The sequence below is a fragment of the Nuphar pumila genome, chromosome 7 (assembly GCF_984573655.1).
Source record: "Nuphar pumila chromosome 7, dmNupPumi1.hap1.1, whole genome shotgun sequence".
NCBI lineage: Eukaryota > Viridiplantae > Streptophyta > Magnoliopsida > Nymphaeales > Nymphaeaceae > Nuphar > Nuphar pumila.
Genome location: NC_143255.1, coordinates 124,151,232 through 124,295,410, shown reverse-complemented (window position 1 = coordinate 124,295,410; position 144,179 = coordinate 124,151,232). Strand labels below are relative to the sequence as shown.

The window sequence follows — 144,179 nt, the reverse complement described above, 5'->3', positions numbered from 1 at the left end:
CGCTTCTGGCCGGCCCTAACCTTATGCCTCCGGCGAGGAGGCCGTGAGAAAGGATACCCTTAACATTCTGCTTGTCTTGTTCACATATTTCATAATCATGTATATATTGCTGTTTTGGAAGACTAAGAGAGATGGGAGTGAAGATGGCCTCTCATCTCATCTCATTTCAACTACATTGCTTCCTTAAAATGTAGTCGATAACTCCACTCCCATCACCCTTTTCATCTCCTCTCACAACACCAGCTCCCAAACAATGCTTACTACCATTAAATCAGAAAAACCATGCTTTTACATCCAAACAATTTGATCCGGGCAAATAAATATTGATAGATCTGGGATAGAACCGAGCCTGAACCGATCCAATATAATCCACTCATTTTCTGTACATCCAGTGTCAATGAGTTTCCGATCACATGTGTTCCGTGTCAGATTCTGGATCCACTCATACAAGATGGAACCTGTATCAGTTCACCTTAGATTCAACCTGGACACGATCCGTTTGCAACCCTGCCATACTCCCAAGGACACCCTTAAATGTTTTCATTAGATGCATATCAACAATTTGTGTGTTTAAAAACAGTAATGATAGGGTGCTCCCCGAGCACCTAGATTTTCAAAATTCTTAAACTTTTTTTTGTTAGACATGATCTATAAGCATTATTTAGTAGAAAACAGGATTTGGATCATGTGATTATAGAATACATGTAGGTAAGTTTTTTATTTTCGAAAGGCAAGCAGGTTTTAGGGCAGACCCCTACCAGTTATACAACTATACCATTGGGTTTGAACTTGCAACCTCTTAACACAAGGTGACGTGCACTAGCTACCAGAAAAGCAGGGGCTCCTTTGCTAGATTCTCTTAGCTTTTGTTTAGGCATGTGCTTAAACTGTTAAAAAACAAAGATCAGGTGCAATATGAATGCACAAATATTTGAGCATTAAGCACCTGATCACTCTCCATCTTGAGAACAGGTCTGTCAGGTGGTGATCGGGTGCTTAATGAACAATTTTTGTGCAATATCATATTGCACCAGATTTCAGGCCCAAGGTGGGCCCAAGGCAGGGATTGGTTGGATGGTGCCCCCAAATCAAATCAAATAGGGGTGCAAACGAGTTGGATTGGGGCTAAATCTTACCAGATCTGAATCTATTCAAAATGTAAACAGTAGATTTGAAGAGTTAAGGTTGAATCTGAATCCCAAATACATGTGATAATACTGGATCCAGAAAAAATAAATAAAAAACAAAGCTATGTAAATTTACATGTAAAAAAGGAAATGGTTTGGTTTTGATTCTGAACAACTAAATATGGGACTTAAAATGCCGATTTGAATCTGAAAGTAATTCAATTGGACAGATCTGAATCCAATTCATATACCCATTCAGATTTTACTTAAATAATCCATGTCCAAAAGTAAGATCAACCGTTTGCAGCCCTAATCTAATACCAGACCACTCTCCTCACCATCGAACCACATGACTACTTTTTGCAAGTAGAATCATGTAACCAAGAGCAACCAAATTTTGGGACTAGCGACGGGTGATATATATATATATATATATATATATATATATATATATATATAGAGAGAGAGAGAGAGAGAGAGAGATAAAATTTTGATTTAAATTTCACAAATGTTGCCCCAAAGGGGTTTGGCGTAGTGGGATGGGGTTCAGACCGCTAGGCAGGCAGTCTAGGTTCAAATCCCATGAGTGTCACCTCTTGCTCAAGCCGCAACATGGCTACTCTCTAGGGGCAAGAGGTAGCTGCCAAGACAGTGGTCTCTGATCTTGAGGGTGGTTTGTCCGTGTAAATATCATAAAAAAATCACAAATGTCAAAAAGAAATTTGGACATCCTTTCCATCCTATTCACCCAAGTCCTCAGCACAAAATCGAACTGATACTGCTTTACATTCCCTACACTCTTCTCTATGTCAAACCAAAAGGAAGAACACAGCCACCATAAGACAGAGAGAGGCAGGAATTGGGTGGACAATGCTAGTGATGGCGTTGGAACCAGTAGGTGAGCTCAGCCCAAGAGGATTGAGTCCTCCCCCTACACCAGTGACCGTTGTGGGGCTTGTCAGGTTGAAGGTGGGTGTAGTTGGTGATGCGGTTGTGGTCGTTGGTGTCGTCGTTGGCATCGTGGGCGTCGTCGTTGGCGTTGTTGTTGGCATCGTGGATGTCGTCGTTGGCGCCAGGCTTGTCCCACCAGCTACGCTGCCCAGCTCAATCGCAGCAACGAAAGATCAATTCTTAGCATGTCATCTAAATAGGAAAAACACAGAAGCAAAGAAAATTCAAGGTTGCAGAACAACACTTGGGCCCGGCTCAAACCGGTCCTAGTCCCATCTTTCTCACGGACTAGCCAAGTCTAGTAATGACTTGGTTCGGCTCTATCATAGACATATGGTCGATGCCAAGTAGTCACATGAACACTCATTTTTGAAGCACAAAGTGGAGAGTCAGGATCATATTAGTCCTAGTCAAGGCCCAGTCTCAGCTGACAAGTCAAGCATGACTGATAGAACGTTGACTCGACTCCATGTGGGATGACTAGGATCGATCCAGTATGATAAACTCGGCTACACTAGATATTGAGGTCAATCTACAGCTAGCTCAATTCACCGTTTTGTTTACTCGAAAGCAAAATGGTTGGTCCGAGTCAACACTGGGTTGCCCATTAATGGCCAACCATGTACAAGAGTCACTTGGAGTCATCAACTAAGCAAAATGAGCTTATAGGGTGCATTTGATTTTGAATATCTCGGATCTCATATATGACCACACCAAAATGGAAGAAAAACTGAGATTTAAGACTCATATTTTACTTGAATTTCACGTATTTATGACCCTAAAATTTATGGAAAAAAAGGGTGAGTTCAATTTGTAAGTTTGATTAGCCCCAAGGGGGGTTGGCTTAGTGGGATGGGGGCCTTGGATGCTAGATGGGCAGTCAAGTCAAGGTTAGATACCCATGTGCATCACCCCTCTCCACAAGCCAATGTATAGCATAGGCTCCAGGGGCAGGGGTCCTAGCCTCAGAGTTTTACTCTGCCGGCACGACGACTGTAGGTATGTCCGGCTGAGCCAGCGCCACCAGGTCTTCGTGCCCAAGGTGCAGTTTCTTGGGGTTATAAATTAAAAAAAGAAAATTTGTAAGTTTAATTTTCCCGTAGCCAAACACAACCATAGAATTGGATTTCCCGATTATTTTTGTGGACCCCAATACAAGTTGATGCTGGTGGGTCGATCGTCATAAAAAAGAGCCAAAAAAAAAAAAAGGGTTCGTTACATGGTAGTCAGGCGCCAGTGGGATTCGAAGATTTGGAATTTTATGGTAGTGCGACTCTACCTGGGCCAGCCATGTGACTGGACCCCCACAGAAAAAGAACCCACATCTCTGCCCCCAGAGAAATATTCAAAACAATGACATCTGCAACATATTTCACGATAAATCTCGCGTTAAATTAAGAACTCTATTTTGTAGAGAAAAAATTTCTGGCAAATATCGAAAACTTAAAACTTTAAAAACTATAACGAAAACACACGAATAAAAATAAAACAATAAAGCGAAAACATCCCGCTGATGCCGAAATTTTCAGATATACATAGCATTACGAAAATAAAACCTTAACCATCACATTTTATATGGTATTTCATTGGATTTCGGAAATGCCAACATTTAAAAAACAGCGATAATTTAAATATCGGTGAGCAAATATCTTAGATATTTTCATAATATCGGTGATATTTTGAAGATATCTGTGATTAAGAGGTCTTACCTCGCAGACGAAGGGAAAACACACGATCCGTAGCCTGCACAAGAGCAAAAATCAAGGAAAAAAACAACAACAGGAATAAGGAGAAAGAGGAAGAGGAAGAAGACGAGGAGGAAGAGTGGAAGAAAGAGAGGAGGTGGTGTTGCAGAAGCAAAAGGAGAAGGTACTTGGGTCGGTGGTGGAGACGAAGGCGGTGCCGGCGAAGTCACAGGAGCCAGGGGCCTTGGCCTTGCGCTGGAAGTAGCTATTCATGGCGTAGGAGGCGTGGGCCTGCACGGTGTTAGGCAGGTAGCAAAGGCCGTTGGGCAGGATGGGCACGCAGTCCGCCCCAGCACCGCACGCGTAGTCCAGCGCCGTCTGCAGAGTGGCATCCGCTATGTTGCTCCTCGCTATGCACCAAGTTGCCCCCTCCACCACCCCATTCCCTCCACCACCACCACCGCCCAATAAAAGCAGGAAGAGAAGCAGCAGCACCGACCGAAAGGAGAGCATAACGCCGCTCTGTGTGGACTCAGAGGCGAGATCGGGGACGACGAAAAACAAGCAGCAAAGATGAGAGAAAGAAAAAAGAAGCGTGTATATATATATATATATATATATATATATATATATATATATATAGAGAGAGAGAGAGAGAGAGGGCACAAGGACAGCAAGTTGGTGGAAAAAGAGTCACCGAAGGACAATATATAAATACTAAAGAGGAAAAGAAGAGGCTTTGTGACAGAGGATGCTGAGAGGTTTAGAGTCTAGACCATTCTTTTGGCTGCTTTTTTTGTTTTTTCTTGTTCTGGATGTTGGAGTCTCTTTGTATGCTCTGAACACTGTGTCCCTCGTCGAGTACTGTGTTTGATTTTGGGGGATCGGATACCGGATTAGTGACTCGGGAATCTTGGGTTGTTAACTATGAAGTCTCATTTTTTTTCAGATATTAACTGAGGCCATACTCATTTTAGAGAGTGAACTTCTGCTTCTTTCAAGATTAATTCTGTCCAAGGACTAGTTTTTTTTGTTTGTTTAATTGGTATTGAGGTTGGCATATCCAAGGTTGGTTAATAGGCGTTGGGGTTTTGTCTCAAGATTATTGGTTTACAACATAGTTTTGCCTACTCATTTTCCTATTTTACTCAAGTTGGTGGGTTTTCATTTTTTTCTTCAAAAGTTTAGTTTTAGATCCAAGAGCTGAGGGAACTTCACATAGTTCAAAGAATGCAGAGTTGCATTTATGGGCAAGGCATAACTTCGATTTGGATTTGGATTTGGATTTGAATTTGGGGTTGAGTTCAGCCCAACTCAACATGGTTTGGTCATTTTTGAACTTTGTTCATTTTTTTTTTATACTTGATACAGTTTTATCCTTAAGTTTTTGATCGTATGGTATATATTCTTTTGATCGATCATTTTTAACTTGACCCGGTTCAATGGTGCATTTGAGCCACCTTTGACCAACATCCCCAACGTTTCTTTATGGCCCATTTAATGCTCAAAAGGCTCATTGCCCCCCAATCCATTGGACCTTTGATTGTGTCTCTCTTTATAGACCTTTTTGAACCTTGAACCTGATAGGGTCATTTCGAACGCATTGACTATCCTTCTTATTTTTTTATTGCACTTATAGTAACTCTATATCTTCTAGCTGTTTGGGTCTTTATAGCTGCTATTTTGGCTAACCCTAGCCTTTCATTGCTTGTTGTTCAAGTTGTAGCTTATATATACCTCAGCTCTCTCTTATTTTCTTAATCTTTCTTTCTCTCACTATGTTTCGTGCTTAACTCAAGTGTAGGTCAAGGATATGCTTAAGTTGAGCATAAGGTCTACTTAATTGAGTCACTAGGCTATTAAAAGTGGTTTGTTTTGAGTTGCTTGATCTCACCCAGTTTCGGGTGTGTTCGGCCTCATCCAGTAAAAGGTGTGGGCCAACCATTGCGAGTGGATAAAAGTTTGATTGCAAAGTTACATGAATACCCATTGCACCAAAAACTTGATTTTAAGTAGGGGTGGCAATCGTGTCGGGTTGGCGGGTCGACCCGACGGGTTGATGGGTCAGCATACCTCAACCCGAACCCGGCCCGTTTATTAAACAGGTCGGCTGTGGCAAACACGAACCCGGCCCGTTTAATAAACGGGTAACCCGACACGACCCGCCAACCCATTTAATAAATGGGTTGGGTCGCGTAAACGGGATTCTCAGGTTTGCGGGTCAGGTTGACGGGTTGGTGGGTTGGCGGGTTAACCCACCCGCCTAACCCGTTTATTAAACGGGTCAGCCGGGTTGGCGGGTTGGCATACCCCTAACACGAACCCGACCCGTTTAATAAACGGGTTAGGCGGGTCAACCCGTTTATTAAACGGGTTCGTTTTTTCCAAACCCGAACCCTTCTAAGAGGCGGGTTGGCGGGTCGTGTCAGGTTTTGCCACCCCTAATTTTAAGTGATGCAATTAATACTTAAAAAATAGCGCTTCTGAGCACACCTTATTCAAACTCAATTATCATATCCATTGAACTAATTTCTCAACAATTAATTCAAAAGTCAACTAAAAGATGGTTTGAATCGGTTCGAATGGCATATCCTCTCGATGGTTTGGGTCTCTGGCATGATTGTGCGTATTAGTTAGCTTGGCTGAAGAAGTCTGCCCAACTTTGGTCAAGGACTCATATAGAGTTGCTCTAATCTACAACATAATCAAAATGTGTAATGTAAATAACTAGATTGACCCATGTCCAACCCGTTTACTCGATCGTTTGTTCTGATTGGCTGTCAAGCTAGAGCTTAGAATCCGCTCAATTTCCCATATTTGGTTAATTAGCAGTCAATCAAGACTCGGGATTTAGTTTGGATCGGTAAAATCCAGTCCTAAATCACTAATCAAAATTGTCATTAGAAATGACAATGGACCAGTCCTGCCTCTCCCAATTTGGACGCAGGAAGGAGGACATGAAATGGAGATGGAGGCAGGGATAAAGGTTAAAATCAAAACCCCTAAGAACACCCCCCCCCATCTTCATTAGTAAAATAACCAAAATACCTTTAGGGATGTCAGTGGACCGAGAAGAAACGATGCCTCACCCCGCCTCGCCCCGTTTGAACACAGAATGAATGACATGAAATGAGGATGGAGGTTAAAATCAAAACCAGTGCAGAGATGAAGTAGGGGATAGAGGGCATTATTTTGAGATGGGGCGAGGGTGGAGACCTTGTCCCCCGCGCGCCTCCGCCCCCATCGAATGCCATCCCTACTCCTTTAAGATCTTACCAAAATTGCCACTACGTAATAGCCATGCACATTAGCCAAGTTGGAGTCGATTCTGGGCTGTTCAAACTCGGTTCACTTTAACTGTGTTCATGCTTAGCTCGAGTTGCAAAAGTGAGATTCAATCCCCAATCTCTTCAAACGGTGCACAAACACCTCACCGTTATGCCAAACTGTGTGTTGTATTTATTATGACCTAGAAAATTTACATATACTAAAAAAACCTGTTAGATTTTTGCCCTAAAAGAAACAAAACCTTTCTACTTTTATCTTGCACACACACACACACATATATATATATATATATATATATATATATATATATATATATATATATATATATATATATATATATATATATATATATATATATATATATATATATATATATATATATATATATAATTTTATGCGAGTCTTATCAAGATTTTTTGAGCTTAATCGAACTCATTAACTTAATAAAACTCGACTTGTTTATCCACATCGAGCTCAGATGTAATTGTATTCAAGCTCGGCTCATTTATTTTTTTGAACGAGCTCAAGTGGAGTTTAAACGGGTTGAGCTCGAACCGAGCCTGAGCTAGCTCTGCTCATTGTACATCCTTACTACAAAACTAGTAGCCCGGAAAATAATATTGATTGGAATTAAGATGGCTGTGTTATTATTGTATGCGGCTGAAGAACATGCCCTCGTGGCCTAGCGAGCTAAGATGCACAAGTGCCACATCACCACACGTGTAGTAGGCTCTTCGCATGAGTAGATTGGTTCATGTGTTGGATAGAGCAAACAAGGGACCAACTCTGAATTTTTTTTTTTCAATAAGGGACCGAAAACCAACCGGCGTGAGAGACCTAACCGCACAGGCTAAGTATGCTGGACTTGCGGTCGCTTTTTTGGCGGTATAAACCTGTGGCACGCCCTTCACCCTCAAGAAGTTGCCTTGCCTCTAGGGGTGGCAAAACCCGCCAACCCGTTTACCCAACCCAACCCATTTATAAACGGGTTGGCGGGTCGTGTCGGGTTACCCATTTAATAAACGGTTTGGGTTCGGGTTGAGGTATGCTGATCCACCAACTCGCGGGGTCGACCCGTCAACCCGACCCGATTGCCATCCCTACTTGCCTCCGCAAAAATGCTTTTTTTTTTATATGCAAAGAGCTGACGTCTTTGAGAATGAAACTCTAACCACCCGCAACGAAGCAGGTTATATGTTCCCCCCCCCCCCCCCCCCGAACAGGGCAGTTAGCTACATCTCATGATCGGGGGTCCCAAAGAGCACCACGTATGTAAGCATGTGCGTCTCGTATCCCCATGTTTGTCAGCATTAATTAGCGTTGGAGTTTGATGCGATTGCAAAGACTTAAGTACCATCTCCTCCATTGGTGCAAAAAAAAATGACGGTTCTTGAAAAGGAGTGGTTGTAAAGACTTAAGTGCCCCGAAGATGATTATTTAAGACCCAGTCTCTGCACTACAGGATTATCCGAGAAAGATATCTCCCCTGGAGGAGGCCATGAACATCAACCCTTTCACACTCTCTCTCCCTTCTATTTCTGCTTCTATGCACATCCAACAGAAGATCTTACATTGCTCCATCAAGCACCGACTGACCTGCACATTTACTGTTGTGGAGCCTGATTCAGAGTTTTTACCCTTACAGGAGGAGGGTCTGGGGGCTCCTCTCAGTGTGGGTAGCATCATTCAACTTAAAGAGTTATGGAGTCTGATTCAGAGCTTTTACTCTTACAGAAGGGGGGTCTGAGGGCTCCTCCCAGCGTGTTCATGGCCTTTTGCCCTTACAGGATGCTACCCGTTCGGGCTCATCAACCATCTCTCGCTCTCTCTCCCTTCTATTTCTGCTTCTGTGCACATCCATCACAAGATCCTATATTGCTCCATCAAGCACCGACTGACCTGCACATTGACTGTTGTGGGTTCTTACTGATGAGCTGCCTCTAAATTTATTCGACTCTGGGTCCTTACTGCACTTGAAGTTGAGTCGTTGTATTTTTTGTTATTCGGTGGGTGGTGATGCCCTTCTCTACTCTCTCAAGACTCTTAGCTTGGGCAATCTTTCTTTTGATGATTGTGGTTGTAATGTATCGTTGAAGTTAAAATGGGGAATGAAATGACAATAGAAATCGCTGAAAATTTACAGAAATAAATGCTCTCCTTCTAGAAAACTGAATCGTCGGTTCCTCTTCCTCGGACGGACATAAATGCCCTCCTTCTAGAAAACTGAATCGTCGGTTCGTGAAAATGACAAAACTGCCCTTCATCAATATCGCGGGAAAACGTTCCGCAGGTGGTTGTAATGTATCGTTGAAGTTAAAATGGGGAATGAAATGACAATAGAAATCGCTGAAAATTTACAGAAATAAATGCCCTCCTTCTAGAAAACTGAATCGTCGGTTCCTCTTCCTCGGACGGACATAAATGCCCTCCTTCTAGAAAACTGAATCGTCGGTTCGTGAAAATGACAAAACTGCCCTCCATCGATATCGCGGGAAAACGTTCCGCAGGTGGTTGTAATGTATCGTTGAAGTTAAAATGGGGAATGAAATGACAATAGAAATCGCTGAAAATTTACAGAAATAAATGCCCTCCTTCTAGAAAATTGAATCGTCGGTTCCTCTTCCTCGGACGGACATAAATGCTCTCCTTCTAGAAAACTGAATCGTCGGTTCGTGAAAATGACAAAACTGCCCTCCATCGATATCGCGGGAAAACGTTCCACAGGTGGTTGTAATGTATCGTTGAAGTTAAAATGGGGAATGAAATGACAATAGAAATCGCTGAAAATTTACAGAAATAAATGCCCTCCTTCTAGAAAACTGAATCGTCGGTTCCTCTTCCTCGGATGGACAAAAATGCCCTCCTTCTAGAAAACTGAATCGTCGGTTCGTGAAAATGACAAAACTGCCCTCCATCGATATCGCGGGAAAACGTTCCGCAGGTGGTTGTAATGTATCGTTGAAGTTAAAATGGGGAATGAAATGACAATAGAAATCGCTGAAAATTTACAGAAATAAATGCCCTTCTTCTAGAAAACTGAATCGTCGGTTCCTCTTCCTCGGACGGACATAAATGCCCTCCTTCTAGAAAACTGAATCGTCGGTTCGTGAAAATGACAAAACTGCCCTCCATCTCGCGGGAAAACGTTCCGCAGAGTTTGCGTATGTAGCAAGCGTTATGTTGTATGATACAAATAGTTCAAAAAAATCCTTTCTCGCTCTAAGCACTCTACCGGAGATTCTTTGCTTTCATCTCGAGTTGCCGAAGCATCCTTTCCTTTTTACCAGAGCATCTGTTTCTGTCTTACGCGCAGTCGCAGCATCGTTGCCACCTTCTGTTGCGTATTAGTTGTTACTGTTGCTTACTCTACAGTTGGAATATCCAAATTCTCATCGTTTCGGTGAGTTTCGTGTAAGTTTTCTTTCTTCAATCTGAAGATTGGTTCTTATACAAGGATTTGTATTATGAACCCAAATATATGGATACAACTTTTCACAAGATAAGAATAATGATTTCAAAAGGCAAGTAGAGGTGTAGGGAACGCGAAAGATTTGCTGGAGAAGAAGTTGACTGGAGGTGTATGGCGATTTGTGGTTATCGTTGAATAGCGATCTGTGGCATCGCAACACAGTGATTGACAGTCCTACGCTGCGATGCCACACATCGCAGCACACTTGAACAATCCTTCGCATCACGCTAAGATTGACAGTCCAACAATAATCAACAACGTTCTACGCTGCGAAGCCACATATCGCTATTCAACGATAACCACAAATCGCCATACAGTGATGTCATCATTCGCCTTCCTGCAGAAGCAAAAACCCGCTATTTATCGATTTGAACAAATTCAACCACGAACCGCAAGTCGTGAATGACAAACGACTATAAACTCTCAAAAAATCTGGCATTGTGGAGATCGGGTCATACAAAGAGGCATGACAACTAAGTTAATAGCCCACACGAGATTCCTGTGTCCCAAACCTATTTGTCGACTGCATCATAGCATGTCATGAAAGAGAAAATATTAGACACTGAATTAAGTTTCACAAGAAATGCATACCTCCTCGCAACATTGATTACATACCAAAAGCCTTGTAAAACTGTAGCGATCGTTGCCGGAAATCTGGTCGGGAGGAATGTAGGTTTGAACGTTTGCCGATACTTCTGCAGGGTATTGTTGCATGATGGACATTACACGAGTTAGCTATTTGACAAGCTTCACGCAATGGGAAGCAATATAATGTTTTACATACTTGTTCATTCGAAGGGCTTTGTTATTTTTTATTACAGGTTGGTTGTTTCTTAGTCCTTTTCTTGCCAACCAATTCTAGTGCACCCTTTGCCCTCCGACGACTGCGATCAGAGGCAGGTTTTCTTTTGATACCCTACGCTTCATGAATATGTCCATCATAATCAACAACGTTCACTACTAACTTGTTGAAGATAATGTTTACGCTTCGGCGCAACTTCTCGGGAGTGTCAAGCGAGACATGATGTTGACCTACGTTGTTCGATCCCATTATCTTCGGCTGATATTCATTCGCTGCAACAGACTTAATGTGAATTAACTCCACGTTTTCAAGTAACTCCGTTGTAGCTTTTCTCACACATGCATAGCCTTCTTCGCTTCTCGATGCCAAATCAGCAACATGCATGAATGACCTACACAGTTGTTGGTAACGGGAGGCTATGTGGCACTTCTCGTCAACACCAGATTTACTCGCATTGTCCATAACGATCATTTCAATCTTCGCGCATCTCGTCCATCTTTGCATTACGTAAGACTCAGGTATTTCTTGTATCTTCTCTTGATTGAGTGCCTTTAATGCATGACAGCATAGGATACCTTTGAATTCATACATTTTGCACGAACATTCTACCCTTCCGTTGTCGACATTGTACGTGACATGCGCTTCTTGCCTTTCCTGATGCTTTTCGCCCTGACAAAAAATATGGTATTTGTGCATATTCTCGGTTTGCACCAGTTCTTCTATTTTGCAATTCATGACATGCAACACCTCTTTCTTGATCCATTCAAATACAGTTAGTGTATACAGAGCTGCAGGTCACATCAATATTTTCATGCCAAAAGTTAGAGGTCGTGTATTGAAGCATTTCACGTCTTGTTCAAGCTCATTCTGTCTTAGACCGTTTACAAATAATTCATATTGTTCCATGAAATGAAACATTGTTAAACATGAATACATGGTTTTCTTCAGCGTGGCATGCATAGATTCGGCTCTTTGTGTGCTTATCATACCTGCACAAAAGTATTGTCTTCCATATGCCAATGCCCACTTCTCTTTTTCTGCATATAAATTTTGTAACCACAGACAGTCAGCAAGGTCGTATGTCTTAATCATTTTGTCCCAATCTGACTTAAAGGTGACCTCGTCTACGCTATGAAGTACACACCTTGTAAAATGTTTGTCAAACCCTGTATTCTGATTAAATATGTGTCCTATGTTCTTTGCTGCATTTTGAAAGATATGCCACAAACACAGGCGATGATGTGCATCTGGCCACACATGAAGCACTACAGCCGCAATTGCGTGATCACCATCTGTAAGTACAGTTTCAAGATGCTTCCCGTTCATTGCCTGTGTAAATACTTTGAACAACCACTCAAAGGTTTCCTTGGTCTGTGTCATGGTAGTATACCTCATCATTGAATTGCATTTCTTCCACTGGAACATTCAAGTTAATAGTGGGTCTAATGCCTGCACCCTTCTTTTCATGTGCATCGTTAGTGCAGATGTTCAATTCTTCAGTTGGGTCATAAGTATAGATATTCAATTCTCCAGATCTTTCTATTGATTGAGCTACATCGTCTTTATTACAACCTGATGATAAGCTCAATAATGTTTTAAGCAATATATCAATTTGTGTTTGCAGTAACATGGCAAACAAGTCGATATTATCTCACAAAAACGAGAGTCTGTTACTAATACAGCGGTTTGAGATACAATGCATATGATGAGTGATTGTAGGATACCTGATGGGGTAGAGGCCCTTCCTAGCATCTGCAAACAAGCATTCCTGTCAACAGGTCCTAGCGTCTTACAAATATCGATAAGTTTTCAACCTTCGTAAGAACAAGATCTACCTGCAATAACAAAAAAAAAGCCTTAATGACACACAAGACGACATGCCTTCTTCATCGATAGCATGATGCTGGGAAGCTACTCACGCCGCCTTGATGGAACTGGTTGGAATGTTTGTGCATCATTGCTTTCTTCCTTAATGCCTAACAACAACGACAAATAAAAGAAGATAGTGGAATGTTTTGTAAGCAATATATCAATTTCCGTTAGCAAGCGGCATAGGTTTACTACGATTTAATCAGGATGCATATAAGAACGGATACCACTAGGGTTACGCAAGTCAAAGCAACGATTTAATGAATGAAAGTATCAAAGCAAGTGCGGTTTGATGTTTGCTTATGCTGAGCATCGACGTGTCGCTTACCATGCCAATAAAATAAACATGTCGTACATGTGTGTTGACGATAACGCTCTCATAATATCCACGAAGCTCTAAAGCGAGTTCAATAGAAGTCACTGAGAGAGCAACGATATGCATGCGAAAATCGCCCCGCCATGCGTGTCAAGATGTGTTTCTGCACCCAAACGTTTTCAAACTCTGTGTACAAATATCTTACAAATACATATTACAAAACATATAATATCTTACAAAACGATATGTATAGAGATTTGTCAGATATTGAAAATCGATACGGCAGTTCAGTATTTATAACTTATAACTCGACAATACAAAAACATACTATCTAAAAGGTCGATAAATATATCGCACAATAAATTACAAATCGATAAGGGAGAACTTGAACATAATAGCAAACAAATCGATATTAACTAACAAAAATGTATCTCACAAAAACGAGAGTCTGTTACTAATACAGCGGTTTGAGATACAATGCATATGATGAGTGACTGTAGGATACCTGATGGGGTAGAGGCCCTTCCTAGCATCTGCAAACAAGCATTCCTGTCAACAGGTCCCAGCGTCTTATAAATATCGATAAGTTTCCAACCTTCGTAAGAACAAGATCTACCTGCAATAACCAAAAAAAGCCTTAATGACACACAAGACGACATGCCTTCTTCATCGATAGCATGATGAGATGAAAAGCTACTCACGGTGCCTTAATGGCACTGGTTGGAATGTTTGTGAATCATTGCTTTCTTCCATGATGCCTAACGACAGCAGAAATGAAGAGAAGACACTGGAATGTTTTGTAACACAAGGCAGGCACGAGAAGGCGACAGTGTGTTGTACAACAGGATAAAAAACAAGGCAGAAAGCTCGACTGGAGACGAAGGCAAAGTTTGCGTTGATAATGGGAGCAACTGTTACAGCAGATGGCGCAGGCGAACGTCTCAACTTTAAATGGTTAACATCAAACTTTCTGGATGGAGGACTTTTTTGTCCTTTTCCCCACCCGTCGTTTCACAACTTTTGAATGGAGGATATTTTTGTCATTTCCTCGAACCGTCATTTCAGGGCAAGAAAAGCAAGTAAGGGTGATTAAGTCTTTGCAACAGCACCAGAGTCCGATGCAAAGTTATGTCAACATACACGGGAATACGAGCCCCATGTGCATGAATACGTGGCGCTCATTCGATCCCCCGAACACGGACGTGGGATTCAGTGAATCATCGGGGGCGAACATACACAACCCTCCCCACCCGCAAGGCCTCCCTCCTGTCCTGTCAAACCCACTAGCGAAGGAGTACTGTGGTTTGTATTTGGTAACTATAAAGTAAGTCTCGAGTGAGCAATAAAGGTCATTTTTATTTGTCTCACATTGACACGCTACTTCGAGGCATGACACAAGTTGGACATGATACAACACACACGTTTTTAACACATATAAACATTATTTTAATATTTTTAATATTACTTTAATTTTTTCAATAATATTTTAATAAAATTAATTTTTATATATTAAAATATCAAAAATAGTTTTTTATTAATTAAAATTTCAAAATATCCATGTAGCCGTATCCTAATTTTTTTTTTTATATATTTTGGAACGGGTGCGTGAAACTCGAGTTACATATGGGGGCGATACCCATATCTTTGAGACATCTTTTTTATGCAGTGTTGCTAGCTGCATGCTGCTGGGGGTGTACTCAAAGGGTCGGGTTGGATCAGATTTTTGGGTATGATACTGGGTCCGGATTAGAGTTTAATCAGGTTCATTATAAGAAAAAACATACCCGAACTCGATAATTAAAAACTACATGAACCAAACCCGATAAAACTATTTTTTTTTATCATTTTTACATTGAAAAATTGGGAGTCTTAATCAGAACTCAGTTCTGATCTGGGTCTAGTTTAAGATTTCACAAACTATACCTGTGGGTCCATGTATTAATCGGACCTTCGGATTCAAAACCAGGTCTTAATTATTGGATCTTCTTATTTATCACCATACTCGACCCTATAGGGTTTGGTTCGGGTAAACCAGGCCCGTTGACACACCTACTTATAAAACCTATGGCGGTTTTCATCCTCATTTTCTCTATTGTGAAATGAAACGAATTCTTCCTAAAATAGAAAGTTCCTCGACCACTAGAAAAAATTTTCCAGGTGATTTCTTGTTTTTTCTCAAAAAAACAAAGTCTTCTTTTGCAGTTTTTGTGGAGTTTTCGTGTTTGGTAAACAAAAGTTGTAAATTTCCTGAACAAGTAACAGAAATGAAATGAAAAACACCCATCGGCATTGTTGAACTTTTTTTAAAAAAAAACATCTTTTTCTAATAACTTTTTTTACGCCAGCATCATTTCCATATTTGGCAACATGGCATTGTTAAACTTATCACCTTATCACTCCAAAAATATATTTGCCATTTATGATCTTCAGCTCTTTTAAAACTTAACTCGCTTTGCAAGATGGTGATCAGATGCCTCTCATTTCCTGACTCTCTTATACTTCAAGCTTTTAACTTATCTATTATTAACAAGATGATATTAACAAAAAAAAAAGTTTCACTTATATCATGATATAGTTCATCAATATTTGACCTTTTGGAACTCCTTTTGTCATGCATTGAACTTTGTTCAGATACCCCACTACAAGGCATTATTATGAAGTGAGTATCGAATGAATTAGCAAATAGAGGGAATATCTGCTTTCTATATTGACTTGACATCTAGAGAATCAATCTTAATGCTTTGGAAGGGGTGCTGCTAAGCCCTATTATACGCTAAGTTACAGTGACACTATCCTGACACGTACAAAGATCATTTTAATATTTTAAAATAAATGCTAATGTTGTAATAAAATTTTAATAAAAATATATCTTTATATATTCAAATATCAAAAGTCTTTTTTTTCACTGATTAAAAATTTAAAAATCAGTGTTGCCATATCGATTTGGTATCTTTGTGACAGAGATTATAACATGCTTTGTAGGCTTTTATGGTTATGAAGAGCTTCCTCTAGATAGGTACCTTCCCTTCATATTTTTTTTCATGATGAAGGAACCCTCACAGAGAATCGGGTCACTTAATGGGCCTGCCTCCTGCCCCAACTGTGATAAAGCAACTGCACCCCTCGTGCGCCAGAAGGATTCGATCCTGGGCCGTCAGCTTGACACAGGACCCCACTGACCACATAGGTAACCACTGTGGTGGTTGCATCGAGAAAACACTGTCGAAAATTGATATTTTTTCTTGAAAATCCAAAATTTGTCCTAAGCTGATATAAATTTCATTTGTGTAGCTATGGTTGAATCAGTTCGATCAGTATCAAGTTAGATACTGGGATAAAGGGCTAGGATACAAGTAGGGCATAACCTGACCCACATTGATCCCATTCTGAAAAGACCTAGATCCACCAAATGGGTCAGCTAGGTTTATTGGGTTCCCTAAGATTTGAGTCATTATAAGATGGCAATTTACTTTCCCAACTGGTTGGATCGATACAAGAACTCGGTTTTGATTCCTCTTATGTGATTCAGCAGAAAGAAAAAAAGAGGGATAAATCCCAAGCAAGGATTTGAATCATCCCAAGTCAGATATGGATCCAGGCCTACTGGGCGCAGCCAACCGACCTACAGGCTTGCAGCCAGCTAACCTGCAGCCCAACATGGTTTCATTAGATTAAATACCTTGTTGAGCAAAAATATGTTTTAACAAATTCTTCTTCAAAAAGGAATAGCTCTTCAACTTATGTAAATCTATAGTAGCATTTGAACCGGCTGACTCGGTGACTCTGGTTCCATCGGAGACCCAACCGAATCATGGTTTTCGTATTTACTCGTTTTCAATCCAAATTCAGTAGGAACTCAGTCTGAATCCGTCTACTCAGCTGGGACTCGACCTAAACCGTTTCACCCGGCCGATTCATGTCTCTTTAATTGTTTGTTTTTTTTCCTTTTTAGAAGTTTGTTATCTTTGTTTTGAAAAGAAAGTTATCAACCCAATCCAAATGTGAAGTGGGTTGGGCTTCGAGTGCATATATACATTTTGGGATTCTAACTTGTGCATATCTTTATTTTTACAAACCACATGACCATTAAATGTTTATTTCCAAAAACCAAAAAATTATTTTAAAAAGGGTCCTAGCCTCGGAGTTTTACGCTGCCGGGATAACGACCATAGGTATAGTAGGCTGAGCCAGCACGACCAGGTCTTCCTGCTGGTTGCGGTTTCTTCGGGTTATAAATTAAAAAAAAAAAAAAAAGAAGAAACCCAATGCAAATGAGATGTTGGTTGGGATTTCAGCCTATGCAATTTAAAATTTTAGCCCATGCATATTCCTATTTTCAAAATAGGGATGTCAATTTATTGGATTCAGATGAAAACAAAATAAATCCAAATCAAATCCGACATAATCGGATTCGGAGTCAGATGAAAAAGTTAAAATTGAACCCGGATACAACTAGCTTAAAACTCGATATTTACACTTAATTGTGTTTGGGTTTTAGTTGCATTCTAGTCAGGTTTCAATGAAAAACTCAAATCCAATTTCTAAGTGGATCCGGATTTGGCTACCGAATCTGACTATTCCGATTCTGGTTGGATGTCATGTTACATCCGGTCCATTGATATCCCTATTTCAGGTGCGTCTCTTCCTAGCCTATCTCATGCAGTCCTTCTAGGCATACTCTTTGTGGATTTTCTAGAGGAAGGAAGCCATTAAAGCCTTGCAAGTTTTTTCATGAATTTTTTTTAATAGTTTAAATGCATTTTTTAAGAAATTTTCTTTTTAAAATATATAAATAATCTGAGTTACTAGTCATGATTTAGACCCCAAACGGTTTTTACCCGGGTCATGACCACGGTTGTAGCTGTTAGATCTTCCCTACCGAAAATTCCTTTGTTCAATCTCTACAGGGGTGTTTGATTGCTGGAGAAAATTTTTTCCTTGGATATTTATTCTTCCATGATAAATACTTCCTGAAGTTTTTGTCTCAAAAAGAATTTATCTTGTATTTGAATGATGCTAAAAAGAGTTCAGAACCACCATAATCCCCCCTCCGGGCTCAAGTGCTTCCTCAGACTCCCTAAAATTCCAGAACGACCTAAAAATTAACCAGCAATTAAGATCACATATCGAGTTAAACCACAACCCACACAATTAGGTTTCATCTTGAAACACACGACCCTCTTGCCCACCAAAAAAAAAACAGGTTTACGCACAGCACACTGCAATCTGCATGGTTCTCTCTGTTCTTCCCTTTAGTCAATTTCAGGATTTTATTGATTGCGTGTTCAATCCAGCATTTTGTTTTTAGGCACATTTTTATAGGTTGTCTTACCAACAAAACGGTTTTATAGGTTGCCTGACCAATTGACTAACCTGAGCTACCTCTGGTGAACAACCTATCCCTCCAACTCGGATACAACATTACTCCCTTCTGCTTAGGGATGTGAAAGTGTTAGTCCAAGCTTAATCCATTTGGTAAGATGCCGTCGACCTTTTAACTAGGGATGGCAGTGGGGCGGGGCGGGGGACAAGGTCTCCACCCCCGCCCCGCCTCAAGATTAGAACCTCCATTCCCGCCTCCATCCCCGGCGGGGATGGATTTTAATCTCCACCCCCGCCTTCATCCCCGTTTCATGTCCATCCCCGGTTCAAATGGGGATGAGGCGGGGCGGGGATGAGGCGGGGACGGGGCAGGGCGGGGAAAGGGTACGTCCATCCCCGCCTCCATCCCCGAACGGGGATGGATTTTAACCTTCGTCCCCGCCTCCATCCCCGTTTCATACCCTTCATCCCCGGTCCAAACGGAGCGAGGCGGAGCCCCACTTTCCCCCGGTCCACTGCCATCCCTACTTTTAACTACATAATTGTTCAGATTTGGTATGTGAATTTCATATCTGAATCAAGATGCAAATCCAAGTAAGCTAGATAAAGACCCACATCTGGTTGGATCATTCTAGATATACATTCAGATCTGATAATAACAGGAGCAAGTTCATTATGGATCTGACGAAGGGTCTCCCAGCAAACTCCATGTCAATCCAACACTGATATTATTGAGTCAGACTAGATTATGTTTGGTTTTACCTAGATGATGATACCTGAACAGAATTGAAGCATTGAAATCCATATTTCTGATGCAGTTAAAATGAACCTATTTGCAATTAGAAAGTGATTCCAGTTCATCTGAGATAAGCTCATCCCATTACATATGCAGACTATTACAAAAAATAAAAGATCTCCTTTAAGAAGTGACATGCATTGCTGCATGCTTGGTCACATAAATCGCGGTGAGCTAATGAAACATTGAATAAAGAGGCAAAATCATAAACAAATGACAGATTCTGAGGATGTACAATATGTATATCAATGCTAGGGAGCGTCTACAATGATCACCTCTCTAGCAGAGGAAGCCCTTCGAGCTTCTGAGTGAGCTTATGCATACTCTTTTGAGTTTGAATGCTGTGTGCCCTATGAAGCCATAGTTCAAAACATCCATCTTGGAGACAGCTGAACAGCACTCGGACGTGGTTTGGTTGGATGCTGCTCACCACTGTCCCGCTTCTTCATGATTGAAGAAACTGTTGGGCTAAAGTAATCATGGTTCCTGTAAGAAGACATTTTTCTTCCTGTAAACAGGCTCTGCTGCTTCTCCAGGGCTGGCCCATGGACTGATACAGGTTTTCTGTGTCCATTACTTCGGCCATAACTCACACAGCTCTTGCTCCTGCTGACTTGTGGGAACTTCTGGTCTCTAGGGCTGCTGCAATTTCTGCTCTCCCTTGTCTCGGCTGAATACATCGTCTCAGCATCACTGTTATATTCAGCTTGAAATCTGATGTACGTATTCTGTTGCTCTGAAACCTCCACAGGAGAACTAGATTGGACTTCACTGTGAGTATCATCCGCAAACTCAACATTGGAAATATCTGCCAATGCATCTGATGCAGCTAAAGTAGCCTGTGCTAGTGTGTTTTCAGCTGCTGTTGATATGTTGTCCGCTGCAAGTTCTTCCGCATGATTGTCATGTATGGTTGCGATCAACCGACCAGAATTGTTTGCTGGAGTTTTTGTCCCTCTGATTGATGATGGAAGGACTACGGCTTTGGGATTTTCAGGTGAGAAGTTGATATCCAAAAGCTGGACCTGATAATTTTCGTTTTTACAAATAGGGCCTGCAGTCAGCATTGGGGACTCATATATCTGCGGAGTTGGGATACCCTGTTCATGACCCACACGGGATTCTTCTTGATGCACAGCAGCAGTAGCTGATCCACTCAACCCATGCACATTTAAATCCTTAGAGCAGATGTGTGAAGACAAGGTGTCGTCGTCTTCCTCTGATGATTTAAAAAATCTGCGGAGGGTGAAAGAAGCACTTGAAGACTCCCTTTTCTGCCCTGTGGACATTATGCGCATGAGTGGTATTCTGGGTTTGCTTAGCTCATCCAAACCACCCTCCCAGTGCTGGTTCAACCACTGACATATGATGGGGATGGGAATGCCAAATTGTGTGGGATGATCCTTCTTGCAGGATGAGGATGATGAGGTGGTTGATGATGATTTAGTGGTTGGAGATGAAGCTAGCTTCATTGGATCGCAAACCATGAAGGCTAGATTTCCCTGGATATCAAAACCAGCAGATCCAGGTCTCCATGTTATTCCATCAGTAGATATTTTTATGATATTATCAGTTGCAATCACCACCTTTCCATCACCAACCGTTAAATCTGTTTTATCAGTATGACCTAAGAGGTAAACCACACTGCCCAATTCAAGGCATGGATGGGAGCATGTCTTCAAATGACGAGGGTGCTGCACCTGGGTTGTGCAATCGGATTCCATAATGTCAAATCCAACCACAGTTAAATCAAGAACAGAACTGGTAATGAAAAACCTACAGCATCACAACCAGAATGTAAGGAGAGGTATTATCATGGTGTTCTCAAACATTACTTGAAAGTACAGGAAGAGCAAAATGGCCAACTATCCCAAGAAAAGGAAAAAGAAAGAAACAACTGCTGCGCAGGAAACATATTCATGTTTACAATGCTAACATAAACAAGAAAAAAACAGAAAACGAAACAGAACAGATGTGACCTGAATACGCATGAGACAAAATACTTTTTGAGTATGATAGTACTGGTGAGGTAAAGAATGTCATAAAGACACTGGAACTTGGAGTTTAACAGGATAATTCCACCAGAATTGTGGCAACATCTGGTAGAACCATACTCTCGAAAACCAGCCAAAAACATAGAATGAGAGCCAATGAATGTATGATACTAATAACAGACACCCTTTCAAATGAAAAAAAAACTCATAAAAAAGGAAGATGTATCAAAGAAAAGGAAACACAATTTTATCAAGTATCTGAAAGCTGCTAAAGTCGTTATCTGCAGAAGATATGTTTTTATCAGTAAAATGGGACCAGCTCTGAGTCTCTAGCACCTCAAACGCCAAAATACAGTTTCAAAGTATAATGCTTTTAGGCATATAGTTGAAGACCAATATTTCACATGAATGCTTACCATGATTAATAAAGAGTTGTTATATGGTTAGCTGGATAGGTAAATTACATTCAGATCTTATTTGCGTTTTGGAATAACTTTTCATACTCCTGTCTCTGAGTAGTGAGCAGATCAACCAATGAATTTTTTTGTCCATTCCTTTTGTTTTTCTTCCTAGCAAATCTGGTAATATACCAGGATAACTCAATCAAAATTAATCATTTCAGTATGGGCATCGCTTCTATTCGTCTTCTAAACCATTTCCATGCATAAAATTTATGGTCTACTGGATATCACGTGTCCCAGTTGCTAAAAGCATCCTTTCAAGGGGTCAAGAGCCGATACATTTATTTCAATGTAAAAATGACTAACTGGCAACAAATTTTTTCAACTGTGAGAGATTGACACCACCACATTGGTCAAATTAAACGGGTAGTAGTGTACATTTTGTATAAAAGGAACTTGGATTACAAGCAGGCAGTGCCCCCAGCAGTTGTTCATATGGACCACCTACGTAAATCTGTTTCCTCTACAAGGAAATTATGAAGCTTAAATAGAGAAAAGGTCTCAAACATGAAAGTAAAAGTGTTATTCTTAGTCTATCCTGCACTCAGACTGCGCTTGCAACCATTTTTATGACACCCAACAAGGGGCAAAAGAAGGCAAAATTTTAAATACTCCTATGCTATCAGATCCTGAACAACCAAGTGACAGTCAAGACCTAATTAAACACCCATTCAGTAAGACCCCAAATTAGTACAAATTACCAACTTTATCATCGACAGGATCTTGCTCACATATTCAGTGTATCATTTATTTCTCCTAAACCACAAACCTACTCTACCAACCTAATGTCATCATCAGTTCCGGTTACAACCACTAACACTAAATCACAAACGAACAATACCAAGTGGGAAAATGAAGAAAGGAGAATCAGAATGGAGACACAGTTTGGTGGAACTGACCTGTGAGGCGTCAACCTAGCAGCAGTCTGGTAATGCAGCTGGATCTCCACGCCTTCGGCGGCGGCGACCGACGGAAGATTGGTGTGGGTGGTCAGCAGAAGAGCTCTGTGGATCAAGAATCCGGTCCCCCCGCATACACTCGCCATTGCCGGTCCTTTACTGCAAAAAATGTTCCCTTTCATCCTCTCCGTCCTCCCACCACCTGAGCAGAAGCACCACCCGTGCACACCCATTGTGGAATTCTACCAAATGGGGAGCACCCTACTTCTTTTCCCTACTCTTGGAGCCTATATGTCGGTCCTAAGCCATTGGCATTCTAATTTTGGTGAAAATTGGGGGATGTGATTCATGGGTATTGAGGGGTTATGGTTAGGGAGATCCGCTGAGTAAATGAGAGAAAGCTCGTGAAGAAATAATGAATGAATTAATGGCAGAGGTGTGTAGAACACGACCTGAGAGAGAGAGAGAGAGAGGTTTGTTGGATGAGAGAGAAAAGTGAAAAGACTAATCTTTTGTGGAATATGAGTATCTTATTTTATTGCTTGAGAGTGTTTTTTGAAAAAAATTGGTTGGTTGGTTTCCATAGAAATGCAAATGGGGAGGGCTGTGAATGGATCAAGTCATGTGATGGGAGGTGGTGGTGGGGCAAGTGTTTTTGTCCCCATGACCTAAATTGTAGGGCAAACCATTTCTTGTCAGCTCAGCATGGAAGAGATTCCACAGGCTCTCTAGAGAGTGACCAGAGCTGACATGAGACAGTTATGCATTGGCAGAGGTTGTGTTAGAATTGGAATGCATGTTTATGGTTGTGATGGGAAATAGTAATGGAAGTTGACTTTGTTATTGCTTTGGTTTGGTGATTGCTTTCTGTGCTGGGAAAAGCTTGCAACCAAAGATGATAGTACCATGTGGTAGGGAGTTGCTGGGTTGGCCCATTAATTGTGCAGCTCTTATATGGAAAGTGGAAACTGGCATGCAAGCAATCATTGTATTTGTAGGAAGCCTTATACAACCACGTACATGAGCCAATTTACAGGGATTTGTTAAAATGACAAGGAAAATTATTGCACTATAGACTGAAAGTGAGGGTTTTGCAAAACTTGAACTTGTAAAAACTGGAAAGTATAAAGCAAATGTTTGTCATTCACTGCATTTCACGTTTTAGGCGTCCCTCTACTGCGTACAAATGTACCTTTAAAACCATATTCACCAACTAAATTATGAGAGTTCTCAGAAGAAAATAGAAAAAAATAATTGCATACGCCGTTCAACCACATGAATTAGAAAAGTCTCTCTCTTTCTGACTTCTCTGTAGGAATTGATGAAAAAGTTAAAGTACGTACAAGGAAGAAAAAGCTTGTGAGCTGTATAGAGAAACCAACGATAGTGATGGAGTGTCTAAATGGACAAACTTGGCGTTTAGAGAGTTGGACAAAACCCATAATGGAATGGCTCCTTTTCCTACTTTTGGAGAAGACAAAAAAAAAGCAAAGGAGAGAAAGAAACTTCTAAAGAAGTTATAGTGGAAAAAAGCATCTAATCAGCTTTGCACTTTGAGATGGAATTTTAACCATCTTTTCTTTTTGTGTTCCCAAAGTTATCTTGATTGCTACTTTTTAAAAAAAAAAATTGATTAAGCATGAATGAGATCACGGGCCTGCACTAGAGAATATCCCACTGGTGGGGTTAATATTGGCTACTAACGAAGGTACAAAACTAATGAATAGAAATCACTTTTTTCTTCAAAATTTTTCATTTTTTTAGATCAAATGTTATTAATGTGATCTACACTGTCTTTTTAACAAAGAACTTGTTTGAATCATGTGATTACGATAAATAATTAAGTTTTTAAAGGGGTCTAAAAATCAATGGCTCACAATGTGCCAAAATTGCATAAAAAAACATGGTCCAAGGCTTGATCCTTAGCAAAAAAATCATGATGAACACATCCATGTGGTTAGATTGAGTCGATACAACTTGCACCTATGATTTTTAGCTCATTACCTTTATTAATAGTCAATATTTACCCCTTATAGTCTGCCTTTATTTGTGGGGATTTAGCTGTAATGATAAGGTTTTAGATGCATAATATATATATGCATCTAAAACCTTATCATTACACCTAAATCCCTACAAATAAAGGCAGACTACAAGGGGTAAATATCAAATATATATATATAACTTAAATACATGTGCAAGTGTGTCAAAATTATCAAATATAAATTCATTTACACATGAAAAGATAAATACGCAAGTTATAGTAAACCTCTTATATTGTGTTTGCTGATTATGGTAATTAGTGAGGGCTTAGTGGTGAAACAATTCCGTCACAAAATCCGTCGTAACTTCGCGATGGATGAGCGACCGATTTTTTCTGACACTAAGCCCTCGCTAATTAGCGATGGATTTTGCGACGGTATTTTTTTGTCGCTAATTCCGTCACTAATTTTTTATATAAAACGGCTCGTCTAGGGTGCGAAATTCTTCCTCCCTCTTTTCGCTCTCTCTCCCTCTTGTTTTCCACCTTGGTCGGACATTGTTGGAGGCCCAAGCCTGAGCTGAGCTCCGTCGAAGGAGCAAAGCACCGTCGGAGCCCCCAACCCTCGCAGGTGTGCCTCTCTCTAGCTAGCCCCCTCTTTCCTTCTCTCTGCAACCCTCTTGTCCCTCTCTCTCTACAACCCTCTCGGTCGCTCTTCCCCACATCTTTGTTGTCCGAAATAAGTAAACACAAACTCGACAACTTGTTTTCCATGACGGCAAGGGATTCGAGCTCCCCCGCCCAATTTTTGGCTTAGATGGAAGCCCACCTGCTTATCATATTGACAACGGTTCTAGATCAGGGATAAATAACTGGATTGTCTACATTGAGGTGAGTCATTCTTTTGTTTATGGGGCCTTTTAGGAAAGCCTTGGTCAAGGAATCCCTTTTTCCCGTTCCATTCATTTGTAGTATGTTTACTTGTAATTCCTAGATTATGATGAAGTTTGTGACAATGACCATGTATCACAAGACAATCTTCTATTAGTTTGTCCAGCTCGCATCCCACCTTGCTTGGATTCATGCGGTAGTGTCATCTCATGCTACTTGACCATATTATGTTGGTGGTGCTCACTTGAGCTGGTGTAGACGGTTCGCTAAATAATGAGTGGAGAAATTCGATCCTGACCCTCTTTGCTATAAGTTCATTTTAGGTTGCTCAGTGCATTGAATGTTGTTTTTAATTGTTTTTTATTCTATTGACAGTTTAAAAAAATCACAGGTTAAAATATGCATTCTATAGATGTTTTAGCTTAGTGATGTGAGCATATTTGAGGTTTTAGGAAGAAATGGTATCATGAAAGAAAAAATCATGTAGCATAAGTTGTTAAGAATCAGCAACCTACATGTTATATGTGAATCAAACTTTTTCTTCTTTTCGTACCTAATTTGTAAACTATAAGGCACAAATTGTGATTTCCTTGAGAGGTCATGTATCTCTTTTGGCCTTTGAGCATGTTTCACTTTGGCCTTCTTGTGAAATTTGTTCTAGTGGTGCTTGTGACTACAAATTTGTTGATGTATAGGTGTGCAGATGGCTTACACAAATTCTATATCTCATGCTTAGGATTTCTAGATATAGTTCTCATGCCATCTTTAAAATTCATATCAAACAAAAGCGATATAGGACCATCTTTTGTGTTCAAATTCTAAACTAGTGCTATGTTTATGCCTGTGGAGAAAATTAATAGAATCTAAATGTCATGAGGTAGTACTCAATATTTACATCTACTTCCCATTACTTGCCCAAACATGAGAAATGTCAATTGCCTAGGTTCTTCACCCTTACTGGTTTACATGATTATGGCTCACATTATGAGATCTAGGTTTTTAGGTTGTCAATTACTTTCGTGTGTTAATTCCATGACTAAGATGCTTTTCCGAGTTATGTCAAAAGCTTATTAAAATGGCTAAGCGACCTCTTCTGAGGCTCTATGGTTGTTATCCTTCACTTAGAAATTTGAACTGTTTATGTCATCTGCTGATGTAGCCATAGGTCATATCTAGTATTTTACACAATCTAATTTGATTTGTATCTTAGGGTGGAGGGTGGTGCAACAACATCACAAGTTGTCTTGCACGCAAAAATAATCGTTTGGGCTCTTCAAAGCAAATGGCCCAGGAAATTGCATTTTCAGGCATTTTGGGGAATAAAGCATCACTTAATCCAGGTAATGTATTTTGCTCCAGTCCTAAGTTTCCACAAGCAGCATAAAGTACTGTGAGCACGCATGTTTTTCGTGAAGCAACTTTGTGAACTATATTCTAGAAACCAATTAATTTACTTTTTCTCATCTCATTATGCCTTTTCTTTTTATTTTGAAATCTTCATTCAAACTTCGATGTCAATATTTTTCCAAGTGCTATGTTTATATTGCTCTCCAGATTTTTACAACTGTAATAGGGTCAAGGTTTGTTATTGTGATGAAGCATCATTCACTGGAGATATAGAAGAAGTAGATCCCGTAAGTATTTAGTATTTGCCATTTCCTAGTAGTCTCTTGACTTTAATTTCATATGCACATCAATCTGTAATTTGTGAGTGCATCTTGACATTGAATCTTGAATGCAGTTTAATTATTTTCACAGTGCTTTTGATCATGGAATTGAACCACTGTGTTTTCTACATTAGGCTTTGAATCTTCATTTTAGAGGAGCCAGGATATTTCTTGTTGTAATTGAAGATTTATTGGCCAAGGAAATGAATAAAGCAGAAAATGTATGCTTCAAATGCACTTATTTATTTTTATAATTTATTGCTACTGTTGTTGCTTCCCATAATTGTAACCTAGGAACATAATACAGGCTCTATTGTCAGGTTGTTCTGCTGGTGGGTTGACATCAATACTTCATTGTGATAGTTTTTATGCTCTTCTACCAATGGGTACCAAAGTAAAGTGTCTTGCTGATGCTGGTTATTTTATCAATACATATGCTCCCAATTGCCATTCTGGATATCTAATGAGATGTTATATGTATTATTATAAGGATATATGTAACTTGATTAGTTGCAAAACTGGTTCTCTAGTAACACTTAATACTTCAATGATGCAGATTGGATATTTCAGGAGCCACACATATAGAAAATTACTACAATGAAGTTGTAACTTTGCAAGTATATCTCTAAACTATGCTTCTTCTGAACTCGTGACTGTGTCCAACGATTTCTCAATCTTCCTAGAACCTGCAACCATTGTTTATGGAAAGTAGCACCTCAAGTTACAACTTCCAAGTCTTCGGAAAAGGATCTTGTTTATAAATAATGTTGATTTTTAATTAGAATGCTTCCTATGATTTCTGGTTCTGAGCAATGTTTATGTCTCTTACAGGGATCTGCTAAGATGGTCAACTATTTTTGTCACAGGTTCATGGAGGATCAAGCGAAATTGGAACATTTGTCGTTCAAATAGCTAAACATATTGGGGCAAGAGTTTTTGTCACTACAGGTGATTGATCAGCACTTTACATTGTTAATTAAACCTTGAATGTGATGTGACATGTCTGTGATATTAAAAAATTTTATTTAGGAAATGACGAGAAGCTCAAATTTTGCAAGGATCTTGGGGCAGATGTGTGCATAAACTACAAAACTGAAGATTTTGTTGCTCGCGTTAAGGAAGAAACAAAAGGGAAAGGTTGGTTCCATTACATGAAGAAATGCTTTATAAAATTGCTTATATCAGAGATGCACCCGGTGAGGCCAAAAGACATGCTTTCTCTTTTTTTTTCAGAAAAACTTCCCAAGAACATTAGAAGCTCTTATTTTGAACATGCTTTCTTCTGCTAGAGCAGAAATTTTGACTCAAAAGTTTGAGGAGATGGATAAGAAAACTATAAAAGAGGAACAATATGTACATTGCCTTTTGCAGAGCATCAGATCTTTGCGTTGATCTCGTTATATTTGCACTAGTTTCTTCCTTTTATTTCTCCATTCAGGATCCCTAACACTGTTGTTTCACTTTTTCCTAATCATTTCAGAATTTCAAAATTCTAACAGAACTCTAAAGGAAAAATGTTAATGCTATGTTATTATTGTTATTTATTTAATGATGGTTCTTTTTCAGGATTGAGTTTTATGGCATTTTCGATGATCACTGTGCTGTAATGTATGCTATCTTGAATGGGAAAGAAGCATTTGGCTTTCAGGTAGTTGCATTATCTAATGGAACCATTGAAGATTGCATATATAAACATTTTAGAATATAATAAGTTTTATTTGATTGAAATCCACAGAATATTGATGATCAGTGTACTGTAATGGATACTATCTTGAATGGGAAAAAGCATTTGGCTTTCAGGTAGTTGCTTGGTCTAATGAAACAACAACATAGAGAAGAAACTAGATGGTTCAAATCCTAACATGTGGCATTTCATGTGGTTCATGTTATATTCATTATGAAAGCAAAGTTGATAGGGGTATAATTAGATTATCCTGGCAACATAGTGTTCCACCAAGGTAATAGTTTCTTTTGATCCTCTGCATTGTTAAAAGGCTAGAGAGAGTGAAAATCTTGTATTGTGTAGTGCCTCTTATGATGTTAGCGGGAATACTGTAAATTGTTGAGCCATGGTCCTTCTTGTCAGCATGCATGCAATACAGTGTATGCCAAAGTTGATTACCTTGAATACTTAATTAGCGCAATACTTTTTGAGTTGTTTGAGGATTTTGTGTGTGTTGTAAAAGAAAAAGATTTAACCAGTAGAGGAAGTGGACCAATGAGTTTTACATAGTTCATGCCAAACTCTTTATTTTCCATTCATATTTGATATTTGATTTTCTAATGTCAACTTGCTTTAGTCATCATCCTTCTCCTCCAATCATTTCTATCCAATACCATGTCCTCGGTGAGGTTTAAAGCATTCATATTCTTTCTTATCATCTCCATCCAAGTCTTTTTAGGCTTACTCTGACCTCTTTTAACTAATATATTATCCCATTTCTCCATCCTTCTAACTAAAGCATCATTAGGCCTTCGTCGAATATGTCCAAACCACCGTAAATTATTCTCTCTCATCTTATTTTCAATGGATGCAATGCCTACCTTCTTACGTATCTCCCTGTTTTGAATCTTATCTTTTATTGTATTTCCACACATCCATCTAAGCATATGCATCTCAGCTACACTCATTTTTTGAATATGATGTCTCTTGGCAGCCCAACATTTTGTACCATAGAGTAAAACGGGCCTAACAATCGTCCTATAAAACTTTTCCTTCAACCGCAATGGCATTCTACGGTCGCACAACACTCCAGTTGCACTTTTTCATTTCATCCACCCAAACTTTATCCTATGATTTACATCTCCATCAATTTCTCCATTCTTTTGAATGATAGATCCCAAATATTTGAAACAATCATCCACCGGTATTTTCCGCTCACCAAGCTTCACTACACTCCCATCACTACTTAGTTGCTTACTAAATCAACATTTCATATATTCTGTCTTGCTCTTACTCAACTTAAAACCTCTTGCTTCCAATGTCTGTCTCCATAATTCTAACTTAGCATTAACCCCAGCTCTAGTCTCATCAATCAAAACAATATCATCAGCAAACAACATACACCACGACACATTTTCTTGAATTGATCTTGTAAGCTCATCCATCACTATAGCAAATAGGAAATGGCTTAATGCAGATCCTTGATGTAACTCAACCGTTATAGGAAAATTGGTTGTTACCCCTTCACAAGTGCGGACATTGGTTACTACTTCATCGTACATATCTTTAATTATACTAATGTACTTGAGAGAAACGCCTTTCTTCATCATTGACCACCAGAGAACATCCCTAGGTACTATATTGTATGCCTTCTCCAAATCAATAAAAACCATATACAACTCTTTGTTCCTCTCTCTATATCTCTCAATAAGTTGTCTAAGAAGATGTATAGCTTTCATAGTTGATCAGGCATAAAACCAAATTGATTCTCCGATATCATGACAACCTTTCATCAACCTATATGCAATCACCCTCTCCCAAAGTTTCATAGTATGACTCATGAGTTTTATACCATGATAGTTTGTGCAATCTTTTAATATCCTTAAGGTTATTAAAAGATATTGAATGGAAAATTGTTCTCCTGGTTCAACGCCCGTAGTAAAAAGAGATAAATTGAGCCTAAAGGATTGTTCTCAAGATGAAAATGAAAAGGCTTGTATGACAACTGTCTCATATGCTTCAATGGTTGAGAGTTTGTAGTATGCACAAACCTATACACGACTAGATATCACATTTATTGTGAAAATGCCTAGTAGATATCAGTCAAATTCAAGAATTGTGGACTGAAAGCAGCGAAGAAAGTCATGCGTTATTTACAAGAAACGAAAGACTATATGTTGACCTACAGAAAGGTTGATCGCCTAAAGGTTATTGGATACTTTGATGCAGACTTGGGAGGATGTCTCGACAGTAGAAAGTTCACTACTTGATACATCTTCCTACTAGCAGGTAGTGTCATCTTATGGAGAAGCAGAAAGCAGTCTATAATTGTTGCTCATACCATGGCGGAAAAATTCATTGCTCTATATGACATTTCATCTTAGGCTATTTGGATAAGAAACTTCATTATGGGTTTTGGAATTGTGGACTCTATTGAGAGACCACTAAAGATCTTTTATGATAATGAAACAGTTGTGTCCTTCTCGAATAACAAGAGTTCAACCCCGTGCTGATACATAGTGATAAAGTACTTTGTTGTTAAAGAAAAGACTGAAAATCATCTGGTATGTATTGATACAATGAAGGTAATTATTGTGAATCTCCTTACTAAAGGGCTAACACCGAGATTATATTCCCAACATATAAAGGAGATGGGTCTGTTTGATTTCTTCTAATGTATGACAATATATTATAATTATATGTAATCATATTTATAAAACTAAATTGATTATCTACGGCTTTGTGTATTGTTGCACTACAAGAAACCTGTGGATTAGTGACGACCTAAATCCGTCGCTAAATTGTTTAACCACGGATTAGCGACGGATAGCTTCCATCACGAATTTTTTGATGCTAATTAGCGACAGAATATATTTGTCGTATGTTCTCTTGCTAACTTATGATGGATTAACGAATGCCAAAATCCATCGCAAGGTCATCGTTACTCTGTGGAGGTCTGGTTTTGCGATGAATTTCTAGCCATCGCTAAATTCAATGCCTAATTAGTGACGGATATATTCATCACTAATCCATCGCAAAAAAAAAAAAATTAAAAAAATATTTCAAAATTAAATATCGAGAAAAAAATTCTCGTGATACAATTTATATTTCCTGTACAATTTATATTTCCTGTGAATAAAAAATAAAGTACACATCAAAATACATATAAAAGGAAAATGAAACAATTAATCGATCCACTATAAAATTCACAAGTTCTAAGTATTTACAATTCAACATTTACATTTTTTAAACAAAAAGAAGGTAAAACAAATTCAACACATAAATCTAATCATCGCCAAAATTTTGTGCGTCCTCTTGTTCAGTGTCTCGATCTGTCCCTTCAACTCCACTACGCTGATTATCGCCAGCAACCTACACGAGAAAAGAAATGTCAGTTGCGATAAACAAAATATACTGAAATAAATTATACTCTATATGTGATTCTATCATGCTCATATGTGTTCTAAGGCAGTAAAAAACTTTATACATGATTCTATCATGCTCATATGTATTATAAAGTAGTAAAAAACTTTATATATGATTCTACTGTGCTCATATATGTTCAAAGGCAGTAAAAAACTGTATATGTGATTCTACTATACTCATGTGTGCTCTAAGATAGTCAAAAAGTTGTATATGTGATTCTACCATGTTCATATGTGTTCTAAGGCCGCAAAAAATTTTTATATGTGATTCTATCATGCTCATATGTGTTCTAACGCAGTAAAAAATGGTATATGTGATTCTACCATGCTCATATGTGCTCTAAGGCAGGCAAAAAACTGTATGTGCGATTTTATCATGCTCATATGTGCTCTAAGGCAGTAAAAAAACTGTATATGTGATTCTACTATACTCATGTGTGCTCTAAGGCAGTAAAAAACTTGTATATGTGATTCTATCATGCTTATATGTATTATAAGGCAGTAAAAAAACTTTATATGTGATTCTATCATGCTCATATGTGCTCTAAGGCAGTAAAAAAACTTTATATGTGATTCTATCATGCTCATATGTGTTCTAAGGCAGTAAAAAAACTTTATACGTGATTCTATCATGCTCATATGTATTATAAAGCAATAAAAAAACTCCATACGTGTTTCTATTATGCTCATATGTGTTCTAAGGCAGTAAAAAAACTTTATATGTGATTCTATCATGCTCATATGTGTTATAAGGCAGTAAAAAAACTTCATACATAATTCTATCATGCTCATATGTGTTCCTATGCAGTAAAAAAACTTTATACATGATTCTATCATGCTCATATGTGTTATAAAGCAGTAAAAAAAACTTTATATGTGATTCTATCGTGCTCATATGTGTTATAAGGCAGTAAAAAAACTTTATACCTGATGGGCACCGGAGCTCATGTTGAATGCAAACGAAGTTCCTCTGTCTTGAAAAAAGTTGCACAACTCATTACGAACAATGTTAGGAATGACTTCATTTAAAAAGTACTGCATTTTATCCTCAAGACGCTGACAGACACCATCCCAAGACATAGCAGGGTCATTAGGACGTTGAGAGTTGATGCTGGCAGGAGAACTCTGTGGGCCCGGGCTACAGGAGGCAACGACTTGTGTTGTGTTCATGTTACTCCCAAACCCAAACACACAACCCTTTTTTGGTTCACCGGTTGCAGTCACCCATGCTGCAGGATCAAAAGGCGGATGCTGAGTGCAGTCATCGCCATATCACTGTATCATTTGTTACTCGTATGATTCCTACAATATAATGATTAGAATATGAATTAATAATTAATAATTATAATGTTTATGATAACGTAATTCATAGTAACTTGTCTATTACAATGTTTATTAATAAAATAAATAATATCATTATCGCTCTCACCCTCTCTGATACGAACTCTCTCGTGGTCTTACGTTTATGTGTTTCAATAAATACAGCCTTGTATGGCACAATGCCTCCTTTTTCTGCTTTCTGCAAAGTGAAATGATAAAAGATTTAGTTAACAGGTTTGCAACAATACTTATAAAATTGACAATATATATTGATGAGTTACCATTTTCTTTTGGTGTCTCCCAAAAGTCTTAGATTCACCTGTGTGTAGATGGACTTCGGGTATTTTCGCTCGATTTTGTGCAGCCTTCGCTGAGCGGTTTCGAAATGCATCCCCAGCCCACTTGTCGCACATTGCATCTCAAACATCTGACCTGATAGTAGGAGGTCCATGGCTCTTCCACTGCAGTGGATCATCTATCCCGCCAGACGTTTTTCTTGTTGCAGTCTTCATATTATGCAGCATGTCTGCAAATCGATTGGCAGTCACCTTCTGTCATACCTTCCTTGCATCATATTCTTCTACCATATTCGCGAAGCGATTCGAAGCCTATAAATATTTTCAGAAAGTTAGTAGACATGACTATAACAAAAAATTAAATATGAAACACATTAACTATGACAAACAACTATATACCATGAATGAAGACCACAATCTGTCTATCACCTCTTTTGGATACCCTTTTCATTGAGCGACCGGTCCTGATAGATATTGTTTTCCTGATCCTTGAAATACAACATGCAGTGATTTGGACAAGCATCTATCTTTTTATACCCCATACCTAGAGCGTTGACCATAACTTTTGCACGATAGAAATTTTGTGGCAGTTTCTTATCTATGGGCAACATACTCTTCACAATCATGCACAAACGATCAAATCATGATTGACTTAAATTATACTCGGACTTCAAATTCATTAGTTGAAGAACTGCATACAAGATAGTGTGACTCTCGCAACCATTCCAAAGTGGCCCATCAGCATCTCTAAGTAAATTATAAAATCTACTAGTTGCATCATTTGATGATTCTTCATCTACTGTAGTTCTTACATCACTAGGACCCATAGCAGAACCGAGTTTTGTTCCTGCGGCATCAAATATCAAATCCATATATAGATTATCGTGCACCACATTCACCCATGCATCAAAATTGTTGCTAAATTCTTCTACATGAAATATTCAATTATGATAATCACTCACAAAACCCTTCATGTGTAAGTGATGTCTAATGTCATGAGGTTCTACAAATCAAGTATTCTTATAAATCTTGCAGGGACACCTAATCCGACCTGTGGGATCCACTGTACTGACACTTGACGTTATAAATTCAATAAAACTTTCAACACCATCCATATATTCATGCGATAACTCATTGTCAACTATCCTACGGTACATTCATTCACGGTTTGCAGTCATTTTGTCGTATGATGTTATGAATAGTATCCTAACCAGTTAAAAGAGAACAATCAGAATGCTATGATAAAGAAAATATCAAATTTATTTTGCAATATATGATGTGAATTATGATGCATGCATTGATAACTTAATATTTTCATATGCAAACTATTTATAACACGATACATTAATTTGAAGCATACTTTCATTATACAATTTCACATGGAAGTCATAAGTAAATTGAAAATAAATACATGCAAGCATGGATACAATCACATCAAACATTGCAATACATGAAAATCATTCATATCAAAAAAATGTCAAACATGTACCTGCAACAAACACACTTCAATATCTCGTTAACTACTATCATGCCTAGCATGGAATCCGTACTCCAAAAATAAGAACACTTCTATTCTCATACATTAAAATCATGCTCAACATGATCTCCAAACTCCAACAAAGCAGTCTTAGATATCAACAACTAAGTGAGTGTGTGAACAGTAAAGTGTTGCATCCAATAAATTAAATAGCATGTGATGCACTTGCATCACTTACTCACCACGGGTATTTACTCGATTTGCATTATTTTTGTCACTTACTTAATACGGGTGGCGAGACACAAGCGGGTTCCGTTGAGAAATCTGCAAGAGACACTGTGTTAAAATAAAGTCACTCCCTGTCGAAAAAAAAACCGAGGCAAGGTCGCCCCCTTGCCCAAATAAAAAAATGACAGGGGGCGACCCCCTGCCCGAATAAAAAAATGACAGGGGGGGTGACCCCCTGTCCGAATAAAAAAATGAGGCATGGGGGCGACCCCTGCCGAAAAAAACAAATGAGGTCGGGGTCGCCCCCCCTGTCGAAAAAAAAGAGGCAGGGGGCGACCCACTGCCCGAATAAAAAAATAAGGCACGGGGGCGACCCCCTACCAGAAAAAAAAAATGAGTGGCAGGAGGGCGACCCGGCCCTGCCCGAATAAAACAATGAGGCAGGTGGGTCTACCCCCTGCCCGAATACTTAAACAACGAGGTAGGGGGTCGACCCCCTGTCGGAAAAAACAAAACGCAGGCAGGGGGTCGACCTCCCCTGCCGGTAAAAATAAACTAGGCAAGGGGGTCGAGCCCCTGCCGGAAAAAACAAACTAGGTAGGGGGGTTGACCCCCTGCCGGAAAAAACAAAATGCAGGGCAGGCGCCCCCCCTGTCGTAGGTAAAAAAAAAACTGGGATTTACCTGTGGAAGGCGGGGAGCGACCGACGGCGGACCGGGGGGCGACGGGCCGGGCGGCGGATCGGGGAGCGACGGGCGGTGGTCGGCGGGCCGGGGAGTGCGTCGGGCAGCATAACTGGGGAAGACGGGTGGGCGGAACAGGGGGGTGATGGGCGGCGGACCAGGGGGCGTCGGGCCGGGTGGAACGGGGGGCGACGGGCGGTGGACCGGGGGGCGACGGGCGGTGGACCGGGGAGCGACGGGCGGTGGACCGGGGAGCGACGAGCGGTGGCCGACGTGCCGGGGAGTGCGTCGAGCGGCGGAACGGGGGAAGACAGGTGGGCAGAACAGAGGGGCGACGGGTGGCGGACCAGGGGGCGACGGGCTGGGCGGAATGGGGGGCGACGGGCGGCGGACCGGGAGGGCAACGGGCGAAGCGGCGGACCGGGGAGCGACGGGCGGTGGCCGGCGGGCCGGGGAGTGCACCGAGCGGTGGAGGATGGCGTCGGGCGGTGGAGGGTTGCGTCGGTCGGGCGGGAGAGACGAAACAAGAAAGAGGAAAAGGGGCTCTGATTAGGGATTTACGTGAAAATTAGCGACGGATTAATTCTGTCGCAACTCCATCGTAAATTTACATGACCAGTTAGCGACGGAATATTTTTGTCGCTAACTTCATTGCTAAGTAGTGATGGAAAATCATTTGTCGCTAATCATCACGTATGTTGCGACAAAAATGGGCCGCCGCTAAGCCACTGCTAAGTAGCTATGAATTTAGCGACTAAAGGTTTTCCGTCGCTACATCCATCAATATTATAAATCTTAGCGACGGATAAGTTTCTGTCGCTACATCCGTCGCAAAGTTGCGACAGAAAAAATCCGTCGCTAAGATCTATCACTAATTGACATTTTTCTTATGGTGTTGATTCTGCATAAAGAATATCTCATTTGAGTTGAGAGAATAGCAGAATAACAATATTAAAAGACCAATATAATGGGTTAGAGACCAACCTATTCATAAAGGTAATCTTAACATGCTAAAGCACTGAAAATGAATTATATTATAATACAAAAAAATTTGACATTTCATAAAGAAGTGTTAATCTTCATGACTCATATGATTCATTTTTATGATATCAGATAGCATGTGAACACACATGAAGAATTAAGTCGAGATAACAGTATAAACCTCGGTTTTGTGCCTTTCTGTGTCAATGGGTCAAGTGAGAGAATGTTGGATATTTTGGATCGGGTCCAACCCTAAGTGTAACCCGATTTGACACTAATGAAGGCTTTAGTGGGGTATTAGTGGAGAAGGGGTTACATGAATGTAAAAGGTTCACATTGAATATGGCATGTAAAGGGTTCACATACATGAATGCCATGTATGTGACCCTTCACTCTCCTCCTCTTATAAATTGAGGCATGGTTTCTTGATGAGTGCAATCAATGTGTTCTCTTTTTTCATTGGGTTCAGGATCCTGCTTACCATCGACTTGATGGCTTGGGCTCATCGTGAGCGTCGATAGGCTGAGGAGAACGTTGTGTACCTACGCCAACGCTTGTTTCTTTCATGGTGAATACCGATATGTGCTATTTGTTTTTTTACATTTTAGTTATGGTTTTACATAAACGCCAACAAAAGATTGATTTGGATAAAAAAATTGGTATGTGAAGCCTCAAAAATTTAGAAAATGTACCATTGATTTTTGAAACCTCATTGAAACATATCCATGCATCTTAATCAAATGCTCTAAGAATTGATTCCTATAAAAACAAGCGCATAGATCACATATGTAAGGTCAGAATTTAAAAAAAAAAAGAAAAAGAAAATCAGATAAATATTTTTTTATTGGGTAGGTTTGAGAGGTTTTCTATTCAGTAGGTTTTCATATAGGCAAGCTGAGGTTAGAGAGTACTCCTGCCACTTACTCATAAGATCACGTCCAATCGTGATGATTCTGGTACATGGGATATAACATCATATAAGCCTTCCACTATATACAATGTGCATGGTAGAATAGGCATGATGATATCAAAATATATAAAGATGAAGAAAAGCTATATATATATATATATATATATTCTTCATATGTGGATTTAATAGACAGCTATATAACTGAGTAACAAAGAAAATGAGGTGGTACCAACGGGGGGCTCAACTTGTCTGGCAGGAGCAGTTAGTGCACGTCACATTGTGTTGGGACGTTGCAAGTTCGAATCCCAATAGTATATGTATAATTGTATAACTGGTAGGGGTCGGACTAACCCCAGCTTTCTCTGTCAAAAAAAAGAAAAAGAAAAAGAAAATGGGGTGGATTATGGAGAAACGCACAATAGCTTTACAATGTAACAAATAAGGCAAGTTCATGGTTTGTGCTTTGGCTGTTCAACCTCCGTTCGTGGTGCAGGAGCTAGCCAAGCAGGGCAAAATCCCAGTTGAAGATATCTATTTGATTAATCCAAGTGGTATTATTGGGTTTTTCTTATTTTGGTCTTTCGTGTATTAGACTATAGGATCCTTTTGAATCCATTCTGTAGTTTGAATTGTTTTGAATTTTCTTGTTTTCTGTTGTAATTTGTATTGTTTGCTACTGTTTTCATGACTGTACTCGGAACTTTGGTGACTACTCGTCACCTGTTCCTCAACCTGTTTTCCTGAATTCTGAATAAACTTTATTTTTTTCTTTAAAATAAAGCACCCACACAGCTGATGGTAGTTCTGGGACAAAGGGGTCAGCACCTTCTCCCCGGGCCCGATGCCACTCGGGCAAACTGGGCAGAACCAGGCGAGTGTCAAGGTTCCTCAAAATCAATTCAAGTCAGTGAATTGCCTCTTTTGTTGCGGAATTGATAAAGTCTCGTAAGACTTCCGTCACATCTTATCGAGGGCTGGACTTTTGCCAAGATATACTGCACTGAAACTACTCAGACTTGAACATAATTATGTTACAGGTTTCAAAACTTTTTCTCAGTTTGTGAACTGGATGGACTTGGATTAATGTGTCAGATTGAGGGTAAATGTTTTGTCCTACAAACCATCTTACTCCAGCCTAAACCTTGCGTTTCAGAAAAAATGGAAACCTGAAGTTCATATCATATGGCATCTAGCAAAAATATGACAAGCTGGGAATGGCTCCATTCTCCTGGATGCAAGTGTCTAATGGGCAACTGGATGCGGTGAGAGTGAACACACACAAACACAGATCTCTCTCTCTCTCTCTCTCTCTCTCTCTCTCTCTCTCTCTCTCTCTCTCTCTCTTATATATCGAATTTTACATAAAAACGATCGAGTTCACTGCATTAAGTAGAAGAGAACCATGGTTATATGTTCCCCCCCAAGATGCACTTTGCTACAGTGCATGTTTGGGGTCCCAATGAGCACCACGTATATAAGCATGTGCGGCTTGTATCCCCATGTTTGTCAGCATCAGTAAGCATCGAAGTCTGATGCGATTGCAAAGACTTAAGTACTCTTTCCGCCATTGGTGTCATAAAACGACGATTTTAGAAAATGAGCAGTTGCAAAAACTTAAGTACCCTAGAGATGGTTATTTAAGACTCAGTCCCTGTACTGTAGAATTATCCGAGAAAAGAATCCTCCCTGAAGAAAGCCATGAACATCAACCATTTCTCTCTCTCCCTTCTCTTGTTGCCTCTGTGCACATCCAGCAGTCGATCCTACACTGCTCCATCAAGCACCGACTGACCTTCACACTGATTGTAACATGGTTCAAATTGATGAGTTGTGGAGTTTGATTCAGAGTTTTTGTCCTTACAGGAGGGGGGTTCGGGGGCTCCCCACGACGTGGGTCCCGTTGCACGTTCAAAAGATAGACGGGGGGCGCCCCTAGCCGGAGTCTCTGGGGAGCAGCGCCCCCCAGAAAAAAAAAATTGTGCCTTGTATAAATTCTTTCTTTTCTTTCCCTCTTGTAACTGTGAAAAAAGAGCAATAAAGTTTTTCCTCTGAGCGGCCATGGTTTTTTACTCCCTCTCGGATTTGAGGGGAGGTTTTTTCACGTAAATTTGTGTGTCGTTGTATTTTGTTTGATCGTTCTTGTTTATTGTTTTCTTTAGTTATTTCTTGCTCGCGGTTTTCGTAACACTCTTTCCCGTCATTAGTGTCATAAAACGACGATTTTAGAAAATGACAAATTTTTTTTGCTACGCGATTTACGAAAATTGCATTATGATTTGCCTTTTTTTCGCAACACGATTTAGCGATTTACAAACATCGCATAGCGATTTGCAGTTTTTTTTTTTGCTATGTGATTTTCGTAAATCGCTACTTGATTTAGCGATTTTTTTTTTTTTGCTACGCGATTTTCGTAAATCGCTACTCGGTTTAGCGATTTTCTGTTTTTTTTTTTGCTATCGAGTTTTGTAAATCGCTACTCGATTTAGCGATTTTTCAATTTTTTTTTTGCTATGCGATTTTCATAAATCGCTACTCGATTTAGCAATTTACGAAAATCGCGTAGCGATTTGCCATTTATTTTACCACGAGGTGCATGATGAGGAAGTCAGAGAGGAACATGTCATTCCCGACGTTGGCGGGGAGGTGGGTCCTGTCGAAGAGCATGACACCGGAGGTTGAGATGAGGACCTCACGGTGCCAGAACCCGACGAATGCCTGCCAGGACTTGAGGGTGTGAACACCCGTGTTGAGCAACGTCAGGGTGGTCTGGAAGGCATAGCCCTGATCAAAAGTATTGTCGACGTAGGGGTAGGTGGATTATACTTTGAAAGACTCTGTTGTAAGTGTATTGGAGGAAGATTCCATTGTAGGTGTCCCTCGAAGGCGGTAGAGAGGTCGTCGCAGTCGGTTGCCCGTTGAACCAGGGTAACATTTCGGCCATTGTTAGCAGAAGGAGGACGACGATCGCCATCGGATCGTCAGCTCTTTGCCTCCCTTAATTTCTTTTATAGGGAGAGAGAGAAAGAGGGTTTTACAGTGTTTCATAGAGAAGAAAGAAGAAGAAGATGACGATGAAAAGTTCAAACAAAAAAGAAAGAAAGAGCGCTTCAGGTTCATTTCATTTTATAGACTTTGAAGAATTAAGATCATTCTCGACTTTCTATATAAAAGATATTTTTGTTTTTTTCTGAAATCATCATTTTTCTTTTTTTTAATAAAAAATACTTTTGTCATTTTCTCAAACAAAAAATGATAAGAATATCAAGAAAGGGTACTAAGTCTTTGCAATCACATCAGACGCTCCCCTAATTATATACGTAATGCTCATTCGAACCCCGAACAAGCACTGTAGCAAACAGTGCATATTCAAGGGATAACACAGCACCCTCCTCGCAATGAAGGGTGGTGATAGTGATGATTTCAAAACACATGATAAGCTTGTGTTTTGGACCAATGTTATGGATCTCATCATTTGAAAGTGGGTGGTTCCATCGTACATTCAATCCTAGCTAGCCATCTAGCTATTGATGGGATGGTTAGGATTGAATGTATAATGGAATTCTTGATGAGATCTGTCATCAGTATCGGCGAATAGTACATCTGCTTCACCTCCTTGAATCGGCTATTTTTTAAATAAATGCCAAAAATATTTAAAATAATTTTTATTATTATTTTAATAGCTTTAACACATGTCGCATTATAGTTGACACATATTATTTGTTATTATTTTTTAAGTATCCTGAATAACTGACAACATTGGTTTTGACATTGATTAGACTCCCCTTAGGGGTGATTTTGAAAATCACCATTGTTGATGATTTTCAATTGTTTTGCAGTGGAGACTAAATGTATATGGATCAGGTGCAATTACATATATTTACATATAACATGACCCTAGTTGACCCGGCTAAGTTACGGTTAGATGAGTTACTGGGTTTTAAATCCATGGTTCCAATCAACCACCCCAGGCACTACTTTTTGAGATGAGAGACTGTTGAAGGGTGGAGACGTGCCAACTTGAAGTGGTTGCTAAATAGTAGTGTTAAAGCCAATTCAAAGGCCCTCAAATCGTGTCCTTGGATATCAAGGATGTGGCATTTTTGCTTCTTACGAGTAATTTATATTTTTAATTAATGTGAAGGGTTTTAACTGCTCCTACCAAACAAGCTGAGCCCCGTTGGTTGAGAAAAACTAATGGCTTGTGGAAAGCACAATATAACTTTGCCATGTAGAAAATAAGGCTTGTAAGCTGTTCAACCTCTGCTCATTTGGTTCGCCTGAGCCAGTTTTGAAGATTTATGGTTTATCTAACTTTATACATTTGCAAGAATTTTGAATCTGTGTACCTAATTATACCAATTTATCCTACATTACTAGTAGTCTTGTGCTTTTAGTGATTACTTTTAAGAGTATATCATGCCTTCTCTGAAAAAGTAAAGCAAAAATGATTTTTAAACTTTCAGAATAACAAAATTTTCAAACATACTACTAATTTTGGACCACTTTGCCAATTGAAAAATTTTCATTTAGAGATCCATCTTTTGGGATAAAGGTATCAGTAGAGGTGGGCATTGGGCTGGCCCGGATCACTGGGCTTTAAGTGTAGCCTGGATCATAGATGACCCGACTCATTTACTAACAGACCGGGTTTTGGCCTGGTTTTAACGGGCTTGGATTTGAAAAGCAGCTCATTGGCCCAATGGGTCAATGTGAAGCGAACCATGTCAAACCTAGCCCGGCCCAACCCAGCCCAAATCCATTTGTAAATATTAATTATTAAAAAAAGTTCTCAAATTCTCATGCACCCAATTAATTATCTTTCAAGTTTTTCATAAAAATGATATAATTAATTAGGTAAATAGTACTAGTTACCAAGTTACAATGCAATAGTTAATTTTTGAAATTTTTATATTATTAAAAAAAAAAATATTAAGGGCTGGCTCGGTACCTCGTAGGCCAGCCCAAACCCAGCCCCGGCTCACGTATAAAACGGGCTGGGGTCTGGGTTTTGATTCGGTATTTAACGGGCTCCGGCCTAAAACCTTGGCTCATTGGACCGCTCAACCCATTGCCCACCTCTAGGTACGTATCAAATGAGTTGGTCAGAGGCGATTACATGACATGGCAGGATCCAAACGGATTTGAAGTGTGTTTGGGAGAGGGAAGTGGAGGGAAGCATAAGTGTCGGTTGGGAGTCAGCCAATTCCCAATACCAAGAATTTCAAATTTCAAATCCTCTAATAAAGATATTTACAGTTCCTATACCAAGTGAGTTTCTAAATTTTTGATGGTTCAATTTTGTTATTTCATTTACTACAGTAAATCTCAGATATTTACATATTTTACCTTATTATTAACTGCAATAATTTTGCAGTTAAAAGGCTAACAACTAGAGGTGAACAACTTGTCGACTTGGTCCGCTAATCCGCTGATGAACTAAGCCAACCTAGCCATTGATCCAATCAGCCCCATCAATGTGCAGCCTATAAATTGACAGGCTAGGCCATCAACCCGGTTCGAGCAGGCTTGTTAAGAAAACCTCAGCCCATAGCCCATCCGTTTATGCTCATTGGCCTAATTGGGCCTAGCCGAGCTTATTATATTATATATATATACATAATATATATATGCATACATAATATATATATTATATAAAATATATACAAAAGATCTAAGCCATGTCACGGCCTGGCCCATGACGGGCTAGGCCGCCCGTGAGCTATGCCAGACTCATTGCCCACCTCTACTTACAACTATACGAGGAATCTAGAGAAGTTGAAAGCTCAACTCTTTGAAAAGGTTACTCATGCTTCCAAACAATAGAATAGAAAGAATCCACAACTCTTTTAAACTTCATTTTTCTTGAAGCCCAATTTTTTGTTTTTTTCCAAAACTCCTTGAAAATTCCTCCAACACTGGCAGAACCTCAAGGATCCACCTCTACCTTTTGAACGAATGAAACTACTTATCCAAACTAAACTGCCTATTATCCAATCACGTTAGCAAATCACACTGTTTTTGAGAGAAAAGAATAAGAAACAAATAGTTCACATTCACCTTAACTCCGCCATTAACTTCAGCTTTATAGTTGACAAATTTCATTGATAAGGGTTTTGGTCCAAAAACGGTTCTCTTAAATGACATTTTCCTTTCAGGTGCTATTAATCCAAATTAATCCAAATCCCTTTTTTTTTTCCTTCACCTCCTCTGCATCTCTCTCTCTCTCGACCCCTTGATTCTTCTTTGGGAGGAACCTCTCTCTCTCTCTCTCTCTGTCGAAAAAAAAAAAGTGTTCTCCATCCCTCTCCAGAGCCTCCCACCCATCAATTTCTCTCTCTCCGTAGAGGGGAGGGGAAAAAGAAAAGAATGAGAGAGAGGGGTGATGTGGAGGCGGGGTTCGCGAAGCTGCAGGGGGAGGACTTCGAGTACTACATGCAGACGTACGCCATCGTGCTAGGCCGCAACAGCAAGAAGTCGGTGGTGGATGTCGACCTCACCACCCTCGGCGGCGGCATGAACATCTCCCGCCACCACGCCCGCATCTTCTACGACTTCCAGCGCCGCCGCTTCGCCCTCGACGTCATCGGCAAGAACGGCTGCCTCGTCGAGGGTGTCCTCCACCTCTCCGGCAACCCACCCGTCAAGCTCGACTCCCAAGACCTCCTCCAGATCGGCGATAAGAAGTTCTACTTTCTCCTCCCCATCAGCAGCATCCTCCACCCTTCCTTCCTCCGCTCCCGCCCCCCGCCACCGCCCCTCCCCCTCCCGGCTCCGCCGCTCGCCGCCGCCCCCGCCCCCGCCATCCTCTGCGGAGGGAAGAAGGGACACGGCCGACTCAAGTTGCCCCCTCACCCACAACCTGATTACGATCCCTCGAGCAAGCGGCCCAGGAAGGGCGATGGGCCGGACACCGCCCTGGGGTTCGCTGGCAGCAGCGGCGGTTCTGCGGCGAAGGCCCCCGTCGTTGGCATGCAGTTAGGTTGCTTCTGTTTCCCTTCCTCTTCTTCCTTTTCTCTTCCCCCCTTTTCCTTTTCTTTTTTCTGCTGATGATGGTGGATCCTTTCTTGGTTTATATGTTCTGTTATAAGAATTGCGGATGTTTACTTCTGCGAGGCGATTTTTCAAAACAAAAAAACTCTCTTTCTTTGATGATGCCTTCGTGGGGAATTGTTGATATTGGGATCTCCGTTTCTTTTCTCTCACCTTCTTCGTTGTTTGCGTGCACTGTAGTCTGTATAGGGGAATTCTTGTGAATTGGGCATTTTTGTGAGTTGGGGATTAGGGGTATGTGGAAGGATCTGTGATGGAAATGTCGAACGATTTGTTATTTGGGGGTTTTGTGTGCAGAATGCTCTGCATGTAAATCCGATCAATTTGGGAAATGGCAATTGGGATATGTGGAAGGAACCGTGACACATGATTAGGCATTTTGTGGTTTGGGGATTAGGACATGCATAGGGATTGTGATGCTTAACTGAACAGTCCATGATTATGAGGGATAGACTGTGTGGAAGGATCAGTGATGTTTATGATCTGGGGATTAGAGTGTATAGAAGGCTTTGCCATGCTACTGAACAATCTGCATTCTGTGCATTATGTGTGGGATTTGAGGTTGAAGATTGGGAAATACTATAGCCAATTTGTAAGGATTCGTGATCATCATGATCTGTGTTTAGGGACCTAGGGTAAATGTAAACAAACAATCTTCATTACATGTATCGTGTGTGGGATTTGAGATTGAACAGTAGGATATGGTTTAGACCATCACAGAGCGAGGTAGCAAGCTGGACTAGGCTCTAGGTGACTAACAGATGGTTCTTTGATGAGATTGCTACTGATTTCACAAACCTGTAACATCAAGTTATTATGATATACCAGGCAAAGTTTCAGATGGTTAAGAGTAAGGGACTGGTAGGTGGTAGGAAACACTTGTTCTTGCCAAGAGTAAAGTGGATACCCATTGATTATCAGGGAGTATGTGTAGATGGTATTGAGCTCAGTGTTGGAAAAGCCTAGATTGATAGGACAGATGCTCAAACAGACATATATGTAGGATAGTTCACAAAGAAGAGATTGGTTGAACACTTGTACCTTGCATGAATTTCTCTTGCTCAAAACTGATACTTAACCAGAAAAATGGCAATAATGGCAGTCAATAATGATAGGACACCGACACACAATGAGCTCAGGAAATTTGGGATTCGATGAATGTGCATGTACTAGACTCGGCAGAGTTCATTTGTGTTTCCTGGTTTTCACATTGATCTTTGATTTAAAGTCTTTTTTTTAACAGGAAAACTTGGGGGTAGCCCCATCGAATTTAAACCCCAGACCCCTCAGTTATGATACTGCAACGTAACCATCCATCCATCTTAGTTGACCCCAGAACATCAATCTTATATATGTTGCCGAACAGTACAATTGAACTACCTAGAAAATTAATAAACCAAATATGACTCATTTAACCACTCTAGGGTAGGTTTAAAATGACTTCAGGTGTCAGATCTGATTTTGAAAAGAATGGGGACACTTCAAAATCTATTCTTCTTTTAAAATGTTTGGAAGTGATTGTATGTGAACAGCTGTAGGACTTGTCAATGCAGATAAAGATATGGAGACCTCTTAGGAGCTTCTTCCACGGTTTCAATGAAAATATGAAAAGAAGTGAACTGAAGTCTTTTTTTCATGAGCAACTGAGAAATGAACTAAAGTTTTTATTTCACAAGCAATTAACTTATCTTATTTTTTCTTTTTGCACACTAGGTTAAAGATGCTGGAACGACATAAGCTTCTAATGTCTTCTGATACTAGTATTCTTCACGATCGCTGTCTATTCTTGTATCTTCGCTGGAACTCTGTGATGGAATTTCATCCCTTTTTCTTTTGGGGATATAGCATGAATTGGCCATTCCATCATTAGCCTAATAAGGCTTTAGCGTGACAGTGTCTATTGCCTTTTTTTCTCTGTTCCAGAGAGAAAGGGAGAAGCAAGAGCAAGGGCTGACAGAGAAGCTGATAATCATCAACTCATGCAACAAGAAGAGAAAGATGTTGTCTCATCTGTGGCTACTGTTCTTTCTGATCTTTGTGGCCCAGGGGAATGGATGCCAATGGAAAAACTGCATGCTGAGGTTAGTCGTGCGCATCAATATACACAGATTTTCACATAAATCAGTTTGTGTGGTATATATTATGTCCTGACAAATTTCTATGTTATTGATAATATATCTTGCTTACATCAATATGTGAACCTGCTTACAGTCTCTTTCTAGTTTAGTACAGGTAACCCATCTTTGGTGGCCTAATTTATGTGTTCGGAATTTGTATCCAAATTTTTTACCTTCATCCTTTCATGACTGCATGCACAAAAATGTTTCATCCCTATTCTCATTTGATCTAAGACCATCTCATTGCTGAGGCGCTCCATGTTTCTGTTAAAGTGTAATACCAAATCAATGTAATTATATATATATTATATATAGGAGGATACATGCACATATATATATATATATATATATATATATATATATATATGTGCATATATCTACCTATGTATATATATAAAATATATATATTTCTCGTAATAGTTGGAGGGGTAGTTTAATCATTTTGCGCATATCCATTTTTCGGATATGTTGTAATTTCCTTTTCTTCTTTTTCCTTTTCTATTTTATTTTTATTTTTCTTCTTTTTCTTTTTTAATCTAGGATAGTGTGTACCTTGGGGGGGCCAACATCTAGTCGTTGGGCCCCTCCAACGGTCACAATTGTGACCATTGGAGATGTGGAGCCCCTCCAAGGTCTCCACCTCTATTTAAATGGGGATTTCCCCCTTGTATTTTCCATGGCTTTGGGTCAAAGCCCAAGTATTCAATAAAGCTCTCATTCATTCCTTTAAGTGCATTTGTGAGATTGATTGGGTTGTGCTTTTGTGCACAAGTGTTCTTGTTGTGTATGTGTGCACTTGTATTTCGTCAAGAACATTGGGTCTTGACCATTGTATCTTGTTGAATATACTTTCACATGGTATCAGAGCAAGGTTGGAGAAAGAAAGATCGTGTGGATTCTCACATTTTTCCGGTGCCTCGAAAAACGTGTCCTCAAATATGTGGTGATTGGGGTGGATCCTTTCGTTCATCTAATACTTTAGAAGATTCTTCCACCAAGAAAGATCTAAAAATCTCTTGAGGTACGCATCTTTTTTTCTCATATCTCCTCTCTAATGGGTGAAAAAGACTCCCATTTCTCTCTCGGCTTTAAACTTAATGGCTCTAACTATCACGTTTGGGCTAGAAATATGGAGGCGCATATTAAAGGAAAAGGGCTTTGGGGCTATGTCCAAGGCTCGATTCTCGATTTGGAGCCTAAGATCACCTTGATGGAGAGGGGAGAAATAAAAATTCTTGAGGGAGAAGAAAGGGTCAAGGCTCTTGAAGATTATAGCAAAAAACATGAAGAATGTGAGATGAGGAACTTCAAAATCCTCTCATGAATTTTCTCGTCCGTGGAGACAAGAATCAATGCCAACATTATAAAGTTTAAGAAAGCTTCTCAAACGTGGGAATACCTTGAAAAAATGTATACTTCAAGGGATTTGTCCCACAAATACTATCTTTCAAAAAGGGCCTTGACCTTTCAACAAAACGAAATGACTATTAGAGAGTATTTCGCGGAGTTGTCTTCCATTTGGGATGAGCTTGCCATGCTTGAACCCAAATGGAGCGGAAAGGCTATTGAGCTTAGGCACAAGCAATTAGAAGAATATCGTTTTTTCAATTTTTTGAATGGGCTTAGGCCCGAATTTGAACAAATCCGATCGTCTCTCCTATCCGCCTTCAATTCCCCCTCTCTTGAAGATGTAATTACTAAACTAAGTGAGGAAGAGACACGTATGGGTATAAGTAAGAATAACCCAAGTGTTCTTGCAACACCTTCCAATAATGAAGAAAATAAAGGTATTAATGTCGTTTCAAGAGCGGGCAGCAATTTAAGGACCTACAAGCCCCCTCATTTCAAAAATCAAAACCAAAGTTCAAGCGGTCAAGGAGGAAAGAGGGATTATAGCAAGCTCGTGTGTCACTTTTGTAAGGAACCGGGGCACATCAAGCCAACATGTCCAAAATGGAAGAAGTTGTTAGCCATGGCTACCACATCCCAACCTCAAAAGGAAGAGTGCTCATCATTTTCAAATGGAGCTCTCTCGTTGCAACAAATTGTAGATGCTTTTTAACCTCTTCTCAAAGGGGCTATTTTCGAAGCCGCCATGTCAACCTATTTTCCTCCTAGTAAGACATTGTGGCTTTTAGATTCGGCTGTTTCATTTCATATGACCCCAAGTATGAGTTCTTTTTTCGATTACTCAAATAATCGCTCCTCATCCTTTATTTCAACCGCGGATGGAACATCCTTTGAAGTAAAAGGAATTGGAAAATTTGAAAAATAAGGCTTTTTTATTTCAAAAATTAGATTTATACCTAAGTTAAACTTAAATTTACTTTTGATTTCTCAACTCTCGGATCATGGGTGTGATATAAAATTTTTATCTAACAAATGTTTGATACAGGATCGCCGGTCCGGGAGGTTGATTGGAGAAGGCTCTAGGAAGGGCGATCTTTACTACGTTGATTCTCTTGAAATTTCAAAGAACCCATTTTGTAATGTTGTCCAACAAGAAGATATTAATGTGTGGCACAAGAGACTTGGACATCCAAATATTGTAAAAAATTTCTATTTACATTTTGTTAAAAGTCTATGTAAAAGTGATTTCAATTGTAATGATTGTATACTTGAGAAAATAAAAAAATTACCTTTTTGTCAAAGATCTATGTATACAACAAAACCTTTTGAAATTGTCCATTCGGATGTATGGGGATCGGCACCTGTTTTTTCAAAAGGAGGTTTTGCATATTATATCATTTTTGTTGACGACTACACGAGATATTGTTGGATTTATTTTCTTAAACACAAATATGAAGTTTTTTCGACTTTTAAAACCTATCATATGATGATTAAAAATCAATTCAATGGGGATCTTAAAATTTTTAGAACCGACTCTGGTGGAGAATACCTTTCAAGTGAATTCAAAAATTATCTTGAAAGTTATGGTATTCTTTACCAAAGATCTTGTCCAAAAACTCCTCAACAAAATGGATTAGCCGAAAGAAAGCATAGACACATAATAGAGACAACTCGAACTCTTCTTATCTCTCAAAACATTTCAAAAGGTTTTTGGGTTGAAACTGCTTTAGCGTATGTCTATCTAATAAATCAGTTACCTTTGAAAAAATTGAACAATATCTCACCTTTTGAAATGTTGTATACCAAAGAACCCGACTATAGTCGGTTGAGAATTTTCGGTTGCAAATGCTTTGTTCTTACTGACAAGAACGACAAGCTTTCACCAAAAGCCATTGCCTGCGCCTTTCTTGGATATTCCGAAACCCAAAAAAGGTTCCGTTGTTATGATATTAAGAATGTTAAATTATATGCTTCCAGAAATGTGAGTTTTCTGAAAAATGTTAATGGTTTTGAAAGAAGTGAAGCTTTTAAAGAAAACATGGATTACTCTTTTTTATTTGAATTATTAGCTCATGATGATGATAATGACGATGAATTCACTTCTAATGAGGCCAATGATAAAGAAGACAAAAAAGATATTACCTTTCATCCTCCTATCTTCCAACATAGTGATGATGGGGCATCAAGAGATCCTATAACATATACTCATAGAGACATATACAGTTTTATGAGTGCGATTGAAAAATACAGTGAACCTAGTGGTCCCAATTCAACAAATGATGAAAATCTACGAAGAACTGAAATAAATAGAAAGATGCCTTGTAGGTTCATCTCATATGATTCCTTTACTCCTAAACATAGAGATTGTCTTAGCGTCATTTATTTTTATGTAGAACCCAGGAACATTGAAGAAGCCAAAAAGAATGATGAGTGGTTGAAAGCAATGGAATGTGAGCTTTCAGCTCTCAACAGGGCAAAAACTTGTAAATTTCAAGTTCTTCCTAAGGGTAAGAAAGCAATAGGGTGCAGATGGGTATTTAAGGTAAAGACTAAAAGCGATTGATTTCTTGAGAGATATAAAGCTCGGTTAGTTGCAAAGGGATATAGTGAAGAATACGGGATTGACTATGAAGAAACGTTTGCGCATGTGGCCCGAATGGTCACTGTCTGATGCTGCATCACCATTGCCTCAATTAACAAATGGAACATCTATCAAATGGATGTTAAAAATGTCTTCCTAAATGGCTATTTAAATGAAGAGGTATATATGGATGCTCCACCAAGAATGGAGACTATCAAAGGGAAAGTGCTTCGTCTTCGAAAAGCTCTTTATGGTTTAAAACAAGCCCCTAAGGCTTGGTATGATAGATTTAATTCAGTAATGATAGAAAATGGTTTTTCATCCTGTTTCACTGATACTGCTTTATTAATTAGAAAAACCAATGCAGGGATTGTTATTCTTCTTTTGTACGTGGATGATATGCTAATAACCGGAAGTGATAATAAAGGTGTTAGAAGCATAAAATCATTTTTAAAGGATAAATTTGAGATGTTTGATTTAGGATTTCTAACTTATTTTTTGGGTATTGAAGTAGTATACTCTCATAGAGGGTATTTTTTATCTCAAACTAAGCTTGCCTCTAAGATTATTGACTGGTCAAGTATTATGGATGATAAGGTTTGTGAAACTCCTGCTATAGTAGGAGCCAAAATGAAGATTAATGATAGAATTCCTCTTTCTGATCTCATCCCTTACCTGCAACTCGTGGGATCATTGATGTATCTGAGTATTACTAGACCAAATATCTCTCATGCAGTTCATACTGCAAGTCAATTCCAACATGCACTAACATCGGTTCACATGAGTGGCATCTTGTGAATCATAAGATACATAAAGGGTATACTAAATAAGGGAGTATTTTTATCTTTTTCTTCTGAATTAAAATTAATTACTTATAATGATTCTGATTGGGGAGGTGACCCAAATAACCGTCACTCCACTACTGGTTTTTGTGTGTTTTCAAGAGACTCGTTAATTTCATGGAGACGTAAGAAGCTACAAAAAGTGTCTCTTTCCTCAACTGAAGTTGAATATCGAGTCATGATAACTACTACCATGGAGATTGTATGGATTCATTAACTATTAGAAGACATGGGGATTAATGTCGAAGGACCCACAAAGCTATGTTGTGATAACAAGAGTGCAATCTATATTGCCAAAAATCATATGTTTCATGAGCGGACTAAACACATTGAGACGGACTGTCACTATGTTCGAGGAGTCATAGATCTTTCATATGTAACTTCTGAATATCAGTTGGCAGATTTTTTCACTAAAACACTGTGTTCGCCGCGATTCAACTTCCTTCTTGGCAAACTTTCGGTCATCATGCCCTAAGTTTGAGGGGGGTATTAAAGTGTAATACCAAATCAATGTAATTATATATATTTTATATATATAGGAAGATACATGCACACACACACACACACACACATATATATATATATATATATATATATATATATATATATATATATATATATATTTCTCCTAATAGTCAAAGGGGTTGTTTAGTTATCTTGCGCATATCCATTTTTCGGATATGTTGTAATTTCTTTTTCTTCTTTTTCCTTTTCTATTTTCTTTTTATTTTTCTTCTTTTTCTTTTTTAATCTAGGATAGTGTGTACCTTGGGGGGCCCAACATCTAGTCATTGAGCCCCTCCAACGGTCACAATTGTGACCGTTAGAAGGGCTTCAACGACTAGAAGTGGAGCCCCTCCAAGGTCTCCACCTCTATTTAAATGGGGATTTCCCCCTTGTATTTTCCATGGCTTTGGGTCAAAAGCCCAAGTATTCAATAAAGCTCTCATTCATTCCTTTAAGTGCATTTGTGAGATTGATTGGGTTGTGCTTTTGTGCACAAGTGTTCTAAGTGTTCTTGTAGTGCATGTGTGCCCTTGTATTTCGTCAAGAACATTGGGTCTTGACCATTGTATCTTGTTGAAGATACTTTCACAGTTTCATCATACATATCTAATTTTTTGGTGTAAGATCTTGTTATTAGTTGAATGTAATCATGTCACAGTTTCTTGCATCTTGTAAGAGTATAAAATTGCCTTTTTCATTCTCATGTTTGCTTCAGAACAGTCATATTATTGGGACATGTTAGTTATAGTACTCTTGTTCATAACTCTGCACTGATTTTTTCTGTTTTTTGTTAAAAAGGAATCAGAGAATCGCTTCTTGTTTGTGTGCACGCTATCTTAACAATGTTCTAACATAGAAGTTTAGTTTTCCTCAATCGGCTATCTGTATTTTATGTGCTCTTCATTTTATTAGGCTTGGTTTATGATAGTACAGAATCCTTCTAGTTCGCTTTACATGAACCTGTTATGTTAATTGTGATACTGTCCAACATAACGGGCTATTTTTGGTTTTTCACGATGATAACCATGAGCCCATCTTGTTTTTTTGTTTTTTCTATCAGTTTTTTCGATAAGTGGTTCTCAGATTCTATTTTTCCCTCTTTTTCCTTTTCTGGTACAGCTTCTTGACCTATACAGTGGAGTGTGGCCTAACAGTAGGCTAAGGAGGTATCTTACATCTGATGATTGGCCTATTCTTGAAGCCAAAGGAAGACCATGGTTTGGCCTGCTTACATTGCTAAGAAAGTACCCAGAGCACTTTGTTATCAATACAAGGTCCAGAGGAAGAGTAACTTCAGAATTTGTCTCGTTAGTTTCTCTGCTTTCATGATGATGAGTCTGTGTCGCCCAAAAAGGGGAATCAGATATGTTATGAAAATTTAAATGTTATTGAGACAATATATAATTATGAATGTCATTCTGTCATCATTTCCCCTTTATCATAGAAGACATAAAGGTTGCGGCATGTAACTTCATGAGAAATTGCATCGATGGTTATATGGTTATAACTACCATGTCAGTAGGCTTCATTACCCAAACAGGATGATGTCTTCAATCTTGTGGACAGACTGTAAAATGAATTGAATTCCAATTATGTGATATTTGCTTAATGTACTTCGCTGCTTTCTCTTTGGATTTCCTTTTTACTTTATTTCTGTGAAGCATAGACGGCTGTGATAGCGCGCACTATTTCAATACTTGAACATGTTCCATCTTGAGATGCTTAGAATGGATGCCTTGCTTGGCGTGGATGGTGATGGAAAGTTGGACCCAGATCAGGTCATTCATAGAATGAGTTTATGATCCCGACCGTTGGCTTCTTGCCCCGATGGGTGGCGTCTGTCTCGCTACTTTTTTGCTTTAGCATAATTACGTCATTAACAGTTTAAAAAAAAAAAAAAATTTATGAACTCCAAAAGACGAGGTGCCTTTTGGGGTTCTCTCTCTCTCTCTCTCTCTCTCTCTCTCTCTCTCTCTCCATTTTTGGGTGATTGTCTGCAGTTTGCATTGGGTGCATTCTTATATTTTGTGTTTTGCATGTATGCCTGGCTTTCCGAGGAATATGTGCATGACTCATGTGCCCTGTTGTGATAATTGCTATATATTATTTGGTACGAGTCTGTTGAATCTTTTATCTTAAACAACAACAACTACGCCTTCATCCCAAAACAATTGGGGTCGCCGATATGAACCAAAAAAGAAAATCATTCTGGGTCTTCCACATGAATCCTTCTCCTCCAATCATTTCTATTCAATGCCATGTCCTCGGTGAGGTTCAAAGCATTCATATCCTTTCCTATCATCTTCATCCAAGTCTTCTTAGGCCTACCCCGACCTTTTTTAACTAATATATTTTTTCATTTCTCCATCCTTCTAACTGGAGCATCATTAGGCCTTCGCCAAATATGTCCAAACCACCGTAAACGATTCTCTATCATCTTATTTTCAATGGATGCAACACCTACTTTCTTACATATCTCCTCGTTTTGAATCTTATCTTTTATTGTATTTTCACACATCCATCTATGTATACGCATCTCGGCTACACTCATTTTTTTGAATATGATGTCTCTTGGCAGTCCAACATTCCATACCATATAATAAAGTGGGCCTAAAAACAAAAAAAAATTGTTATAATTGGAAGGTTTGATTGTTTATCAAAATGTTCGTGGATGCATGTTTTGATTATGTGTTTTCACACACATGTACACAATGCCACACATTAACCAAATGCATGTTTTTGATATGCATTGATGGGTCTTTGAGGCTTTAAAAAGTGGTGAAGTGACCAGGTGCCCTGGATTGAGATTTGAGTTAAAGGGTTGTTCTGTCAACCCTAGTTGCTTTATTGTCAATTTCAATGTTTGAGGATTGGCTGGTAGGATCTATCTATTTTCTGGCCTATAGAAGTTGGATATGGCTGGAAAAGAACTCAAGGTATTAAAGTTGGCATGTGTTACATGAGATTTCCTTTCCTTTCTTTTCTAGGTATCCCTCTAACATTTATGACATAAGTAGCTTACCTCTCTTTATCTTTCTCCGTCTGTGTGCATGAGCACAAGACACAAAACTTGATCAAAACACGAAATTTTTTGTCTAAACAATAGCATAGACAGTCTTCTTCCAGCAAGTCGACTTTGTTTTTCATCCCAACTTAAATGACAATAAAACTCCAATTAATGCCTGACGTTAAACTCCCATTTTTTTCGAGAAGAGAGAAAAGAATTTATTGAAATAACAGCATAGTACAATATTAGAGGATGAGGTATCCTAAAAACCATTTAGAATAGCGCTACAAGATTATCATAACAGCACGCACAAGTCAGCAAGTCGCATGTTCAGATTCAGTAAATAGAGGGTGGTCCACATGTTTTTGAATCTAGGTCGAACCCTCATTGGGCCACACCGCCTTTATTGCAAAGAGAACATCCCATTTGATTTGATGAGCCAGGTTGCCAAGATGGGTGGTGGTGTAAACCGAGAGTGCTTGATTTATGAGAAAACTATGTTACCTGACTCCTATGCACGAAATCCAAAGAAAAGCAGGAAAAAATAAAAATTGCATAAAATTCAATAAAATAGCAAGTTTTTAAGCATTCAACTCTCTACCCTCTCAAAAATTCCTATAATGAGTATTTACAGAGAAACACAATAAACCCTAGGTTTACTTTGGATCTGAGATAGATCCATTACATAAATTCCAATTCTAAAAAAACCCAAATAAAAACTCTAAACTAAATTTGATCCAAATGGATCTTTATGGACCCAGGTCTTCTCCTGCATCACAGGTGACACCCCCTAAACAGTCTTCCATTCCTTTCTTCCCATACAACCATGCGGCGCAAGGCCACCATCTCCATATCTTGTGCCATTTCTTTGAGCCTGAACAGCTTGGGAACCAATTATAAGTTGTCTGAAGGTCATTTCTCCCATTCAAACAGAAAGGTTCCTGAACGTGTCTAGTTGAAATTAAATAAAAACTGATCACTTTCATAATTCAGTCTTCATTGTGAAAAGCTCATTGGTCAACCCTTATCTTTCTCTGTAGCAATTCCTAGACGCGCCCTGACAAAAACAGAGTGCAGGAATATCAGGGTCAGGATGATATGTAATATCATTTACAGCCAGCCATAATATATGAGACCACCAACGAGAAATCTGAAGAAACATTTAGCACCTTCGCTTTATTATTTTTAATAATGTTTTTCCTATAACCGTGTAAGTTGATTTTGGTTTCCTAGAAGGGGATTTGACCCATTCAAATCATTATTGGACTATCTTGCTGAGATACCAATATCCTAATATAAAGAAAGTTAACAGCTTTCATGGGGCCTTGGCTGCTAGACGGGCAGTCAAGGTTCGATCCCCATGGGCGTCGCTCCTCTGCGCAAGCCAATACATAGCATAGGCCCTGTGGGCAGGGGTCCTAACCTCGGAGTTTTATGCACGACTAGGTCTTTGTGCCGGGTGTGGTTTCTTCTGGTTATAAATCCAAAAAAAAACACAACCCAGCAATCGCAAATTTTCCCCTTTCATTAATATCATGAATATCTAGAAGACTGTTCAAACAAGATACTGATGGCACCGTCGCAACTCCTTGTGAAAGTGAGATTTTCCCCAGTTCTGGATGCTGACAGTTCACGAGATACACCATGGAATGCTGCAAAGCTTATATGTGTGCCTAAGAAACGCTTAAATTTGAGATATCTCATCAATCACACTGGTACTTACATGATACATACTTTTAATTGCAGATGGTTTCTCCTTGTTACAAAAAAAAAACTAAAAAAAAAGAGAAAATACCAACAACAGGGCTCCGCTTGTCTGGCAGGAGCAGTTAATGCTCGTCACCTTGTGTTGGGACGTTGCAAGTTCGAACCCCAAATGGTATGGTTGTATAACTGTTAGGGTTCTGCCTAACCCCAGCTTTCTCTGTCTAAAAAAAAATGAAAAAAGAGAAAAAAACCAACATGAGGTGGTGTTGATCCAACAACTACAAAGGGAAACAAAGAACAAAAGGATGTTATAAATAACATAGGTTGTTGATATGGTAGACATAAATCTTTTGTTAAAATATTCGATTAGTACCCCACAAAGAATGTGACATTGGTGCCCCACAAACTCAAGAATTAGAAGCGCTTAAAAGACTTGTATCTAAAACCTGTACATGCACATAGGAAAATGAAAAAAAAAAGTACCATAATCCTTTCACTTGTAAGGCAAACAAACGCCTGATCTGACCACCACAGTAGGGGCAAGATCCAGGTGCTACCTGGCTCCCCAGCGCCCTGTTTTCCTGATCACATGTGAAAACCAAACACATCATGCCCAAGTCTCTCCTCTTCTACTAGAAGAAAAGGATGACACTCACCATTTATTTACTAAGGATGAAAGAAAACATGTATGAAGTGCATCTACTTAGAAAGGATGACATTCACCATTCATTAAGCATTAATAATGAAAATCAGTAATATTACAAGCCCAATACTCCAGTGGTGGGGTCCAGTTTGGATGCTTATCCTTCAAGAATAAGTTATCCCCTAGCCCATGCAAAAGCAAAAGATGATTACAAAGAAAAACATGTAAATTACAAAATTTGATGATCCAATTAGCAAGACAGTAAAAGCTGTTAGCCAAAATCCTTAAAATCTTCATTTTAGGGAGAGTTGAGTTGGCCTTAAGAGTAAAATCCACTCACCATACCAGCTCCCCATTGATGGGACCCTTTCTCCTACAAGACATGGCCAGAAAAACAATTAGATAATACCAGAGTTACCAGAAGCGCCTAGGTAAAAGGGGAAGCGCGCTTCCCCGAAGCGCGCTTCGGAAGCGCGAAATGTCGCGCTTCCAAAGCGTGAGGGGAAGCATCCCCTTTTTTGGGAGTGCGCTTCCCATTTATGGGAAGCGCGCTTCCCCCTCGCTTCCCCATTTTTTTTATTTTTTCGCTTCCCCCTCGCTTCCGGTTCGCTTCCTAGGTCGCTTCCGAGATGGTTCGGAATTTTCTTCTAAGTAGTCCCATGCTTCCCCACTTCCTAAATTTTTTAAAGTGCCTCGCTTCCCGCTTCCTCGACTGGTAACTCTGGATAATACCCACTAAATGCTAACTAGATATAATGAAATTTTCATACATGAGAATAGCTGCATGAAGCAATTAGGCCACATACCACAGCAACTTTCACCACCTTTCTACATACCATAGCTTTCAAATCCAGCAAAATATGTTATTTTGCCATGAAATACATTTTTAACAGTTTTAAAAGAGAATGAAAAGTAATAAACCATATCATTCATATGACAAGTAATGTTGGACCACCATATCATTTTGCACCATTATATAAGAAAATATAGAAAAGATGCATTGAAATTCCAAAATGAACATTCTATGCAAAGAAAGGACTGTTGGAGAAAAAGAAAAGCAAAAATTCAGCTTTTCCTAAGGATTAATGGACCAACACCATCACCATCATCACCCCATCACCATTACCACCCTATCACCACTACTACCACATATACCTGGTCCTGGACAGTATTTCTGATCGAGTTTAATGAAAAAGAGAAAATGAATCATGCAAATATGAAGTTTTACCGTAAGTAGGGATTATGTCGACAAGATCAAACTTTTTTTTTTCTAATCAACAATTGCATCAAACAACAGGAAAGTAGAATCTGACTCCATGTTGGAAACCTGTATAAATTATGAATCATGAATGGTTTCTATAAATCATGAATCGCCTTGTATGAATTAGAACAAGAAAAAATGGGTTTTGTTACTTGCATATCTACCTTGGGAAAATAGTCATACCAAGAGTACATTGATCATGGTTTTTTTTTGTTCTTGAAATTGCATCTATACATAATGTACAAAATCAATATTCAAAAGAATAATGTAAACCTCTCTTATTAAAGATAATGATAAAGATATTACCATTAACTGTGTACAAGTCGGTGCACTAGGATCAGATTGAAGAAAACTAAAAAAGGGAGCGGGACCGCCATGGACATTGTTCATCTGGCACAGAGGTGGATCAATCCATGGCATCACCGTTTCCTACATAACAAAAAAAAGATTTGAGACATTGCAATTAAAAAAACAAATATTACAAAAAATATTCAATAGACAACTTAAGCAAAACATTTATTCATCTATTCTCAATGTCACATGAAAATGAACTTACTTGTGAATTGACTAAAACTTGCTCTTGTCTGTTGCCAAATGTCACATTCTTTTGTAGCCTTCTTTTTCTCTTTCCTTTTCTAAGTGCACTTTTGCACCCTACGAGTGCTTTTATCATGTGTCTTCCTCTTCTTTACACCACTATCCTTGATTGAGTTTGCCTTTTCATACTCAACCACATTCACTTCAGAACTGTCATATATAACATCTTCAAATGTACATGATTGTTGAGCAAACAAAGGAGACTGCAACTCATTCTCCATATTGTCCATGACTTCACTTGGGGCTCTAACTTCAATGCTTTGATGCACCTCACTAACTTTGTTCTTTAACATTTTCTCCATTTCACTCAACATGATCAACTGTTGTTTTTCAATATATTGATATGTTTCCTCACTCTCTGAAGCCTTTGCTGCAATTTTAATAAAAGAATTACTCAAAAGATTATACCGAAATGCAATTGTTGCTTTTTCATCAACACCATCCAACCTTCTACAATGAGCTCAAGCTACTCCACTTTTAGCATCCTTTGTCCACCTTTTCAAAATATATTGTTCAGGAATATACTTAATGCCCATAATATCTAGTATTTTAATTGCATGGCGACACAAAATACCACAAAATTCAAATTTCTTACAACTGCAGGTAATTGAATTTATGGATAAATCAAGTGAAACAAGATATTCTTTCACACTTTTATGACAAATTACTGTATATTTATGAATTGTTCCCTCTGTGCCAATGGAACTAAAGTTACAATCCATACTAAAACTTGTCTCCTTCCTTATCCACTCAATAACAGTGGGCGTGTAGACCATTGCAGCTTCCTTGAGCAAGTTACAATACAACATGATTGGCGTACTTTGATTTGCTTTGATATCTTCTTGTAATTCAGCAAACCTCTTGTTTTCCACCAATGTGTCGTACCGTTCAAGAAAATGTAAGAGATCAACATTTGAAGTCAATAACTTTTTCAATGTAGCATTCATACTTTCGCACCTTTGTGTTGAAATCATATCAGCACAAAAATGATCACGATCATATGCTAAAGCCCACTTTTCTCTATTCTTGAAAGCCTTTGTCAACCAATCATTATCTAAAAGATCATACTTCTCTAACATTGTTTGCCATGAATGCAAAAAACTTACATCATCGTCACATGCAAATATACACTTGCCAAAATCGTCTTTGAAGCCAGGTTCACTATTGTATATGTGACCCAAGTGTTTAGCTGCATTTTGATACATATGCCACACACATAACTTATGATGTGTATCTGACCACACTTTCCTTAGTGCACTTGCAATTGCTTGATCCTCGTCTGTTAATATCACTTTTGGGCATCGCCCTTTCATAGCCCTTTGAAATGTTTCAAATACCCACTCAAAAGACTCAACTGTCTGATCATACATTACTGCAGCTCCAAACGCAACTGTTTTTTTGTGATGGTTTATACCAACAAAAAGTGCAAATGGCCTATTTTGATTGTTTACATTGAATGTGGTATCAAAACAAATAACGTCTCCAAAACAATCAAAGTCCAATCTTGACTTTGCATCTGCCCAAAAAAAGTTTGTGATCTTATCATCACAATCCAACTGTGTTGAATTAAAAAATGATGGATCAATTGTTGCTTTGTCTCTAAGATATTGCATTACAGCTCCAGCTTCTCCAATTTTGGGATTGATTGACCGTTTTGTCCTCAAATAGTTTTTGAAAACCATAGGCAAAAAAGTTAGGTTTGTGCTTCCTCCATCTTCTTTTTCTAAACACCTCATTTTTGCAGTAGGTGCTATGTCAGCACTATCAACCATATCTGCAAAAAGCTTGTGAGGTTTTCCCATTGTCCGATGAGACCTTAAGTAAGAGGCTTTCCTTGGAGTAACGAGTGCATGGTTATGGGTAGGCTGAAAAGTAGACACAAAAAACTTTTCATTCTTCCCTTTTTTAACAACCAGTTTTGCAGTACAACCACATCTTGTGTCTGCTCTCATCTTGTTTCTGTTGCCATCTTTCTCTTTAGCATTAAAGCCTTCCCTACTACATGTGAATTCCTTACGTGTCACTACTCCGTTCTTGTTCTTACAAAAGCTCTGCCTTCGAACACTGAAACCTTGATTTTTTGCATATAAATTATAAAAATTATATGCACTCTCATCGTCATCAAACTCCATACCAATCTCTGGAATGCAACTACTTCCCACAAGTGCAACTTTTGTGGATACATGAACATTTCTTGATATAGCAGTCCCACCTTCAGTGCAATGACTACTTTTTTCTGCATTAGGAGAAGCCATTTTCTGAAAAGACAGTTGTATTGGATACAGTGTTACGCAGTGTTCTGACATAATTATTGAAAAGAGGACAGACATCATTAGTAAATTGATATAAAATTGAACATCATAATATATTATGCCAATGTGCATGTACAAGCACGTAAATAAAAGAGATAAACCAAAATCTCCTTTGGTCAAGAGAACCCCCATATGCACACTAAGTTGGACCAAAAAAGCATGAGTCATCTCAGATTGCAAGATATGGTTAAAATACAATAATGTATCCAAAATTTAGTTTGTTGTGGTCCACATTAACAAACTCTTTTGGTAGTTTTGCCCAATTAGGATCATCTTTTCTAGGTTGATCTGAATGGCAACTTAAGTTCTAAATTGGTCCTGCTTAAAAGGACAAGCGGGCATTTTATCATTCTTTCACTTGTCTGATGTAAGCATGCATAAATATCTCAAACAAATATGCATAAGTTAAACAGAGACACATGCATGAACGCATACAAACATGTGCTGCATGTGCAGTTTAAAATTTAGTACTTTGCACAAGCGAGAATAGAGGAATGTGGATTCACTAGCAGTAAATATAGGAAGCAGATATGGGCAAGAGCAGCTGTGAATGCGAAAAAATGGAAACTTAGTCCTTCTCGGACTCTTCTCTTCAACCCATGCATGACATCTAGTCTACTATGCCATGAAATAACCTTAGCTGTCCTGCATGCAGTGCCCATGGACCATTGCATCATGAAGGTTCCATGAGTTCTACTATATCCATGAAGTTGAAACAAGCATCAATCCTATCTCCACGTACCATACAAAATAGTTTAGTTCCTTTATTTTCTTTCACTTGTTATCCATTCAATATCCAAAAACTATCATGGATAAAAGAATTTGATGCCTTAATTGTTCACCACAACGTGCATCAAATCTTAGCAAATAAAATGCAGATCCACAGGTAGTCAGGTACCCCTCATGCCCTAAACATGACAGCAACCATGAAAAGAGCAATGAAATTCAATATTTAGTTATCCTTGCTTATCAAAGCAGACAGTAAGCATTTGATGGGGGAATACCATCTCATTGATCAATGTAGTTTCTTTCTCTCAAAAGTTGCACTGTCGTTCGTAGATAAATTGAGAAGGGAAGGCATTGAGAGCTATAGCAGTTCAACTGTAACACTGCAGCAACATTTAGTAACTAGCATAAACCAAACATGGATATAACTGATTCTTAATTTCTTAGAAACTCACAAGTATACATCATAATTAAAGTTTTTCTCCTACGTAAAGATGCATGATCCTGTTCTATTTCAGCATAAATAATCATAACATCAAAAGTCTGATTTGCATCAGCAGAAGAGACAATACAATGGAACATAAACATATTTCGCAGGCATGATGTAAAGATACGCTAGTGAGACGAGTATCCAAAATCACGAAAAAGCACAAAAACTCCTGATAGAGAACAGAGATGGCCGGGCGATGGCCGGAAAAGGCCCACCAGCTGCCCTTTTTATGGCATCCCCTTCGGATGATATAAAGAAGGGATATTAGCCGGAAAGGGTCGCCCATGGCCAAAGAGAGGAGGAGGAGGGATCCATACCTGCGAGCCCTCCAACTCTGCTTGACACAAGGACGACGATCCCCGAAATGGAGAGAGAGAGAGAGAGAGGCTGCGGTAAGGGGCTCTCTTCGAAACCCTAATGGCGAAGGTGGGAAACGAAGAGAGAGAGAGAGAGACCCAAAAGGAGGGTTCGTCGAATTTTTTACTTTTTTTTTTTAAACTGTTAACGTCGCAACTCCGTTAACGCAAAAAGGGCGGGACACGCAACACCATCGGGGCAAGAACCCAACGGTCATCGAATGAGCTTTTTCTCCTTCTCCTTGCTCCCCTCATGACCGTGGTATTCTTAAATTTTCATATGAAACAAATGAAGGGTTCCTTCCAGCTCGAGAGCAGATCAGGTGATCTGACAAATCACTTTTAGGAAAGTGATTTGGCATCCTCACCGTCTACAATCTGCACAAAGGCCATGAGGCCCCTGTGAGATGAATCAATGAACGGTGAAGAAGTGATTTGATTGTCACTCCTGGGGGTTGACTCTTACACCTTCTGCCAGGTAAACGACCCTTGTGTTGATGCAAAACAGTCTATGGGAACACATTATTTTTGGTGCATTTCTGTGAGAACCCTCTAGCTTTTGTGGCACCCAAACGCACCCTACTCTGTTTGAAAACTGACGTCTAGGATGAGATTTTATGCATTTGGTAGATACATGGTCAAGCTACCTTGGTGGTGGGCGTTTGGAAACCGGTAGCTGGAATGGGAGTTTATGCATTTGGGAGAAGTAAGACCCTCTCCTCTTTATATTTGTACTAAAGAGTGGATTTGGCAGCTAACACTTTTGCAAATGCATAAATTCTCTCCAACTTTCAGTTTCCAAACAGAGGATTTTTTTGTACTAAGTAGATCAAAACAGATCTAAAAATAGGAGGATGTGAACTTTCCTGCAATTCAAAATTTGGGTTGAATATGTGAAGTGTGTTGCGGTAAGTTCCCAAGAGTATGCTTGTTGATGTTGGGGGAAACCAACATAAGCGAGTGATGGTGCATTTGCATGGCGTAGAAACAGTGTCATTTCTGCAAAATAGTTCGCTTTCTGCAGGCCCCATGCAAACCAGTTAGAAAAGAGGAGACACTTTCCTTGCCACGAGACCTCCTCCCAAATCTGCAGAAGCAAAGTCCGAGAGGAGTCTCCATGCTACCTTCTGCACGAGGCAAACACCCCCTGAACAGCAACCCAGCAAATCCAGATTTTCAAGTGGGCACCTTATAGAATAGCAAGAATCAGCCAGGGGAAATCAAGTTCGGATTCAGATGGTAAAAAATTCTTACCAGATCTGCTTTTTTACATGTAAATGGATTCAGATATTCATCAATCAAATATTTGTTGGATTCTGTAGCAAAAATCAAAACCTTATCCGCATCCAATTATAATCAGATATGGTTTTGGATTACCAAAATGCAACTAAACATATACTAATTCGGTCTGATATTAAATATAATCAGATTCATTGACATCCCTAATGTCAGAGTAGGGGATGGAATCAAAAGGTGACTTCTAGCATACTTTTATCCTTGATTGTCCAAAGGAACTCTATTGAAGCTAGGAAGGGAATCTTCCTAAAACACAAATACACAACGGAAATTAAAAAAGGGTCCAAAATTGCAGATGGTGCTCTCTCTCTCTCTCTCTCTCTCTCTCTCTCTCTCTCTCTCTCTCTCTCTAGTTTCTTTTTCTTTAGCTTTTGGTTTTCTATATTTTAGTTTTGTTTTCTATTTTGTTCGGTTCATGGGTTCAACATTTTGTTGATCTTCATGAGTGATAATGTTGATCCTCTCTCTCTCTCTCTCTCTCTCTCTCTCTCTCTCTCTCTCTCTCTCTCTCTCTCTCTCTCTCTCTCTCTCCATACACACACACACCTCCTAGTTAAGTCAATCACGGAAGAATCGGACGTATATATAATCGTGTATGACCACAATCAGCTATCCAGGCACTCCTTTTTGTCCAGTTTCATATGGCATTGGGCATTCGCGAGCTGTTGTGCATACAATTGTTTCTCTTGCTCCTTTGTTGCAACTTCATCGAAAACTTGGATTGGTGCCCATTCAGGCCAACTCCAACTCTTCTCACTCTTTTGCTTGGAATCCTCTTCAGAGACAGGATCTCTAGTGCTATCCATGAGAGGCTTCATCCGCAAAACTGCATAATCTAATGCAGTCCCAGTGCATGCAAATAGGATGGCATATCGAACTGCACCAAGCTGGCCATCTGAAATGCTGGCCATAACATTAAGCATTGAGATGATAACCACAAATAGGTACCAAATAACTCGAGTAAAAAAGAACCTCTACTAAATTTAAACGTGCGAGTATTTCTAGGATGGAGATGTTTCAGGCGCCGTGGTAAATGCTATATGAACAAGTTAACTTCATCTATCTCAAGTGGTCAAAAGAGAAGCAACAGTAAAGAAACCTGACCTTGAAGGCGGCCAAGAAAAGCCCCACTAGATATTCCTCCCATCACAGAGTTCACAAGATCTCCATTCTCAGAAGCTTGAAGCTCTCTAGTAAGCTCCTGTGCCCCTGCTCATACAACATTCAATGACAAAAAAGGAACTGGACGAACTACACAAATAGTCGAAATGATCAGAAGACCAGAAAATCTGCATTTACTGCAAAGGAAATGAATGCAAAATGTTTGAACATAATATGATTCATGTGGAGACCCTTGGATAATTAAGCATTTTGAGCAACAGTTGTATACACAAGTGGATGAACCTATGGCTCTAAATCAAACAACCCTCAAAGATGGAAGCTTGACAGTGAGTAAAATCACCAATCTTCTCAATAATTAAGTAAAGGTGGTATCTCTTTAACAATGTATGTACTTGTTATTATCTGAAAGTAAAAGAAGACCTGGAAAAGACATAATATACCAGAATGAAACCAGGGCTAATCTTCTCAACAATTAAGTAAAAGTGGCATCTCCTTTTCATGAACCAGGAATGCTTTATGAGAGCTTACAGAGATTGGCTACTGTGAGAGATCCTCCATTGCAATTCGATGAAAATTATGCCTCAGTTTCACTGAAAAATTTATCTAGGGCATTATTTTAAGGCTCCCTTGTACTTCTGGTCACTGGTCAGGTGTTCATGACAATGTTAAAGGGAATCCAAACATACTTTAAGGACAAGAAATTTCAGCAGGAGGGGATCACAGTGGACATATATTGTATTTTGTTTCTTTATATTTTAAGATGTCAAAGAAAGAAGCTCAAGGATGATAAAAAAAGGTGAAGAAATTGAGAAACTCAATAAAACAAGCTAAAAACAAGGCACAAGATGATACAAGACTTGGCAGTCTGGTGAAAGCCCCTAATCCAAGTGGACAGGAACCAAAACAAGGATGCCAACTATTAACCATTTAATATTAGCTACAAGAGGATGTCCCTCTGAATACAGCTTTGCTAGAGAAAGATCAGTGGTGAACAACAAGAACAAGGTTCAAATTTCTCAGTCTGTTAGGATCATAGTCACAGATATCGGCGATATTTTGAAAATATCGTGATATTATCGCTCTAAATTCAGCAAGCGATAATATAGGTAAAATATCATGATATTTTGAAAACATCGCCAATTTGATAATATCGTGATATTCTCGTGATATTATCCCGATAGTGTCAATTAGTTTTACTGTTTTTTTTTTTTTTTACATTTTAAATATGTTTTTCTTCTTTCTTTTACATTTTTTACTTATTTTTTTATGTATTTTTTATCTAAATATGAAATTTTCTTACTTATTTTTGTTATTTTTTATATTTTTTAAGCCCCGAGATTTTTTCGAGATTTATCACCAAACCTATAATATCGCAAGAAATAGCCTCACCAAGATATAGCCGATACCGATATTTGTGACTATGGTTAGGTGCCTAAGCTGCATATGCAATGCACATCGACTATTATGATGATAAATGGCTTGTCACACTGTTACCTCATCTCCCTCAAACATGTAAAGGACGAGGGTTGTTTAAGGGTAAGGAATCATGGTGGATCTCTCATATCTTCAATTTGTTTTTCTGACCGACCAAAAAGGAAACTTTGTCAAAGAAAGGGATAAGGAAATATATGAAGTATAAACAAGTCCCAAGAAATTGTAAAACATAAGAAAAAAAAATCCCTACTGTGGCGAAAACCCTAGGTCAACAGGAATCAACATAATGGAGTTCAGCTCCTAGCCATTTAAATATTGGCCTACAAGAGGATCTCCCTTTAGATACAGCCATGCAAGTGGTATATAGCAGCACAAACTCGATGAAAGATGCAACCACTCTGCACTCACTATAACTCCCCCTAATGGTCACAAATATAGGATGCCTCTTTATACAATACGGCTGCTAGTTGTTCCTGTTATGTCACTCTACTGGACATAAATGCAGAAAGCCATAGAGCTAAAGGGACCAATTAGCCGTCAGATTGAACCAAAACAAATGTAAAGTTAATATAATTCACCGACGAATTCATCCTATTCCTACTGTCATGTTTCTAGCCTTGTAACCTCTTCTTCAAGGGGCAAGAAATATTTCTCTCAAGTACTATAATCAAACAATTTGTGAAGTTTCAACCTAGCTTCACATATCGGATGGTATTTTCTCCCCCCACCCATCGTATTCCAAATACATTTTCTTCCTCTTAACATCTCATTGAGACATTTCTTATTCTAATTTCATCATGACAGTAGCTACTTTATTCCCACCAATCATCCGCCATAATTACTTCCCCTAACCTTTCGCTTATATCATTGATTAACCTAATTTCATCATAACAGGATGGATGAAGGCGAGATAAACTGAAAAAAGTGTAAAAAATGAATCGCAAAGGCTTCTAACTTTGAGGCTTTGTACAAACGCACCCAAAAAGAGGCTGAAACCAAAGCAAATTTAGATGGATAAGCAGTAATAAGGAACAAACCAGAAACATCAAAAATACTGTAAGAAAGAAAAATAACAAAAAAGGAATTAAAAATTGGGATGGAACAGAACTCTAAAATTGGTTTAGGGGAATCACCACAATAGCATCCGGTCACAATAGAAAAGTTAGCAGCATATGATGTACACAGATTGGCAACCCCAAAGGCCTCTCTACGTTTAGATAAAAGCCCGACTCCTCCACCAATAACACCTACAGATTCAAAAAAGACGAAAATGAAACTATTTGGGGAATTTGCCGAAAAATGAACAGAATCACGCACGACCAACGATTTATCAACAGGCAGAGAGCTCAGTTCTACCACGCTAGATTGCAAGGCAATGTTTTCAGAGATACCCATCTCGTGATTTCGAAGGCAAAGCTATATACAAACAGTTCAAAGATGGTTACCTGCAAGAAGGGTGGGCACAAAGATACGCTTCTCCCAACCTAGTGATGATGAGTTTCTGGGTCGTCTCCTCTCCGACGTCTGATCTGGGGATGACATGTCTCCTTGGATCCTTAAACAGTGACACCCAATCGCTGGGTGTACTCTTCGGTCGGCAGAGGAGGAGACCTCTCAAATGTTTTACCAACTGGAGGTCAGCCAATATACGCTCGCCAATGGGATTTTTCCTACTATTCCAAAAAAAAGATGGCCTTCGAGGCCTTCCCTTTCTTAACTACCACAGTTACACCTGGACGAACACTTTTTTTTTTTTAAAGGCAAGCTGGGATTAGCCTATTAGGCGGACCCCTACCAGTTATACAACTATATCTTTGGGTTTTGAACATGCAACGTCCCAACACAAGGTGACGTGCACTAGCTGTTCCCACCAGACAAGAGGAGCCCCCTTGGTTCCAGTGGACAAACACTTGACCAACAAAAGCCATGATGTTTTTTCATTAAGAACTGGAAAACTCTGAAAATAATCGAGCAGACTCAGCCTACTTTTCTTATGGTTGCTGTCTTGACAGTGCAAACCCGTGGCACACCCCTTTGCCCTCAGGGAGTGGCCAAGCTTCGCTGAACAAGGGCTTATTTCTTGTCCTCAGCAAAGGGATGCTCATGGGAATGGAACCCTGATCACCTGTCTAGTAGCCAAGGCCCCTTTTACTGCACCAAACCCCTCGGGGCAACATGATGTATTGGGCCATAAACATGTCATATGCAGGGATGGATCTACTGAGCTCTAGATCCAGATCCAACCTTAAGGCATCCTTATTGGTTCTGGGGGTTATCAGACTTGGTCCAGGCTTGATTTTGACAGGTTAAAAAGCATACCCAATTTAGTCGGGTAAAAACACTTATGTGTGTAAACGGGCTAGATCATATTTGAACTTGGTGACAAAAGTTTAAAATGGCAATAAATCAGCAGTTAACTTCTCGTGAGAATTCAAAATTGTTATATTTCTCACATTTTGTTTAGCAAAATATAGGAAAAATCAATAAATTAATATTATTAGCAAAAATATGATCAAGAAGAATGAAAATTAAAAAAATGTAAGCATTGCAGAGATAATATGTCCTATGTTAGATGCGTTCAAGAAATTAACCAAGAGTGATCCTTTTAGGAGAGGTTTTTTTTCTACCAGCTATACAACTATAGCATTGGGTTTTGAAGGTGCAACGTCCCAACACAAAGGTGACGCAGTTGCACTAGCTGCTCCTACCAGACAAGCTGCTACACCTTTACACAATGCTGCAGAAGTTTGTGGGGGCATTCATGCAATAATTTTCTTTCTTAAAAGAGATCCATTAAATTTTCAATGCCAAATAAAGTTATTTCATATTTCTACAAACTTCTGCTAAAGAAAAACCTATTGCCGTTACTCCAAACCCACGCACACTATCTTTGTCAGCAGTGAAGTTTTTTTTGGCTATGCTAAGGGAACCACACCTAATCCCAAAAAAAGGTACGAAACTAATACGCGGTGCCGGCTCCCATCATGCCGACTAATACGATGACGGGGAAGTCTCCAACATGGAAGGCAGGCTTCGCTGCTATAAGAATGGAGTCCTGCGGGGGCCCTTCCCCCTCATCGCTACTGTTCTTTGTTTTGCTACATAGTACTAAACTATAAAAAGCAAATGATCAGTTGAACTGAAAAAAAAAACTTCAAAGATCATGTCATTCTCCCTTATGTAAAGCATGGCACTTTCCCTGCTAACATCCAAGGCAAATATCAGCCATATATAAAAGGTATTTTCCCCCTTTCATAAGTATATTGTCCAATTTATGGAGAATTGCTCTTCATCTCAGGGGTGGCATCCCCTGTGTTGCAGGAATTGAGTTACATCCGAGTCCTTGGATGACTGCTGCATTTATAACCTAGAAAAGGCACTCATTCACCAAATAAATACATCCATTCATCTGCTAGGTTTTATCTCATCATTCTTCTCTTTGTTTCAGAAATGAGTACCCCATATCTTGCACAGAGATACAGAACCACCAGAGTACAAGCACAAAGGATTTGAATGATAAACATTTGTTCCATACTTAACATATTCTTCAAGATTTCAACATCCCATTACAAAGGTGACAACATGACTTGGAATTAAAACAGGAACATAACATATATCATATGCAAAAATTGAGAGTTTTTAGAATATAAACAAAATATGGATGAAGAAAAATCATATTTTAAAACATGTTTTATAGAAAATAAGTAATAAAAATATTGTTACATTATCATGATAATATTCCAATATATTAAAAAATTTGGTGATATCTGTCACAATATATTGAACAAATCAACTCATAAAAAGTGACGATTACAACTCCATATTCTACATTGGCAGTGAACCTAGACAAGGACTTCTCCTGAGAAACTAAGTTCACCACATGTGGCTGGCCTCTCACTACCGGAAACCTAACCCAATTTATGTTTGTAAACAATTCGTCTAGCTTGACTCTGCTGCAGAGAGAGTGCTTTCTTATAAAACTTAGATCTGAAGATCCTTTAAGCAGACCTTATAAATAACTAAGAAATCACATGGCACGGTAGTAGCATGTGGGCCAAGTATGTGGGATAACAAATTTTTCTCATTGAAATACCACCATCTATAAAGTAAAGACTTTACTTGCATAGATGAAATTTAGTAAGCCCTGCAACCAAGTTTAATGCCTCCTTCAGCACATACAACATATACTCATGAAATGAAGATATCTTTTGTTGATGAAGAAACATTGGGATCAAGAAGATCAGCAACAGCATTTAATATCAAATGATGCCCGTCAGGAGCATAATACATGTTGCTTAGCATTTTCTATACTATCATGAAATCTCCTTTTCTTGAATCCAGATCTGCTCCTATTCCACTCTAGCTCCTAGCTGCTAAGAACCAAGTGTACAAGTTCGGTTTCCTTGGGTAAAAAACTTGGCAATGCAAGAATGCATAGAACTGAGCATGGTAGATGCTCATGCTTCTGCCAGACCATCTGTTCAGAACCCATTTTGGACAGACACCTAATTGGACTATTTCTCAACAACTCAACCAAGATGGAAGGTTGCACGTAGGCATCTTGCCATACCTACCAGTCCAACTCATACTTGCAGCATCATAATTTGAAGCAAAAAGAGTCACCTGGAGCTCTACACACAACATCAACTGAAACTGGGAAAAAAATAAATTTTGTAGCAGAAAGGAGAAACAGGGAACTGAAATTACAAAATGAAAGAGAAAGAAAAAAGCAAGGAAAAACAAGACAGGCAATTGTCCAGCCGATGAATGCTTGGGAAAGAGTTAAATGGTCCACAAATTATTTGACATCAATACAACAACAACAACAACTACGCCTTCATCCCAAAACAATTGGGGTCAGCGATATGAACCAAAAAAGAAATTCATTTTGGGTCTTCCACATGAATCCTTTTCCTCCAATCATTTCTATCCAACGCCATGTCCTCGGTGAGGTTCAAAGCATTCATATCCTTTCCTATCATCTCCATCCAAGTCTTCCTAGGCCTACCCCGACCTCTTTTAACTAATATATTTTCCCATTTCTCCAACCTTCTAACTGGAGCATCATTAGGCCTTCGCCGAATATGTCCAAACCACCGTAAACGATTCTCTCGCATCTTATTTTCAATGGGTGCAACACCTACCTTCTTACGTATCTCTTCGTTCCGAATCTTATCTTTTATTGTATTTCCACACATCCATCTAAGCATCCGCATCTCAGCTACACTCATATTTTGAATATGATGTCTCTTGGCAGCCCAACATTCCGTACCATATAGTAAAGCGGGTCTAATAGTCGTCCTATAAAACTTTCCCTTCAACCGCAATGGCATTCTACGATCGCACAGCACTCCAGTAGCACTTTTCCATTTCATCCACCCAACCTTTATCCTATGATTTACATCTCCATCAATTTCTCCATACTTTTGAATGATGGATCCCAAATATTTGAAATAATCATTCACCGGTATATCTTGCTCACCAAGCTTCACTACACTCCCATCACTACTTTGTTGCTTACTAAACCGACATTCCATATATTCAGTCTTACTCTTACTCAACTTAAAACCTCTAGCTTCCAATGTCTGTCTCCATAATTCTAACTTAGCATTAACCCCAGCTCTAGACTCATCAATCAAAACAATATCATCAGCAAACAACATACACCACGGTACATTTTCTTGAATTGATCTCGTAAGCTCATCCATCACTATCGCAAATAGGAAAGGGCTTAAAGCAGATCCTTGATGTAACCCAGTCGTTATCGGAAAATTGGTTGTCACCCCTCCACAAGTGCGGACATTGTTTACTACTCCTTCATACATATCTTTAATTATACTAATGTACTTGAGAGAAACACCTTTCTTCATCATTGTCCACCAGAGAACGTCCCTAGGTACTCTATCGTATGCCTTCTCTAAATCAATAAAAACCATATGCAAATCTTTGTTCCTCTCTCTATATCTTTCAATAAGTTGTCTAAGAAGATGTATAGCTTCCATAGTTGATCTTCCAGGCATAAAACCAAATTGATTCTCCGATATCATGACAACCTTCCTCAACCTAGACTCAATCACCCTCTCCCAAAGTTTCATAGTATGACTCATGAGTTTTATACCACGATAGTTTGTGCAATCTTGTATATCACCCTTATTCTTATATAAAGGCACCAAAGTACTCTTCCTCCACTCATTAGGCATCTTATTTGTTCGCCAAATCAAGTTAAAAAGATTTGTCAACCATTCTAAACCTTTCTCTCCCAAGCATTTCCAAGCCTCGATAGGTATACCATCTGGGCCAACTGCCCTTCTTGATTTCATTTTCTTCAAAGCCTCTGCAATTTCTTTCTTTTGAATCTTGCGCATGAAGTCACGATTTATCTCATGAAAAGGAATGGAGAAGTCTCCAAGATCTTGAGCATGACTATCATTAAATAGCTTATCAAAATAATCTTTCCATCTCTCCTTAATCTCCTCATCTTTGACTAAAACCCTTTGCGTTTCATCTTTGATACATCTAACCATACCCAAATCCTTCGATTTCCTATCTCTCATCTTTGCAAGCCTATAAATATCCTTCTCGCCTTCTTTGGTATCCAACTTGTCATAAACCTCCTTATATACCTTAGCCCTCGCGTTTCGAACAACTTTTTTAGCTTCCTTCTTTGCTATCATATACTTCTCTAAATTATTTGACATCAATGGCATCTGAAAATAGATGCCCACAAAAAAACAGACAAGATTCACAACCCTAAAGATGTAAGAAGAAAAGGGAAAACATGAGCAAGCATCCAGCAGACAGATACTTGAATGAAAAGAATTTTAAGATTAAGCCTCCATGAAATATATGATACCACCCACGTATAGACCAATCAGCATATTTCAGCAAATTTAACCCTCAATATGCATATTCCTTGGAGAAAAAGTTTTTTTTTAGCATAGCTGGAACCATAGTTGGCAAACTTGTGACTCGGGCTCGGATCGCCCAACCCTTAACTCGTGAGTCAGCGGGTTGACTCAATGACTCGGACGAGTTAGGACTATATTTAAACTAAACTTCAAGCTGTAATATGTCAGCAGTTAAACTACAGAAACATATAACTATACATGATCATTAACATTTTTCATTGCACGGTATTAGATTCTTCATAACAAGTGCCTTCGTATAAAAATTGTGCATTAAAATCATAAAATGCATGATAAAAAGTTTATAATAGGCATTAGGATCAGGAACCTGAATCTGTGACCCATTTGGGCTCCGATCCGAGTCGACTCAGGCGATTCCCAAGTCGACTCGCCGGGTTTAACAACTATGGCTGGAACAGGTTAAGAGATCTAATCAGCATAAATAAAGAAGTGAAGAAAATCTTCTCCCTTCTCCAAAAAAATCAGGCACTCAAATAAAAAGATATTCACTTTTGTTCAGCATTGCACATCATATGAAATAAAAGGAGTTTTGAAGCAGCACGAGCGAATGTTCTCAGAGAAAACCAAACACACACAAAAAGAAGACATGCTTTTATTCATTATTACACATAATATGAAACAAAAAATATTTCGAGGCAGCATTAATAGTGAATGACATTAACATATTTTTCTTAAGCATTCCTTGTGAATTACTGAAAAGTTTACAACGTATCCAAATACTTTTAGTTTTTTACTCTTCAGACATTCTGTATCTTTGAATTACAGTGCGCAGAACCTGTCGTTCCGTATCTTTGAATTGCCATGGCTGTTTGATAAGCACCAGCTGCTTCTTGTATCAGAAGGCCTATGGCATCAAGAAATGAAAGAACAAAAAATCAGGCATCAACTATGAACTGATCATCATGGTTATCCCCGACAATTCTATTTTCTCCAGGAATGATCCCATTGACATGATGAAAACTCTGAATCATCTGAGACAGATAAGGATTTCCAGCACTAGGATGATCCGGCAAGCCAGTTGAATGCCCAGTCCACTGCGAGAGAAGACCAAGTAACTGGTTCATAATATTTTGCTGATCCTGCACTATCCGGGCATGAAGTTGCGCCATATCTGCACGGTGCTGGGCCAACATATCATCCATCCTCTTCTTCCACTCCAATCTCCTTTTCTCCATCCTCTCCTCCCACTCCCTCTCCCTGACCAAATCCTCTTGTCTCCTCCTCCTTTCTCTTTCTGCGCTCTCCTTCTCCAATGCCTCCCAATCTCGAACTCTCTCCTGCCTTGATTTCTCCTTGATCTGATCCCTCTCCCCTCTCTCCTCCTCACACTCTTCCAAATCCCTCTCCCCTTCCCCCTCCAATTCTGCCCTGAATTGCTCCCTCCTTTGCCTCGTCCGCTCTCTCTCGCATCCCCGGTCCTCCAACGGCACTTCGCGCTCTCTCAATTGCGCAATTTGGTTCGCCAAGAACTCCCACACTCGCTGCTCGACCAGCCCACCCACCTTCCCGCCCTCACCATTTCTCCTCACCAATCTCTTCCTCTTCTTCCCCGCATCCACGGGCATAGAATCATCGAACTCGAACGCCTCCCCGTCTTCCTTCAACTGGTTTCCATCCTCACCATCACACTTAAACCCCATTCCCAACCCCAACAACCCATTCCCACAATCAATCCCCCTGATACCATGCTGCAATAAATCCGCATCCAAGGAAGATCCCAAATCATCCATCTGCGAGCTCGCCGCCCCCTGACGAATTCGATCATTCATCGGACCAGAGCTCCTGGGATTTGCCCCATCAACAGAATCATCAAGCCCTGGAACCACATCCCCAAACACATCCTTGTATCTGAGAAAATTGGGCCAGTGGGTTAGGCCATCCACCCAATCATACTCTTTGTGCCCGGTGGCGGCGGTGCCCTGATCAGAAGCTGTCATGCTCTTCTTGATCTTCTGCTTGACACCCAAGTACTGATGCCTCATGTTCTGCACCTTCGTGGACACATCCTTCCATGTCCACTGCCAGGGGAAGGCAATTGGGTCATGGGCATGGTGCGCCATATTCACATGGAAAGCGATGGGTCTGAACCTTTTCTCCCTGGTCTTCATCCTACCCAGTGTTCCGTCGGCATGCATCTCGGCGTACTTGTCTATGAGGGTCCGTTCTTCCTCCTCACTCCATTTCTTCCTTCTCAGAGGCATGACGAAGGGAGGGTACTCATTTATCTTTGATACCCACAAAGGGAATGAAACCAAATAGGCGTAGAACAGCAGAAGCGTGAACAAGAAGAAGAAGAAGGGAGGGAGGGTTTCTCTGGCCTTTTGAGAAAGTGGATCGTCTTTTATGCAGATTTTGGGGCTATTCTGCTCTGGGTTTAGTAGCAAAGAGCTCCCCACGGACGGAAAAGTGTCAACAAGCCTTGGATGCCGTTCATTGCCAAGATGAACGAACCCAAAAATACCATTAAACTGAAGCCCCCCCCCCCCCCCCCCCCTTAGATGGGTCCCACAGGTCTTTTCGAACAGCATCAACCGTTAGGAAATTGACGGTTGACATTTGCTCTCAACACCATCAGTTTGATGATGGATTTTTTAGCATCGTTCATGTTGACGATGAACGGCACCAAGGCTGCTTGAATGCTTTTTTGTCCAATTTACCTAACCTAGATTGGGGCCATCAATGGCCAACACAATTTTTCTATTCCACTTCTCTTGCTTTTTTTTTTTTAAATAAAGAGAAACCATTAATATGGTTTCAGACATTGTGCTACCAGGTGAGAGGTGGCATTTTTTGTTTTTTTATTTATTACCTTTTTTTTTACAGAGAAAGCTGGGGTTAGGCAGACTCCTACGGTCCTACCAGTTATACAACCATACCATGGGGTTCGAACTTGCAACGTCCCTACACAAGGTGACGTGAACTAACTGCTCCTGCCAGACAAGCGAGCCCCGTTGGTATTTTTTTATTTATTACTTGAAGAAACCACATCTGCTACTTTTTTTTTCTGAAAGTAAGCCCACCGAATGATTGCTATCACGTATGGCCATGTTTGTCGATTAATGAAAGGATAGAAAGTGACACGATGACTATTAGAATCTAAAGGTCCAGGCAGCATTGCCTTGCAGCCAAGTGATAGGCGTGCTATTTTGGATATGGAAAATGATCCTAATATCGAAATACCTAGCAATTTGACAAAATCTCTTGTATATTCAAAATTTTAATTTCTAGTTTTTTAAAACATTTTTACCTCTCTATAAATACAGTACAACCTTCGCAACTCTTGCAAATATCTCAAAAATATGCGAACCTTTATAAAAAAAAATGGCAAAGAGAGGAGGTCATTCGCAAATACAATACAACGTTGCACAAATGTCCTCTGGCTTGTGTCATTTTTTTTTACGACATTCGTAATGTATGAAAACATTCACATGTGAATGTGAGGACATTCTCAAATGTGGCTATGCTTAATCCATAGCTACCTAAACGGAATGCACGCACATTGATCAATGGACGGTCAGCACACAAAAGCGCTTTAAAACTTAGAAAAAAAATGATGTTTTAGTGGTGCTTCAAAACACTGCTAAAAGCTTCTCCAGGGATGCATCCATTATTTTTTCAATCGGTTTTAACGGTTCATCAAAAGCATCGCTAAAGGCTGAATATCTTGACATTTGCACGAGAATGTCCTCACACATTTGCGAACGTCTTTCATGAAAAAATGACACAGTAACAACATTATCAAGTAAGAGTTATGAATGTCATGCTATATTTTTGGAGGAGTAAAAATATCTTAAACTTTTGATAATTAAAATTTTGAATATGCAGAAAAATTTGTCGAATTGCTAGGTATTTGAAGAAACGTGCCAATTTGGAAGGACAGTGCGATCATTTTTCATTTTGGATATCATTTATCTTAGTCAATGATGCCCCAGTTGGCAACAATTCCTTACCTCTGTATATGTTTTATCTAAACAAGCCAAGCTGAGCCAAACACCACACACATTCTTCTTCTACTTGTTAAGCAACAATTCATTAGCTCTATATGTTTTATCTAAACAAGTTAAGGTTGGCCAAACACCATACATTCTTCTTCAACTTGTTAAGCTAAACGAGCTGCACATGACTTGACTAGCCAACTGCACCAACCACGTATTGTCTAACCAAATTAAATTCTCTCTTGATACGTTCTTTAAAAAATCCAAGATTCGTGCACAATTTTGCTAACAAGCTGCTCATGACTCGACTAGCCAACTGCACAAATCAAGCACCAACAAGCTCATAATGAATAAAACCACAAGTTGTTTGGGTCATTTTTTGGACCTAATCGAGCATACCTTAGCCGATGGAAATAGTAGACCGCAAGTTGATCAGTTCGTTTCACAGCCCTAATTGAGAATGCCTCAACCCGTGAAAACCGGAAAAAAAAAGTGTTAATATCATGATAATATCACATTAAAATCAGGTTATTTTTAAAAAATAAAAGGCATTTTCATATCAAAACCTTTCGAAGATCGTATCAGGTCGACATTGAAACTGTGCCACCTATCACATTTTTTATTTGGGGATAGGTTTTATCGCCATTATTTGTGAGTTGTCACTGTTACATTGATGATAAAACATCGTGTTCCGGTCCTTGTCTAGTTGTCTCATCTGTCCCACGCAATTACGTTAGCCATAGACCCAGATTGTGGGTCAGATCAGCTTACAAATTTAAACAGGTTACATCTAAGGACTGTTTGGGAGACTGGGCTTAAGGATGGCCCAACCCTGACTCAAACTTTACACTGTTTCTTTTACAATTTTCCCCTTTCTTTTTGGGGAGTTGGGAGGTGTGAAGGTAAGTTAACAATTGACTGCATCAATAATGACAAAACGTTTTATTGATAAATATCGGCAGCCAAAAACTCGTGAAGCTTTAATTTCGAATTCTCCACTCCTTCGAGCACTTTCCCCAAAATGCACCACTTTCCCTACAACTTTGTAACCTTTCGTGCGTAAGTCACGCCACACATATGGCTGAACGTTGTAATATTTTCCCCGGGTGTTTTGTTCCAGCCCCTTTCGTACGAAATAGGGGCACTTTCCCACGAGTTGTGATGTGGGGGGCACAAAAATGGGAAACCATTGGGACGGAGAGGCTGCAGCTTCTCACAAACAGAACAGAAAAACATAATGAAGATAGACCCATAGGCTGTACAAGGCATTAATAAATTTTATTACTCTAGAAGGAAAATAAGATCATATTAATTAATGAATGTTGACATGGTTAACCACCATTTTGCCCTAATAGGGGCCGTTATAAGAACGAATTAACAAGGCATGGAGACAACATCCATGAACTAACCTGAACATTTTAAAAGAGTCAAGAGTTTGAAGTTTCAGCATCCACTTCTGATGAGGCTGCTAAACCCAGTAACGCTTGGTTGGCTTTATTGTCAACTGAATTCATCTGGCTACCATTCTTCTTCCGTCTCCCGGCTTCCATCCTTTTTTGGTGCTCTAAAATTAGACAAAATTTTAACTCATTTTGTTAAATAGAACTCACATAAGATACCGAAAGTAAATTTGGATAACCTCGGAAAGCATGCATGTGTGTGTGTGCAGTGGAATTAGTTGCATTCCACCAAGCAAGCAAGAGAACCCCCATAAAAAGGGAGAGAAATAGAAACTGCATACTTTTGTTAGTGATGGCACTCCGTGTCATTGCTAAGAAACCCTCCCAATCAAAACTGCGCAATTCGTTCTTCTCTTCTTCTGATAGCTCAAAATTAGGTTCTCGCCCACACATGAATGCTGCCCTGCAAGGAATATTGCAGTTTTGACGCTCATAATTTGCAGATAACACAGATAAACATTGGCCATCATAAGGTTCATAGAACTGGTGACAAATGCAGGTTGTGACAAATGAATTTGCAACAAGTCACTGTGGAAAAGTACCAAGCATGAACCACAATGAATGATAATAAATGATTACACAGGCTGGATGACATGCATAATCATATCAGGGAAAATTGAAGATAACGTGTGCAACTATGCAAGTGTGTTGGTGCACAGACAACTTACACGTCAGTCATAAATATCAGTTTTGCAATAGTTTTGCAAGGGCTTTTCAAAAGATGTAAAAGTAAGCGGATTTATTAGGAAAATCCCAGGTATCTTCAGCCAAAAAAAAATCTCAGGTATCTTTGGAAAATGAAAGATTATTAAAAAAAAAAAAATTGGAGTTCTTTCAGTGTTTAACAAAAGCTTTCAAAGCATGATAATTAACAGGGATTGCCCATGCACGCAGACCTCTCTCTCTCTCTCTCTCTCTCTCTCTCTCTCTCTCTCTCTCAGACATATCTTAAATGAAATGGTTAATTACCTTAGTTATAGGAATGTGTAAGTTACCATGAAGAGTTGCACCTTGACAAAAACTTTAAACAATACATTTTTTTTTCCTGAGGAAGGCATCAATTCATGAATCTTTCTCTTAGAAAACCAGTTAATATCAACTTTCATATTTCTTGAGTCATAACAAGATGGCAAGTCTCTTAAAAGCCATATGTTGCATGTGATACAAACTCCTGGTAGGGCTCCATTGTCTGGCTTAGGATCTAAAAGGTTTAGATAGTTTCACATATGGGTCATTACCAAACTCAGCGTAATTGGTTACAAGTGAATTGTGTTTCAATTCAGACATGCACTGAAAGAGCCCTTATCAGATGAAGATCTAATCAACTGTATAGCATCACCAGATATAAACTTAAATCTAATCAATTCAGGATGTTTTCTGGATATATTAATGCCATTATGCCTACATGTATTCATATTTGAAAATTTGATTGTAAGTTTGATAAACAAATAAGATGATCAGAATCTAATGTCTTAGACATTCTATTCTGTTTTTGTCAAGCTATGCAATCCTCTGACTAAATCAGGTAGATTCTTAAATAGCCAAGCCAGGGGATAGCCCATGGTGGGATTCAAACTCAAGAGGCCTCGGTTAAAGATAAATGGTGATCATGAACTAGCAAATTCTTGTATTCTTTTAAAGACACTTTCCAATCTTGGATTCAGGTGAAACAATGAGATTCTTTTACCTGCAAAGAATGAAGATGTACTAATAAAAACAGGATATAAAATATTATTAATTCTCATGTCCACCCTCAGTGTCACAAGATCAAGAAATAATAATTTCATAAATTAAGAAACTGATCATTACTGTTGATTCTATATCCGCTTTTGTTCTTCCAAGATCTAACTACAGTGCCCTATGCATATTCACCTTCTTGATTCTCTGACTATCCTACAACATCCAGTCCCCTTCTCTAGGTAGCTTCAGCACCCAGGAAAGCACTTATTACACATTTAAGCAACTAGATAGTGTTCATAAACTGACTCTGTCCATTACACTCAATTATCTTCCACCAAAACCTTTTAATTGGACAGGCATATAACTCACACATACACCAGCAAGACTTCACAACTTAGAAAAAAGAAGAAACAATTAAATATCCTTACACCATGTTTAGTTTATGGATTTTCAATCTGAGGCTTCTAGACACTTTACAAAACCAAAGCATTTTTCCCAGAGATTGGAATGCCTAAGACTGCCTTCCCTTTCATGAAATCCCTCATTTCATCATGCTGACATAATAGTTGTCTCTCACCAGCTAATTTGATTTATCATCAACCTGAAGATTTTTAAACTCTACCTGCTACTAGAAGGGCAACTTCAAACCAGAAAGCTAAGTTAGATTTTTTTTTTCAGGGAGAAACCACCACTTACAGTTTGGGTGTCCCTTTACAGGCCGAGAGAAGCCATGTTGGCTTGTCGTTGCAGCAAGGGATGTGCACCCTGGGTAACAATCTCTCACCATCCTTCTGTAATGATATATGCGGAAATACAAAACGAGGGCCAAAGGGATTATAAGATTATAAACTCAAAATGCTCATGCACATACACAAGTCCAACTAAGGGGCAATACAAGAGCACAAAGGCACTCCACAAGCACTAAGTGCATTCAAGACATCAAAGAACTAAAGAGAGGAACACAAAAATATAAAAAACATTCATCTTATTGAGCATGAATGCTTAAGAGAAGCATTATCTCACAAAGAGGAAAAATCCCTATGTTTTAGAGCCAAGATGGGCATTTAAGAGAGGCATTCACTGTTCATGACTGTTGGAACAGTCCTAACAGTCATTTATGACTATATGACAGGACTGTTACAACAGTCACATAGACCCCTTACATTATACAATAAAGACAAAAATAAAATAATAAACAAAAATACAATATTGTCCTTAATGGACAGTCACTATTTACATGAAAATAACAAGTCATGGATATACATATATACATATTTTAACACCCCCCTTCAAACTTAGGGTGTGATAACCGAAACTTTGACTTCAAGTCGTCAAAGGTCTTAATTAAATAAAGTCTTTGAAAGTCTTCATTAAATACAAGTCTTCAAAATATCTTCGCTGATAGTCTCCATCGCCATGTTTATGACGCATCAACGAATTTTGCAAATACAAGTTTTCGAATGCCTTTGTTAGTGATCGTCCCTAAATGCCTTCATCGGCTATCTCCATCTTCATGAAATGATACATCAAAGAAATTTCTTTCTTAATCCATCGCGAGAGAACAAAACAAATGTTCCAACTACACAAAGAAAAATATTCTAACCCAATAGTTTTAAAACAAATATATCTTCAAACAAGAAAAACATTTGATAATCATTAAGAAAGATAAGAGGAGCATACCTTAAGGATAATTTTTTATGAAATCAAATCATAAACCCAAAATTAATATATTTTTCAAGAAAATATAAATATTGATCATAAGAGAATTTGATCACTAAAGGAGATATAAATCATCAAGAAGAAATACACAATTATGCATAAATAATATCCCAAAAAAAATTTAGAAAAGCATTTCAAATGAAATAACAAATCATCAACGACAACATGCATATATAAAATATAACAATTCAAAAAATCCCCGAAGATAAGAGGAGATAATTAAATTCATGCATACAACAATCTGAACAAGATAATCAATATGAAACACATATTTATCCAACATACAATTAAAGAATATTTAATGCACATAATAATAAAAGAGAGCAATCTCACAAATCACAACCCATTAAGATTTATTCATACAACCTAGAATGGGTTCAAGCATAAATGATCAAACATCAATCTTTAAATATATATATATATATGTGAAATGCACATAAGATGCATGAAATTTTATCAATACATTTTTCCATACAAGTAGAAAAAGTTTAGAAATTTTATGGAGAGATTTTAAAAAATCTCACATAACAAAAGGAATGATATTTGCAAATCTCAACAATAGTGCGACCACCATAAGCAATCACCTCACTAGACCTTCAAACCTCAAAATTAAAGTTTATCAGCTACTAGAACAAGAGCACAATCGCAATGCCACTTATGGGCTTAACACAGACAAGAAGTATGAAAAAACCAATGGGTGCACATAACTCATCACATTAAAATAACATTTATCTACATAAAATGACACTTAAATAAGAGGCCTAAGACGAGGAAACAGTGAGGTAAACATATTGTAATGAAGACAAACTAATGTCAATAAGTAAGAAAATTTGAAAAACAATATTCAAATCAAAACAATAACTTTTGTAATAATATGAGATTTAATCCATAAGAACCAAAAAATGGTCAAAACCAAATAATAGAGCCATCACTAACAAAAATCAATACGAGCATCTAATATCGTAACAATGGCCAAACCAGAGTTACCAGTCGAGGAAGCGGGAGCGGGAAGCAATACGGGAAGCGGGAGTGGGAAGCGAGGCACTTTCAAAAATTTAGGAAGTGGGGGACTACTTAGAAGAAAATTCTGAACCGTCTCGGAAGCGACCTAGGAAGCGAACCGGAAGCGAGGGGGAAGCGAAAAAAATGAAAAAATGAGGAAGCGAGGGGGAAGCGCGCTTCCCATAAATGGGAAGCATGTTTCCCATAAAAGGGAAACGCGCTTACCATAAAAGGGAAGCGTGCTTCCCAAAAAAGGGGGACGCTTCCCCTCACGCTTTGGAAGCGTGACGTTTCGCGCTTTCGAAGCACGGGGAAGCGCACTTTCCCTTTTACCTAGGCGCTTCCGGTAACTCTGGGCCAAACAAACAATGAGTGGTAAAACACACTCATAGAAACCAAGGTCAATCACATGCCAGTTAAATACATACGTATACTGACAAGATGACATGAGATGCACACGCAACTCACCCCAATAACTAACTCAGATTTCCAACAATGAGTTCAGAGGTCAATCAACCATCAATTAGACCTAAGGCAAATGACAACACGTCACTCATAATCCCTGGGAATCTAGACTGATAAGATGACATGAGGTGCACACATAACTCACCTCAACAGCTAACCATGATGCCACAACATCAAGGTGCACAAGAAACAAATGAGTGATACAACACACTCATAGAACCAGAGGTCAATCAACCGTAAGACAGAGTCAAATCATTTGACAATCTATATTGACAAGAAGACAGAGATGCACATAACTCACCTCAACAACTAACTCTAGTCCCACAACATAGAAGTGCATACTGTAAGAAATGGTGGGTTCCTTGGCACATGCACAAGACCAAGCACAGGAAGAGGAGAGGATACGTAAGAGCTGCAGAATCCTTCACTGGAGGCTGCAGTATTGACATTCCATTAAGTATATAGTGTTACAATTACTAGGGTACGAGAATACCCATTACACAACAATGTAATTTACAATATGTCATTAATATAATAAATGAACATGTGCTTAAATCTGAAATTAGATACACTTGAATTGGGTTTGGATCTAATCCAAACCCAGTACGTGAATAATGTCTTCTTTTTATCCTCCCTCAAATTGTACATGGTTTTGAACCATGAACAACTTGCCTTTCAACATCCAGAATTTGTCCTTGACAAGCCCTTTGGTAAACAAGTCGGCAACTTGATCAGTAGTTCAAACAAATCCTGGTTCAATTTCCTTCTCTTTGACTTTCTGTCTTACAAAATGTTGATTAATTTCAATATGCTTGGCACGACTGTGGTAGATAGGATTCAATGACATGTTGATGGCACTTTGATTGTCACATAAGAGAATACATTTAGATATTGATTCTCCTACTTCTGTCAACAGATGTCTGATCCATGTTACTTCAGCTGTAGCAACTGCCATTGATCTATATTATGTTTCGGTACTCGATCTCGTAATAGCCCTTTGTTTCTTACTGCTCCAAGAGACAAGATTTAGGCCAACGAAAACACAATATCATGAGACTGACCTACGCTCATTTGGATCTCCTGCCCAGTCTGCATCTGTGTATACAAGAAGTTAATGCATGTGACGTTCCTTCATATTCTTCTTGTACACAAGACCATCCCCAATAGTTCCCTTCAAATATCGAAGAATGTGTTTAACATCTTCCATATGCCCAATGCGTGGTTCATGCATGAACTGAGATACCTGATTAACTGAATAGACAATATCAGGGCGAGTAAATGTGAGATATTGAAGCATCCCTATTATGCTGTGATATTCTGTAGGATTCTCATACAAATCTCCATCTTGGGAACTGAGTTTCTGATGAAGCACACTAGGCGTGCTTAGAGGCTTACAATCTTTCATACCTGCCTTGCTGAGAACATCAATAGTGTACTTATGTTGAGTAAGTGTCATGCCTTCAACAGTTCTGTCAACTTCTACTCCAAGGAAATATCGCAGTTGACCAAGGTCCTTCATCTTAAACCTGTGATTCAGGAGTTCTTTGACCTACTCAATATGTTCATTAGAGTTACCTGTAATGATTATGTCATCAACATATATCAATAACAAGGTAACTGTGTCTTTACATTTGAATATGAAAAGAGAATGATCAAGAAGAGACCGACTAAAATCATATTTCTCTATTTTAAGAGAAAAACTATCAAACCAAGATCGGGAGGCTTGCTTTAAACCATATATAGCTCTCTTTAATCTACACACATATTCTTTGGAGTTCCCTTTTGCATACCCCGTGGGTTGCTTCATGTACACTTCCTCCTTCAGAGTTTCATGTAGGAATGCATTTTTTACGTCCAGCTGATTGATAATCCACTGATGCTTAATAGCCAATGATAATATAATTCGAATAGTGCCTATTTTCACAACCGGATTGAATGTCTCATCATAGTCTTGTTCTTGCTCCTGCGTGAATCTCTTGGCAACCAATCTAGCCCTATATCGTTTAATAGTACCATCCGGCTTATATTTTATTTTATACACCCACTTGGACCCAACCACATTTCGATCATGTGGTCTGGGAACAATCTCCCAAGTGCCACATTCATGAAGAGCCTCCATTTCTTCATTCATAGCTTCAATCCATCGCTTAGAATTTGCTGTGTTGGAAATGTTGTGGGCTGATCTTCCTTACCTAAAGAGGTTAAGAAGAGTTGGAAATCCATAGTAAAGTTCTCATAACTTACCCATCTCTCAATAGGATGTCGGGGTCGAGTGGATCTTCTGGGAAGAGAGGAAGAAGAATTCATCTCCTGATCAGAATTGGAGATGGTCCCCTTACGTCGAGAGTAAACAATACCTTTATACCTTTCGGGAGGCAAGGATAGATCTGAGAGGACACTTTCCTGAGTCCTTTGGAGAGCATCAGACATGTTTCCCTCATCTCTTTGATTACATTCTGAAGGACAAACATCATTAACACTAGAAAAAATATCAGAGTGTAACCAGGGGTGATAAACTTCAATTTCAGGAAGAGTGTTAACATTGTGGTCAAAATTCAATTCATCAAATACAACATTCTTGGATATTTTGATACGCTTGCTCACAGGATCATAGCATTTGTACCCTTTATAATCATCAGCATACCCCACAAATTTGCACTTCAAGGCCTTATCCTGAAACTTGTGTCGCATTGAACTGTCAATATGAACATAACATACACACCCAAATACTCGCAAATCATGATAATTTGGATGAAAACCATGTAGAGAAAAGTAGGGTGATTTGTTTTCCAAGATATTCATGGGCAATCGGTTTATGATATGAACGGCTGAATGAAAAGCCTTTGCCCATAAGGTAATTGGAAGGTTACTATCATGCATCATGCTCATTGCACTCTCGACAATATGGTGATGCTTGTATTCAGCAATCCTATTTTGTTGAGGTATATGAGGGCAAGACACATGTCTACGTATTTCATTTGTCTGGAGAAAATTAATAAAGTCATTTGAGGAGAATACCCCCTCCATCACATTGGAAACAGAATATTATCAGAAAATTGATTTTGAACAAAGAAATGAAAGTTCTGAAATAACTTGAATATTTCGGATTTACATTTCATAAAGAAAATCCATGTATATCGAGAATAGCTATCAACAAAAATAAGATAATATCTGACGCCAGACATAGAGGGAATTGGAGTCGGACCCCAAACATCCGAACAAATGATTTCAAATGGTCTTGAAGTTCTTTTATTGATAGAATGAAATAGAAGAACATGACTCTTACATTGCAGACAACTTGAACATTTTTTATCATTGACATTTAAACTTAGACTTGACTTGGGAAGAAGACTGCTTGAAACAAGCTTTTGAATGAAACGACTATTACAATGACCCAGACGACTATGCCAAAGATTTGGCTTATTACACTCAGAAAGACTAAAAACATTCTTAGGAAGGGTTGAAGAAGATGATGATGTGAGCTTCAAGGTCGAAGGATTCTCTTGGAACACGTACATATTTCCTTGGCGTTTTCCTTCAGCGAACGTTTCCCTCGTGTGAAGGTCCTTGACACAAACAGAAAATGGAGTAAACTCAACTAGAGCATTGATGTCATCTACAAGCTTAGAGACAGAAACAATATTTTTCTTGATATTCGGAGCATAAATGACATTTGAAAGAGCAAGAGAAGAAGTAGACATAGGAATGACAGAGTTTCCAATGTGAGAAATATGATGGTGAGACCCATCTCCAGTGACTATACTATTTCTACCAGCATAAGGAACAGGAGTTAGGAGCTTACCAGCATCACCAGTGACATGAGTGACATGAGTGGCTGCACCAGAATCGATATACCAAGTGCCCTGATCATTTTGTTTTAAATTCAATTCAGCTAGAGCAGATAGTAACAACTCCTTGACTTCACTATTGTTCTTCAATTTATCTGACCCCTTTCTTGTCTATGGTTGTTTGCCTCTATTTTGAGGATTAAACTAGCAATTAGCTTTGATATGTCCCATTTTATTGCATAGAAAACAGGTGGGTATAGATCTTTGCCTCTGTCCATTAGGAGGAATATTGGGTGTAGGTAATATTCCATGACTTGTCCATTTCTTTCTTGTTCTCCTCTTTCTCGAAAATCATACCTACCACGTCCTCGTCCATAGGCAACTCCTGTGGCAAGGACATCGTGTGCCCCAACTTGAGCATGAGTATCTTCAGAAAATCCCTTCAAGGTCATCTCATATTGTAAAAGTTTGGCACGAAGGTCTTCAAATGTAGGTAAATCTGGCAAACACAATAAAGAAGTAATCATCATATGATAATTCGATCCCAGCCCGCTCAAAGTTTGTTGCACCATATCTCTGTCACTAACTGCGCATCCCACGATGGCCAACTGATCTGTAATGGTCTTCATTTTGTTCAAGTATTCCATAATGGTCATGGAGTCCTTCCTCAGCATTTGAAACTCTTTCTTCAAAAATAATACTCTGGCCTGAGAAACTTGAGAATATGTCTGAACCAATCGATGCCATAATTGCATTCCAGAACAGTCATCTGGAATTGCAACAAGCACCTCCTGTGACAGGGTGGAAGTAATGTAGGCAACCAAAGCTTGATCTCGCTTCATCCAGGATATATATTATGGATTTCTGACAAAAGTAATGGAAGTATCACCCTCCCCAGCTTTGCCATCTTGTGATATGAACTCTGGAGGAACAGAAACAGAGTCATCTAGATGTCCAAAAAGATCCTGACTTCTTATAAATTGGATGATTTGTCTTTTCCAGGTGAGAAAATTGGAGTTATTTAGTTTCTCGGATACAAGTTGACTAAGAAAGTTGGAAGAGAGGTCAGATTGAGAAGAAGAAAGGGAATCCATAGGTGATTGAAGACTGAGCAAGACTTAGAAATAAAAGAAGTCAGAAACAATACTGGAGTAGAACCAAAGAAGTCAGAACAAAAAATCAGAACTCGAAACTCGGTCTTTTTTTTTTTACGGGTAGCAGACCCAAAACAGAACCAGAGTTATGCAGTAAACTGATCTGTAAAGATCACTCAATGAAATGCAAAGAGCTGAATATGATTTTTGGAGGTAACGTTATTCTAAAATGTAAAGAAAAAGAATCTAATATTTTACTCAGATCTGATATTTTACTTAGTTCTGAAGAAAATATCAGATTAAGAAGAACTTATGAAATTACACAAAGATTTGCTCATGCATGACCAAATGAAATCACGTGCGTGACCAAATGAAATCACGTGAAACAGTGTGAGAAGGAGAAAAATTAGATGCAAATAGTTGGGAGATGCAGATTTTTAGAATAAGATCGGTAGATTTCAGAAATAGGGATGCAGATTTTTAGATGTGAAGGAGAGAGAAATAGGGATGCAGATTTCAGAAATACGTTGACCGGAGAGAATCAATAGATTTCAAGAAGAATAAGAAAAGAAATACCGTGGATGAAGACGTTGGAGAGAGGATCAATGGCTCTGATACCATGTAAGAAATGGTGGGTTCCTTGGCACATGCACAAGACCAAGCACAGGAAGAGGAGAGGATACGTAAGAGTTGCAGAATCCTTCACTGGAGGCTGCAGTATTGACATTCCATTAAGTATATAGTGTTACAATTACTAGGGTACGAGAATACCCATTACACAACAATGTAATTTACAATATGCCATTAATATAATAAATGAACATGTGCTTAAATCTGAAATTAGATACACTTGAATTGGGTTTGGATCTGATCCAAACCCAGTACGTGAATAATGTCTTCTTTTCACATACAACTCACCTCGATAAAGTCAAACAAATAATAATGGATGTATCGAAAGAAGAGTGATGGACTTACAAAGCCAAATAATAAAAACCTTAAAAGACACATTCCAAGGAACAAAAACTGATAAGACAAAAAATTTCAAGTTAAGGAAATCCTAAAGTAATGCAATTATAGAGCCTTCAATCACGAACCAAAATGTCCACCAATATTAAGTGGATAAATAAAAAAAAATGTTCTCTAAGGAACATTCTCACAAAACCCACAAAGGGCTACACGAGAATTCTCACAATATAAAAAATTGATATTTTATTGAATATCATAAGTATGCAATAGAAACATAACACTTAAAACTCATGTGAGGTATTGTGCCGCAAATAAGTTTTAGTAAAAACATCGCAAATAAGTTTTAGTAAAAACATATAAGCATACGACAAGATAAAATGGCCACCAATGAGAGTCTTCAATTATGAACAAGCATGTCCACCAATGAGAGTCTTCAATTACGAACAAGCATGTCCATCAATAATGGACAATTACTAAACTGAACCACGAGGAAAACACATATAACACTCACAAAGGGCAAACATAAAGAAGGTTCTCATAATTCTCAAATTAATATTTTATTAAAACTAAGTATGCAAAAAAGCATAATATTTAAATCTCATGCAAAATATATAAGATAATGTTCATTAAAGAGCCATGAGACTAAGAAAATAACACAATCACAAGGACCACAACAGGGCCAACAAGAGAAACACCCAATAACATAACTATTTTTAAAAAATAACATATTTAAAGGCATTTATAAAAGTGAATGATTCCCATAAGAAATCATGTTCAATACCTTATGCACGTCATTCATCATGTAAGACAATCACAAGTGCACAAAGATCATATATCAATATAATAATTATTTATTCAAAATTCAAAAATAGCAAGGTATCCATGATCAATAAGATCCTAACCACATATAATTTTTAATACTTCATAATCTATTTTAGGTTTCACATAATAATACATCAAGAGTAAAGAAAGAAAAAAATCCAAACACAAGTTAAGCAAAATCTCATAAGATCATACTTGTGAATGACACACAATACCATTTCAAATTATTTTAAAATATTTGATAATTTTTCAAAAAAACAAAACAAAGTTTAATAATAAATTCGAACATGATTTGACATTTATAACCATGAAGTGTTCAAATAAAGCATACAAATGCCAAGAATACATGCTCAAGAATACTAGATCATATACGTACATATTAAATAAAGCAAGTTCGAAAAACTAAGATTCAAACTAGATCTCATAAAAGCATGCACATATATAATTTCACAAGATCAAACAAATATTATAAACCTTATAAAACATTTAATAAAAATAAATCCAATAATAATTTAAAAAAATATTTCAAGATTTTAATTTTGAACAAAAATAAAAATAATGTTTCAAAGATAAGAAAAATGAGTATTTTCATGCATAATGCATGAGATAGATAACCCAAGTAACACTAAAGATATAAGATACATAGCGGGTCAAGATTTCTCTTGAATCCAAGTCACACAACGATTACAAATCCTTCACAAAGCATGAACTCGAACTAAAGAATCCTAAGACCCAAAAAGACAAAATACCAAAAAAGATTTCTTGGCTTTGATACCATATAATGAAATATGCGAAAATATAAAACAAGAGACTCTAAGGGCTTATAAGATCATAAACACAAAGTGCACATGCACATACATAAGTTCAACTAAGGGACAATACAAGAGCACAAAAGCACTACACAAGCACTAAGTGCATTCAAGACATCAAAGAACTAAAGAGAGGAACGCAAAAATATAAAAAATATTCATCTTATTGAGCATGAATGCTTAAAAGAAGCATTATCTTACAAAGAGGAGAAAAGCTCTATATATAGAGCCAAGATGGGCATTTAAGAGAGGCATTCACTGTTTATGACTGTTGGAACAGGCCCATAGGCAGTCACTGTCCGAACTGTTCCAACATTAAAGGCAAAAATAAAATAAAGAACAAAAATACAATACCGTCCCTAGTGGACAGTCACTATTAACATGAAAATAACAAGACCAAATGCCCTTAGAGAGCATTACCTATCACATAACATACAATATATATATATATATATACACACACACACATTATATATATATATATATATATATATATATATTTTAACACCTTCAACTTGAACGCCTTAAGCTGACCCACCAAACGACATGTGAGCCCTTGGGCAAGCTAAGCTAGGTGTTAATCAATAAGATTGTTTTTTAAACAGTTCCTGAGGTTATCATTCTTCCAGCAATCACAATTATATCTTATGCAGTCAAAATGAATATTTATCAAAATAGGTGGTTAAGCACACCTGTCATACAAATGAGCAGCTTCTTCTTGTGATCCAACGGTGCCCAAGTGAATTTGTTTCTTATCAACTTTTATTGCAGCCTGCCACTTCATGTTCTTAAAATAAACACCTCTCATAACACATGGTTCCTGGTCTTCCAAATGCCTTCTCCTTTGTCGCTTTCTACGTTTTATTTCTGGCCCTGCCACTAGAAAAGATGGTCAGTATACTGCATCATAGTAACAAACATGCTTTAATCAAAGGAACAAGCATAAAGAACCCATAAAGAATATATCATGGCATTTATGAAGATGATACTTTACAGGATCAGTATTATAACACATTTAAAGGAAACTCAATAGTAGAAGCATTTGATTTTGACGCAGGCAAATTCCAAAGTGCAGCTACAGAAGCTGAATCTACTTTTTGTTAAAACATATGTAATAATACCATAATACCCGATAGGGGTATTATGGTCATTTCACAAAGTACCCCATAGGGGTACTTAATTTTGTTTCTCGTATTTCACTATTTTTTATTTTTATTTTTATTTTTGTATTTTTTGGATACCGAAAAGGGGCCCCACAATGGAGTCGTTGGGGCCCCCAACGGTCACATATGTGACCGTTGGGGGCTCCCAACGACTCTATTGGGAGCCCCTTTGGTCTCCTCTTCTTATAAATAGGGGGAACCCCCCATGTATGTTGTATTGCTCTTGAGAGCTCCTCTTCAATAATAGTGATATTATTTTTCATGTGTGTAGCCTTTTTATAAGGCCCTTTGTATATCCCTTAGTGGATTTTCTCTCTTGTGCTTGTTGCATTTGTCCGTGTGGGACATAGTGAATGCTTTAGCATTCTTGGTTTCTTCCGCTTATTTCATTACATGGTATCAGAGCCATAAGATCTTCTAAAGGTAAAATCTTGTCTCTCTCTACTTCCTTTCTTTCTCACATCTTCCTTGTGTAGCAATGGAAGTCAAGATCGATCTATCATTCAAACTCAATGGAAAAAATTACATGATGTGGGCATCCGCAATGGAGAATAATCTCAAAGGCAAGAAGCTTTGGGGTTATGTAATGGGAACCGTTCTGGAACCCCAACTTAAGCTCACAAAGATGGAAGGAGATCAAGAGAAAGCACTTGAAGGCGATGCTCGTCTCAAGGCCATTGAAGATTATAATCATCAAATGGAAGATTGGGAGAGCAACCATGCAAAAATCCTTGCATGGTTTATGAATAATGTCGAACTTAAGGTATGTGCAAATATTGCAAAATTCCGCCGGGCAAATGAAGCTTGGTTTTTTATGAAGGGTATGTTTACCCAAAAGGATCTTGCAAGAGCTTATTTCTTGCAAGAAAAAGTAAGAACCACAAAACAAGGCGACATGAGCATACAAGATTACTATAGTGCTCTAAATCCTTTGTGGGATGAATTGGCTCTTTTAGAGCCTAAATGGGTATCTATGGAGGATGTGGTTCTAAGACAAAAACAAATGGAACAAGATAGATTGTTTCAATTTTTATTTGGGCTTCGTCCCGAATTTGAACAAGTAAGATCCTCACTTCTCCATAGATCCACGTTTCCTCCCTTAGAAGAAGCTATTGCCGAGATTACTCAAGAAGAGACTAGGCATAGCATGGGTAAAAGCATAGAGGAAGTTCTTGCCGTATCTAAACCCGGCAATCATGTTAAAACATACAAACCACCTCATTTTGGTAAGCAAGGGAGTGGTGGAAGAAAAATGATTATATGTCACCATTGTTATGAGCCGGGACATATTAAACCCGTTTGCCCAAAGCTAAATGGGGCATTCAAGCCAAAGGTGGCTTCCGTTGAAGAATCCACCACCAAAGAAGATGACGGCAAGAACGGGGATCTCAAAGACACTCTTGGACAAATCTCCTTGGCTCTTCAACAAATCTTAAAGGTCACTTCTTCCACCTCCGGTGTCGCCATTGCCTCATCAGCACCTCCCGGTACGTACTCTTGGATTTTAGATTCCGGAGCTTCTTTTCACATGACCCCTCATGAAAATGCATTAACCAATGTGCACACCAATTCAAAAATGTCTTGTGTCTCTACGGCCGATGGAACTTTTCTCAAAATAAATGGTGTTGGAACTCTTGATTCTAAAAATGTTCAAAATTTCCTTGTTCCAAAAGTTAGAATAGTTCCAAAATTAAATCTTAACCTCTTTTCCGTTTCTCAAATAGCCGACCATGGATGTGAAATATCTTTCTCATCCCAAGGGTGCTTTGTGCAGGATCTCCGGTCCGGGAAGCGGATTGGGCAAGGCCATAGGAAGGGAGACCTTTATTTTATGGATAATTTAATGCTTCCAAATACCTCATTTTGTACTTATGTCCAAGACAAAAATATTGAAACTTGGCATAAAAGGCTTGGACATCCAAGTTACTCTAAAATGTATCTTTTTCCTTTTGGACACAAGTTTTGTAAAGAAAAAGATATCAATTGCAAAGATTGCATTTTTGGCAAAATGAAGTCTACTCCTTTTCCTATTAGATCCTTTGTGACAACAAGACCTTTTGAATTGGTGCATTCCGATGTTTGGGGGCCATCTCCGGTTCTATCTAAAGGTGGTTATTCATATTATGTTACTTTTATTGATGATTATACTAGATATGTATGAATTTATTTTCTTAACTTTAAATCGGAAGTTTTTAACTTCTTTAAAGAATTCCATGCAAAAATTCAAAATCAATTTCAAAGTCAAATATCCATTCTTAGATCCGATTCGGGTGGAGAATACTTATCAAATGATTTTCAAGCATATCTAAAACAACATGGCATTTGTCATCAAAAATCTTGCCCAAGAACTCCTCAACAAAACGGTCTAGCGGAAAGAAAACATAGGCATATTTTGGAAACCACTAGATCCTTACTCATTTCTAAAAATATTCCTAAAAATTTTTGGGTCGAAGCCGTGTTAACCTCCACCTATTTAATCAATAGGATGCCATCTTCAAAATTGAATAATATCTCTCCTTATGAAAAACTTTTTAATATGACACCCGACTACAATCGTCTTCGGATTTTTGGGTGTAAATGCTTTGTTCTTTTACATAAAAGAGATAAATTGTCACCTAAAGCAATAGAATGTGTATTTTTAGGATATGGTGAAAATCAAAAAGGCTATAGATGCTTTGATCATAAAAACAATAAGTTATTTGTCTCCAAAGATGTAACCTTTTTAGAAGATGAAAATGGATTTGACATATTGGAAAAATCAAATGAAATTGATTATATGTTTATCAATGATCTTTTAGAAGATTCAAATGATGACTCTTTGAGTCATCCAGAAATTTTAGAAAATACTCATGATTCTCATGATGATGATGTATCACCAACTAATGGTGACAATCTCCAAGTTTACACTCGGCGTGAGGAAGCCCAACCTATTAGTGCTTTAGAAAAATTCTTGCGGCTTAATGAACCCCTAGAAGAAACCTCCCTTAGGCGTTCTTCTAGAGAATCAATTCCACCTAATAGGTTTGTCTCATATGAAACTCTTTCACCTAAATATAGAGCTTGTCTAATAGCCTTGCATTCTTACTATGAACCCTCCCATTATAATCAAGCAAAAAGTATACCTCATTGGGTTGAAGCAATGAAAGTTGAACTAGATGCTTTAAATAAAGCTAAAACTTGGGAAATAGTTCACCTTCCTCCAAATAAGAAAGCTATAGGATGTCGATGGGTCTACAAAGTCAAAACAAAAAGTGATGGTTCCCTAGAGCGCTATAAAGCTAGATTAGTTGCTAAGGGATACTCACAAGAATATGGCATCGATTATGAGGAGACTTTTGCTCCCGTGGCTCGCATGACAAGCGTTAGAACTTTAATTGCGGTAGCATCATCTAAGAAATGGCCTATATTCCAATTAGATGTTAAAAATGCCTTTCTTAATGGTCAGTTGAATGAAGAAGTATATATGGATCCTCCGCCGGGAATCAGTGTTAACCAAGGTCAAACCCTTCGGTTATTAAAAGCCTTATATGGTCTTAAACAAGCCCCTAAGGCTTGGTATGATAGATTTAGTGCTATCATGTTACAATTGGGATTTCGCTCATGTTATACTGACACTGCTCTTTTTGTTAAAAATGCAGGTAATAGTATCATCATCCTTCTGCTTTATGTTGATGATATGATCATCACTGGCAATGATGAAAGCGGTATTCTTAAAGTTAAAAATATGTTAAAACATAATTTTGATATGTCTGATCTGGGTTTTCTCAGGTACTTTCTTGGCATAGAAGTTGCATACTCTCCTCGAGGGTATATACTGTCACAGATGAAGCTTGCTGCAGACATATGTTCCAAATCTGGGATTTCAGATGATAAAAAGGTGGAGACTCCCGAGGTTATCAATGCTAAACTACGACTGGAGGATGGAGTTCTGCTGGACGATCCTACGCCCTACAGGCAACTCATAGGCTCCCTCACCTATCTGACTATCACCAGGCCCGATATTGCTCATGCTGTGCACTCTGCAAGCCAATTTCAACATGCTCCTACATCTGTGCATATGAGTGATGTGCTCCGGATCATTCGATATATTAAAAATACTTTGACTAAAGGGCTATTCCTATCCTCAATCTCTTCCTTAGATTTACTAGCTTATACTGATGCTGACTGGGGAGGAAACCCAAATGATCGAATCTCAACTACTGGCTTTTGTGTATTCCTAGGAGATTCGCTAATTGCTTGGAGGTGCAAGAAACAGCAGAAAGTCTCATTGTCTTCTACTGAAGCAGAATACAGGGCTATGGCAACCACTACAATGGAGCTGGTGTGGCTTCGAAGTCTTCTTCAAGATATGGGAGTCGAAATTACCGGGGCTTCGAAGCTTTGTTGCGACAACAAAAGTGCTATCTACATTGCCAGCAACCACACTTTCCATGAGAGGATGAAACATATTGAAATGGATTGTCATTATGTACGTGATGAATATCTTCGTGGGACAGTAACACTGCCATATGTCACTTCAGAATATCAACTTGCTGATTTCTTCACCAAAGCCCTGCCTGCTCCTCGCTTCTTGTTCCTCCTTGGCAAACTTTCGGTCATTCCCCCGTAAAGTTTGAGGGGGGGTGTTAAAACATATGTAATAATACCATAATACCCGATAGGGGTATTATGGTCATTTCACAAAGTACCCCATAGGGGTACTTATTTTGTTTCTCGTATTTCACTATTTTTTATTTTTCTTTTTATTTTTATTTTTGTATTTTTTGGATACCGAAAAGGGGCCCCACAATGGAGTCGTTGGGGCCCCCAACGGTCACATATGTGACCGTTGGGGGCTCCCAACGACTCTATTGGGAGCCCCTTTGGTCTCCTCTTCTTATAAATAGGGGGAACCCCCCATGTATGTTGTATTGCTCTTGAGAGCTCTTCTTCAATAATAGTGATATTATTTTTCATGTGTGTAGCCTTTTTATAAGGCCCTTTGTATATCCCTTAGTGGATTTTCTCTCTTGTGCTTGTTGCATTTGTCCGTGTGGGACATAGTGAATGCTTTAGCATTCTTGGTTTCTTCCGCTTATTTCATTACACTTTTGGCAATCTCGATCATTAAATTTCAATACAACAATGCCACAGCATTCTTTTTCAGTCAACCTGGTGGATAGCCCCCACTGGGATTTGAAGGCAAGATCAGTTGGTCAAGATAGTGGAACTCCAATAATCCAGCCATTATATTTGACTAACACCACTTTATGAGCACCGTTCAACTACTATTAATTCCTTTAATACTCCTACAAGGCTACAATTGTTATCATCATTGTTATTGTTATTGCTATTTTAAGTTCTACTGATACTAATAACGCATTTACAATGTCTACATCCATATCTCCACAGGCTCGCAACTGCAGAACACAACCGAGGCCGAATAATCAGCCAAAGAGCATCAACTATCCTTCAATAGGTTAGCACAGCACATGCAAAGACAAGAATCTGAAACCCAATTAAAAAGAAAAGGCACCTTCTACTTGTTTACATTCTATTTTCTGAACATCAGTGGAATATAGCAGAAACAAAAGCCATAGCATAAGCAAATAATCTTCATGCCTAAAAATTTTCTTAACTGTGCTTGCTCACATAATAAGTTGTTATTAAACCAGCTGTATTCATGAGATTGCTGAATTAAGCTAACTAAAGCTCCTAAAAATTGAGATACAGAAGGAAACTTTGCAAATCAAAATTGGACATGGTGGATTCTTCAGTTCATATAATGATTTGCAGGCAAGATTGGATAAGTGATGCATATGTACATATTCAAGATTACATTGAAAAACCTAAATGATGCCATTTAGTGGCACAAGTCAGGACCCAAGATACGAAAATTAGATGAACAAACCTGGACTTCGTTGATTGTGCTTCTCTTTTGATGAGCTGCAGCCTGATGCATTTGAAGAACCAGGACAAGCTTCTAGGACATTCATCTGCAGGAGCACCAGTATACCATCAGTTAACCACAATCACAAGACATGTCATTTTACAAAGAACTATTGTAAGTTAATTGATAGGCCCTAGTTTCTGTCTTTGAGTCCTACATGTAGTTTCTCCATGTCGCCATATCAAATAACTGTTTATTAGTATGTTCAAAAGGACTCTTTTCGCTTATAAAGTTTTGATATACAAGCACAGTGGATTTCTCATTCCCAACCTGCTTTTCTGGTACTCTGTAACTTCCAGAGGCTTTTATCTAGATTTCTAGTAGGACAAACCAAAGCAAGTAGACTGACAGAAATAATGATTTCTTGCACCATGCAAACTATATCCACCATGCAAACTATATCCACAGTAAGCTCCTCAATTGAATTTGTGTGCCACTTAAGGTGAGGTAAAGAAATGTTTTTCCGAAAATCCAAAGAGAAAGAATTCCCAGGACTTGTAATGTTTCTTTAGTACCTTTAGAGTTTAGATATATGAGTTAAGAAACAGAACAGAATCAGGCTAACTTTTTACTTCTATCTTTTGATGTTGGATATGTTTCCGATTTATGGGTCATTGTGGTTGTTCCACAATTGATAGCATAGGTTTAAGCATCCAATTATGGTGCTATGTCTTCATAAAATTCATAAAAAAAAATGTTCCTATATTTCTTTGGCACACAGCAAAGATCAACATCCTCACAGTCTAAAACGGTTTCCAAATTAAGAATATTTTTGTAATTAAAGCTTCTCATACAGCATTCTTTATCATTTTCTGAAATAGAAAGTTTTACCTATAAGTGTTTTCAGGAAAAAGTATAATTTTCCCAAAGCGACAGGAAAAAAAACTATGATATAACACACATAAGTTGTTTTCTATAAAGCTATCAACTAAATTGCCCTTAAGAAGAAAAAAATACCTTTAACTTCATCTGCCAACAACAATATACCTTATTTGCTGGATTTTTACAAGCTATAACACACATGATAGCATCGATGACCATATCAAAGACTAATTCACAGCTATATATAGCAAGTTTTTCCTTCTAATCTACATGCAAAAGAAAAACAAGAACTCTTGGGTACCATGGATACTTCTACCAGTTCCTTCATATAGGTGTCGTAACTATACTGATATTGTGTACTCTTGGGTACGATCAACTGGCCTTTGAATTTAACTAAACCGTTTTATCGATCTTATGATCCAATCAATGTATAGCCCATGCTCAACATCAAAGTCGTCTAAACTATATATTTGTTGATCATTATTTGTTAGTTATCTATATACTTTTGACATGCTTCATAATTCGACTTCCTAATTGATAGTCTATAACTTCATATCTAGGGCGATTTTGCATGCATACACACACACTCACCCATATTTTTAGAAATTTTCATACAGTCATAGGTATCTGCACCAGTCCCTATCTGACATAGCTTTTATGACTAACTTTCAAACGGGAAGTGTATGTGAATTGCAATGATATCGGCTGAAAGATTAGAATATTGTCTAAAAGTTCAACTTATGATCTTTTTCCCTTTCTCTATGTCTTGAACCACAAACTAACAAGGACAATGTTATAGTTTCTTGATGTTTATTTTTGCAGACTTCTAAAATTGAACAAATAAGTCTTAGATATTCTTCAGTTCACAAATTAGAATACTCATGCAGTTATGAACATTTTTTTTTTCTCCATGTCACAGGGACGCCATTTTGGGTGTGTCCTACGTCACATGGATACAGGATACTAGATTTTGATAGCCGTTCCATATCCCTTTATATACAAGTCATATTGGAAATTTCATAAAAATGGATGTATCCCCGTACCTGCAGCCGTATCCATGTGACAGTGTGTGTCCCTGGTGACACAAGCAGACACGCCGACATGGACACTGACACGTATGGACATTATTTTAATATTTTTAATAATAATAAAAATACTTTTTAATGTTATTTCAATAAAAATACATTTTTACCATTACAATATCAAAAAATTAGTTTTTATTTATTAAAAAATAAAAAATTGTGTCGTAATTATTTTCCGAAAAGAATTTCGAACTTACAAGTCCAACTCGTGTCATGTGTCCTCGTGTGATTGTAACATAGGTTTTTCTTTCCATGTTTTATTATCCTTTATGTTTTCATTTGTTTTCTTAAGTTCTTTTTAAGTTCTCTGTTTTTTGTTTTCTTCATTTCTTTCTTTAGTCCCTGTTTCTTCACTTCTCAAATAAAGAAAAAGAAAATCATCATTCTGGTCCACATTTACCAATCAAAGTGTACTCACATTGAAAAAAAGGCACTTTGGGCAACCCAAATGGAGCCGAGTCAGGGGGGAAACTTAAAAGATCACCACGTCACTTTTGAAATAAAACAAAGGACATAAATTTTCACCTCTTTTCTTTGGCTCAAGTTTATTGAAGGAGTGGAATTAGCACTAAATGACTTGATGTTTTTGGTCAGATCTCCAGAGATGTTTGTGATCTCGTTGAACCTAGGAAGTTGGACCAGGTAAGTATTATTTCCTGCAAAAGTATGTACAAACTGCCTTAAGTTGATCAGTTGATAACAGAAACGATCAACAGCAATGCATGGTTTCATCAGAAAAGCAAAGTCAAGAATGTGTAAGACAATAGAGACAAAACAAAAGTAAGCTTGCCAAAAGAAAACATGACCAATAAAATATCTAAAGCACAAAGGGATCACAAGCTCAACATCTAACATTCATGCAGTCTTCAGAGTTCAGACAATATGTCAAGGGATGGAGGGAGAAAATTAAATCCTCATTGGTAGAATCTGGTAGCATCATATATTGACATGGCATAGTGGCTGAAAGCGTTAAAAGACATAAGATTTTCCAAAATACAGCAACTGGCAAATAAGCACCTAAAACTTTTATTTGGAATTTTTAGAGAAACATTCTCTAAGCATAAGTCAATTGATGCTCTGACAAAGCCCCATCCCCACACTCTTTTCCTTTGCATCAAATTCCCAACTCTCTAACTAGGATAGGACAACAAACAGCAACACCTCTCCTCTCCTTATCATCAACCCACAAAAACTTACAATCAGGGATAAGGAGTTCCACATATTGCTTAGCAACGAAATCTTTTCCTGAACATCTAACTTACTTCCTTTTTCTCTTTGTATTCATTACACAATCACAGAAGCATCTATGAGGTGCGCAGATAGGGAACATTCACCCATTTGGTCATTACTTTTTTTTATAGAACATTTGGTCATTACTTGCCTTTCTCATAATTCAAAGTATTCAATACCTTTTAAAAGAGGATTTCAAACTTTAAAGCATAAATTACAGTTTTTATTTTGGAAATTTTGTACCAACAAATGAAATATATTCACACACAAATGGGCCATGGGCCGGGCTAGACCAGGCCCAGCCCAGTCAACAGCCCGTCCAAAACATGGGTCAGGTCAGGCTGGGTGATGCAGCGAGGGGATCGGCTTCGACGCACTTGATTGCGGAAGATGATGGCACGACTCTCACGGTCGTGCGATGTGCAGAAAATAAGAGGAATGTCCACCAAAAACGATGGCACTAGCTTTTATTTCAATATGAATCTCAATCGAACAATAGGATGGACATAAATGAAATAAAGACAACAGTAGAAAAGGAGTAAAAAACCAAAAGGAAAACTGCTGAAAGAAAAAATAGATGGCTGCTGCAATATTAAAGATTCTCTGTTTCACGCAACCCTAGAAGAGGGTTTTTAAAAGACTGCTAGTGGACCCGGGTCTCGGGTCCGATCCTGGACCCGAGACGTCTTCATTCTGGAGCTAGATCGGTGACGTTCTAGGTTGTTCCTCGTCTGGAGTAGGTACGTAGGGTCACATCCCTGCGCTGATGCACCTTACCTGCGATCGGATCCAACTCCTGGGTTCGATCGTCCATCCCCTTTGGATCTGGTTCCCTGGCCATGCCTTGGTCACGTGGTACATACCCGATCTGGTCCTACTCTGCATCATTCTCCCCTGGTTGGGAAGAAGTCGGCTCTGACGACTTGTTGTCTCCACAGTAAGCATACAGATCGAACACATCTTCAGGCAGTTCAAGGAGGTAAGCATTCGGACCTAATCGTCGGAGGATCTTGAAGGGGCCATATTTCTTAGGACACAATTTACCATAAGTACCCACTGGGAAACGCTCTAGATACAGGTAAACCCATACTAGCTGACCAACTTGAAATTGAACATCACGACAACCCTGGTCTACGAAAGCTTTGTAGGCTTCGTAGCTTTCAACAAGTTTGGCTTGGACCTATCTGTGGATATCATGCATGTACTCAACGGCATCAAATGCGTCTGAGGCTGGGTCCGGAAGACTAGACACAGGTGCTAGATCTACTACATGTGGTGGTGACCGCCCATAAACTACTTGAAAATGATACTTGCCCGTGAACCGGTTGATGGAACAGTTATATGCGAACTCGGCTTGCGGCAAGACTAGGTCCCATGTTTTGACATTTTCCCCAACTAGACTCCTTAGCAAGTTCCTTAGGGTGCGGTTCACAACTTCCATTTGGCCACCGGTTTGTAGGTGGTATGCACTACTGAACTGGAGCTTGGTTTTCAATAAGGCCCATAACGATGTCCAAAAATGGCTCATAAAGCGCGTGTCACGATCTGAGGTGATCGTGTGGGGCAATCTATGAAAGCGGGCCACGTCCTTGAAGTAGTACGAGGCTACTAACGAGGCATCGGTAGTTCGCTTACACGGGACAAAGATAGCCATCTTGAAAAATCGGTCAACCACAACTAAGATAGAATCAAAACGATGCGAGGTTCTGGGAAGACCCACAATGAAATCTATGGACACATGTTCCCAGGGCCGCTCAGGGATGGGCAACGGAGTATACAAACCACTATTCTGACGTCGACCCTTGGACACTTGACACACTCGACAACTTTGAACAAACTTGACAACATCTTTGCGCATTTGGAGCCAAAAGTAGCACTTATCTAATAGAGCGAATGTCTTATCATGTCCAGAATGCCCAGCTAGTCCCCCTTCATGTAACTCGAAAATGAATTGAAGTCTAAAAGAGAAGGCAGACACACATAACTTATTACCTCGAAAAAGATAACCGTTATGTATACTGAACCGTGGGTCAGCTGTGCTATCAAGGGAGAGGCACCCTTTCCAGACCTGCTGGAAATCAGGGTCTGCTGGGTATAACTCCTAGTACTGCTCGAACCCAATGACCTGCATTGACATAGTCATCAAAAGACTATTCTTCCTGCTAAGTGTGTCAGCTACCTTGTTCAGAGTACCTGATTGATGGCGAATAGTGAAGGTGTACTCTTGCAAGAAGCTGACCCACTTGGCATGTCTAGCACTCAACTTCTTTTGACTATTCGAATACTTCAACGCCTCATGATCCGTGTACAAGACAAACTCCTTATAAATGAAATAATGCCTCCAATAACGAAGAGTTTGTACCACGGCATAAAACTCGACATCATAAGTGGAATACTGACACCGAGCCTGAGTCACATTTTCACTAAAGAAAGCAATGGGCCTGTGGTTCTAACTCAAGACTGCACCAATTCTCACTTTAGAGGCATCGCACTCAACCTCAAAGACTGCACTAAAATCAGGAAGGGCTAAGATGGGGGGCACTAGTCATTTTCTCTTTGATGAGCGTGAAGGCCTTTCCCGCGGCAGACGTCCAATGAAAACTAGTACCCTTTAGGCACTCCGTGATAGGGGCCATGAGGGTGTTGAAGTTTCTCACAAAACGATGGTAGAAAGTGGCTCAACCGTGGAAACTACGGATCTCTCATATAGTCTTTGGGGTAGGCCATTCTACAATCGCACGGACTTTGGCAGGATCCGCCTTAACTCCATCAGACGACACAATAAAACCCAAAAACACAACACTTGACGTCATAAACTCACACTTTTTGGCATTGACATACAATTTTTCCCTCCTTAAAATCTCTAAAACCTGACGAAAATGACTTAAATGATCAGACAAAGAAGAACTATAAATCAAAATGTCATCAAAATATACAACGACAAACTTCCCTATACAAGGACGCAACACTTGGGTCATCATATTCATGAAAGTACTCAGGGCATTTGATAACTCAAATGGCATGACTAACCACTCATACAATCCATCACGTGTCTTGAATGTCGTCTTCCACTCATCCTCCTCCCGGATACGGATTTGGTGGTACCCGCTTTTTAAATCAATTTTGGAAAAAATAGAGGCACCGGCCAATATATCAAACATATCATCCAACGAGGAATGGGAAAACGGTATTTGACAGTGATGTGATTGATCGCTCTATTGTCGACACACATACGCATGGACCCATCTTTCTTAGGAGTGAGCAGGGCGGGTACTGCGCAAGAGCTCACACTTTCACGAATAAAACCCTTGTGCAGTAACTCCTGAACCTGCCTCAATAACTCGGCATGCTCGGAGGGGTTCATGCGATACGCAGGGAGGTTAGGTAGACTCGACCCCGGGACAAAATCAATGGCATGCTGCACCACCTTCATCGAAGGTAGACCATCAAAAAGGTCGTCTGACATAATGTAGCGAAACTCCTCAACAAGTGGCGCGATGTCCGCAGGAACGGGCAACGATGTACTCATCGATGGCTTAGCCACCAGGGCATAACAATAACCATCCTCCGAACAATGGCTCAAGAAAGACCGGTAAGATAGGCCTGTGAGCCGAGAAACTCGCTCAGGCTTATCCACAGTGGGAAAACCGGTCTCATTGATAGGGAGAATGACTATTTTATGACCCTTAAAAATAAATAAGTATGTGTTCCTACGGCCATCGTGAATGGTCTTGCGATCAAACTGTCAGAGGCGTCCCAAAAGAATGTGACACGCATTCGTAGGGACTACATCACACCACACCTCATCGTGATAATGCTCTCTCATGGAGAACCGAACTAAACAATGTTGGCTGATAGGAACCTCGTTTCCTCTTTTAAACTATGTCATCTTGTATGGTTGGGACAATTTCTCCGTTTTCAAGTTCAAAGTGGACACGACACTCTCGGACACCATATTCTCACACACCCCAGTATCAAATTATAACATCACATGCATGCCCCTCACAGTTGCACCGGGTTCTAAAAATGTTATTCCGCAACCATTTTGCAGGGGTCGACTCTCGAGGTGCGGTCAAAACATGACGGATAGAAAATAATTTTTTGACGTTGCCATCGAACTCTACGACTTCCCTCTCGTCATCTCCTTCAACCAACGACTCACCCTCACTTTCACTATCAAACGTCGACTCAACAATACCCTCGATGAAATGGGTGGTCTTGCTCACGGTGGGGCACTTGGATGCGACATGACCTAACTCCTGACACCTAAAGCAACGAATGGTAGACTCACTAGGCTTGGCCTTGGATCTGGTATGGTACGCGGGTCCGAACTAGTCGGGTTTGTTAGGATCTACTCTAGGGGTGGACTTTGAGTCTTCCTTCCTAGAGGAGCTCGCTCTCCTGGTTGGGAAACTCGACTTGGGTCGACTGGACTGGTCACTGCGGGAGACTATATTTCTGCCTCATTTTCAATTGTTCCTCCACATGCATGGCATAACTGCTTGCTTGATCCAAAATCATCAGAAATAGCAGGACGGAGACTGGAAATATACCTCGTGACCTGCTGGCGGACGGTCTCCTTGATCTGCACTCGCAGGGATAGACGATGGAACTCAGCAGTGTACTCCGCCACGGTACGAGTGCCTTGACGCAGGGTCAGGTACTCCTTGTAGGCTCTCTCAGCGTGGTCTGACGGCACAAACTTGGATTGCATCTCCTCCCATGTTTGTATGCACTCTAGTCCCTACCGCTCCCTCGACCTCTACAGCTCAACCCACCATGTCTGTGCTAGGCCTCTCAACCGGGTGGACGCTAAAGAGACACGACGGTGCTCAGCTACAGTGTGGTAGTCGAAGAAAAATTGTACGGCATAGGCCCAGTCGAAGAACTGCTCCGCATTGAATCGTCCTGCGAACTCCAGAAGGTCTAGCTTCACCCCGTAGGTGGAGGGGTGATCTGGTGCTCTCTGCTGACGAGTTTTCATCATTCCTGCAAGATACACATTCCAGAAAGCATCGTCATCCAACACTGCTTCATCACCCTCTTCGCGGTACTGCTCGCCTGGATGCTGGTGCTAACGAACTCCAACGACATGTGGTCGACGCTCAGGTCGCGCCGGCCCCTGCTGAATCTGCAGGGTGGCTGTTGAAAACTGCCTCGATCGGCTTGCCCATGGGTGGGAACCATCTGTGGCCAGTGTTGTGGCAGCGGTATGACAGAAGGGCCTACTAAAGGTGGACGGGTTGGGCGGGTCTCAGGCTCTAGGTGGATAGGAATGGGATAATATGGGTTTGGGTTAGGGTAGAGGTAGTGGGTCGGGTATGAACTGGGTTCTGGATCGGGGATGGATTAACGGATTGGGTCTGGTACGGGTATTGGGTTTGGTTGGGGTAATACTGGGATGATTCACCCGATTGGATTTGGATCGGGTCAAGACCTAAGTTATTTGTCAGGCCCAGAATGGGATAGGTAGGATCATGGATGAGTTGTGGTGTGAGAAGGCTTGGTTTGAACTCGATCCTTGATCCATAACAAGATGGGTCTGGTTTTGACCCTGCTCAAATTCAAACTAGAGCTTCATCCGGGTCCGATATAGGTTTGGATCGATATCGGATCTATTTTGGGGCTCAAAAGTAGTGGGTTGGGTCTGATTCGGGGTGAACCGTGAACCGAAGCCAACTGGGTAGGTCGGGTATGGGGCTTCGAGGCTCGGACCTGCTCCCTGGGACCCAAAGGATGGTCCCCGAGATCCAGGTCTGGGTCCCGCTGTCACAAAGTCTGGTCTTGACCCTCTTGGGTTCAGACCCATCCACAGGGGTCCCCCTGCTCCCGCTCGCAGGTATGCTGCCACGGGGCCTCCACGGACGAGCTCAGAAGGGAAAGGGGGGTCCTTACCGGGTCGGGCTGATGAACCCAGGCCTGCGGCAGGACCCAACGTGACGCTACGTCCTGCAAACCCGGCTCGGCCTGCGGCGCAGCCCCCGTGGCTCGAGGCCACGAACCCAAACCTGCGACTGGACCCAGCATGATGCTGGGGCCCTGCAGGCCCGGTCCGGCCTGCGACGCAGCACCCATGGCTCGAGGCCACGAACCCAGGCCTGCGGCTGGACCCAGCGTGACGCTGGGGTCCTGCAGACCCAGTCTGGCCTGCGAGGCAGACCCCGTGGCTTGAGGCCAGGGTGGTAACGCACCCGCGACGTGGGGGTGTCATGTCGTGATCTCCTAGTTCAGGTGGAGGGTACCGACTGTGTGAGTCGCAGCCTCTACCGAACCTGGATGGAGGGGAAGTACCGGTTGCGAGACGGTGGCGCGGACAAACTGAGGGTGCGTCAGCTGGACTGTTTCCGCGAGTATTGCATTCACACGATCAGCTGCAACGTCATCCAGCTCCGCTCCCGTTCTTTGCATTGACGTCGCGCATTGCTCCACCGGCGACTCAAGGGCGACGAACCGACCTTCAATCCCATCCATATGTTTCGACATGCCGACTACGTCCTTGCTTACGCGTAGCATATTTTCCTGGATCTTCGGCATCATATCAATCATCTGCATCATCGAATCCTCGTTATCGGTTTCCTCTCGGTCGTTCCCGCTTGTAGGATCGTTCCTCGCTTCTTGCGCCATGCCGTTGACTGAGGAGGACTGGAGCTCTGATACCACTTTCGAGGGGATCGGCTTCGACGCACTTAATTGCGGAAGATGATGGCACGACTCTCACTGTCGTGCGATGTGCAAAAAATAAGAGGAATATCCACTGAAAACGATGGCACTTGCTTTTATTTCAATATGAATCTCAATCGAACAATAGGATGGACATAAATGAAATAAAGACCAACAGTAGAAAAGGAGTAAAAAACCAAAAGGAAAACTGCTGACAGAAAAATAGAAGGCTGCTGCAATGTTAAAGATTCTCTGTTTCACGCAACCCTAGAGGGTTTTTAAAGACTGCTAGTGGACCCAGGTCTTGGGTCCGATCCTGGACCCAAGACGTCTTCATTCTGGAGCTGGATCGGTGACGTTCTGGGTTGTTCCTCGTCTGGAGTAGGTACGCAGGGTCACGTCCCTGCGTCGATGCACCTTACCTGCGATCGGATCCAACTCCTGGGTCCGATCGTCCATCCCCTTTGGATCAGGTTCCCTGGCCATGCCTTGGTCACGTGGTACATACTCGATCCGGTCCTGCTCTGCATCACTGGGCCAACCTATCGCTAGGCCTTTGCCATGGCTGAGATTGCTTATATGTTTAACACACGCATGCATGCACACACACACACATAAAATAAACTTGATCAAAAAATTCCTTTCAGTATTGAGAGGAAAGAAGATAGAATGGCAAGGCACACAGATTTTCTTCTTTCTATTTTCTTGGTTACTTCTGTCACACTGATGATAGTTTGATAAATTATAACCCGGGTTACTTTAACAGGCGAATGATTCAATCAATGGAGTATTTCACAATTCCAGCAACTTAGGTGTGTTTCAGAACCATTTTCTTCCCAAAAATAGCAACAGACCAATGCAGAACTGCAAGAACACATGTATGTACCTCTCATAAATTATTTGATCATCTAATGGGAACTCGAGGCAAAAGTGTAATGTTGACAATACACTGGCATACTTCCATTATCTCAGGTTCAGAGTCCCCCAAAACAAAATAAAGAGAAAATGTCATTAGTTGTAGCATATGACATCCCTCACCAATTCCTGCTGAGTACAGACGCACTGCATGTATGTGTATGCAGTATGCACTTTTATATGCATTCATTCACGGTGATTAGTACAAGTGTTTCATAGGGATTTTTAGATATAATGGTGTCATAATTGAAGATCCAACTTACCTGGACCCATCCCCAAATGTTTCCGTCGGCGAATGCTCACCATGGCTGACTTAAAACTTTAAAAGGACCAACAAGCAGGACAGCCCCTGAAATCAGAACAAAAATTCCAAACCAATGAAATCTACTTATCCATGTAGTCATAAAGATTAAGAACAACAGATTACAAATATTGAGTGCAAAAAGTCTTCTTAAGTCGTACACTAACAGTATCATGGTTCCTACCCAACATATCTAAATTCCAAACTCGCATCAGAGCATGACACCAATTATCATCCACATAGTTCTCCCAAAAAGATATATGGAAGACAATCATCTCTTTGTTGCAGTTGCTCGATATTGCATAGAAGTAGGTATAAAGTAGTGTTATCAGTATCGTATTGTATGTTTCATATCATACCATATGACATGATACGGTGTATTGCAGTAATCACTGGTCCATGTGATACGATATACCTCCTAAATCGGAAAATGCAGTGTATCGGTCTGTATTGCACAGTATCATACCGTACGCTACATGCCATATCGTAAGATACGGCAGCTTTTTCACTTTTTGGTGTTGAAAATTTTCAAACAATTTATCTTTTATTCTTTTTCATGTTTAATGACAATTTTTTACATAATACTTTATTAGAGTCCTATTCACTTATTTCATAAGCTATGTGAACCAAGGTTGTAAGTATCGTATTGTTACCCGTATCGGTCGGGCCCAAAGTAACACGATATTGTATCGTATTGTAAATGTATCGTAAATTTTTAATAAAAAAATTCCAAAATTTCCAAAAAAAATCTACAAAAATAAAAAAAAAAATAGCATAAATTCTAAAAAAATCATCACATAAAACAATGATGAATTGCACAAAATACAACCATAAAATCACATATAAAGGCAACTACACAATTTAAATTAATAACAAACCATACAATTAATAACTAACAATGTAAATAAAAGACAACTACATAATTTAAATTTTAAATACAATTAAAGCCTTACATTTAACTAACTAACTAACAATATTAAATTCACATCCAAGTCATACTAAAATGTCATAAGTCATAACTAAACTACTAAGAATTCATGATAACTAAAAACATTACATTTAACCAATGTCTTATATGTCAATCTTCATCTCTAAAGTTTTAAATTATAAAGATTTTAAAACTAAACTATCTTCTAGAGCCTATTTGCCAAACATCAAGATAGTATTTCCTCAGTTTTGCATCCAAATGTTGCTCAATGATCTTTTTATGTTGAGCCATTTTTTAGCAAGTAGGTCATTATCATCATCATCTTCAGAATCTGGAACAATGGTTAGAAGTCCTTCATCTTTACATTTTTGCAAAATTCTTCTTTGAATTTCTTCTAGTTCAATAATAACATCAGCACGACAAGTTGAAGGAATAGATGGAGAATCGCATGGATGTACACTTTGATCTTGACCTGTAACATAACATGTAGCTTAAATCTATATAGTCCACCTATAATAATAGCATCACAAAATAGACATCTCAAATTCAATGGTAACCCTAGTCGTACATCATCAATGCTTATGCAGTAAATAAAACATAACCAATTAAAAAACTCAATAAGAATCAAAGAATAAGAAGCACAAGATACACCTTTTCCCAAAAACAGTCAATAAGAAGCAAAAAATAGAGATTTTGCACCTTAACCTACTTCCTTGAGTGAAAAAATGGTGAAAATTCACTCTTGATAAAATCACAAAATCCCTCTCCTTTGCGCACGAATCGGCCTCCAAATTGATCTCACGGAACCTAGGGTTCGTGGGTTCCCTTGTAACGGACTCTAGACCAAGGTTTTAAAACCCGTGACTCGAAACTCGACTCGTTCTTTATTGACTCGTGACTCAGCGGGTCAACTCGGTGACTCGGACAGGGTTTTGTTAACTTTTGATTTTAAAAGAAAAACAATATATAAATTGTCATTTAAACATATAAAGGTTTGCAGAATAACTTAATATGGCATGCAAAAAGGAGATATGGACAAATATGTGCCCTGATATAATGATATTCATTTTATAACCTCTACATAAGGCACATCATGGAATATCAATGGAGTGGATAATCATTAAGTCCATTTCTTAGCCACATTCTGGAAATGTACTTTGAATAGCAAAGGAATAGGCAAGGAGGCAATTCTAGTTTTCTATTTCTTTGCCATAATTGTAATCAACACGGCACTACATTTTTTCCACTTGCTAACGTTCCAAGAGACAGTACTGTCCAAATGTCTGTAAGAATATAAAAACAACTGCAAAGAGCTATAGAGGTTTGCTTGAATTTGATATCTATACAAGCATTTTGACTAATTCATGACTTGAATTAGAGGATGTGGTCACCATGAGTTCAGTCTGCTACTACCTACGGTTCCTAAAATGGCCAATCATATATGCTAGCTTGTTTTAAAAGTTCCAATTCCCTCTCTAACAAATCCATAAATGTAAAATAGGGATATATGTGCATATTGAAAGTTTACAGAATGCCCAATATCAACATAAATAAGCAATTTTCTCATGTATGAAAACTATGCAGGAAATATATTAATGGCACAACTATAAAAAGACTACTAATATTTGAATTTGTACAATGCTTGTTCACATAACAAATGGATGATGAAACCTAAATGTGACTTCCCATAGGCACATTTGACCCTCCATATATAGTGAGAATCATTTCTTTAAAATATTTTGCTAGAATAAGTTGATAGCACCGAGTGAACAGTAGTTCCAACTTCCAACAGCATGGCGATTTTATTCTATGGATTTCAATGATTTTTTATCTTTAAATGATTTTTATTTTCTTTTTTATACAAAATCTGGGGGCAACCCTCGTTAAAATATATGTACTTATATATTTCGAAACTGTAATTTGAAACTCAAAAATCAAATTTCAAACATCCCAAAACTCGCCCGAGTCAGGCCGAGTCAGCCCGAGTCTTGGCAAACCGAGTTTGCCTTGCCGGGTTGACTCGCTGGAGAGCCGAACCGAGTCAACGAGTTGACTCGGCGAGTTTTAAAACCTTGCTCTAGACATATGAAGAACTCAACTCTCAAGAGGCTTTTTAAACCCAAAATGAAAAAAAGACAACTTTCGGCCTTTTTTAACTGCATCAATATTGTATCATACAATGCACACGGTATCCTACGATACAACACGATACATGGGTGTATCGTACAATCCGCCCTATACATATACGATACACACTCATATCGCGATGCAAGTGTGCATTGTATCGCAAAACACAAAACAATGATAGGTACAACCATGATGTGAACAAAAAAACAGAAGTTTCTTAATTTGTTGTGATTAGTGAAAACAAGAAAGAAAAGAAGCAAGAGATATATTATTATGGAAGAGCACGCATTATTCAACTCTTGTGCTTATTGTAATTAGTGAAACTAATTAATAAAGACATAACGAAACTTCTCTTTTTTAATGCTTACTACTTACAAATGGCATATTACTTTCTTTTTTTGACTTTACTCTTTTGATATATGTAATCCATACATTGTTCTAATATCATAATTATAGCTTTTATATCTGATACAACAACAACAACTACGCCTTCATCCCAAAACAATTGGGGTCGGCGATATGAACCAACAAAGAAAATCATTCTGGGTCTTCCACATGAATCCTTCTCCTCCAATCATTTATATCCAATGCCATGTCCTCGGTGAGGTTCAAAGCATTCATATCCTTTCCTATCATCTCTATCCAAGTCTTTCTAGGCCTACCCTGACCTCTTTTAACTAATATATTTTCCCATTTCTCCATCTTTCTAACTGGAGCATCATTAGGCCTTCGTCGAATATGTCCAAACCACCGTAAACGATTCTCTCTCATCTTATTTTCAATGGGTGCAACGCCTACCTTCTTCCGTATCTCCTCGTTCTGAATCTTATCTTTTATTGTATTTCCACACATCCATCTAAGCATACGCATCTCAGCTACACTCATTTTTTGAATATGATGTCTCTTGGCAGCCCAACATTCCGTACCATATAGTAAAGCGGGCCTAATAGTTGTCCTATAAAACTTTCCCTTCAACCGCAATGGCATTCTACGATCGCACAACACTCCAGTTGCACTTTTCTATTTCATCCACCCAACCCTTATCCTATAATTTACATCTCCATCAATTTCTCCATACTTTTGAATGATAGATCCCAAATATTTGAAACAACCATCCACCGGTATTTCTTGCTCACCAAACTTCACTACACTCCCATCACTACTTCGTTGCTTACTAAACCGACATTCCATATATTCTGTCTTACTCTTACTCAACTTAAAACCTCTTGCTTCCAATGTCTGTCTCCATAATTCTAACTTAGCATTAACCTCAGCTCTAGACTCATCAACCAAAACAATATCATCAGCAAACAACATACACCACGGCACATTTTCTTGAATTGATCTCGTAAGCTCATCCATCACTATAGCAAATAGGAAATGGCTTAAAGCAGATCCTTGATATAACCCAACCGTTATAGGAAAATTGGTTGTCACCCCTCCACAAGTGCGGACATTGGTTACTACTCCTTCATACATATCCTTAATTATACTAATGCACTTGAGAGAAACACTTTTCTTCATCATTGTCCACCAAAGAACGTCCCTAGGTACTCTATCGTATGCCTTCTCCAAATCAATAAAAACCATATGCAAATCTTTGTTTCTCTCTCTATTTCTCTCAATAAGTTGTTTAAGAAGATGTATAGCTTCCATAGTTGATCTTCCAGGCATAAAACCAAATTGATTCTCCGATATCATGACAACCTTCTTCAACCTAGACTCAATCACCCTCTCCCAAAGTTTCATAGTATGACTCATGAGTTTTATACCACGATAGTTTGTGCAATCTTGTATATCACCCTTATTCTTATATAGAGGCACCAAAGTACTCTTCCTCCACTCATTAGGCATCTTATTTGTCCGCCAAATCTTGTTAAAAAGATTTGTCAATCATTTTAAACCTTTCTCTCCCAAGCATTTTCAAGCCTCGATAGGTATACCATCTGGGCCAGCTGCCCTCCTTGATTTCATTTTCTTCAAAGCCTCTGCAATTTCTTTTTTTTGAATTCTGCGCATGAAGTCACGATTCATCTCATGAAAAGGAATGGACAAGTCTCCAAGATCCTAAGCATGACTTCCATTAAATAGCTTATCAAAATAATCTTTTCATCTCTCCTTAATCTCCTCATATTTGACTAAAACCCTTTGTGTTTCATCTTTGATACATCTAATCATACCCAAATCCCTCGATTTCTTGTCTCTCATCTTTGCAAGCCTATAAATATCCTTCTCGCCCTCTTTGGTATCCAACTTGCCATAAACCTCCTTATATACCTTATCCCTCGCGTTTCGAATTACTTTTTTAGCTTTCTTCTTTGCTATCATATATTTCTCCAAATTCTCATTATCACGACACTTACTTAGATTTCTATAACACTCTCTTTTAACCTTAATAACTAATTTGACATCCTCATTCCACCATGATGTATCCTTACCTAGCAGTGCACCGCCTTTAGACTCACCCAATACCTCCTTAGCCACCTTTCTCATGTCACCCGCTATCTTATTCCACATTGAGTCTGAATCGTTCTCGAGACACCAATCAGCTTCCTTAACTACCTGCTCTACAAACATTCTTTGTTTAGCTCCTTTCAGTGCCCACCACTTAATTCTAGGATCTATCCCTTTTGCGGCATTGTCTAATTCTAAGATCTAAAATTAAGACTCTATGTTGTGTAGCTACACTTTCTCCTGGTATAACCTTGCAATCGATGCAACAACCCCTATCTCTCTTTCTAAGTAGGAAAAAATCTATCTGACTCGTATTAACCCCACTTTTAAATGTTACTAGGTGAGACTCCCTCTTCCTAAACCAAGTGTTTGCTAAGATCATATCATAGGACAAACCAAAATCTAAAATCCTTTCTCCACTTTCGTTTTTTTCTCCTATACCATAGCCTCCATGGATACTCTCAAATCCACCCCTACTAATGACTACACGTCCATTAAGGTCACCGCCGATGAAAAGTTTTTCACCATAAGATATCCATTGTACTATTCCATCTAAATCTTCCCAAAATTGACGCTTAATGGAATCATCTAAACCTACTTGAGATGCATAAACACTAATAATATTAATAATATTCATACCTAATACTAATTTATTAAGTAAAATCCTATCACCCTTCCTACGGACCTCAACTACATCATCTATAAACTCATGACTCATAACAATCCCTACTCCATTCCTATTTCTATTTATTCCTGTATACCAAATCTTATATCCCCGAGGTTCTATCACTTTTGCCTTCTCACCTACCCATTTGGTCTTTTGTAGGCATAAAATATCAATCTTTCTCCTACACATAACATCTACTAACTCTACCAACTTACCAGTCAAAGACCCTACGTTCCAAGTGGCTAACCTAATTTTATGGTCTTGGACTAACTTCTTTACCCCCACCCGTCCAACAAAGTGAGGGAACCCTTGCCTATTTGACACCACACCCGAGCGCCGGTGTGACGCGTCGCTTCCAGGCGACGACCTAGCAACCCTTGCCCATTTATCACTGCCTCCGGGCCTATAGAGTACAGTGTGTCGCTCAACTTTTATATTTGATAATTGTTACATAATTATTCATGGTCAATTTTTATAATTAAGTTTACTTAATATTGTAGTTTGACTACTTAAATGTGTTTCAATTATCTTTGTGGTAATATTTTTAAAGTTTTTAGTTATTTTAAATTTTATTTTATTTTTGTATTATGTGATTGTTATAATTTGTTTACTCAACTTTTTTCTTTTGTTTGTTTTCTAACATGACTCTTTAATAGTAAACCTTTTGTTTTGTTAGTTGTCAGTTTGATACAACATCATTTCACATGTTATAATAATACATGTGTATGTTTAATTGTTCATAATGCTTAAATTTGATTTATTTTTTCTATTTTATTCTATGATCTTTTCTAAATTTTTTCTATTTTTGGAAAAAAATTATTTTTTGTGTATTTTTTATGATTTTTAAAATGTGTTTTTCCCGTATCTTACAATACGGTATGATACACCCGTATCGCCAACCCTTCTGATAATTACATTGGTATAAAGTTCTAAAATACTTCCAACACTTTTATTTAAAAAAAATCATAAACTAGTCATTAACCTCACTATTAATTATCAACGAGGTTTTTAATAAAATAGAGAATTTATTCATTACTTATAATGTATTAGTAAATGAAAACCTTAAATAATAAAAAGTAAAACAATATTAACACATAACAATAGGAAGTTAAAGAAAGAGACATACTCTCTCTCTCTCTAAATATATATATATATATATCATAGTCACCTATATCATTCAAGGTAATTTCTCGAGGAGGGTTTTCCTCGGAGAGATTTTCAAAAGTTTGTATTGCTCGGTAAAATCTCAAGAAAACTCGGGAGTTTAAAAAATTGAAAGAAATATATGTAATAACCAAAAAGCTAAGAAAATAATAAGTTTTGTATTAATTTTCTTTCAAAAATATAGAGAAACAAGTTTTAAAAGGTTTTAAAAATATATAATAAACAAAAAATAGGAAATGCAAATTTAAAATATTAAAAAAGAGTTTTTTCCCAAAAATATTGTGATATTTTGACTTCGGATAGTACTTTGAAAATATCACCAATATAGGTGACACACACACACACACACACACACACACACACACACACATATATATATATATATATATATATATATATATATATATATATATATATATATATTAGAGCAACTATTGTGAGGTGCACACAATGGTAAATGTGCAATCTAAGTAGCTAAAAAAGGTGCAAATGGACATATTAAAAAAACAAAAAAGGTAAATGTTAAAAAACAATAATTACTTACCTTTCATAGGCAACCAAAGAGAGGTAAGTAATGACTTTAGAGGCCCTAGAGCTCTACCACAATAAAAGTTAAAAGTGGAGGCATGGGCCTCTCATTGAGACCCTCACTTCACGAAATTTCATAAGCCTCTATGCTGGGGAGGCATAAGCCTCACCACCTAGCATAGAAGCATAAGCCTCAAGGCGTTAGAGCCGACGCCCTTAACGCCCCTCCAAATGCCTTTAAAAATGTTGATTATCAAACCATTCCCAAAATAAAAATAAAATAGACGATGATAAAGGGGATGCCATAAATGACCAGGTAAAGGAAACAAAAATAAATTTAACTACAAAGATAAATGACCTTAGAGACATTGTTGAAAGGAATGTCGTGAACTTGTTAATGTGCAATAAATACCAAAACTTAACAACAATTGTTCTTTGATTGTAGTTCAGCATAATCCAGATGGTATTTTTGTGAGACTACATGCATGGGCCCAACTAAACTTTCAACTTCCCTAATTAATGATTGCTCTGGATAAGAAAGAGTAATAAAGTCTGGAAATCCTAATTCTAAATGTGCAGCTTTGAGGATTTCATGTATCCAATTCTGCACTCCTAGGTGCACTGCAGTGGTTTCAATGGTGTTGCTCATTTATTGCTGAGATATAACTTTTGTGATTTGTCCGCCACATGCATGGGCCCAACTAAACTTTCAACTTCCCTAATTAATGATTGCTCTGGATAAGAAAGAGTAATAAAGTCTGGAAATCCTAATTCTAAATGTGCAGCTATGAGGATTTCATGTATCCAATTCTGCACTCCTAGGTGCACTGCAGTGGTTTCAATGGTGTTGCTCATTTATTGCTGAGATATAACTTTTGTGATTTGTCCGCCACCATCCCCCTTGTACATTTAGGCCTAATCATGTTACATTAAGACACTGATAGTTTCTTACCGGAAAAAAAATATGAAGTCACTGACAGTAGTATTCAGCCTCCTTAAGCTAACTAGTTTAAGAGGTACCAACATCCATCTCATGATTCCTGACCATGCGTAACTCTTTCTATTTTCCCTAACAAATTTTTCTTCCCTTTGTTGCCCTAACCGATTCTGCTGCCCTTTTTCCCTCTCTTAGTAACTTATGTCTTTCTATTTATGATCACCTTTGTTTCAGTTATTTATCTAATTTGAATATGGTTACGTTCTTCCATATTGCCCAGTGAGCTACATCACAATATGACCTTCAAAGAAACACAAATCCATAACCATGATGGTCCTCAAATTATATATGAATGGGTTTTTTTATGAAATCATGGAAGGCATTACAATGATAATTATTGGTTCAGTAGTTCTGCTTGAACTCCTATACCCAATGACATGGAGTACAAAAAATTAACTTCAGCAATTTTTGTGGAGATTAACCCAGTGGAAGAGGCAATAGTATTGCAGAAACATGCTTGAAAAAGAAGACTCTTCAAATACACCATACGGGTGAATGGGAAAAGTAAAGATAAGGTAATGTCTTGTGAAATAAATGATCTAGAAACACAAGCATGACTGATCTTTCAAATATTTAAAAGGAAATATATCTAGAATCTGGATATGCATGCTTCAACCCAATCCAGCAAAAAACATCTAAGGCAGAGATTAAGAATGAAAGAACCAAAATTTCATAAATTTGATTATAAAATGTTTGAAATGCAAAAACTGATCATATTGATGGACCCTAAAGGCACTTGTTATTATGCAGTTACATACGAACAGAAAGAAGAAGGGAAATTTTTACAACTTTTGTATGGCTCCATAGCCCAAAACAAAGGGATTCTTCACTGGCAGAAAATTGGACTGGTAGGTTACGCAGTAGAGACATTAAGCAGATAGGTTTTTGAGGTTACTCAATTAACTAGTTAACTTGCTGCAAGCGAAAGATATATGTAGTAAGAAATCAGGCGGATAAAGTTGTAAGCAACCCACATTTTTTAAGAAAAGCACCATTAATGGTCAACGCTAACAGATAAATGGTAGATCAACCATGATTGAGCAGCAAACCATGAAAAGGTGAAGATGCTTAAATGATTCACTTTTATCAGACCCTGGCAGACAAAAGACTATCGTAAGCATCTTTAAAAGGAAATAGATACTAGACTGTGATGTGTAAATGGCATCGAGAAGTAGGACAGAGAACACTTTTTAGTTCTCAATGTACCACTGCTTTTTAAGATATATCATCAATGAGATCAACATGGAACCACACACTTCTTTAGTATGCAGAAATTATGCTGTACAAAGACACTAATCAGTTTGTGGAATGAAAATCAACCGACTAGCATCATTACATTGTATATTAACTTGTTGTGTGCACCGAGATAAAATATGCCCAACACCTCCTTAAGTATAACAGACTGATCTGACCTCCTAAGAAGTACTTGCGTTGTGTGTTTTTCAAATCAACAATTATATATAACGTCGAATGCCCATTATACACCCTTTTGAGGTTAATGGTTATATGTTGTAGTCAACATTGAGTCCAAACACAAATGAGACCAATGATGTCCAGCTCCCTTGCTTTTAAGGAATCTCCCTATTTAAAATGTGTTGAATTTCATGCTTTCGATGCCACTATCATGAGCACTTCAACTTCCTTCAAGTCCGTTACTAAAGCTTCTTTCGAAAAAAAGCAATTTGCACCATACTAGGCACGAAGCCACCAAACTAGCAGACTGGAAACAAGAAACACGCTCTGAAATTGCTTAAAGGTTGAACACTGAGTCACCTTTCCTAACAGGAAGCTATCATCTTACTCCACTGACCCTCTGCCAGTGCTACACACAGGACCATTCACCAGTGAGAAAAAACCCAATCTTCTCCCCGAACTGACAAAGCAAAGGGTCATTCACCACAGGGAAAAACCCAATCTTCTCCATAGATTAAGTCTTCCAGCAAGAGAAATAGAGCCACAAAAGCCACCATGAAACCACTCTTTTACACCACCCAGAAGTCCCAACCAACAAAGCAGTGACACTGCCTCTCTCACCCCCTCCTCCTCGAACCCCTACCACACAACCCCATGTCAACAAGAAAAAGGTTCAAACTCACACCCCCAACTTTGGCGAAGATAAAATCAAGTCAAAGCTAACATAGACCAGAAAAACGTAGTTCGCTTACAAGGCTCTTCACTAAAACAGCCAAAAAAACCACGCAACCCACCCTCCTACACCCCATCCCCAACCTCTCCAGCCCCCACCACCCGACTACCGCCGTCGCCGCCACCACCACTACAACAAGCACTAAACCGCGATACCCACCACCACCCTTGACAAAACCCTCCCAAGTAAAGAAAAAACTTAGCCAACTTCAGTAACAAGTCAGCAACCGTACATGGTTCTTACTACAACCCACAAGAAAACACACAACCGATGCCATACGGGAACTCCACCAACCAGCCCGGAGATAGAAAACCAAAGCAAAAACAAAAACAAAAACAAAACAAAAAAACCCAAAACACCCAAATGCCCAAACGGCCGACACAACCAAAACCCACCAACATAACCTTCTGAAAACCAGAGAACATGGAGGTTTACGTAAAGAAGAGCCAAGAAAACAAAGACCAATGTCCATGAAAACAAAGGCGGGTCGTACCTAGAGTCGCCGGAACCCGTCTTCGAGCAGAGGGGAATCCCGGAGAGAGAGGAAACAGGCAGGGATTGGGAGGAATCCGGCGTGAAGAAGGTGGTTTATGTTGGAATGGGGGGAAGGTGGCGAGGGTTATGAACTTATGATATGAGGAGGGAGAGGGTTATTTTGCATCTACCACCTTTTTCTCTCTCTCTCTCTCTCCTGTTGGCTTCCTCGGTCTCTTGTGTGGAGTGTGGTGGGTGTTGGGGAACGTATGTTTACGTTTCTGAAACATAATGACCAAAATACCCCCAGACTTTTCCGCATCGGAGGAAATGCCTCTCTTTTCTCATTGACCTTGTGGATAGCCTTCAAACACAAAAATGACCACACTATCCTAGTCAGCGTCGGAATCGAAACCCTAGAAGAGCCCGTCGGGGGTTCATCCTCCCTAGGGTTTTTAAGGTTTCGTTCTTTCCTCTATCTCCTCCTGAATTCGATACGCTTATGAAGAAAACCTGGAAACTGAACTCGCTTAACCAAGAGAGATTGAAGAAATTCCGGCCGTGATCCGACGGAAGATGCGTCCGATGATCTCAAGAAACCCTGGCTGAGAGGACTTAACCGCAAGCGGTGGATAAGATCTTCAGAAATTAACGAAATCGGAATCGTGAGTTTGTTGCTAAAGGTTGAAAGTAGCGTTTGGGCCCGATGTGTCTGAACGATCGTCCCAAATCGGACGCATTCTCCCAGACATTGGCCAAAATTTCCAACCGCCTATTTCCCCGTGAACGAACGCATTGAACGGTTAAATTTTGGTAGGAAAACGAAGAACGACGGCGATCAGAACACCGTACGGATTCTCAGATTGAAGCATCGATCCCGAGATCTCATTTTGACGAAAATCTTAGCGAAATTCCTACGGTGATTTCGTCGGAACTTAGGGTTTTAGGCTCCCGGTCGGATCTTCACCGTGGAAAGTTTCTGTTTCCCAATCTCTTTGAACCGTGCATTTTACGACGAGTTCGACCTGAAACGTACATTTTCCGGCGACATTCGGAGGGACCGACGCAGAATCCGGACGTCGCCGGAATCCGGTAGCCGGAGAAATAGGTATTTCGGTCATTACAGAGAAAGAAGGGGATAGGGAGGGAAGGGAGTTGGGTTGTTGGTTAAGGGTTGATTAGGGGATTAAGGAGAGAAAATGTGTATGTAGGTGGGTAGGGTGTGGGATTGCGTGGAAGAGGAAGAGGGTGATTGGTGCGGGACCGGATAGACCTCTGCCGGACGCGTGCAAGTGGTCAGATTGTCACATCCTTCCTTGGTCACATGGACACGATCAGAAGGACATGGGACACGCCAGTTTGCGTGAGGTTAATTATTAAGGTCAGTACGGGGGACGGGCGTAAGCTTCAGTGTGACGTAAGGTTGGCTTCTCTTCTCTCCACCTGTCGGCCTTATGGGCCTATGGCTAGAGGCTAGAGCGGGGCCAAAGGGGGGTGCAGCGAGTGCAGTTCAGTGCCTGACTAGGTCAACAAAGCCAAGCCATCTCGTCTGTGTTCAGAGTTGATGGTGAGCTTTGACCATGCTCTCTCTCATATATACCGAAGCAGGTTATATGTCCCCCCCTCCTGAAACACGCAGGTGTGTGTTCTTGGGTTTGAATGAGCATCACAGATGTAAGCATGTGGGGCTCATTTTCCCATGTATGTCGGCATCACTTAGCGTCGAAGTCTGATGCATTTGCAAAGACTTAAGTACCATTTTTTGCCATTAGCGTCATAAAATGATGTTTCGAGTAAAGGACAAAAAAGTTTTCTCGTGAGAAAAGGTTAAAATCATCATCGTTTTCTCCCTAAGGAGTAAACTCTTCAGCTTTAACAGGAGTTCCTCACACTATGTCGCCCTAAACATTTTGGATTACCCTTTAACAATGCAGCATCTGTTGTAACATGAGCTCCAATTGATGACACACATTTGTCGTCATTTGTTGTCGTCGGAGCACCATTTGTCGTCGTCTGCTGCCATCGGAGCATCCTTTATCGTCGTTGTCGTCTATTATCATCGAAGAATCATTTATCGTTGTTTGTTCATGAGAAATAGTTAAACTACCAGAGAAATCAGCATTCTGTCTATTGTTCATCATGATACCAGAGTGCAAGCGTCGAACTGAGTAGACAGAGAATAGTGATTTACAGTAAAGATAATAGTGGCAACGTCGAACTGAGTAGAGTAGTGATTTACAATAAAAATCAGATAAGAGAATAGTGATTTACAGTAGAAATCATATCAGTGAATAGTGATTTATAGTATAAATCAGATAAGCGAGCAGCGATTTACAGTAGAAATCAGACCAGAGAATAGCGATTTACAGTAGAAATCAGATAAGCGAGTAGCGATTTATAATAGAAATCAAATCAGAGAATAGAGATTTACAGTAGAAATCAAATAAGAGGGTAACAATTTACAGTAAAAATCAGATAAGAGAGTAACGATTTACAATATAAATCAGATAAGAGAGTATCGATTTACAGTAAAAATCAGATTAGAAAGTAGCGATTTATAGTAAAAATCAGATCAGAGAGTAGCGATTTATAGTAGAAATCATATCAAAGAGTAGCGATTTACAATAAAAAATTGATTTGTAATATAAATCGCTACTCTCTAATTTGATTTCTACTGTAAATTGCTACTCTCTGATTTGATGTTTACTGTAAATCGGTACTCTTTGATTTGATTTTTACTGTAAATCGTTACTCTCTGATTTGATTTCTACTGTAAATCGCTACTCTCTGATTTGATTTCTACTGTAAATCGCTACTCTTTGATATGATTTTCACTATAAATCGTTACTCTTTGATTTGATTTATATTGTAAATCGCTACTCTTTGATCTAATTTCTACTGTAAATCGCTACTCTCTTATCTAATTTCTATTATAAATCTCTCTTTTTAATAGAAAGAGTAAAAAAAACTACAGTCGCCCATAGAGAAATCTTATTGCTCTTTTCAACAGTTACAAGAGAGAAAAAAAAGAATTTATATAAGGCAAGGACAACAACTCTAAACCTAAACAAGTATGGTATGATCCATAAGAAACCGAGTCTTAAACATAAGCCCAAGAAAAATTTGTTCTGGGGGCGCTGCCCCCCAACCCCCCCCCCCCCCCCCCGCCAGAAGTGCCCCCCCTGGACCCCCGCTCGCTGACCGCGCAACGTGACCCACGCTGGGGGGAACCCCCAAACCCCCCTTCTGTAAGTCAAAAAAACTATAAATCAGGCTCCACAACTCATCAGGCAAGAACGAGAAGGCGGTCATGTGTTGTAACATAAGCTAAAAACAAAAGTGAAACGTGCAAATCTATTTACGGGGAGCGAGAGAACATTTTCATCCAACGCATATCTATCTCACGGAAAGACATTTTCGTCAAAAGTATATCTACATTTTTTATATGTTATTTTATTATAAAGTTATAGTGGGCAACATTGACATATGAATTATCGTGGGTCTCAAGATATTCTTTCGTACACACAGGAATACATAAATTTGTGTTCTGAGAAGAACACACACCACCCTCTCCTCACATACGTTGTCACGACGTATGTTAGTATATTAGTCTGATTTAATTTGCACAAAAAAAATTGGTTACTCTCTCTCTCTCAAGTGCCAACTATTTTGTCCATGTTTGAATGCATCTTAGTCAAAATGACCTCCACCATGAATTTCAACTCCAAAGTTTAAAACCCACAAAGGCAGCCCATATTTTTTTGCTCTCACATAGACACACGTATATATATAACACATATATGAGTGATAGAGTACAAAATCACTAAGAACTAAATGTAGGCGGAGTGACCCCTCAATTTCCCTGAAAAATACCTTTACTGATGCACAAAAAAGTGTGCACCGCTAAAGGTCCCAAACCTTTACTAGCGCACACGTTTAGTGTGCCAGTAATTTTTTTTTACTGAAATTGACGATGAGCATCAGCGTCATCCCACTGGTAGTCGTGCAGCTACCACTTTTTCATAACTCGAATGAGTGGATGCCCTTTCGCCCAAAGAGCCTTTAATGGCGCTAAAGGCCTTATAGTAAAACACTTAAATGCAAATGCCTATAAAGCTTACGGCCGCTAAAGACACTTTTTGCCCAGAATAAGTGAGCACCATTGATAGCATGCGCAATCAACGGCGCAGTCTTTTGAAGGAGGTGTCGGCTATTACTCCCATCTTATATATAATATATATACAGTTCCTCCTACCAAAATAAGAAAGAATGGATAGTTTTGATTTTTAATCTTTTTTCATTTTTTGGTTCTCATTTGTAATCTATGTTGTTTATTTTAGCAAGAATCAACTTTTTGAATCATCCCAATGTTACATGTAGGGGTGGCAATCGTGTCGGGTTGGCGGGTCAGCATACCTCAACCTGAACCTGACCCGTTTAATAAACGGGTAACCCGACACGACCCGCCAACCCATTTAATAAATGGGTTGGGTAAACGGGTTCTCAGTTTCGTGGGTCAGGTTGACGGGTCGACGGGTTGACGGGTCGGGTTGGCGGGTTGACCCACCCGCCTAACCCGTTTATTAAACGAGTCAGCCGGGTTGGCGGGTTGGCATACCCCCAACCCGAACCTGACCTGTTTAATAAACGGGTTACGCGGGTCGACCCGTTTATTAAACGGGTTGGCTTAAGCCCAACCTGAACCCGCCTAAGAGGCGGGTTGGCGGGTCGTGTCAGAAATTGCCACCCCTAGTTACATGTGACCAAGCTTTGTTATCAACGGTGCTTTGCTTGTCTGGCACGTCACCTTGTGTTGGGACGTTGCAGGTTCAAAACCCAATGGTATAGTTGTATAACGGTTAAGGGTTTGCCTAACCCCAGCTTGCCTTTCAAAAAAAAATGTGATCAGGCTTTGTTAAGGTTTCAAGAGTCCATTATATATATATATATATATATATATATATATATATAGAGAGAGAGAGAGAGAGAGAGAGAGAGATGGCCCATGACGATCAGTTGTAGGCATAAGTTTACAAAAACGGGCTTTTAGTGAAGGTCCTTGACCACCATTAAAAGGGGATTTTCCCCCAAGCTTTTCACCGGCCATCAAGACCGCCCCTAAAAGTCATGAAAACACAAAAAAAAGGAATCGGATGCGCCTAGCACATTCGGCGGTTCGACCCATGCCCATGATGGAGTGTCCACTGTTAAGCCCGTGTTTGTGTGTGTATGTATGTGTGGAAAAAATTCCATTGATGTTCTAAACCGTAATACCTCAAGTATACCATGTCCTGCCCGATCTATGTGGATATCCCTAGACAATAACACCCAATGATACTTTTTTATTCGAAAAATGATTGTACTGTATAACAAATTTGATGTGTTTCTCCAAGTGCCTTACAAATTTTGAAATATGTTCGATATTTAATTGTGCAGGTTCTCAGCCTTTTTAGGACCTTTTTTACCCTTAGCACGAGCGAGTCTCTCAATTTTTGCCATTTTTATAGGGTTAGCATTACCTATAGTTACTGTAAAACTTACTTTTTGGTTAAAAACCTAGTGTAATTAGCGAGAAGGAGAATGACCACGTTTGTAAGGCATTTTGAGATAAAATAAAAAATGACTACAATTATTAATAAAAATCTATTTCATATAGACAAATCAAACTATTTGCTGCAGTTTTTCTCAACCTCAACGGAAAGTTCTTAAACATTATCTAATGGCAATATATAACACTGGTGCAATAATTTGAAGTTCATAACAATGCATAAATATTATTTATGACAAAATAAATCAAAATACAAAAGTACCAACTAAAAATAGACTTTATGCATATGAGCTCATTCAGGAACAAAAAATAGGATTTATTCTCAAAATGGATAAATTAGTTTTTTGTTTTAAATAAAATTTTATCAAAAATAAATGCAGTGAATTGTTTCAGGTTAGGATCAACCCTACTTTAGAGTTGATTTGATTAAATTCACTCTAATCCACCTATAATTTGGTTAAATCAAACTAGCACATATTTGATTAGTCAAATTACCCAAAAGATCGGTGTCTCATCATTGTGCTCGGTCGGTGTCTCGTCATCTCACTCACTCAGGAGCATGGAAGTAGCGTCGGAGTCTTGAAGGAGAAGCGTGGGCGGCAGGCGTCGGAGGAGAAGCTCGACCGACGTCGGAGAAGAAGCTGGGCGACATTGGATCGGTCATCGAGAGTCGGGGGATTTGGGAAAAATGAGGGCAAGGGTTAGGTCATTCAAAATCAAGATCGAAGAAGAAGAGGGACTGAGGGGTAATAAGTTAAATGGGTCAGATCCAGCACGGACGTGTGCCCGCCCTCGCCAGGTGCTGGATCCGACCCAGGAATCAAGGCTGGGCTTTAAAAAAAATAAAAAATTAACTGGACCGGGAGGCAGGACTGGGCTGCCCCCCCCCCCCCCCCTCCCCACCCACCTTTGGTCCCACTCATTTACGTGTCCCACATTTGAGTGATCATGTGGGACCTGCACATTGTGCGAACGGCAGACACCACCGTCCGTGCAATCAAATGACAAGTTACTTGTTTGTAGGGACAGAATGATTTTGAGATGGGCATCTGGCTGAAGACAAGTCCTTTTTGGTCGATTGATAATTGAACTTGGAGTTGGTTTCATGGTTTTTTACATCTGAATCCCAAACTGGGTATATGACCTCAAAGTTTTGACAAGTTCTGACCCGATTACAGGTAAATGTAAGTATGTAACCATATGGACTCGATACATGTGCTGCTCATCCAAGTTCAAATCCTACATCTGATTATATCCGATCCATTTACATCCTTATAACTCATAAGCCCGTCTCCGGATGGATTTTTTCAAACAAATAAAATTCCACTTTTCGAGGATCAGTACGTGGAAAGAAAAAATTAGATGCATGTGTAGACTGGCAAAAGCTGATAATTTTTTAGGTTAATATAAATAAATGAAAAATCTATAGAGATAATTATTTTTATGTCATGCTACTTAAGAACCACCTCTAGGATCAAAGACCTAGCTGTGTTGGATTTGTCTTACTTATGATTGTTGTCCTGGCAGCCTAAAACTCCGTGGGCTTACCCCCTTTGCCCCATGGTTATGTCATGATACTTGCAATGTCAGGGCTTTTTTTGTGAAAATTAGCAATTCTTTTTTTTTTAGTAGGAAATTAGCAATTCTTAGTGTGGAAATTCTGCTATGTTGGCGTGTACAGTGTTTATGGATGCCACAATAAATACACATTAATTTCTTATTACTTGGTGACATTCAAACAGCATCATAAACCAACACTGCCATGCAATAGGAAAAGATACGGTTTGGCTGGTCTCATCCTTTTTTTCCCTTTATGATAGAGACGGTTAGAATTCTTTGTTGATTCCTAGATTAGAAAAGAAACCTATAGGGCACGGACGAGATAAAAAAACTCTCATAGAAAAAAAAAGTTTTACCCATATGAGAAGTTTTTCAGAAAAGATTTTTGCTTGTTTGTGTAACATAAGAAAAACAGTGGAAAAATGAGAAAAAATGAGAAAGGAGGAGGAGGAGGGTGGTGGTGGTGGTGGTGATGGTGGTAGGTGGTGGTGAGATAGATGGTAGTGATGGTGAGATGGTGCGTGGTGGTGGTGGAGAGTGTAAAAATAAATTTATTTTCTCTTGGTAGAAAACATTCTTTCACTCCAATGGAGGAAAAACTCTCTCAGCGATTTGAAAGGATCAAAAAATCTGTAAAAAAATTTCATTTTGCATCACTTTTCCTGCATCTTTCTCTCTTCCAAATGTACCCATAAAGTAGAGGTGCAAAAGGGCGGGGTTTAGCCATTACAGAGTCAGACCTAACATAATATGGATCCAACTACTTAAAATCCAATATTTACACATAATTGGATTTGGATTTTGCTGGAGATTTAGCCTGGGATGCAAAACACAATAACAAATTTGGATTTCTTTGGATTTGGATTTGGATTTAGCTTCATGTCGGGTTGGATATTCGGTTACATCCGACCTGTTGACATACTTGGTTGAAAGTAATAAATGAGATGGTAAAGAAAGAAAACTGAACATAAACTTGAAGCTATATAACATAGAGAGCAACTGCAAAAGTATTTCAGCCATGGCTGCGATTTGGGTCCTGATCGATGCTATTTCACAAGTACACGGAATACACCACTTTTGTGTCTTTTTTCCATTGAATGTAGCATACAAGTGGACACGACACGAGGATAAGTTGGATTACCGATCCCTGTGACATATCTCTGATGCAGAGGCTTTGATAGTCCCTAAGAACAAGTGGTCATTTACTTTATAAACCCATTGGTTTAATTTTTTTAAGTCTTCGACGTAACCTATGAGGATTTTGATTTGGTCTCCTACGATTTGTGTAAACTATAAAGCTGATTAAAAAAAAAAACTTAACCATTGGTTGGTAGGCTTTCTCTCTCTCTCTCTCTCTCGTTTGATAAACAGCCTAAAAAAATAAGGAAAATTTTCATTTAGGTCCAACCTTTAATCCAATTCTAAATATAGGCTTCATATTTTCAAAATTTTAAATATGAGCCAAAAATTTTCTAAAAAAAGTTTAATAAAATAACACGATTCCTTTTTGGAATCTTGGTGTTGTCTCTTAAAAATTAAAAAGTACTCATTCATCCTGATAAAAAAATAGATGATCACATCGGAGGACAAGAGCACCGTTAGAACTGCCTTGGATGTTCTTCATCTTAAAAATGAACGACACCCATCAAAATAGTGAACAAGCTCATTGTGAGATGTTTCATTTTAAATCATTCTGCGGCCGTTGGTTCAAAATGTGAATGACAACAAGTGATGGGTTTCTCATTCTATTGGTATTGGATGTCATTCATCTTGAGATCAACAACATCCAGAAGTGCTTTGACGCAACATCGTTAGGGTATGTTTGATGGTTTGTCTAGGGTTGGACAAAATGAACAAAAAAGACAAAATAAAACATTAGTTCTTATCGTTCTATAATAATTGTTCCAAGTCCAACGTTTGTTTGGATTGTACTCAAATGCTATGTTTCAAATGTTCATTGTTTGATGACTATGTGTAGGCAACTTGAACCGTCATTGATAATGGGTCGAATTACTTCGTTTTGGATTATATGACCTGATTCGTCCATCATTTTACATGTTTTAAGAAGTTTATTATGGTTTTTTACTCAGATATAGATCCAATTATGAAATTATATCTAAAATCATGAATTTTTACCCTGAGTATGGATTTGGAATTGGATTTTTGCCCTGAATATGGATTTCGAATTGGATTTTTGCCCCGAATATAGATTTTTTGCTTCAAATATGGATCTCAAATTGGATTTTTGCCTCAAATATCGATTTTTTTCCTAAATATGGATCTCAAACTAGATATTTGACCCGAATATGAATTTTTGCCTCGAATATGGATCTCAAACAATGTAGATGACCCACCTAAAATGCTCAACATTTCTCAAGCATAAATCTCTCTCTCTCTCTCTCTCTCTCTCTCTCTCTCAGCATAGAATCATAAGTAAAGGTTAGATCCAAAATTTGGATGGACTACTATATTATCTTTATACAATGAAAACCATAACAAAAACATAATCACAATGAATTGAGGGTATGCTGGCCAAGAATACACAGCGGCCTTCCAGTAGTTCAAAAAGCTCGAACCCTCAGATCTGCCTGATCTTGCTATGAGATTTTTCTCTTGCCCACTCTTTCTGCACCTGCATCGCCACTACCTATTCCATTACTAATCCCTCTGAAGATGGATAGCTTCAAATCATTCATCGATAGATCACTCTCAATCACGCCCATCTCCGCCTTCTTATCCAACCACAAAGGCTCCCATGCAACCTCAACTTCCTCACTATCTTCCATCTACAACGAACACCCAACTATATGAGTAGGGAAGAAAATGTATACCTATTGAAATAAGGCAAAAATAGAAATCCAATAAAATTGCCCAAGATATAACAGAAAAAAAAAATTACGATTAGGGAAGAAAAAACCAAGATATTAAGAAAAGTGCAAGACCTGAAACGAATCCCAAAATATTAAGAATACCATGTTATAATGAAACCCTGAACAAACACCCGACTATATGAGTATATACATGCAAAAGCTAGAAATATCAACAAATCTGTTTTTTTTTTTTTACTTCAAATGAGAAGAAGAGATTTAGGGGCATGTGATTGAGCATAATAGATGAGAGAGGTAAATATGAGAATAAGCATTTATCAACAATAGTGAAAGACAACTAAGGTTCTTCCACCAAGTTGGAAGTTCACGAGAAGGTTGATCAGTAAGTGCTAACAAAGCACAAGTGGAGTCTTGATCTCTTCGAGGAAAGAGGATCAGAAAGAGGCAACCTGCAACCAAAGGATTGCTATTTACAAGAAGTAGCGAAGAAAACTTAACAAGGATTTGAATAGATGCAAAAGTGTTTCGAAAAATTTGTTGGTTCCTGAAATTAACTAGAAATAACAAGTTTGTGCATAGATGAAGTGCCTGAATTTTCACATAAAACTAGAGTGCCTCATATGGAGATGAATAGATACCTAAAGAACAGATCATCATCTGGTCTGAAATTACGAAGAAGCACAACAAAAGTAAACATAGCATAATTAAACATTGCAAACAAATAAAGAAGGTGAACCAACTATGGATCAAAGATCCTCTAAGCAAAAATTAATGTCCAGCATCTATATAAAGAGATAACAGTCCATATATGAGATATCTGCACAAGATTAAACAATAATGGAGATAAATAAAAAATTTACACTGCATAACATGTAGCATTTGCATTATAATAGAATGCCCTTCACATTTGATCGAGTAACTAACAAATACAGAAATTCCATTAATAACAAGGTGAAAGCTATGCTCAAGGAATTCTGTATATATATATATTTTTCCCTTTTAAAGGCCTAAAGATAAAAACTTGAATAGGAACAATTAATTATATTAGCTTCTAGTAATTATATTAACTTTTACTGTTTTTATATAGGATACAAAATTTCAATTTACCAAAGCAATTATAAAAATATCATAATCCTGTCTGAGGGGTGGGAATGGGGGAAAGTTTGGTATATATGCCTAGGTGTACAACCAAAATTGGTTTCTTGGCCTCATTTTGGACGGTTGACCATTCTAGCTTACGAATAACTGCACACATTTTCAAATACCTTGCAATGATAGAGAGATATAAACATCTTTTTGCATGATATCTATGGTCCAAAAAGTCCTTCTCATGGAGGCACCCCTCTCGAAATAAAACATTTAGGTGTTCAAGTAGTCCAAAAGTTTTTACTAGAACAATGACAAAAGTTTTAGAAAAAAAACAAATTTTTTTTATTGATGATTGTCTTGGGGAGTATTAATATTCCTTTTTTGTTTTTCTCATGTTTTTATTGGGAAATGCTAACCCAGGAGATTTGAAATATTAGAAGTATAAAAATTGCATAAGCAAGAAAATGAGTAAATATCAGAAGAATTTTTTTTTATGAGATTTTGCCTATAAAATTCAAGATTTGTAATAAAATCATGATATATTTTGAATATTGCAATATTTTGAACACAATGCAATAACATCCCCTTTTTAAATTTTTGACTTCCTATCATGATAGTTTTTAAAAATGTTGTAAAGTTACAATATGGTTATTAATAGTAAGAAATATTGGATGTAGAAAAAGTTATTTATAGAAGGGCCCACCTTAGGCACACAGATAAGCACATCGATATTTGTGACTGGATTTGCAACTGCTTCAATTGCAAAACTACCTACTGTTTCAAAGGTTTTCGGCTTCCTGAATGTAAATTCTACTTTATCAACAGGTGCATCAAGGTCTCTGATGAAGTTGGGAGTTAGCTGGAATCAACCTGAAATAAAGTATCCATTCACCTCCATCAACAACAAAGGTATACAAGACATGAAAAAGAAGAACAAGCAGCGTCCTAAAATTCATAGCAGACTTCTAAGCAGGGTGGTCTGAAATGGAACCTTTTGCTCTGGGATACTAGTCATGGTTTCCTTAATGGCTGACAAGGCATCACCAAGTGGCTTTTTGATTGAAGAATAATTCAGTTCAATCTCCTTTGGGAGTTGCTAAGCCTTGAAATTGATTGTGTCCAACTCCATTCCAGCCTTCAATCTTTGTCTATTTTTGTGATGGAACCTCCCTCAGTTATTCATCTTCAAGGTGCACCAATGTCATAGTAATCAGAAATCCTATCATCACTAAATTAAGTGAAATCAATATAAAATTAAAAGCTAAAATAAGGAACACAAAGTGAACAAAAATTAGTGGCTAAAATATGAGTAAATGCTTCAATTTTTTGTTACCTTCAACAAAATTATTGTGATTCTACACTACTTCACATTTACCCCAGAAAAACAAAATAAATAACTAGTGCAATGCTAAGGGTGTGTTTGGTTGCAGATCTTGAAAATAAAAAATTTCAAATTCTAGAAAAGTGTAATGTTTGAATGCACTTGAAAAAATGAAAAAATATCCAGATTTCAACAAGAAATTCATGAAATGGGCCTGAGTCCTTAGGTGACTACCACCAAACTGTGATTGTTCGGTATCAAAATTCATCTATGCCTAATCCACAGTTTAGCTCTAAAAGATATTATACGGCAATTCATCAAGTATCAAAAAGACCCACAAAAATTCCATCAATAAAATGAGGGAGGAATCTCTGCACAGCAAATTAAAATGCCTCGAGAAACTAAATTTAATGATAGTTTAATTTCAATTACCATTCAACACCAAGAAACCCATTTTACATCACCAAATAAAAACAATTTTCATCAAAGAGATCAAGATTCCACTAGCTAGCCAATAATTCACAGAAATTTCAAAGCGGATCCATATTCACATCAACACCAAACCCAAGGTAACACTAATATCTTAGAAATTACAAGCCACCATAATCATATTTCAAGATGAAAGCATAAAAGAAATAGGAACTACCAATCTTTTCATCCTTAGTTTTCATTTTCCTCAATCAATAGTGAGATAAAGCCACAAAATGACACATAACAATGAAATTTTTTGAAAACAAAAAAAGAATATAAATATTTTCATCACACCACCTTTATTAAAACCATCGCCATCCACCACACCATAAGGCATCAGAAAAACATCAAATTTCCAAAAAAGACATAAACTCAACGGAAGAAACCCAAAAATAACAATCAAAGAAAGGCCTGAAGAACCCAAATATACCGGTGAATCACCATCAATTAAAACCCTTCCTACGAAGCCAAACCAAGAGCAAAACAACTAGAATCAGTGAAAAAAATAAGACAAAAAGAAAAGCCCACCAAGCAAGAATCGCCGAAACAAAGAGATAGAAAACACAAGAATTACCGAAAATTGGCGTCGAAAGACTTCAACCACAAATACTTCCCGGCGAAGATTCAGCCCAAAGATGTAAAATAGACTCCTTCACCCGCAACGAAAACCAAATGCCCCACGAAGAGAGAGAGAGAGAGACAGAGAGGTGGATGGATGGAGGGTTTACGGTTTAAGGTTCAACGAGGGTTTTAAACTTTGGCGCCAGCGGGCAGGTGACAATGTCGATGATCACCCTGCTAGCCACCCGCTCAAGCACGAGCTACTCCTTTCTCATCTTCAGTAGGCTCACGTCCAGCGAGTCATAGGGAGAGAGCGTCGGGCGAGAGAGTTGCGTTCGTCGAGAAAATTTTGTTCTCTTCGTCCCTGTTATTTTTGTAACAAGGGAGAGGGTGGAACGAAAAGTTCACATGTATATGGATGCGGTGGATGCGCAGAACGTTGTCCGCCGCATCCAATGTATGTTAAAAATCATTGTTTTCAACAAGATTTTTGTCTGAATTACGCTGGGAACGGCTCACCCCCTTAGAGAACACTCTGATCCCAACTAACAAAAAAGTAAATTATTTCTCTTCACGATGAAGGTCACAGTTGTAATGTAACTCATGATTTAACCTGAGTTAAAGGACAATGATAAATGCAAGCCCTTATTTGGCAGTCTGTAGAAAAGGTTTGGCTCATATTTAGAATTAATGACAAAAGGTTGCCCTTAAATAAAATATTTTTCAAAAATTAAATTAGCCATGAGTCTCTCTCTCTACTCTCTCTCTTGAGAAAGAGACAGAGGACCACCTTTAATTGATGCCTTTATGGAAGAAGGGAAAGAGAAGTTTTTAATAATGAAAATAGCCAAAATACTGTTTGATTTTGTTTCACGACCGAAAACATCGAACCAGGAATCTTTGTAATTCCTATCATCTCTCTCTCTCAACTGCTTAAAGAATGCATCTTCTATGGTACAAATAATAATGCGGCACCATTATCTACTGCACTGTGGTGAACGAGCATTTCCTTTAATCCGTTAGCTAGAGTGAGTGATCTGTGATTGAATGACCACTGTACTCGTATATCATACCTGCCCACATGACGTGGGCCAACACCACCTTGATTTTTAACCTTTGCTTTGTGTGGGTCATGTTTCTGCTTCTCAATGAAATGCATCTCCAGACAAATCTGAATCTCCCTCCCATCAATTGCTTCATGCTATCACCACTCTCAGTCTTGAGGTACCATTTGTGGGGAATAATCCTTTTTTTTTCTTGAGAAAATGAACTTCATTAAATCATGTAAAGGAATACAGTGCACTATAATTGGCAGTATCAACTTTTTCATTTATCAATGATATATTTCATTGCAAGGTAGTGAGGTACCACACCCCGAAAATTTCACTATCAAAAGATATACTTAAAAGTGTGCTTTGCAGTAAATGCTGTCAAAACGCTCAACTCATCTGGTAGGGTCAAGATTTGTTAATGTCACAAAGTTCACAGGGAGTCACCAGTTCGAAACCTACGAGGGCATCCTTTACTGCAAGGTCTAAGCTGCGTGTGATCCCTGGTTGGCAAGGAGGACCTTAAGGGTTTCATCAGCAGAAGGCCTACCAATGTGCAGTCGATGATGGGGGAGGGTTTCTCTTGGCATAGCCATAAAAAAGATATAGTTATAAACGGATCATACTCGAGTAGGATCCAAGTAGTTCTTCAGTGGGATCACGATATCAGACGGTCAGGACTAAATCTCAAAATTGAGTAGGTCAACTATTGTTCAAATTTTGCATGTAAAATTGGTTGCAACGCTGTTGGATTTTTATAGATTTCAGATCAGGTCAGAACCAACCAAGTTCAGTGCCCACAGACCAACTAAATATGCTTATCAAAAATACTAGCTAGCTCCTAGTTTGGAATTATAGATCAGTTTGGATATGGGATGGGAACCGATACCAATCCATTCAAAGGGCCAACAAATAGGTCGGATCCAGGTCAGAAAATTGGCTGGCCATTTCCCAACCGGTGGGTGGCCGGGAGGTGTTCGGAATATGAGTTTAAAAGAACATACCCATTTCATATTTGGATCAGGCTACATTAAATAGCTGATCAGATCCAACATTTACACGTATTCATATTCGGACTCAATTCCAGATCTGAATCCAAATGCAAAATGTAAACAGTATATCCAAATCCAGATTCAATTTGGATTGGAGGATCTAAGGTTGAACCCAATTCCAAAATATATGTGGTAATACTAGATCCAACAAAAGTATAACAAAAAACTAACTATTTACATGTGAAATATGCAATCAGGTTAGGTTTTGATTTGGATCAACTCTGGATCTGACTTAAAATGCTGATCCAAATCTGATCCGAATCCAAAAATGATCTGATTGAACAGGCTCGAATCCAATCCGAATTCACATTCAGATTTTACTTAAAAGATCCATATCCTCAAATAACATGTTGGACCTGAATAGGATATCCGACCATATCTGATCCATTTTCACCCCTATTTCTGTGTGGGCTATTTCTACACTGCAACCAATTGAACATATATGTAGTACAAGAGGGCCATAGCTTACCTATCACACACACACACACACACACACACATATATATATATACCCAAATATGAATCCGATCAGTTGGATTCAGTAGCCAAATCCGGATCCGATTAGAAATCAGATTCGGGTTCGGTATTGAGTTTTGCATTGAAACCCGGCCTGAATCCGATTAAAGTCCAAATATGACCAAAACCCGAACCGATTAAGTGTAAAGATCGGGTTTTAGACTAGTTGAATCCAGATTCGGTTTCAACTTTTTCTATCCAAATCTGAGTCCCATTAAGTCGGATCCGATTTGGTTTTATCCTTTTTCATCCGAATCCGACCCGTTGACATCCCTAATTAATTATGTTTGTCCCTTTAAGACTACTGTGGCCCAAAAAATCTTGTTATGAACGTTTGGAAATGGTAATATATGCGTGTGGGTAATCGGGTGAAGCTCTTCATGTAAAGGGGGTAAAGTAGCAAATGGAATCTCGGGAAAACGATTTGTCATATCGAAGAGAAAGATACCAAACAAAGATGCCCTTACACGTATGAATGGTACGGAATTGTTTTATCCTAATGCTGCAGACTGTTTTTTCTTTTTTTTTTCCCTTTATATTTCAGTTATATCCAAACATATATCACTAAATTCAATCACCGAAAGTATATATATAATATTACATCAGAACCTTTTAGGCTGCTGATCCCGCAACATCAGCGGCGGGAAAGCGTGTTTTGTGTAAAAAGACCCTTTAGCGGCAGTCACAATGCAAAAAAAAGTATGGATATGTTGGGCATGTCCAACCAATGTTGAAAGCCCAGCACATCCTATGATACTCGGCCTCATATATATATATATATATATATATATATATATATATATATATATATATATATATATATATATATATATATATATATATATATATATATATATATATAGTGATAGTTGTGCAACCCTTAGGTGTGCAACTACCAGCTGGATAACACTGCACGATGGATGTTGAGCATCCATTGTTTCGACAAAAATACTTTTAGCGGCGACTTTTGTCGTGACTAAAAGTCTCAGCAAGGACTTTTAGCAGTAATTTGTATCGCCATTAAAAGTGTTATTGCGAAATAAATGATGTTGAGCGTCCATCTGTCATCCCGCTCCTATTGCGCTCTTAGTGATTGTGCTGCTACAACACACTATATACGTAGAGAGAGATAATTGGGTAGGTGCTTCATGAAATATGCTTAATGATACATGCTTAATGGGGTTTTCTGTTTTTTTAGTATTCTTTCCGCAGTTTTGACCCCATAAATGTGTTGGGCATGGTCGGTTTACAAGGAGTCCACACTTGGATCATGTGTTTTTGATAAAAAAAAATGATATTTGGAGCCTAAAAATTTTACAAAGATTTTGGACCATTGATTTTTCGAACCTTATAAAAACTCACCCATGTATCGGAATTGAACACTTCAAGAGCCGATCCCTATAAAATCAAGGACATAGATCATATCTGCATTGTCAGGATTTAAAAATAAAATGAAAAAACCTAAAAAACACATTAAGCATGTATCATTAAACATATTTCATTAAGCACCTACCCCTCACTCTCTCTCTCTCTCTCTCTCTCTCTCTCTTTATATATATATATGTATGTATATATATAAGAGCATAGGCGCTTGAACATTAGGTGCTTGTGATATGTGCTTGATGGGTTTTTCAAGTTTTTTTTTATTTTATTTTAAAATTTTGAAGGTACATATGTGATGATGAGTTGTGGAGCCTGATTCAGAGTTTTTTGCCCTTGCAGAAAGGGGGGTTCGAGGGCACCCCTGGTGTGGGGCAACGCCCTCCGAAAGAATTTTTTTTGGGAGTTTATGTTTGAGACCCGGTTTCTTATGGATCAGACCTAATTTGTTTAGGTTTAGAGTTGTCGCCCTTGCCTTGTATAAATATTTTGTTTTTTTCTCTCTTGTAACAATCGAAGAAAATCAATAAAGTTTTTCTCTGGGCGGCCGTGGTTTTTTATTCTCTCTAAGATTTGAGGAGAGGTTTTTTCACGTAAATCTTTGTGTCTTTGTTGTGTTTGATTTGATCATTCTTGTTTATTATTTCCTTTGGTTGTTTCTTGCTTGTGGTTTTCCTAACAACTGGTATAAAAGCTACGTTCATCGAAGCAAGAATAGAAGAGGAAAACATAAAGATCGATCAGTTCGACGACAAAGATTTCAGTTTCTAGAAGATGCAGATCGAGAATCTGCTGTATCAGAAGAAATTGTATCTGTAATACCCGTGAATTTTATCAGACAAATAAACTTGAAATTTAGGTCATTAAGCTGGTACGAGGTTATTTTTATTATTTTAAATCATTTATTCATATTTGGATCTCAGATAACCTATTTGGATATCTTTAATGTTGGATCCCTAATATCCTGTTTAGAACTCCGATATCCCATTCAGATCTTAGATATCGGATCGCGAACCTTAAATTGAATATTTAATAATAGATTGGATCCTTGAAGTAAATCGGATTTTAATGAGAAAATTTCTACAACACTTTAGTGGGAATTGGTATAACTTAAGGCGATGTTCGGATCCACAATATTGCATTTGGAGCTTCGATATCAGAACTTCAATATTAATCTGGATTCTTGTATCGAAACCATAAGGATCAATGTCCATTTAGTTGGATCCATAATAATTCATTTGGATCCATAGTTCCAAATCAGAGTATGATCAAAACTTCAGATTCCTGGATCCAGATTTATTAAAACGATTTACGAAGCACAATGGATCCTAGACCCATAATAAGTTATGTCAATTTTTGGTTAACGTAAATGGATCCATATTAACCTATGAAGGACCCACAAGAACGTATCGAAGAATAAACCACATGTATTAAGAATATAGTCAAACGGATCCAAATTGCCCAGCTGGGTGGTTTCATTAAAGATAGTAATAATAGTACCAAGTATAAATAAATATACATGGATCTGCATTTGGATCTGTATGGATTCAAATTGTGGACACAAACCATAGGCAAACTACGGATACACACCGCAGCCGAATCATGGGTCACAGACCCGATCCCAAGCCGTGCCCCCCTAGCATCTTACATGAAAGAAAAAAAAATGAACCCTGCTTGGACCCGGACCCGGACCCGGACCCGGACCCGTTAGGGTTAAAGCTGAGGGGCAAGAGTTCTCCTCCCCTCTCGTGTGTTGCACTCTCCCTTTACGAAAAAAAGGAGGAAACCCTTTTTCAGGTTTCCTAAAATGCACCCCTTGTGTTTTAAAAACACGCAGGGGAGAGGAGGCCTCACCTCGCAGCCCCTCTCCTCCTCTACTTTCTCTCTCATCTCCCTCTTTGTTGCATCTCCAATGAGCCCTGCGCGAGCCTTCCCCAACAGCCGCTGACGACGATGCCAGTCCCCATCGGCGACCAGCAAGCAAGCACCACTGTCGACCGACGTTCCCTTCTTCGGTAGCCTTGCCGGTGACCTCCCAGCAGCGTCAGCGTCCTCCTCTCGCCGGACAAGGTAGGATTCTGTACCTCTTCTTGCTAGGTATAGATTGATGTTCGGTTTGTGGTTGGGTCTGTTATGAAAAAAAAGACTTTGATGCTGAATACCCTGATGTGTTTTGATGGGGTTCTTGGTTGCTGGAAAACCACAGACCGCGAGGTTGAGATTTTTGGTGGTTGCGATCTCGAAAAAATTGGGGTTCCGTCTGAAGCATCAGAAAAAAAAAACTGAGGTGGGGTGCCAATTCTTGTGTTTGGGTGCAGTCAAAGGAGAAATATTGATTTCAATTGGTAAGAACATGGGTTACCCTAAACCCTAAACCCAGAAGTTGGGGATTTCTACAGACGCAATGTCCGTGAGTAGATCTCCCTGATTTTTCTTGGGTGCTTTGGGGTCAAGTACGAGGGGTTGTCCGATTATCCCCCAATCAACTGATTTGGGGGATCCCGGTTGTTGAAAAAGATAAAACCCCAAATCTAAACTGGGAATCTGGGGTTTATCTTCCCAGATCTTTACATTGTATAAAGTTATGACCATGGAACATATATTCAGTTGTATGCAAATAGTTTTTCTTGTATGTTGTAATTTTGATTATGCTGAAAAAGAAAAAGGAAAACTCTGGTGATCTTTGTTACATGATTTATTCTTTGAAGTAAATTTTGGTCTGCATATGTGTAACATGTTGAAATGGGGCAGAATGGGTTATAATAGGGAAAAGTTGTCAATTATTCCTCTAGTACGATTCAGTCTGTAGCTGGGTAAGAAAAATTAAGTTTTTTTTCACTATTCACAAAAGAACAAGAATTTAATTATGCGTAAAATTTCTATTGCTACAAGTATATAGATTGGGTGATATTTAGTTTATCAGAGTAAACTCTATTAGGTGTCTATAGAAACCCTGAAATTTTGTGATATACATGTGAAAAAAATCCAATGCTAATATGTAGTCGTATTTGTCAAAGTGAGGACCATGCTATCATCTATTTTTTTATTTGTTGTGTGTAACTCGTTGATTAGGTTGTAATGTCAATTCTTTTTCTCGGCCTCAACAACATATACTACTACGATTATCATGTTGTAACCTTTAGGATTGCATGTGTTTCATATTTTACAGTGAATAGATAGTTGACTCTTATAATGATCTGCGATTCTTTCATAAAGACTTTATTTATTTCAGATTTCTCAATAACAAGATAGCCGTAAATTAAAGAGGGTATTCTGTTTTATATAAATTTGCACATGAATCTGATGCTATTACCATTATGAGAATACTCTGTTTTCATAAGAGGCTGCATATAAATTTGATGCCGGAGTGATTAGACATTTTAGTAGGCATTCAAACTCATGATAGGCTGCATAATAATCTGATAATTTATGCCTGTTTAGAAACAGATTAAGTGTTTATTTGAATGACTTTTTAGCTATGCATAAAATTGATGTGTATAAACTGGTTATAACATCGAGATTATATGGTATGATTCCAAGTGATCCGTTTGGGTTTTTACCTAACACATAAGTACCAATGGGGGTACTTGAGTCCGATGATTTGTGGACAATGGAAATTAGGTATGTCAAGAAAACTTAAACTAAAGGTATGTGTGCTTAACTGCCTTTTTGTCAAAAAAAAATGTATGATTTGAAATTGCTTGTATGCAACATGTTAATAGTGTTTGAGGAATGAGGTTGTTATATTGATTCTAAATTTATGATGGTACACTTAGTGACATATGAATATGTGCTTTGCCTAAAGGGGGCAATATGAATGGATTACCGATATGGGTATTTGGGCTATTAGCCTGTGTGCTATGGCAATAAAAGTGATGAAAATGTAATTATAATTATTGTGTGCCCGACTGGTTTAAAGGTATCGAGGTCTTGGTGCTTGACGGTTTAAAGGTACCAAAGCATTCTGGATAATAATTATAACACTGATGAGAAACTTAAATTTAAATTATGTGGCCTGATTGGTTTAAAGGTACCAGGGCTTGTGTGCTTAACTGGTTTAAAGGCATCGGAGCCCTCTGAGTGGGTTTATGCAATCAATATGAAAAAGGATTGGGTTGATTTATACACCTTGGTAAAATGACTAAGGTTGGGAATTCTACTGCTATGGTAGTAGAAGGAAGTTGGGGAAATGCCTTGTACTTCGAGAATTTAATTAAATGAAAAGATTAACCCACTCAGATTCGGCCTTACCTTGGAGAGGGTAGGTGGTACAAAACTCAGGGGACATGTGTTTATCTGTTTTGAGCTAAAGTGAGTCGTTGGTCCCTAGTCCTTGGAGTTGAGGGGGACCCAGACTACCAATATGTCGTAGGTGGTAGCTTTTTGTTTTTCTGCAGAAGTTAGGGATGCATCTTGTTATGGTTTTGGCATTTGGGAGGTTCCGTCGGTCACTGGCCGCTCCCATAGGATTTACAGTTTCGGTTAGAACTTTCAGGTTAATAAGACATTCATGAATAATAAACCCCTGAATGTTCTCTTCCGTTACGGGTGATTTGGACCGCGTGTACCCGCGGGATAAGATAATATAAACACTATTTAGAACAGTTAGGTCTCACAGTGAGTGGAGTTACTAGAGAGACATTTTCATATTCTTT

General features: G+C 38.8%; 6 protein-coding genes across 10 annotated transcripts; 2 read left to right on the top strand and 4 right to left on the bottom strand.

The window, feature by feature from the left end:
• Window positions 1-19,661: 19,661 nt before the first annotated feature.
• LOC149833322 (uncharacterized) lies at window positions 19,662-21,397 on the bottom strand. The gene has a single exon (XM_090012799.1). The coding sequence runs from the start codon at window positions 21,347-21,349 to the stop codon at window positions 19,991-19,993; it is 1,359 nt and encodes a 452-aa protein (XP_089868925.1). The 5' UTR covers window positions 21,350-21,397; the 3' UTR covers window positions 19,662-19,990.
• A 2,176-nt stretch (window positions 21,398-23,573) lies between these two features.
• LOC149833321 (pectin acetylesterase 8-like) lies at window positions 23,574-29,319 on the top strand. Its single transcript, XM_090013411.1, has 12 exons — window positions 23,574-23,624; window positions 25,741-25,848; window positions 27,059-27,188; window positions 27,403-27,482; window positions 27,650-27,736; window positions 27,823-27,947; window positions 28,072-28,132; window positions 28,382-28,463; window positions 28,545-28,652; window positions 28,954-28,966; window positions 29,082-29,163; window positions 29,251-29,319. Exons 1-12 carry the CDS (start codon window positions 23,574-23,576, stop codon window positions 29,317-29,319), a joined length of 996 nt encoding a protein of 331 aa, XP_089869537.1.
• Window positions 29,320-44,727: 15,408 nt separating this feature from the next.
• LOC149833320 (FHA domain-containing protein FHA2-like) lies at window positions 44,728-54,545 on the top strand. The gene is made up of 3 exons (XM_090012798.1): window positions 44,728-45,477; window positions 47,472-47,629; window positions 54,065-54,545. The coding sequence occupies exons 1-3, from the start codon at window positions 44,865-44,867 to the stop codon at window positions 54,272-54,274; spliced, it is 981 nt and encodes a 326-aa protein (XP_089868924.1). The 5' UTR covers window positions 44,728-44,864; the 3' UTR covers window positions 54,275-54,545.
• A 5,007-nt stretch (window positions 54,546-59,552) lies between these two features.
• Window positions 59,553-69,438, bottom strand: LOC149833318 (uncharacterized). 3 transcript variants are annotated; one of them, XR_016433155.1, is made up of 5 exons: window positions 69,342-69,438; window positions 69,030-69,143; window positions 66,445-66,549; window positions 60,120-60,530; window positions 59,553-59,992 (listed from the first exon to the last, which is right to left on the bottom strand). XR_016433155.1 is itself a non-coding variant. In XM_090012795.1 (4 exons), exons 1-4 carry the CDS (start codon window positions 69,436-69,438, stop codon window positions 65,946-65,948), a joined length of 606 nt encoding a protein of 201 aa, XP_089868921.1. In that variant the 3' UTR covers window positions 65,894-65,945. The 3 variants fall into 3 exon arrangements, 2 of the variants coding, with proteins under 2 accessions (XP_089868921.1, XP_089868923.1); XM_090012795.1 differs by lacking the exons at window positions 59,553-59,992; window positions 60,120-60,530 and adding an exon at window positions 65,894-66,235; XM_090012797.1 differs by lacking the exons at window positions 59,553-59,992; window positions 60,120-60,530 and adding an exon at window positions 65,894-66,166.
• LOC149833319 (protein FAR1-RELATED SEQUENCE 5-like) lies at window positions 60,622-63,939 on the bottom strand. Its single transcript, XM_090011812.1, has 2 exons — window positions 63,477-63,939; window positions 60,622-62,418 (listed from the first exon to the last, which is right to left on the bottom strand). The coding sequence occupies exons 1-2, from the start codon at window positions 63,477-63,479 to the stop codon at window positions 60,622-60,624; spliced, it is 1,800 nt and encodes a 599-aa protein (XP_089867938.1). The 5' UTR covers window positions 63,480-63,939.
• A 10,576-nt stretch (window positions 69,439-80,014) lies between the features above and the next one.
• LOC149833317 (ethylene-responsive transcription factor-like protein At4g13040) lies at window positions 80,015-122,324 on the bottom strand. Of its 3 annotated transcripts, none has more exons than XM_090012792.1 (7): window positions 122,169-122,324; window positions 110,627-110,712; window positions 102,084-102,214; window positions 99,616-99,700; window positions 93,255-93,441; window positions 80,499-80,620; window positions 80,015-80,321 (listed from the first exon to the last, which is right to left on the bottom strand). In XM_090012792.1, exons 2-7 carry the CDS (start codon window positions 110,667-110,669, stop codon window positions 80,185-80,187), a joined length of 705 nt encoding a protein of 234 aa, XP_089868918.1. In that variant the 5' UTR covers window positions 110,670-110,712; window positions 122,169-122,324; the 3' UTR covers window positions 80,015-80,184. The 3 variants fall into 3 exon arrangements, with proteins under 3 accessions (XP_089868918.1, XP_089868920.1, XP_089868919.1); XM_090012794.1 differs by having other exon boundaries at window positions 93,255-93,435; XM_090012793.1 differs by lacking the exon at window positions 122,169-122,324 and adding an exon at window positions 120,504-120,521.
• Window positions 122,325-144,179: the final 21,855 nt, after the last annotated feature.

Excerpts from the sequence above, each read along its gene's own strand:
- LOC149833322 (XM_090012799.1), bottom strand. The coding sequence starts at position 21,349 with ATGGAATCCGATTGCACAACCCAGGTGCAGCACCCTCGTCATTTGAAG.
- LOC149833321 (XM_090013411.1), top strand. The coding sequence starts at position 23,574 with ATGGGGAGGGCTGTGAATGGATCAAGTCATGTGATGGGAGGTGGTGGT. Across the intron at positions 27,483-27,649 it reads ATATAGAAGAAGTAGATCCC|GCTTTGAATCTTCATTTTAG; the intron begins GTAAGTATTTAG and ends TTTCTACATTAG. Across the intron at positions 27,948-28,071 it reads GCTGGTTATTTTATCAATAC|ATTGGATATTTCAGGAGCCA; the intron begins ATATGCTCCCAA and ends TCAATGATGCAG.
- LOC149833320 (XM_090012798.1), top strand. The coding sequence starts at position 44,865 with ATGAGAGAGAGGGGTGATGTGGAGGCGGGGTTCGCGAAGCTGCAGGGG. Across the intron at positions 45,478-47,471 it reads CGTCGTTGGCATGCAGTTAG|AGAGAAAGGGAGAAGCAAGA; the intron begins GTTGCTTCTGTT and ends TCTCTGTTCCAG. Across the intron at positions 47,630-54,064 it reads TGGAAAAACTGCATGCTGAG|CTTCTTGACCTATACAGTGG; the intron begins GTTAGTCGTGCG and ends TTTCTGGTACAG.
- LOC149833318 (XM_090012795.1), bottom strand. The coding sequence starts at position 69,438 with ATGTCATCCCCAGATCAGACGTCGGAGAGGAGACGACCCAGAAACTCA. Across the intron at positions 69,144-69,341 it reads TGTGCCCACCCTTCTTGCAG|GTGTTATTGGTGGAGGAGTC; the intron begins GTAACCATCTTT and ends TTGAATCTGTAG. Across the intron at positions 66,236-66,444 it reads TTTTCTTGGCCGCCTTCAAG|ATGGCCAGCTTGGTGCAGTT; the intron begins GTCAGGTTTCTT and ends CCAGCATTTCAG.
- LOC149833317 (XM_090012792.1), bottom strand. The coding sequence starts at position 110,669 with ATGGTGAGCATTCGCCGACGGAAACATTTGGGGATGGGTCCAG. Across the intron at positions 99,701-102,083 it reads ACTTGAGCCAAAGAAAAGAG|ATGAATGTCCTAGAAGCTTG; the intron begins GTGAAAATTTAT and ends GTGCTCCTGCAG. Across the intron at positions 80,621-93,254 it reads GCTGCTCATTTGTATGACAG|GGCAGCATTCATGTGTGGGC; the intron begins GTGTGCTTAACC and ends TATTCCTTGCAG.